The sequence below is a fragment of the Physella acuta genome, unplaced genomic scaffold (genome assembly GCF_028476545.2).
Source record: "Physella acuta isolate Inbredline_101_S28 unplaced genomic scaffold, ASM2847654v3 ptg000592l, whole genome shotgun sequence".
Classification (NCBI taxonomy): Eukaryota; Metazoa; Mollusca; class Gastropoda; family Physidae; genus Physella; species Physella acuta.
In genome coordinates, this window is record NW_026732111.1 from 1,799,448 (window position 1) to 1,943,626 (window position 144,179).

Consider the following 144,179-nt stretch of genomic DNA (forward strand, 5'->3'; position numbering starts at 1 on the left):
GTAGCCTAAAAGTTTGATGTGAGAAAAAATGCAAAGAATCTATGTAACAATTTAAGTTTAATGGGACACACTATTGTTAAGGGATATAATTTCACTCTCAATCCACTATCACACAACATATTATTTTCTTAGAGATTGACATATACCAAGAACTAACACAATATTAACATTTATAATTGATATTATGGTAAACATTTAGAATTTAAAATTAACTATCGTACTTAATTTATTCAAAAAGAGAGTTAGATAGCAATAACTTAATAGAATGTTATATGATTTTTCTTTAAACGCTTTGGTTAAAAATTAATGTTACACTTTCAAATTATAAATTCGGTATTTATTTCTTAGTTCAATTGCAAATAAATTGGTATGTTAATCAATTTAAAAGAAATTAGTATGTAAAATCAATTCAAAATAAATTATATGTAAATATGTAGACCTGGAAAATTTAACAAAATGAAGAGATTAGATATTTAAACGAATAAGAATATCAATGCAATTTGATTTCCTAAATTTGGACAACAATATTGTAAAAAATTAAACACTTTGCAGCTTACTAGAAATATTGTATGTATAATTAAACATTATTTCTTGAACTGTAACTAAAATTAAATTCTAAATCCGATCCCACCAGATGAAGACAACAAGGATGTCAACAAACCAACGCCATCTTTACCACAGCCTGACACACAAACAACAGCAACATTTCTCACAGTAGAACCAACAAGACAACTCAAGACACAAGACAAACTTTCAGCCGGTATGTCTTAGTTTTGATTGATATAACAAATTGAAAAGCGATATCATGAATAAACCGTATGCAATGTTCAAGATTAAACTATTTTTTCTGTTAGTTTTAAATATTTTATATTAAGGTTTCTACGTTTAACGCTGTTTTAATGAACCTATTTATCAAGGTTCCAGACATTTTAAATTATAAACTTATACTTGTGACTATTTTTAGTTGAAGAACATCCTGACCTAGAGCGTAGACTCGCCTATATTGAAACAACACTATCTTCACTACAGGACACACAACACAAGTCTACAGATGACATATCAGAAATAAAACAATGGAGAGACAACTTTGTAACAGAACAGAGTGACATGGGGGTAAACATTGAACAACTGACTAAAAAACAAAAGCAGAATTTTAAAAACCTCAGAAAACAAATGAGTGAGCAAGATAACAAAATAAAGGAGCTGAACAAAGAAATTGAAATTTTAAAAGAAAAAGAATCCAAGTCAAACAAAACACTAGAGAAACTGTCTCAAGATATGAAAGGATATGAAAACAACTTACACAAAATAAATAAAGAGATGCAAGATTACACAGACAAAATAGACAATATAACTCAAGAAATTAAAAGACATGCTGATTTGATGGCTGACCTACACGAGGAGTGTGATAAAATCTTGTGTAATACATCAACTCAATTAGAAAAGGTAAAGTTGCTAATTATGTGTATTTACAAGTTTACACATACTCGCCAGATAGCTTATTATAACAAGGTTAAATAAAAAACAACAGTAACTTTATCACCAGTTATACTTTAATATAATTACTAATGTTAATGACACATGTTTATGTTAGATATAATATGCATTAAAAATAATTCGAATTATAATTCTATTATTTAATCTTCTGATATTTAGCAAAATGTATTGTACAAGCTCCTACAACAAAGATTGATGCCCATTGACAAACTGATTCAAATCTTTAACCAAAACTTGGAAACTAGGGAAGAAAGAATAACGAAGGTATTTGTAATTTTATTAAAAATTTAATTGCGATGTTGATAAATCCAGCATACATTATTAACACTCTGTCCATAGAGCAGCTTTCTTAAAGATACATTTATAACTTTACAAATAACACACCCTTTAAATTATTTTATATTCTTACAAGTTGCCCTACCCAGTTAACATGAATGCAGCTATTGTATGTTGTACGTAACTATTTGTTTTTTTTTCACTCATTTTATAAAATCTTTTTCAGCTTGAAACTATTGAAGATACTATTGCACTGTTGACCAAAGATTTCAATCTATTAGGTAGGTTTGTCTGAATTATTTTTCAAACCAAATTGCAAATCCAGACAGACCATAACGTAATCAGTGTTTCTTCCAGACTTTTTTCTCCGGGGGGGGGGGCACTTGAAATCTTCGGGGGGGGGGGGGGCGGTAAACTTTCTTCGGGGGGCGGACACTGTTAAAAGTATATATTTTCTATATAAATTATATAAATTTCATTTCGTTCGGGGGGGGGGGGGCGGTAAAAATTTTTCGGGGGGGGCTTTGACCCCCCGAAGAGATGACTGGAAGAAACTCTGAACGTAATGTTCGTTAGCCAGACAGACCATAACGTGATGTTCGTTAGCCATACAGACCATAACGTGATGTTCGTTAGCCAGACAGACCATAACGTGATGTTCGTTAGCCAGACAGACCATAACGTAATGTTCGTTAGCCAGACAGACCATAACGTGATGTTCGTTAGCCAGACAGACCATAGCGTGATGTTCGTTAGCCAGACAGACCATCACGTGATGTTCGTTAGCCAGACATACCATAACGTGATGTTCGTTAGCCAGACAGACCATAACGTGATAAAGAATGGAACATTTCACTCACCCATAGTGCCAGTCTCTAGACCCGTGGGTTTACGTCAGGTGTTTGTTTCTTCACCTGGTACATTACACCACCTGGTACATTACACCACCTGGTATGTCGGGGGTCGACTCAAGTACAGTAAAATATTTACATAGCTGCAGTTTAAAAGTAACTAATTAATTAATTCCAATTGACGTCACATCTATTATACAGACCGAGTCCCAAACGAGCCAGGGTTTACATCTAAAATAAAATTTACTGAAATAAATAAATAATTATGACATTAACATCTTAATATCTAATTAATTGACTAACGTGAAATGAGCAATACAAATGGTTGATTGTGATAATTAACCTATTGGTTTTGATAGAGTTTCATAAGTAGCCCTACAACAGATTAACTCCAGCTCAGGTGATTTTTGTTTCATTATATTAACCTCCTATAACTGAACTATAATGTAAACACACACGGAATCTAATGTACGTATTTAGTATGTGCCTTACTTTTACTTTTTATTACGTGACCGGTTACACTTGTATACAATCAATAGTTTTAAATCTTCTTAGACGATAAATTAAGAACACTAAAACTGAGGGCGATAGTTAAATAACAGTTGAAATTAGTTGTATTAGAGAAAATTATTTTAACTTATTAAACTTGTGTAAATGAACATTGTATGAACCAAACAATCAGAGTATGAAATTAAACATTTTCATCATTCATATGTTTTCAAATCTCCAGAGTCACGTGTATGTAATAGATATGTTTGCCATCTGACGGTTTATGATCACACATACGTCTGTGATGGATTAATGCTTTCAACTTTTAGGGAAGTACGTGAATATAACGGTCAACATTTTAATGAAACAACAGGAAAATTTGTATCACCACATGATGGTTTATATCTCGTTTGTGGCAGTCTACACGAATGGGAAGATAAACGGATTAGAGTTGGTGTGATAGCTGGAGACAGGTTGTGTAAGTTTATAGATGTGAAATGTGCCGACACTAGCGCTGCTGGGTCAGTGGTTGTTGACATGAAGAAAGGTCAAGAACTTTACTTTGAAGTAGATCGCGCAGATAAAAACGCAACGTTATCCAGCTACAGTAGTTTTACTATCGTTAGTTTATAGAAGTACAACACCAAAGATGGTAAATGGTAAATTCTCTAAGCAATAAAATATGTAACCACCATGTTTAACACAAGCTTACAACTTACTATGGGGTTAGACTACATGTCTACATAAACTTAAATGGTTTTATATGTTATTTGTTTAGTCACCATTACACAATTCCAACTTATGAAATGTGATTATAAATTTAACGTGTTCCACTTCACTAAAATAAACATATAGAATATCTCTTTTTTACATATCTTTTACACCTCTATGTGAAAGCTTCTGTGCATCATTTAATTCGTGTGCGTTTTGTGTTTTATCAATAAAACATACTTTTTGTGTTTGATCTGAAATTTAAATATATATATATATATATATATATATATATATATATATATATATATATATATATATATATATATATATATATATATATATACATATATATATATTCTAAATGCTTCAACCTGCACCCTCACAGCTGATGTTTTTCCTACCCTCACCCTCACACTTACCCTAACCAATAGTGGGTCACACATAATAATAATATGTATATATTAGATATTCAAATATCTCCATTTATACGTATGTATGTGTAAATCTGTATATATATATATATATATATATATATATATATATATATATATATATATATATATATATATATATATATATATATTATATAATCATCACAAAAATGTGAATTTATGACTTGCTTTTAGGTTCTCGTATGACAGCTTTTATTTTTTTTCTGCTCTTGTACATCTTGACAGGGGCTACAGATGAGATCAAAATCTTACGACCCTAGCTTAGCAATTGCCAACTATCTGCTAATTCACTTTGAACTAGATAGTAGCAGCGTGGTTGTACTGCAGTGCCCGGATATTATTCGCATTGAATTCTTGATAGGTAAGACTGGTCTTTTTGAGAGAGGTTGGTGTATATTGTCTGTTATGTGAGGCTTGTCTATTGTATGTTATGACTGGTCTGTTGAGAGAGACTGGTATCTTGGAGGGTAAGATTGGTCAGTTGAGAGAGATTGGTCATTTGTATATTACGAATGGTCTTTTGAGAGATGCTGGTGCCTTTAAAATTTGTCAGTTGACAAATGCTGGTGTCTTGTATGGTAAGACGGGTCTGTTGAGAGAGACTGGTCTGTTGAGAGAGGCTGATATGTTGAGAGGCTTGTCTCTTATGTGGTAAGACTGGTGTGTTGAGAGAGGTTGGTCTATTGAGAGAGGCTGATCTGTTGAGAGAGGCTGATCTGTTGCGAGAGGCTGGTCTTTTGAGAGAATCTGGTGTATTGAGATAGGCTTGTCTGTTGAAAAATTAATCATAAAAGTATTTACTAAACACAACTAACCAGGTCGTTGAACATGTACGCCAAACATTTTGTAACCTACCATATAAACATTTCTTAACACGTATCTAAACCCTCGATCTAAAGCTAGTAGTGAATCAACAATAATTAAATTTATTGCACAATCTTGTGGAAATATAATTCGCGTAATTTTGTTTTGATTGATATTTAGATTCTAGAATGAAGATCTAGTTTCAAAGCATTGTGTTTGCCAAAAAATTGTAAACAAATCAGTTTAGTTATTGAAAATCTGAAAATAGGCTGTATTAAACAAATAGTATTTGCTTATAATTCTTTAAAATGATAAAATGTAATAGAAAAGCTGAACATAATTAATCAAATATCCTTACCTATAAGTACTGTGACTGCTGTGCTGTAAAATTGTGTGATTGCGGCGTACGACTGCGTTCACGATCAAAAGTGTACCGACAATTATAGCGATATTCGTTTTGCGGCGAGATTTATAGCGCTTGAAATAATAGGCGGTTTGTTCAAATGATTATATCTCGATAATCATTCTACAGATTTCTATAATATTTTCAGGCATTATGGGGAATCATACTGGCTTTTGATTTATGTAAAAAAAACAAGAAAATCGATTTTTTTGAGTTAGGCGAGTAGCGACCGAGACCATCAATATATATATATATATATATATATATATATATATATATATATATATATATATATATATATATATATATATATATATATATATATATATATATGAGCATATACTTAGTATGTATCACTGTCCATTGACTGATCTTAATTTGAGTCTTTGATCCCAGGTGCTTTGTCTAATGCGGGCGTTTAATAACAAGCGTTTTGTCCATATATGGTACGGATTAATTTTAAAAATAGCAATCAAACACACACGATTGGCAATGGTGTAGTACGAACAAGTAACATCTGTGAAGGATGGCCTTGCAGTCTTTAGTCTCTCCTCCAATGTAGTCATCTAACAATGTGGCGTTTCCTTGGTCTACATATGGACTGCTCACTGCAAAAGACATTTTTCTTGGAAGGTGTCGCAGGTGCAAGCTACCCAGCTGAGAAGCGATACAAGATGCTGCACGAGATTACAACGTGCTGTCTGAGGCGTAGCAACCCTTCCCGGCGCCCGGGGACAAACTTTCGATTTGCACACCGCCCACTCGAACTTTTCATTTGCACCCCCCATTCAAACTTTCAATTTGGCGCCCCCTCCCATAGGGTCGGCGCCCGGGGACATATGTCCCGCCCCCCGCCGCCCCCTCGCTACGCCTCTGCGTGCTGTCCAGACATATGGTCAAACATATGTTGTGCCATTTTTGCGTGCTTTTAATTTAATTTACCTTACGAATACTACTTCTGTGACTAGACTTTTGACATGCTTTTTTATACTTAATGTATGCTATGTATTTTTATGTACATGTACATTAATTATTTGTGAAACTTTGCATCTCTCATTATTGATTATTTGTGTTCCATTTTTATTTAAATAAATCTATGAGGCCTAACATTAGCCTTTAAGTGGAGACTATCGTTATTGACTTTTTAGTACATGCTAATTTCAATTAATGGACTCTCAGGAAACATGTATAAAATAATATGAATTGTATCATAAATTTAAATCAAATAACAGTTTCTAATTTCTACTTTAAAAATCTATATATTATGGTTAACCTCCCTCTGTGGTCAAAGCCACGCTGTGGTCAAAGCCACGCTGTGGTCAAAGCCCCTGTGGTCAAACCCCCCATGGTCAAACACCTGTGATCAAAGCCCCTAAGACCTATATGTGGAGAGGGGGGCTGAGTTTGATTAGGGATATGTAGTTGTTAGTTTAGTCAGTTTAGGGTTAAGTGGATAAAGTAGTCGTAATTATGAACAAAACACCGCTATACGAGTATAATTTTATTTTATCTTTTTTTGTAGACATTTGCTATACGAAAACAAACGACGATAACTGACATGTTGTTACAAAAAAACATGTCAGTGAAGACTGAGCATATACTTTACGTTAATTCACGTCTGTTCGCCACATCTCTCCATAAAGACAAATTTCCCATGTGACAACCAGATCTACAGCCAAATGTTTACAACATTTCAATTAGCTCTGACCTGTCCTCTTTAGTGTACGATACCCAGGGTTCTTGTTGAGCCTTGCAGCAAATATAAATCATTAGTCTCGTTAACCAGAGACATTCAGCAGCGAAACCCCATACATAAAAAAAGCACTGCCCCGTACTTTGTTCTTGGAAGTACAAAGGCTATGAAAGAAAATCCAGAAATAAAAGCAGTTTAAACACAGATTTAGCGTGCCATAGAGCGCACATCATGTTGACACGTAATACTAAATTATGTTGTAAGATATTATAACATAGATCGCCGCTGTATCACGTATGTGGAAATATGCTAATTAATTATGTAAAGCCTAGATCTGCTCATTAACTCAATAAATATACAAAAGATGAATGTATTTAACTACATACAAACCAACATAACGTTCTTTTTACAATAGTTCAGCTGGTGTTGTATTTTGTTTCAATAATGAATTATTTCTTTTTGTTTTATAACTTTAAAAAGTGTTTAGAACCAGCGTTGTCTGCCCAAACGTGTGTGTGAGCTTAACAAAATCTTGTGTGATGTTTTTTAACTCACACATTCACATGTATGTATGAACAAAGCACACACACATCTGAGCACATACATACACATATCATTTGTGTTGTCTGTTATATACTGTAAGTAACAATGACTTTAGTTTCATAACCGATAACATAAAATGTATTTTACAATTTGTTCGATATTTCGACACAAAGTTTCTTAATAACCGTGTTTTATTATAGAATATCGCACTCTAAATCAGAAGTATAATGAAAAACAAACACAATTAGTGATGTAATAATATCCGTTACAATATGTATCGCTCCTATAACACACATGTTTATATTTTCACACAGAATGTTTAAAAATAGGAATTTTATAATTTGCCAATTCATTTTGCACAACAGCCATAAAATTATATCTCAACTACGCTACGATCAGCCCTCGATATGCCATGTTCAGTCTGGTGAGGTAACGTACATGCCACCTCTTGTGAAGTGAGGTACTTGTGATCTATTGTCTGAAGTGAGATAAGGTACATGCCGTCTATTGTGAAGTAAGGTACATGTCATCTATTGTCTGGTGAGGTAAAGTGCATGTCATCTATTGTCTGAAGTGAGGTAAGGTACCTGCCATCTATTGTCTGAAGTGAGGTAAGGTACATGTCTTCTATTGTGAAGTGAGGTACATGTCATCTATTGTCTGGTGAGGTAAGGTGCATGTAATCTATTGTCTGAAATGAGGTAAAGTAAATGTAATCTAATGTCTGATGAAGTGAGGTACATATGATTTACTGTATGGTGAAGTCAGGTACATGTGAGAAATAAAGTATAACAAAACATAAAACAGTTTTTAACACCATCTTACATAGGCTATATTGGAACAACTGTAAAATCATTTAAGATACATCATATGTCAGGATATGCAAATATTACTTAAAACATTTTGCGTTAAAGTGTAATTCTCGAATTGGGAAAAAAACAAATGAAAACATGTTTTCAAGGAAACTTATCGAGATATTACAGACACTGTAGGTTATTATATTGGTTACGTCCCCTTATTTTTTCCATCTGTACAATGTGCTAAAAATAAACATGATAACTGTATGAGTCAACATAAAACATTTATTAACCAGACGTTACACATGTGTATGTTACCAACTTTCTCTGGACGACTTTAAACTACAGTTATACTGGTACAGTCTCTAATGCTTTAGAGATAATCTAGTCTTTAAGCAGACATAAATGTAGTTCGTTGATTATTGTATCAACATAAATAACACCACGTTAACATGGACTCAGACTACACTGTAGAAATGAAGGTTAACATTTTAAGTCCTTAAACAGAACTTGGATGATGGTCCCATGTTTAACATGGTGGTTACATGTTGTTGTTTTTTTTTAGAATTCCCCATCCACCATATTTTGTGTTGTACTTCTATAAACTAACGATAGCAAAACTACTGTCGTCTGATAACTTTGCACCTTCTTCTGCGTAAGGCGCTCTAAGGCAAAGTTCTTGACCTTTCTTCATGTCAACAACCACTGACTTAGCAGCGCTAGTGGCGGCACATTTCACTTCTATAGTCGTACACAACTAGTCTCCAGCCATCACAGTAACTCCAATCTGTTTATCTTCCCATTCATGTAGAGTTACACAGACAAGATATAAACCATCATGTGGTGATACAAATTTTCCTGTCGTCTGATTAAAATTTAACCGTTATATTCACGTACTTTATCAAAGGTTGTAATTATTGAATTCTTCAAATTGGATATAGCAACAATATCCTGTGATAAGGACGTGCGTCAATGAAATCAAGCACTCATTCAGTTGTTGAAAAAAAAGTTTAGTTTGTATCGAAATTATTTTAATTAATTGTTAGAATTTTTATTTCAACTTGTTCTCAATTTGTTTAATTTTAAGTTACCAGACACAAATGACCCACAACATTTTCCTTTTTCTGGCTGTTTTTTATTCTAACTAGCTGCTGTTGACTATTTTCTGCAGACATCTTTGGGCACTACAACAAGGATTCTGTAACCATAATTTTACAACTACTATCTTTCAATACAACAGACAAAACAACTACAAAATGTAATATACAGTTACAATAGTGTTACATAGCTAACCTAATTCAATATGGTTAATTAATATCACTAATAGTCAACTATGCATTCTTCGCAAATTACATAACATGCATATTATATGTCAGCACTTTAGGGATATTAATAAACCCATTACAATGTTAGAATAAAATATTCGTTCAAACACACACGCAGTTCTAACTATAAAAGATGATTTTTAACAGCAAATTAAATTTCTACCCAATGTTTACCTCAAAACCTGCATTTTTAGAGCATTGGATTAAAATGTAATTGTTAATTAGCTTTAGCATGACATTATTTTTTAAAAACACAAAAGAAAAGCAACAAAATGGCTATTTATGATGATTAAAAAACGAATTTTATTTTAATTAAAAAAATGGTTACAGGTTTACGAAAATACAGTACCAGTTATCTTCTCCAAATGCTCAAGTGGTGTAGTATGCGCTGTTTTTAACATAACCACAGTTTCTCTGTATGTCAATGTTGTGTCTATACTGTAGGATTGTTAATCAACTGCATAGCTTTCCATTTTATCTGCACAAATGACCTGTAGCGCTTACATACAAATATGTAATTAACTAAGTTACAATTATGTTACACATTTATCCAAGCAGCTCATTTATTTTACCTGTAACGTGTAATCATTCAAATTACTCTGTAACTGACGGTTTAATGCATCAAACTGTTCGAGCATAAATCTGACAAGTGCTTCAGGACTAACACAGCACACTTTTATATGCCTAAACTATAATATTATAAATCGGTTTATGAACATAACGTGCAATAGTAACGATGAAAACATATTTTGATAGTATTAGGGATATTTTCTTATAATTTTATCTAAAGTACAAAATGAATCTTAAAAAAAAGATGCTGTTATTTTCTTATAATATAAAACAAAATTAAACATATACACTAGTTGTACAATATTATTGCATATGTATGATAATAAATCAGAAGAAGTGAAGTTAAATGGACGACGTTGTCAATGAGAACGTAATGGATAAAGTTAGAAGATTCGCTATCGATCGTCTCTTGCATTTCTCATTTAACATCATTTATTGTTCTAAATTAGAGAACAATTAGCACCAAACATTATGAAATTAGCAGAAATTCTATGTTCATGCAGTGCAGTGATTAATACTGATACCGGCGCAAAGACTTCTTTAAAATCTATGCTTGCTTATTTCTTACGGCATACATTGTACGGCTATGTTTTTACAATAAATTAATAACTTTTAGCAACACTATTAGCTAAATTTTAAATATTTATACAGACGATATGTGATATCAGTTACTGCAATAAATTATGTATTTTGTATGCAAGCCTACGTTATGCTTACCAATAGTTCCTTTACTTGTTGTCCGTTTAATGGTTGTACATTTTGTATTTGGTATTTCCAGATTTTTGTGGACTGCTGCTAGTGAAACTGAAACAGCCGATATTATCTGTGTTTACACGTAGGAATTCTGTCTAGAAATCAACAGGAAATTATTTTATTTACTGCTTGAAAATTAACTTTTAACAAACTTTATATGTATATTTTTTAATTTTAAGTATTATTTCAAATATAATTTGTGTTATATGGATATTTGAGTCGTAGTTTATTTAATTTACACAAAAAAACAATACTGCTTTGAGTCTAAATGCAGATATCTTACTCACCAAAAATAAGATACTACATACTTATTAACAGTATAAACAATTAAAATGACCATCACACCGACAGATCTGGTACTTCATTAGCACATTAAGTTAAAAAACTCGAGATGTATATTTTTATTTCGACACTCTCCTATTTTAACTAAATATTTTATCAACTAGTGAATAATTTAGAACTACAATCAGGACGTTTTTATTTAGAACTCTAAACTATGTGTCTATGTCAGTTGATGTACAGCGATATAATAAAATAACAAATGTAATATTTTTTACTAAAATGTGTACACGTAGAAGTCGTATGACTAAATTGGAGTATATTAAAAGAAATAATTTATATATATATATATATATATATATATATATATATATATATATATATATATATATATACATATATATATACCTTAAATAATATAACGTGCTAATTACTAGATATATGTATTCTAATCATTTTTATATATTTCACTTTCTGTTTTGATACCTCGGCTAAATCTTGCACTAATTTTTCTGTATCTCGACAGTGTATTAGTAAAAGTAAAATGCGCTCCAGAATTCAGCTCAGACATGTTACAGAATTCAAGAAATATTTGGAAGAACTGATACAACTTATAGAACCTGTCATTGGGATTATGCAAATCGTAAGCGATGATTTAAAAAAAAAATATTCTGTAGGCCTACTTATAACAACATATAGAATGGAATAACATGTACTCCATTGCTAAAAATATATATTTGCTCTATCTAATCAGGCAGTAGAAAAAAGCAAGATTTGGATAGAAGATAAAAATGACAACCCGTCTATCACCTACATCGAGCTTTGCCAGGAACTTGATTCAGCGACCACGGCCATGTTGGGTGCAGCGTTACACATTATAAGTAAATGATTAGACAACAATAAGATAAAAAAATGTTTACAAGATTTATGTACTTGATCACCTACAGTGGGAACAACTAGAACTCATAATCTATTGCTTAATTTTCTATCAGAGTCTAGGACATTCTAAGTGATTTTCATGCGTTATATTTTATTATTTGAAATCAAATTTCTGCTGCAATCACCCGCTCACACACGTAAATATGTATGCAATACAATAACCTGTCATTAATAAACTAGAAGTAAACCATTACTGAAAAGTGGAATACTAAAGTTTTAGTTTATAATATTCTTTTATAACAGGTGAAAATAAAGAGACTTTAGATGTCGATGCAGCAACGCTATCTTTCTATCGGGCTACACCACAAACTACAGCAACAGAAAAATGTGACCGACCTGTACCAACAAATCAAGTCACTAAACAAGTGGAAGAAACAAACGGTAGAATCTATTTTTAACGAATTTGAAAAAAATCTTGAACATATTATTGTGTCTTTAAAAATATTCCTTCAAAGAACACGCATTTAAGAATAAATACAATATAATTAATGTTTCGATTAAATTTATATTATTATGCAACAGAAATATTATGTCGACTTGAGCAGATAGAGACAGCCGTATCTTCTCTACAAGACGTCAGTCGACTTGAGCAGATAGAGACAGCCATATCTTCTCTACAAGACGTCAGTCGACTTGAGCAGATAGAGACAGCCATATCTTCTCTACAAGACGTCAGTCGACTAGAGCAGATAGAGACAGCCATATCTTCTCTACAAGACGTCAGTCGACTTGAGCAGATAGAGACAGCCATATCTTCTCTACAAGACGTCAATCGACTTGAGCAGATAGAGACAGCCATATCTTCTCTACAAGACGTCAATGACAAGTATACAGATGACATATCAGAAATAAAACAATGGAGAGACAACTTTGTAACAGAACAGAGTGACATGGGGGTAAACATTGAACAACTGACTAAAAAACAAAAGCAGAATTTTAAATACCTGAGAAAACAATTGAGTGAACAAGATAACAATGTAAAGGAGCTGAACAAAGAATTTGAAAGTTTAAAAGAAAAACAATCCACGTTAAATAAGTCACTAGAGAAACTGTCGCTAGATATGAAAGAATATGAAAACAACTTACACAAAATAAATAAAGAGATGCAAGATCACACAGATAAAACAGACAGTATAACACAAGAAATTAAAAGACATTCAAACCAAATGGCTGCCTTACACTTAGAGAGTTCTAAAAACATGCTCAATACATCAACACAAATAGAAAAGGTAAAATTTCTAATTATCTGTGTACACCATTTTACACATACTGGCCAGATAACTTATTTCACATTTAATAACCTGGTTAAATCAAAACACACCTTAGTAGCTTTATCTCCAGTTACACTTTGATATTATTACTAGATTTAAAACACATGTTTATGTTAGTTTTAATGTGCAGTAAATTTAAATGCAGTAATTGAATCTTCTGCTCTTTAGCAGGACAAATGATCTCAGGACAAATGATCTCAGACAAAATATCTCAGACAAAATATCTCAAGGACAAATGATCTCAATACAAATGATCTCAGGACAAATGATCTCAGGACAAATGATCTCACGGACAAAAGATACCAGGACAAAATATATCAAGACAAATGATACCTCGGACAATTGATCTCAGACAAAATATCTCAGACAAAATATCTCACACCTAAATTTTAATAGTGTATTGGGTGATTTTAATTGATCTGATTTTTTGTTGTTGACTGTCTTATGGTTTTGTTTACTATGTTTAATATTGTTTATAGGCCTAGGCCTATATAATAATTGTAAGCAATGTTTGCCATATAAATGTGTCATATTGCACTAAACATTTTAAGGTTAGTATTAGTAATATAGTATACCAAGATTAAAGAAATAATTTCGAAAGATAGCGTAGGTGTGCTTGACAAACGTGAGACAATCCTACCACGTCAGGTGGACGAAACTAGATCAAAGGGAATGAAATAACAATAAAGACACACCTTCGTATTAAGGTGGCCGCCCGCTTTGATAGCAGAGACATACCTTAAGGGAAAGACATCCGCCCTCCATGGACAATACGACTTGTATCTAAAGTCTATTGTTATGCGTTGTTCACACCTTAGTGATCAGGTGACCAATGCTTATTTAAACGACAGCGGTCATCGCGGAGCTAAGTATGTCGTAGTGTGCATCAAACAAAGCAGTATTAATGGTGATTACCTCGCAGAAAGGTTTTAGGACATTAGTTTCTGGTGAATTTATGTTTGCCATAAGCAGGCAAAGAGATTTGGAAATGTGAAATTAGGACATGTCGAGCAAGAGCTCACACAATACATGGTCACATAGTATTGGAGAGGTGTGATCATATTAATGTACCTGCCAGCAAAGAAACTTAAACGTTATGTTTGTGCTGATGATGCAATAAAAACAATAGTTTAACGTTACGAACCTTCAGACCCATTCACATTTTGAAAGATATTTCGCGTGTTATGAACCTTAATGTTGTATAACTGCCGTTTCTTTGTTTTATACATTATCATTTATTAAACCTTTCAGGATAAAACAGTAAGTTTGTTTTAATTTTTACTTTTTCAAATCAAATGCTACTACAATTGCTTAATACACCTTTTGATGGTTTGTTAGGTTTCACTAATTCATTTTATTCACAATTATTATACGTAAACAAAGTAAACAAAATCATATTAACGGTCAATAAAAAGGTTCAACTAAAATCATCGTAAATACTATTAAAATTTCGCTGTGAGATATTTTGTCTGAGATATTTTGTCTGAGATCATTTGTCCATGATATCATTTGTCCTGATATATTTTGTCCTGGTATCTTTTGTCCGTGAGATCATTTGTCCTTGAGATCATTTGTCCTGAGATCATTTGTCCTGAGATCATTTGTCCGTGAGATATTTTGTCTGAGATATTTTGTCTGAGATCATTTGTCCTGAGATCATTTGTCATGGAACCCTTTAGCACAATGTGATGTACACACTACTACAACAGAGATTGATGCCTATTGACAAACTGATTCAAATCTTTAATCAGAACTTGGAAACTAGAAAAGAAAGAAAAAAAAAGGTATATGTATAGTAATTTTATTAAAAAGTAAAATGCGGCGTTGATAAATCCGGTATTAAACAGTAACACTGTTAATAAACCAGTTAATAATATATATTTTATTAAATTAAGCAGGACATTTAAAGTTATAATTTAAAACATGATTTAAATTATTTTCTATTTTTACAAGTTGCCATACAAAACTTAACATCATTGCAGCGATTGTATGTTTTACGTAACTATGTGACTTCTTCATTCATTTTATAAAATATACATTTTAGGTGGAAAATATTGAAGATGCCATTTCAAAATTGTCCAAAGATTTGAATTTAATAGGTACGTTTTTAAACAAATCAAATCACCAGAAAGACCATAACGTGATGTTCCTTGGGCAGACGACCATAACGTGATGTTCGTTAGTCAGACAGACCATAACGTGATGTTCGTTAGCCAGACAGACCATACCGTGATGTTCTTTAGCCAGACAGACCATAACGTGATGTTCGTTAGCCATGATGATCATTGGAGTGGGTAGGGAGAATTCAAGTGTTATAGTTGTAGTAAGATAGTGTTATTAGATAGTTATATGTTAGGACGTAGTTATGGTAGGAGTCAATTTGAAATGTAGATTAAGAACTGCATTATATTGATTTGGACCAATTTGTGTTGATTCCACAATATACCCGGCTTACATAAGAAGAGGCGATCCCCGTTGAGGGCATAATAAATTATGTATATAAATACAACATGGTCGTTACTGAGCATTGCAGTTATATATATATATATATATATATATATATATATATATATATATATATATATATATATATATATATATATATATATATATATATACTATATACTACTAAAACTCAAGTTTGTTTACATGTTTGAATATTGAAACCTATCTTCACTTTAGACAGATAATATGCAAACATCTCAAAACCATATCGAAATATAATGTCAAGTTCTTTTCTCGCAAATATGTGCTGAGCACTACACTAGCTAACACATAACTTCAAGAAGGTTGGTGGATTTCTTGGTTGTGAAAACTTAAAATGATCAGCGTGAAGAGAGCACTTATCATTTTCTTATTAATGGCCGTCATTAACAAGGGCGTCCACTGAGATTTTAAAGGGCCGAGATCCGAGGTTTATATTTCACCCATCTTATTTGCTAGTTATTTACTCTACGCTGACTTTGTGTATTGCAGAGAAATGTATCACTGGGGTTTGTTCTTCTGTTTTATAAGTGTCCCTCAATTGCTTAATTTCAGTCACATCAGCTTCAGTTTTTTTATTCCTACTTTGCATAGAAGTTAGCGCTGTTTCAAGACGTTCTACTCTTTGCTCCAGTTTGTTACTTAAATCAGCTGCAACTTGTCAAATTTGTTTATGTTAGCATATTTTAGGAGAAGGCTAAATAATCAAAATATATCAAACTAAAGACAAAAGTAAAGTTATTACATTTAAACGTGGTGCGGATTATGCTAATGCATGCAATGAAGAAATGGTGAACTGATATAATTATATATATATATATATATATATATATATATATATATATATATATATATATATATTATTAGGCTACGTTATATGTATATGGTACGCTCAACAATTACGTTTTACAATATTTACTTTTCTTGATTTTCGCTAAGCTAAATCGAAGTTTTACCTGACATAGAAAGATCAGAATATTTTACATCGTCTACAGAGTCAACACTTTTATTCTCTTGTGTTGTCTTATCTCCAACCATTGATTGATACTTGGTGCAGGAAACTTTTAGACATGTGTAACAAATATAATTTAAGGACTCGATTTTCAAATGTAAGAATGTAAAAATATTTGAAAAGAATTGCAAATTTATTCTGAAGCACACAATCTAAAATATAAAAATCAACGGCTTTTAAACGATATGTTTCCAAAAAGAATATTTTAAATTTTAGAAAACATACAATAGTTTTTTACAAACACAGATGTATATTACAATCTATAGGATGAAATGATTTTAAATAGACGACGTAGTCAATGAAGACAAAACGTATAATACTTAAAGTAAAGTGATGTTTCGTTATCTTTATTTGTCAATTGTTTTTGATCGTTCTAAATTATTAATCAAATTTAGTAAATAACAACAAAAAGTAAAACTCTATTACATATTATAATATTACCAGAAATCGTTTGTTTAAGTTCAAGTAGGGCAGTATTTACCGTTGTTATCATAGCAACCACTTCTTTAAAATTTATTTTCGCATCTGAGGGATTGTCCAAACATTCCAGTGTTGCTTGTTTTACCTGGTCATGGGATAACATTGACGAGGATTGAAATATTCAAACATTTAGGTGCTAGACATGACATAACATAGACGAGGATTGAAATATTCAAACATTTTGGTGCTAGACATGACATAACATAAACGAGGATTGAAATATTCAAACATTTAGGTGCTAGACATGACATAACATAGACGAGGATTGAAATATTCAAACATTTAGGTGCTAGACATGACATAACATAGACGAGGATTGAAATATTCAAACATTTTGGTGCTAGACATGACATAACATAGACGAGGATTGAAATATTCAAACATTTAGGTGCTAGACATGACATAACATAGACGAGGATTGAAATATTCAAACAGTTAGGTGCTAGACATGACATAACATAGACGAGGATTGAAATATTCAAACATTTAGGTGCTAGACATGACATAACATAGACGAGGATTGAAATATTCAAACATTTAGGTGCTAGACATGACATAACATAGACGAGGATTGAAATATTCAAACATTTAGGTGCTAGACATGACATAACATAGACGAGGATTGAAATATTCAAACATTTAGGTGCTAGACATGACATAACATAGACGATGATTGAAATATTTAAACATTGAGGTGCCAAGTAATTTAAAAGCAAAAAAAAATGGAAAGATGTAATATTCATTATTGTTGTATTGGGTGTTTTAAATAATTCCACTACCATGTATAAATCTATTTACAAAAGTAATGTGGATGGAAAATGAAATTTCATATCACCCATTAGCAAATTATTTGCATTAATAAATAGCTCTAAGTAAAAAGCTTTGGCGTTTGTATTTCTTAAGCAGCTTAATAATGTTCTAGATAAGTTAAAGTCTTGTGAATATATCGTACTTTGAGATGTACTTACCTGCTGATCAAAGTCACTTAAATTACTTTTCAGCAAACTATTCATCTCTTCCAGATTATTCAACAGTTGAGCTAATTGCTCCTTTATAGGAATCGATACGGCCATCTGTAAGAGAATATAAACTAATAACTTTAATGATAATTGTGTTGTTGGTATATACTCTTTATAATTAGATATGTTATTATCAAAACATATAGGTGAACCTACCAGTCAATTTACATTTACATAGACAATGTGTAGAATATACTGTATTTTAGCGATAATTAGTTTTGTGTGATAACCAAGACAAAATAAGCTAAAAATAGCTTTGTTAGTTGTATCCAGCTCAATAAATTAACACCAAGAACTATTATAGCTTATCAGAGTTCTCTTAACACGTCACTTGTAAAGATATGACTTTAAAAAAAAGTCTATGTGTCATATTTAACAGTGTAGGTAGGAAAAACCTCAACAAGACTAATGTGTATGTGTGTCACTAGGTTTAGTGTTTAAAGGACGGATCTATTTTAATGTTGGTGAGCAGGGTAGTGCATAAATACAAAGTGATATAATTAAAATAAGTTTTCTTTTTTCAGCGGATTTCTGATATAATATTTTAATGTAATAAATCATAAAATGGGACATGCAAGGTTAAGTTTAAATTATTGTTGGAAATAATGTCTATATTTTGTATGCTTTATTTTCCTAGGTGAAGTCAGCCTCTACTTGTGGAATGAACAACTATAGTTAGCATCTACCAGAACATTCCCTAATGTCTGATCTGCTTACAGTCTGTTCGTAATAAAACATCAACAAGCGGGGTTCACAATAAAACATCAATTATTGGGGTTAACAATAAAACATCAACTGTTCTCTTTTACAATAAAACATCAACTTTTGGGGTTCACAATAAGGGTAACACCGGTAGGCATAGACCTATTTTCAAACGGCCGTTTTAAAAAAGATAAAAAGATAAAATTACTTTGCTTTCTTATTTAAAGCTTTAGTAACTAAAAGATGTAAAACAAATACCATTTTCATGTCTGTTTCAGTCTTTATTGTTTCTTATTTAAATGGTAATTAAGTAAAAACATACCTATTTGTTTAGTACATAACTAGACACATAACTTTTGACACCCCTATTATACTTTTTAAAGCGGAGTGATAAGTTATGGAAGTGGTTTGAAGTTTTGCTAAACTTAGTAGATAATTAATAGCTAATCTAGATTTTTCTCTATGCGACATTGTGTGCTACATACTGAAGAACAACCACTGCTGTAGTAGATATGTTAAAAAAAGGTGTACAAAATATATTTGTTGTTTTTGGTCGGAATATGCCCCCCCCCCCGTATTTCGTTATTATAGTTCCACTCCTCTATATTGTGAGTTAAAGAGTTCTAGCGAGATAAATGTGAACAGCGACAGTTCTGTCCCTTGGAACGTGACGTCAACTCTTTAGATAATACCGGGATTTCCCGTTCAGTTATTTTGGTTTCATGAGCAGCATAGCAGTTGTTGAATGTTTGCAGAACGATTTTAGATCTAGATCTAGCTGTAAAATTTCCTGCAGTTATCTTTGAAGTAAGTGTAACCATATAATTTACATACCATTAAATAAATATGTATACATTACTGATAACAATAAACAAAGAAAAATGTAAAAAAGTGTATGTTTTTTTTATTAAAAATATAATATGTTTTTGAAGCGTAATATTTTTAAAAATAATTTTAAAATGTGCGTTAATTTCTATTTCGTTTAAGATAGTATAAAAACATTAAAATGACACTCACTACAGATAGTTAGATAATAAGGTAGTGTGTTTAATTTGTGTGTGTTACCTAAATTAAATGTTTTAGTTGAAGGCAAGACAGCTGCTCTAGTACGTGTCTTGTGTTGTCGCCATCTTTATAACCTGGTAGAAGATATATTTATAGCAGCGGATTTTTCCGTTAGGAACTTTCAGTTTCGCCGTTCTACTTTTAACGAGGTACCATATAAATACAAAACAATTATTGTTATAGTTAAACAGCTGTAAAAATAAATAGCGTTTCGTAGAGAGGGTAACAGCTGCAATGAATGCGTTAAAAATGTAATTAGTGTAAGAAAGTGTTGTAAAACTATCGATGTGATTGTTGTCATTTTATTTATGGAATGGTTTGTAATTTCATTTCAGTTTAAGTCAATTAGACAACATTTGAGACGTTTCGATACGTTGTAAAAGTGTTATGTATTTTATGTTTTCAAACACAGGCAGTAACCAAACTGAGGTAGTTGTTTACATTGTTAACACGTTTAAAATATCCTCACTTAAGTGGACACCAGTCGTATCTGCTTATAAATATTGGCGAAAAAAATTCTGGACAACGCCCCTCCCCTCAAATAAAGTATCCATAAAGAAAAATGATCCGATAAAATCTTAAAAATAACCAAACAAATTACTTTACATTTTTTCTATGTAGATGTGTATTTAAATCATTATATCTATATATAATTCTCTTCATGGAGACCATAGAAAACACCACACAGCTTAGCCACCACCTCAATCTCCACCTGTCTGGTAAGCTCCAGTTCACTCCGAATGTTTACAATCGTAGAGCCGGGTTAGTGACGGCTATTAGGGGCAGATAATTTAGTATTATACGATTTAAAATTAAGGGGCTGCTTTTACTGGGCGGGGTGGGTTTAGGTGGGATGTAGGGGGTGGTGTACTGTCGATAGCGGCGTATGCTACGTCTGCAGATCTACATATATTTGCACTTGTCTCTCTGTATCAACGACCGAAACACGATTATACATCATGCTACTCTTATTTTACCTGTGTAATTATGTTCAATGAAACATGAATTATTACAAGTCCGTCCAAAGCAAAAGAGACTAAGGATTGGCATTAAACTAAAAGTCTCTGTCCTCTGTTATCTATCACATTGACTTATGAGACTAGCAAAACAATGTAATAAGTGAAGATTCTATTTTTAAACCAGATGCCTACACGAATTCAGGTCAAGGTTGTTACTAAACAGATACAATATTTGGAAGAACAGATACAAGTTCTGGAACCTGTCATTAATTTAATGAAAAATGTAAGATTAAAACATCTAAAATCAACTGCTAATTTTTTTTAAAGATTATTGTAACGCTGTTGTGTTATAACAACTTTTTTCCTTTTATTTTTCTAAACACATTTTCAAAAAGTAAAATTCACTTGTCCAACTAGCTTAATTAAATTATATATATATATATATATATATATATATATATATATATATATATATATATATATATATATATATATATATATATATATATATATATATATATATATATATATTAATAGATTTTAACTTAATATACAAATTAATATTTGAAAACCAACAAATTAACATTTATACGGTAGAAAGTGTTGAACGTTTGACATTTTCTCATAAAACAGCAATACAAAACGTGGCCAGTTGAAATAATTTTTACGTTTGTGATCACAAGGTTGTTACAAAAAGTAAGGCGTGGCTAGAAGAAAAAACTGACCAATCATCTGTCAGCTACATCGAGCTATCACAAGAACTGGACACAGCAGCCACGGCCTTGTTGGATGTGACGTCACATATTTCTGGTCAGTTTTTTAATTCACTTTATAATTTAAAATTTCTAAGCCTGCTGTCAAGTAGCCTAAAAGTTTGGTGTGAGAAAAATGCAAAAAATCTTACAATTTATCTTTAAAAAATGGGACACACTATTGTTAAGGGATATAATTTCACTCTCAATCCACTATCACACAATATATTATTTTCTTAGAGATTGACAGATAGGAAAAAACAAACACATTATTAACATTTATAATTTTTAATATGGTAAACATTTAGAATTTTAAATCGACTATCGTACTTAATTTATTCACAAAGAGAATTAGATAAAAATAACTTAATAGAATGTTATATTATTTTTCTTTAAACGCTTTGGTTAAAACTTTATGTTACACTTTCAATTTATAAACTCGGTATTCAATTCTTAGTTCAATTTAAAATAAATTAGTATGTAAATATTTAGACCTGGAAAATTTAACAGAATGATGATATTAGATTTTTTGCGAATAAGGATTTCAATGAAATTTGATTGTCTAAATTTGAAAAAAAAATTGTAAAAATTAAAACACTTTGCAGCATACTAGAAATATTGTATGTACAATTAAACGTTATTTCCTTGAACTGTAACTAAAATAAAATTCTAAGCCCCAATCCACCAGAAGGAGACAACAAGGATGTCAACAAACCAACGCCATCTTTAGCACAGCCTGACACACAGACAACAGCAACATTTCTAAAAGTAGAATCACAAAGACAATTCAAAACACAAGGCAAACATACAGCGGGTAAGTTTTAGTTTTGTTTGATATAACAAATTAAATAGCGATATCATGAATAAATATCATGCAATGTTAAAGATTAAACTATTTTTTTCTGCTACTTTTTAAATATTTTATATTAACGTTTCTAAGTTTAACGCTGTTTTAATGAACCTTTTTTTCAAGGTTCCAGGCATTTTAAATTATAAACTGAATACTTGCGACTATTTTTAGTTGAAGAACATCCTGACCTAGAGCGAAGACTCGCCTATATTGAAACAACACTATCTTCACTACAGGACACACAACACAAGTCTACAGATGACATATCAGAAATAAAACAATGGAGAGACAACTTTGTAACAGAACAGAGTGACATGGGGGTAAACATTGAACAACTGACTGAAAAACAAAAGCAGAATTTTAAAAACCTCAGAAAACAAATTAGTGAACAAGATAACAAAGTAAAGGAGCTGAACAAAGAAATTGAAAGTTTAAAAGAAAAAGAAACCAAGTCAAACAAAACACTAGAGAAACTGTCGCTAGATATGAAAGGATATGAAAACAACGAACACAAAATAAATAAAGATATGCAAGATTACGCAGACAAAACAAACTGTATAACACAAGAAATTAAAAGACATTCGGATCTGATGGCTGCCCTACAAGAGGAGTGTGATAAAATCTTGTGTAATACATCAACTCAATTAAAAAAGGTAACGTTGATAATTATGTGTATTCACACTTTTACACATACTCGCCAGATGGTTTATTATAACCAAGTTAAATAAAAAAAGAACTTAGTAACTTTATCAGCTGTTATACCTTAATATAATTACTAATGTTAAGACACATGTTTATGTAAGATATAATATGCATTTAAAAAAAAAATTAAAATTAAAATGCTTTTATATAATCATCTGATATTTAGCAAAATGTATTGTACAAACTCCTACAACAAAGATTGATGCCCATTGACAAACTGATTCAAGTCTTTAACCAGAACTTGGAAACTAGGGAAGAAAGAACTACGAAGGTATACGTGTAGTAATTTTATTAATAATTAAATTGCAACGTTGATAAATCCGGCCTAAATTATTAACACTATGTCAATAGAGCAGTTAATACATGTTTTCTTAAATTAAGTAATACATCTTTAATTTAAAATAAACCGGGAGTGATCTCCCCTAAACTTTCTCGAATATTCTAATATAAAATTAAGAGGAATGGCAATTCAGGATATAGACAATATTTGTTATCCATTTTTAATTACTTACACTTTTTATAATAGAATAGAATCTCGTAAAAAAGAATTGCACAACAAGTGAAAAGTTTCCTTTTCAAACCTGACGGTCTATGGGGCAAGTGAAGTAGATTTCTCTTGTTTCAGTGACCTCAGCATATGAAGAGATAGTGTGGTCAGCACTAAGCCCAGCAGCCTTTACTTTCCCTAACAGGAGTTAGGTACTCATCAGATGACTTGAACTCGGATTCGAACTCGAGACTAACGGGTTAGCAGTCCAGCTCTCTACCGCTAGACCACTCCGTCCCACATTAAGTGAACGCCTAATAAAATGTGTATAAAGGTGCGGGATATTATTAGTACTTTATAAATTTACATGCGTTTTTGAGAAATCAGAAATAGCGTAAATTAGTACTTCCGGTAAACGGAAATTACACAAAATTTGACAGAACGTAGAGAATTAGATCTTTTACTTATTTTTGAAATTTCATGCATCTATCTAAAATAGTACGCAACTTAAAGGGTTTTGAAAAATTCAAAGTAGAAAAAGTACCACAATCGGTTATCGGAAATCGCTCAAAAGTTTATCAGGATCTACGATTTTGATAAAATACTTATATATGAAATTTCATCAACCTAGCTTTAACGGTACTCAAGTTATCGTGTTTACACACAGACACAGAGTTATACACACACATAGGAACAGAACTGCAAAGTTAATTTAAGTTTTTACGACTTGATAACGCATAAAACGCCAAAACGTTTAAATATTTGTATTTATAATGTTTGCCTGATTAGTCCTCTATACTCCGGATGTGATGAAGGACTGCGGAGTAAAACTGTGAAAACTGTCAAAATTTCATATTATTTTTGTGCACGATTACAATACTTTCTCTATACTTCGTATATACGAGAAAGTAAAAAACAACACATCCTTTAAATTTTTTTATATTCTTTCAAGTTGCCATAACCAGTTAACATCAGTGCAGCTATTGTATGTTGTACGTAACTATGTGATTTTTTCACTCTGTTTATTAAATCTTTTTCAGCTTGAAACTATTGAAGCTACTATTTCAGTTCTGTCCAAAGATTTGAATCTATTAGGTAGGTTTGCCTGAATTTTTTTTTCAAAAAAAAAAATAAATTACGTGATGTTCGTTAGCCAGACAGACTTAATGTGATGTTTGTTAGCCAGACAAACCATAACGTGATGTTCGTTAGCCAGACAGACCATAACGTGATGTTCGTTAGCCAGACAGACCACAACGTGATGTTCGTTAGCCAGACAGACAGTAAAGTGATGTTCGTTAGCCAAACAGACCATTGTTGTAGACACATTATAATGAAAAGCATATAACATTTGTTTTCATTTAGTGTAGTATTACGTCAACTACTACACTCGTAGTTTCAAATACGTAGTACACGGTAAACTAACACCACTAAAGCTGAGGACCGTACTAAACTAGTGGTCTAGTGTTTCAATGTGTGGTCTTAGACAAAATTATGTAAACATTATGGACCATTTTACACAATTTATTGTTTTTGGAAAAAAAAATTTATTGGGGTTTGCCAAATTTACTTAAATTCTGAACTGCATACAAAATACATTTATGAGATTATGTTTAGGATTAATAATATAAACTGATGAAACGACAATTCACAAATATCATTGAGCAAATAGTTAGAGAATTTGTGAAATTAAACTTATAAATCACACATATGTTTTTCATTGAACAGAGGCACGTGCATGTAACAGATATGCTTGTCATGTAAAGCTTGCCTTTGAGACACCTGTCAGTGCTGGATCAATTATTTCAACCTTTGATGAAGTACGTGAATACAACGGTCAACATTTTAATCAAACAACAGGAAAATTTGTATCACCACATGATGGTTTATATCTTGTCGGTGTCACTCTACATGAGTGGGGAAATAACCAGATTGGAGTTCGTATGTGGGTTGGAAACAGTTGTTGTACGTCTATAGAAGTGAAGTCTGCAGAAACTAGCGCTGCTGGGTCAGTGGTTGCTGACATGAAGAAAGGTCAAGAACTTTACTTTGAAGTGTATCACGCAGATCAAGGCGCAAAGTTAACCTGGCTAAGTAGTTTTACGATCGTTAGTTTATAGACATACAACAGGAAACATAAAAAATTATGTAATAAATAACTTTTGTAATAAATATGTTAATTATTTGAACCCTAGTACCGTTTTATCTGTTCGAGGCTTAAATCTCCATGCTAGGAGATTCCTACAAAGCAGTACTATACACTTTACCCCAGATTGTTAGTTCATAAATAAAAATATATACATTGCCAAAAGGCTGCTTTAAATTAGCAAGTTAGTCAACTCTTTGCTAATACAAATTGGTACATTTCTTGGCTAATTACAAACCTACACTACCTTAGGCAGAGATAAAATATGCAGTTAGAAATTAAATGATAATATGTGTGTTTTGAGAATCTTGTTTAAGATAAATATAATTAAACATTATCATAGAAAACATTGTTAGAGTTTTCTTGCGTGTAAAGTACATTTTGATTTCTCAAGTAATCATATATTGTCGATTGTTGACAATTTCTGACGACGCATCGTAAATACATTCTGATTCTTTCCTACATGCTTAATATAAACATTACGTATAGATACAACACCCAGCACAATATGCAGGCCTATCATCTATAACACGAGATTGTAACATAAGTTTTTTTTATTTATTTGCCTAAGAGATTAATGTTGTAACAAAACAACGGTGAAGTCACATTTTCAAATATGTGTATTAATTCTTGTACACTTTCGTATGCATATAACTGTGGAGTATTAAATTAAGAGTTTTTTGTTTACTAAATGACTTGTTACACATATGGTTTTATTTTGTATTTCAGTATACAGGATATTTGGCCATGTGTTTAATTAATCTCCTTCGGTAAACAAACAAGTAATAGACATCTACAATTTTTCCCGCTTGTGATATCATTAAAGTTATTTCCTAAATATAATTTCAAGACAATACTTACAAAACACATATGTTTTACAAGTAAAAAGTCCAAAGAATGTCAGAAGTTAGAATGAGCAAACAAGTAAAATCCCTCTTCTTCTTCGTTCTTAATTGAGAATATGGTGGAGGATTTAAACAAGAAGTCCAACTTCGTGAACAAACCGGACTGTGGTCTCCAGATCAGCAGGTGCCCCATATAATTTTTCCCTGAGTGGGGTGAGCAGGGGCCAGTGTCTGACTCGCGCCTGGCTATACAAAGAACATTCCTAAAGAACGTGCTCCGTATTTTCCGGGGTCATACCACAAGGAAACATTTCGCCACACCCAACCTTTAGTTTTTTATGCATGTGTTGATTTAGTCTGTTATGGCCTGTTCAAAGTCGAAAGATTATGTATTGTTGTTTTCGTGTCAAATTATAATATCCATCATCTTTATTTTAGTGAGGGTGTGTGTCAGACCACATTTGCGTTTGTTTTTTATTATTCTTTTTATTTCTTTTGGGTGTAGCGAGATTTCCGGTTGTTGTTTCTTTCCCCCAATTTTTACCAGCTAATTTTGCTAATATTTGTTTTTGCTGCTGAGCCCCAAGCCGAAGCACCATATTCTAACGTAGGTCTCACATAGCTGGTGTAGGTTTTTTTCAGGATAATCCCTCTCTGTAATATAACAGTTAAATCAATTACCGAAACAATGATTTATAGCATGTTTGTGCTGTTGTTTTATTTACTTTATAAGAGACCAGTGTACCACTGTCCTTAAATTCATCAGTCTGTTGAGGGAATAATGCCCAAAGTTTCTTGCTGTAAACGAAATATATTAGGTTTTGCATAAGCAAATCATGTATATTTGTTGATGAATGTATAGTAATAATAGTAACGTTTGTTTAACTTATTAGTTAGAAAACATAGACAATATTATTTAAATTTAGTTTGATTAAGGCATATTTTAATAAAAAGCTGAAATAAATTTAAATTTATTTCTAGTAAGGCAAAATCATAAATTTGAACAAAAATTGTATTGCATGAAAACATAGAAGAAAATTAACCTGTTAAAATAAAATGAAGCTATGTGTTTGCTTTTACTGCTCTCTTCAAGTTCCTCAAGCTGAATTACAATCTTTAAAAACGTGTGTAATCCAGTCCTAAACATGAGTATAATTAGCTAAACCCATCCTGCTTCTGAAGTTACGTGAAATGTTTCTTCCAGATTTTTCTCTCGGGGGGAGAGGGGGTGGGGGGCTCTAATTTCCGGAGGAGCGGACACTGTTAAATGTAAAAATTTTCTATATAAATTCCATTTCGTTCAGGGGGGAGGGGGTGATGGGGGTGGAAAAGATGCCTGGAAACAATTAACATTCTCTAAAAATTATGATTTAATCTACCTGTATGTGTGTACAGAGGCGTCGCGAGGCGGGGGTGCGAACCTCACAGGGTGACACCAAATAGCCTTAAAACAAATGTTGAAAGAAAGTTTAGTTTCATAATGTAAACACTTCTAGACTTTATATACATCAGCTGTTTAGGGCTGTGTTCAGATTTAAACTTGTAATTACAGATGAGTTGAAGAATGGTGTACACAAGTGTTTCGAAAATTTAATGTTATTTTGACTTACCTTTAATTGTAATTTAGTAATGCTGGTTGATACGTCGGCCATTATTTTATTAATATCTGTATGAACTTGCATTACTTTATTTCATTTGTGTAGGTTGTTTTCATATTCTTTTTTATCTAGAGACAGTTTCTCTAGTGTTTTTTTTTATTAGGATTCTTTTTCTTTTAAATTTTCAATTTCTTTGTTTAGCTCCTTTACTTTGTTATCTTGTTCACTCATTTGTTTTCTGATGTTTTTAAAATTCTGCTTTTCCTTTTTACTTAATTGTTCAATTCTTGTTGTCCAGTCGCACTGTTCTGTTACCAAGGTTTCTCTCCATCGTTTTAATTCTGACACGTCATCTTCAGCATTTTTTTTGTTCCTTGAAGAGAAACTGTAAGTTTCTCAAAAAGTTTCACACGATTTGACAATCCGGAATTGAATAAGATTGATTAGAGTATGTATATATAGCATGCATGGTTTAGCACACTACAGAAACAAAATGAGAGATGCTTCCACAGACTAGCAACAACAAAATAATTACTAGTGTATTATTTCAACTCCTTTAAATTTAAACAGTTAATAACTGTTTATGAAACAATAGTTTAAAAACATATTAAGCTATTAATTGTTCTTTAATTTACAAACCTCTCTGACTAGTTTGAGATTTCTTGGTGTCTGTTACACCAGGTGTATTGTGTTGTACTAACTGTCTTGGTAGACCGTAATATGTATTCTGTAAAAAAAAAGCTTGGTCTAACGATGGGTTATTTGAAACTTTTTAATTGGTAAGAATATACAATTTTGTTAGAAAGCGATTGTAACATAAAAAATGTTTTGATAAGGACAAAAACTATCTATCATTTTCAACTTTTCAATTTGATTTACTACAAACTTTATCAATCTAAAATAGATATATTAACTTATGTCTTTGTTCAAAAAATAAACATCACTTGCTTTTTTCGTATGCTCCATAATAAGAAAAAAACTATTCACTCACATTAAATAACTAAATGACATGCCTAAATTTTCCGTTACATGTTACATAATTAATATTCAAAAACTGATAGTAAAAAAAAAAACAACTAAAGTTGAACATATCAATGTAGCTGCCAATTCTAAAAGCAAGATAGAAACGTTCACTTTACCAGCTAGAATATTTACATGTTCTATTAATGTAGCATTCGCGGATGTTACCATGGAACCTATCCTACATCTTTAAATGTCATTTCAGTGTCAGACGTTTTATCTATCCAGTTCCTGGTTTTTAGTTTGATCAAATTAATTAGAGAAAATACATAAGTAGATAAATAGTCTTCGTTATTAATTCAGTTAAAATAAATGTTCGTCGTTAGCAAAGGCAATAGCCATACAAATATTTATTTAAAATACAGATTTATAATTCAAATGAACATGCATTTTCTCTAACTGTTCCGACAAAATATTCAAAGATTCATGGGCGGGTTTGTACTCAGACATCTGCATGTAAGTGATAGATAGGCTAAATAAATGTTCATTTCAAAGTTACATCAGCATGCGTTTTTTAAAGTAGCACCACTAAATTGTTGACTGATAATTGGGTAGAAATAATTGATAGCTAAGGTATTGAATAGTACACTCTCTAAGTGTGGCACCAAAAAAAATTTTTGACTGCTAAAAAGTGACACCAACCTTTTCAAATAGAGCTCGGTGGGGGGGGGATGATTTTTTTTTTTCACTAACGTCAATAAATATAAATTAAATGGAAGGGGGCACAAAATTGATAGTTCGCCCCGGGGCCGACTTGGGTCGCTACGCCTCTGATAGCATACGACTGCAGATGCAATAGTCCCAGTGAAGTATTTCAACTACTCGACACAAATGTTACGTAAACGACTGTTTTAACTTTCAGCTTAAGCTTGCATTTTACCGCCTCCACATTTGATAAATTACGCTTCGATTTCGCATTTTACCGCATCGACATATCACCTATCGTGCTTCAATTTCGCATTTTACCGCCTCGATATACAACCTATCATGTTTCCATATCGCATCTGAACTTCACCCACGTTAGTCGCTATGTAAATAATTAAAACGACGTGTTTGAGATCTACCATTGTTTACTTACCTTTAGATCGAAATTTGTTTTGATGAAATAGATTTCTTGTTGTGGCTGATCTACACGTAGTTAAATCATCAATACAAGAGAGATAACTCTCATATTGACAACACAATTGGGAAACCCCGCTATTATATAACGGAGGAAGTTAAGCTACTCCACACTATTCCAGTCATTTGATTCCCCACAACAAGACTAGGCCTATTTAAGGTACTGCTAATCTTTAATCGATTTAATCTATTTTTAAAACAGCATTTCCTTTTAATGTAACCAAACAACCTAAAAATAATTAATTTAAAACAAAATAAAAAGCTCTTCTACTACTTTAATTCTTACTCAGTTATTAAATTGTCTTAAGTTTTAAGTATAGGCTACAGCTTGATAATATATAATTTCCTTAAAATATACTTATTAATAGAAAAGTATGTAGGTCGTTTTTATAAAAAAAAGTTTTTTATTACTGTATGTTTAGGCAATTTACAGAAAAATTGTTAAGATAGCTCATCAAATCACTAGACAGATAATGAAAGTGAAAAACGGAAATAACCAGGTGTATAATTTTAGCAAGCAGGAAATATCATAAGTGAAGCCAAGGAAAACTATCGCATTTTTCTGATATGTATTACATAATTACCTGTGACTTTAGTAAACAGATCTGTAAAAGCTATAACAATACTTAAAGTAGTTTTCATGTAATTATAGATTTAATTTAAGTCTGACGAATGGGCGCAGTGGATTTATATTTAATAAGAGTAAACTACGTTATGAAAACAATATCTCCACAATCAGACCCTTTTAAGGATGCTTTCCTGTACCCCTCTTTATAGTCATATTCAGGGATTTAGACATATTGACGGATATTGATGACATATGTACTGGACTGACTATTTTAATGAATAAATGAGCAGTTATTACTCTGCTTTAATTATCGTGAGATAAAATAATTATTTTATGCTTGTAAATTATAAAATTTGCAGTGGAATAGTAATTATTTAATTAAGAATTATGTAGATGGAAACACATGGTCTACATATTATCGACTTTAGATATCGACTTACTGATAATGACAGAGATAACATTGATATTGTCTAATAAAACAACTAATACACATATATTATATATATTTTTTAAATTGGTAGTTTTAATAATATTCAGATGCCTTCGAGAATTCAGGTAAAGCTTGTTACGGAGCATAAGAAATATTTGGAAGAACAGATACAAATTTTGGAACCTGTTATAGGAAATATGAAAAATGTAAGTAGTTACCAACTTACGTAACACTTACAATGTAGAAAAAACATTCTGTACAGGATAAAGTAGCTTTAGCCTTTACGAAGTACACGTGTTAAGACATATAAAACAACAACACATGTTTATGAAAATAACACTACGACACATGGCCACTTTAAAATGTTGTTTACTTTCACCAGGTTGTTGCAAAAAGTAAGGCGTGGCTAGAAGAAAAAACTGACCAATCATCTGTCAGCTACATCGAGCTATCACAAGAACTGGACAGAGCAGCCACGGCCTTGTTGGATGTGACGTCACATATTTTAGGTCAGTACTTTAATAGTTTTTATAATTTAAAATCTCAAAGCCTACTGTCATGTGTGTTCAGTAATGAAGCGTTTCTACTGAAAATAAACCGGGAGTGATCTCCCCTAAACTTTCTCAAATATTCTTATACGAAACAACAGGGGATGGCAACTCAGGATACATAGAAACAGAGGCGTAGTGACCCTTCCCGGCTCCCGGGGACAAACTTTTCGATTTGCACCCCCCCCCCCCCCCGTCAAGATTTCAATTTGCACCCCCCTCAAACTTTCGATTTCCACCCCCCCCCCGTCAAGATTTCAATTTGCACCTCCCTCAAACTTTCGATTTGCACGTCCCCTCTCGAGATTTCGATTTGCACCCCCCCCCCCCTCAAACTCTCGATTTGCACCCCCCTCAACCTTTCAATTTACTTTTCCAACCCATTTTAGCGCCCCCTATGGTCGGCGCCCGGGAACATATGCCACCCCCCCCCCCCCTCTCGCTACGCTGCTGCATAGAAATGACTTTTAATCCAATTTAAATACTCAAACTTTTAAAAATAGATTAAAATCTCTTAGAAAAAAAGAATTGCACCCCAAGTGAACGCTGAATAAAATGTGCTTGATATTTCGGAATATTATTAGTACATTATAAATTCACAAACGTTTTTCGAGAAATCAATATTTTTTATAAAAGATTTACTACTTCCTGTCAACAGAAATTACTCAAAATTTACTAGAAGGCAGTACATTTGAACTTTTACTTACATGTGAATATTCATATATCTATCTGAAACAGTAGGCCTACTTAAGTTATAGGCTTTTGAAAAATTCAAAGTAGAAAAAGTACCACTTTCATTTATCGAAAGTCACTCAAAATTTGATACGGATCTACGATTTTGATATGAAATTTCACCAACCTAGCTGTAACGGTACTCAAGTTATCTTGTTTACAGACACACACATACACACACATCCACACACACACAGACATACAGACAAGATTGCAAAACTATGTTTTCCCTACTCAGGATTACAAGACTTTCTCTATTATTCGTATATACGAGAAAGTAAAAATGCAACGAAATTGTTTACAGTTTAGTTTACAGATATTTACAATACTGTGTTAAAGGGATATCATTGTAATGTCGACCGACTAACAAACCACTTTTCACTTTTATATAAAATCGACATTAGTGAATCATGTAAGTTATATTTAAAAAAAATAAACCGGGAATGATCTCTCCTAAAGTTTCTCGAATATTCTTATATAACACTACGTGGGATGGCAACTCGGAATATAGACATGATTTTAATCCATGTTAAATATTTAAATTTAAAAAAAAATAGTATAAAATCTCGTATAAAAAAGAATTGTACGCCAAGTGACGCCAAGTGAAATATGCATAATAGTGCGGAATATTATTAGTACTTTATAAATTCACATGCGCTTTTTGAGATATCGGAAATAGCGAACAGTTATAATTTTTGCCCAATTAAAATAAGTCTACTATATCCCGGATGTGATGAAGAATTGAGGAGTAAAACGGTGAAAGCTGTCAAAATTTCAAATGATTTTTATGAACGATTACAATACTTTCTCTATACTCTGTATACGAGAAAGTAATGAAGAATTTACAATCACTTTGTGTTACCTTATTCGCCCTAAAACGAGGTTCAAGAGAATTAAGGGGTTATATAAAGTTATTTTTTTTTTAAATACTTTTGATAATAAATTATAAAATCAGTAGTGTAAAAAGTAAATTTAAAACAACATGTACAATATATAGATTTCGGACATTTTGGAACTATTTGGATCACATTCAAATTTTTATTTCCATCAGAGTATTACATGGTTTGTGTTATAGTTTTAATTAGCTAAACTAGTAAAATGTATTGTATGTACTATAAAATACTTGTTAACTTCAACTAAACTTAAAATAAAATTTTAAATCCGATTCCACCAGACGAGGACAGCATGGATGTCAACAAACTAACGTCATCTTTACCACAGCCACGGCAACTCATACCACAAGTTCAACATACAGCGGGTATATTATAGTATGCCTTTGGTTTAACACCTTAAATATAAGCATAATATACTATATTTATTTTTAAAATATGTATATATATTATAATATTAAACCAAAGTACGTTTGATACTTTGGTTTAAAGTCGTTTTTAACACCCTAATTTTCAAGATCTAAGACATTTTAAATTACAAACTTATATTTGCGACTTTTCTCAGTTGAAGAACATCCTGACCTCGAGCGTAGACTCGCCTATATTGAAACAACACTATCTTCACTACAGGACACACAACACAAGTCTACAGATGACATATCAGAAATAAAACAATGGAGAGACAACTTTGTAACAGAACATCATGACATGGGGGTAAACATTGAACAACTGACTAAAAAACAAAAACAGAATTTTAAAAACCTGAGAAAACAAATGAGTGAACAAGATAACAAAGTAAAGGAGCTGAACAAAGAAATTGAAAGTTTAAAAGAAAAAGAAACCATGTCAAACAAAACACTAGAGAAACTTTCTTTAGATATACAAGAATATGAAAACAACGCACATAAAATAAATAAAGATATGCAAGATTACACAGACAAAATAGACAGTATAACACAAGAAATTAAAAGACATTCGGATCTGATGGCTGCCCTACACGAAGAGTGTAATAAAATCTTGTGTAAAACATCAACTCATTTAGAAAAGGTAAAGCTGCTAATTATGTGTATTCACAATTTTACACATACTCGCCAGATAGCTTATTATAAGCAGGTTAAATAAAAAAACAACTTAGTAGCAGTTATCAGCAGTTATACTTTAATATAATTACTAATGTTAAGAAACATGTTTATGTTACATATAATATGCAAAATTATAATACTTTTATATAATGTTTTGATGTTTAGCAAAATGTATTGTGCAAACTCCTACAACAAAGATTGATGCCCATTGACAAACTAATTCAAATCTTTAACCAGAAGTTGGAACCTAGGGTAGAAAAAATTACGAAGGTATCCTAGTAGTAATTTAATTAAAAATTAAATTACAACGTTGATAAATCAGGCCAAAGTTATTAACACTATGTCGATAGAGCAGTTAATACATGTTTTCTTAAATTAAATGATACATCTATAATTTAAAAAACAACACATCCTTTAAATTATTTCTTATTCTTACAAGTTGCCATAACCAGTTAACATCAATGCAGCTATCGTATGCATTAAGTAACTAAGAGATTTTTGCATTCATTTTATAAAATTTTTTTTTTAGCTTGAAACTATTGAAGCTACTATTTCAGGGTTGTCCAAAGATTTGAATCTATTAGGTAGGTTTGCCTGAATTTTTGTTTCCAAAAAAATTACGTAATGTTCGTTAGCCAGGCCATAACGTGATGTTCGTTAGCCAGACAGACCATAGCGTGATGTTCGTTAGCCAGACAGACCATAACGTGATGTTCGTTAGCCAGACAGACCATAACGTGATGTTCGTTAGCCAGACAGACCATAACGTGATGTTCGTTAGTCAGACAGACCAGAACGTGATGTTCGTTAGCCAGACAGACCAGAACGTGATGTTCGTTAGCCAGACAGACCATAACGTGATAAAGAATGGAACATTTCACTCACCCATAGTGCCAGTCTCTAGACCCGTGGGTTTCCGTCAGATGTTTGTTTCCTCACCTGGTACATTACACCACCTGGTATGTCGGGGGTCGACCTACAGCGGTCGACCCTAGTACAGTAAGTCATTTACAGAGCTGCAGTTTAAAATTAAATTATTTATATTACCGTCATTTCATACTTTTACGTTTCTACTAATAAAACTGTGTCGCATTAAAACCAGGAATTAAATCTAAAATAAAATAACTCTTACACAAAAAATGTTAAATTTTTAATATCTTATTATCTAATTATTTCAACTAACGTGAAATAAACAATAGTTAATGTTGATTGTACTTATCGTGTCACCGGTTGTATAAGAATCTGATATGACAACAGAATAACATTTGTTTTTTTGTTTCATTAGATAAACTTTCTATAATTATACTATAATGTGAACACACACAGAATGTAGTGCACGTATATAGTATTTGTTTTACTTTTGATGACTTATTACATCACCTGCTACACGTGTATAAAAAATAGTTTCAAATCGTCTTATGTGATAAAACTAAAAACACTAAAACCTAGGGCGGTACAAAACAAATAGTTAAAATTAATGTTCTTAAAAAAAAATGAAACTATTTGAAATTATTAATGAAAATGTACATTGTATGAATCAAATAGTCAGAGTATGTATGAAATTAAACATGTAAATCATACATATGTTTTCTAATCAACAGAGTCACGTGTATGTAACAGATATGCTTGTCATGTGACGCTTGATTCCACACATGTCAGTGCTGGATCAACTATTTCAACATTTAAAGAAGTACGTGAATATAACGGTCAACATTTTAATCAAACAACAGGAAAATTTGTATCACCACATGATGGTTTATATCTTGTTTGTGTCTGTCTACATGAATGGGAAGATAAAGAGATTAGAGTTGCTGTGATGGCTGGAGACGAGTGGTGTATGTCTATAGAAGTGAAATGTGCCGACACAAGCGCTGCTGGGTCAGTGGTTGTTGAATTAAAGAAAGGTCAAGAACTTTACCTTGAAGTGTATCTCGCAGAACAAGGCGCAAATTTAACCGGCTTGAGTAGTTTTACTATTGTTAGTTTATAGAAGCACAACACGAAACATGGTGGATGGTAAATTCTCAAAACAATAAAATATATAACCGCCATGTTAAACACAATCTAACCACTTACTATATGTGTAGACTACATGTCTACAAAAATGTGAATGGCTTATCTGTTGTTTTTTAATTATTACTATGTGTATAGACTACATGTCTACACAAATGTGAATGGTTTATATGTTGGTTTTTAATTACTATGTGTGTAGACTACATGTCTACATAAACTATATGGTTTATGTATTATTTGTTTAGTCATCATTACACAGTTCCAACTAATTCATTGTGATCACCAATTTAAATGTTACACTTGACTCCAAGAACATAAATGATAACTCTATTTTTACATATCTTTGGTTTTTATGTATTAAAAAATTTTTGTGGACCGTTTTTTTTTGTTAAAATAAAAATTAGTTTTTTGTATGTAAAATACGACATCCATATTTTCGAGAAAATCTAAATATGTTAGATATATTAATAAAAATAATACGTTATGCCTTTGTAAATATTTTGAAACGAGAAAAATGGCCCGTTGAGGAAGGATACACCGGGCGCTAGGTTGATAGTGCTGTCTATTTTCTCTAAACTAAAACCACCCCATCCCCCACACAACCCCCACACCCCCACCCTCACCCCCCCACCCCCCACACACCAACACCCCCCACCCTCACCCCCACCCACCCCCCCACACCCCCCACACACCAACACCCCTCACCCCCCCCCACACCAACACCCCCCACCCTCACCCCCCACCCCCACCTCCCCCCCCCACCCCCACCCCCCAAAAAACATGTCTACCGTCCCATTCAACGAAATATAATTATATACTTTTTCCAGTGTCCGCCCCCCTCCCCGAAAATTCTACCCCCGCCCCCGAAAATTTCAAGTACCCCCACCCCTCTCCGGGGAGGAAAAAGTCTGAAAGAAACACTGGTGTCGCGCTTAGCCACTACCCGAAGAATTGCATTAAAGAAATTGCAAGAAAACCACTTTTTAGATTAGACACATTAATTAGGCGGTAATTTTATTATAGAGTATCGATGAAGAAATTTCTTTTGAGTTAGGGAGGGGGGGGGGGGCTCAGACGTTCTTACGCGGGGGTTGGGCTTCGCCCCTACCCGAAGAATTGTATGAATGAAACCACTGAGATTAGACAAAATTTCCTTTTTTTCAATGTTTACGCGAGAATCAATGACGTCATATTACTGTGTGCACTCTCTGGTTTGAGATTATGTTCTACTCTATGCTAAATGTGACTGCGTCATACTTCGTTTTTCGAATTACTGTGCATGTTTTTATTTTGCTTGTGTTTTCTCTAGAGCGTTCTTGTCAGACAGATAGATAGATAGATAGAGAGATAGATAGATAGACAGACAGCGAAACTATTAGTATTATAATATACTGCCAGTAACTGTTAGTTTGATTCAAGGTATAAAATAAAAAAAAAATAGTTTTTCTCGATACAAAAACCTTTCTTGTGTTTTAATCAGTATGCGAATTAACACTTACCCAACACACACACAAGCACAGACACACACACACACATATATACACACAAATAGTTTATATATATATATATATATATATATATATATATATATATATATATATATATATATATATATATATATATATAATTGTTACGATAAACCAAACACTTCTACTCGAGCTTGATTTTATTTTTGTTCGTTTCTTTTTAATTAAAAACAAATCAATGTAGGCCTACATGGTTTCACACATCAAACATCTCTCATTACGGTTAAGAAGATGATTCACCCTTAACATTTAGATCTGTTCGCCACAGATTTCAATAAAGACAAATAACTCAGCTGAAGTGAAATCTAGTCAACAGCCAAATGAAGTAGCATTGACCTGTCTACTTTAATCTAGACTAGGGGTCTCCTAGCTTTACAGACCGAGGGCCGCATTGGCTATCAAATATCAGATCGGGGGCCACAGTATCTTCAGGGCATATATTCGGTGTTATGGAGCCCCCCCCCCCCCCCCGAAAAACGTCCACCGCCCCCCCCCCCCCAATAAAATATAATTTTTATAGAAATATATACACATTTCAAGTGCCCCCCCCCCCCCCCCCCCACAGAGAAAAAATCTGAAAGAATGAAAGAAACACTGTCAGGGGCCGACAAGCACACTCGAGGTCCAAGTTTGCTCTTAAATTATTCTTCACGTATTCTACATCTATTGTTGAGCCCATATGACCTTATTAAATTCGCCATCTTCACCACAGGATTCAGTACACTGCTAAGTCCATATATTTAGCACTCAAAGCTTGCTGATGAATAATATTAATAGAGCGCAGGAGCATTGGTTGTAGAAAATTTTTCTCATTCGCTTGTCCAACCAAACCTTTCTTTATGCCACTAATGTACTTTTCCCCACCAACAGTCAGGTAACTGAGGTTAGTCCAGTCCAATTTAAAATCAGCAAATGTTTTCTTTAACTCATTGAATATATCCTCTCCGGTAACAGTGCCATACATTTTATGTAAGGAAGCCAGCTCTTGTGTTATGTTCATGTCTTCCTCCACACCCCTACTGAACACAAGCAGTTGAGAGGTGGAACAGCTGTCCAGCGACTCATCCATTGCAATTAAAAAATAGTGAAACGTGCTTGCATTTTTCGCTTTTTGAATCACGATGTTTTCACTAATGTCTGCAACACGGTGGGCAAAGGTATTTGCACACAAAGCTACATTTCAAATTGTTTTGAATTTTCTGGGAAAAGTTCCTCAGCCACTTCTAACAGACATTTTTTCCGTGGAGACCCCCGATCTAGACTAGCCATGTGTCTAGTTGAGTCTAGCTGCAAATATGAATCATGTTTGTCTTTTTACTCGTAGTTTAATTATAATATTAATGCTATACCAAATACAAATATATTTATGTTAACGACGCCATGTCTATAGTGTCAATGACGTCACACCGCCACGTCTTTATCCCCGTATTCATGTAAAAGAGCTGAGTATTGCATCACTAAAGTCACGAGTTCAGTCCCTATGCCAGATTAGGCACGTTAGCTTGAGACATCTAGCAGAGAAAAACTCATAAATGAAACAACTGCTGCCTTGTACTTTATTTCTGGATGGACACAGGCTATGGAAGAAAATCCAGAAATAAAAGAAGGCTGCATGCAGTTTTAGCGTGCAATAGGGCGCATAGCATATGACGGGAGAGAAGTGGGTGTCACCCTCCTAACAGTTAAACAATATAAATGTAGATTTCCTAGTTGTTGATAAATACGGTGTGTGACGTGGAATGTCTAAAAGAAAATGTGTAGGCAGGGAGAGAGTGTGTGTGAGTAGCCTCCCCTTGAAAGTGGTGTGCTAGCGGGACAAAGAGTGTGAATGAGGCAGTATGTGAAACAATGTGGAGTGGTGTCAACATCGTGTACCTACTCGTCAATTTATCTTCTTATCATGTTTTCTTGTGATTGATGATATTTATACACCCATGATATTTATAATTGTTACACCTGGCCCAAAACGAGCCAAAAATACATAGGTAACACGGTGTAACGATAAAATTATTATAACTTTATGGTTCAAACAATAGAATTAAATTACTTTACTGATTAAAATCAATTAACATCTATTACTATTATCTTTCAAACGTTGTTACTTAAAAATTAATCAAAAATTCTTTAGACGTAAAGAAAAACCGCAATATTTGCAAGGATTAAAAAAGAAATGACTGAAAGTTATCATTCTGTAAATAAATGATTATGTAATATGCTTAGCTTTTTTGACATACTTTTATCGGCGACAGGGGTAAACTAAATGTAGGGGCAGGAAGGGCTAGTTGGGGGGGGGGGGGGCCCTGCCGACAGAGCAAAGAGGGGTAAAAAACTGCAGTTTTAAATTAAAAATGGATAATGTTAAAAAAAATAATAATTTAGTTTAAAAGTAACTATAGCACACATCAGGAGTAGCTGCGATTTAGTCCTGAACCAAAATAATACAAGGCTTGATGACAACGTAATTTGACATCACATTTTAATCATCATTTACCTTTAGGAAAAAAAACATTATTTAGATAAATAAAATATCTTAGCTATTAGGCAACTATTTTTTTTCTTTTATTAACAGAAAGACTAAATAATTTTACAATGCATATATCAGAGTAGAAATCACCAATGATATTAGTTATTGTTTGATAAACAATTAAAATCTTGGAATATTTTTTTAATAAAATCTAGGTGCATGTTTGTTTTCTAGTTGTTGCTTATTAAGATGCTAACCGATCTCTACTCTCCACCCTCTCCTTCCCCCATCTCTACGCCTTACAAATCTCTGTCATTCTCTTACACAGATAGACCATAACGTGATGTTCGTTAGCCAGACAGACCATAACGTGATGTTCGTTAGCCAGACAGACCATAACGTGATGTTCGTTAGCCAGACAGACCATAACGTGATGTTCGTTAGCCAGACAGACCATAACGTGATGTTCGTTAGCCAGACAGACCATAACGTGATGTTCGTTAGCCAGACAGACCATAACGTGATGTTCGTTAGCCAGACAGACCATAACGTGATGTTCGTTAGCCAGACAGACCATAACGTGATGTTCAGGAGGTGTCTCCCATTAGTCAGGCCTCAACACGGCAAACACCTTCTAACTGGATTGGATATCGGGTTGCCGACCCCTGACCTAACGGAAACGGTACTCAAGCTATCTTGTTCATATACAAACACGGACCAATTTGTAAAATTAAGTTGTTCCATTCCGGAATGATGTAAAAAGTTAAAACAAACACCTGACGAAAATCCACGAGTCTAGAGACTGGCATTATGGGTGAGTGAAATGTTCCATTCTTTATCACGTTATGGTCTGTCAGACTAACGAACATCACGTTATGGTCTGTCTAGCTAACGAACATCACGTTATGGTCTGTCTAGCTAACGATCATCACGTTATGGTCTATCTTGCTAACGAACATCACGTTATGGTCTGTCTGGCTAACGAACATCACTCATCACGTTATGGTCTGTCTGGCTAACGAACATCAATATATGATCTGTCTGGCTAACGAACATCACGTTATGGTATGTCTGGCTAACGAACATGACGTTATGGTCTGTCTGGCTAACGAACATCACGTTATGGTCTATCTGGCTAACGAACATCACGTTATGGTCTGTCTAGCTAACGAACATCACGTTATGGTCTGTCTAGCTAACGAACATCACGTTATGGTCTGTCTTGCTAACGAACATCACGTTATGGTCTGTCTGGCTAACGAACATCACTCATCACGTTATGGTCTGTCTGGCTAACGAACATCAAAATATGATCTGTCTGGCTAACGAACATCACGTTATGGTCTGTCTGGCTAACAAACATCACGTTATGTTCTGGCTAACGAACATCACGTTATGGTATGTCTGGCTAACGAACATCACGTTATGGTCTGTCTGGCTAACGAACATCACGTTATGGTCTGTCTGGCTAACGAACATCACGTTATGGTCTGGCTAACGAACATCACGTTTTGGCCTGTCTGGCTAACGAACATCACGTTATGGTCTTTCTAGCTAACGAACATCACGTTATGGTCTGGCTAACGAACATCACTTTATGGTCTCTCTGGCTAACTAACATCACGTTATGGTCTGTCTGGCTAACGAACATCCCGTTATGGTTTGCCTTTCTAACGAAGATCACGTAATGGTCTGTCTGGCTAACGAACATCACGTTATGGTCTGTCTGGCTAACGAACATCATGTTATGGTCTGTCTGGCTAACGAACATCACGTTTTGGCCTGTCTGGCTAACGAACATCACGTTATGGTCTTTCTAGCTAACGAACATCACGTTATGGCCTGTCTGGTTAACGAACATCACGTTATGGTCTGGCTAACGAACATCACGTTATGGTCTGTCTGGCTAACTAACATCACGTTATGGTCTGTCTGGCTAACGAACATCCCGTTATGGTTTGCCTTTCTAACGAAGATCACGTAATGGTCTGTCTGGCTAACGAACATCACGTTATGGTCTGTCTGGCTAACGAACATCACGTTATGGTCTGTCTGGCTAACAAACATCACGTTATGGTCTGTCTGCCTAACGAACATCGTTGAAAAGGGGTAAACAATAGTAAGAAACTAAGAATCGATTAGTTAGCGTTAAGTAACCTAATCATCTATATAATGTATTAGTTGTAAAAATATGTAGAAAGGCCATTAAATTATCACTGTTAAAAGATTCGTTTAAAAATAGTCCTTTTAAAAAACAACAACTTACCACTTTGATTGAAATCGTTGAATAACTTGTACACAGTATTTCCAATATTTCTTAGGTAAATTAGATTGTATATAAAAGTTAAGTGTAAATTAAAATATAAATAAATCGAATATAATAATCACATAGTAAAATATGCAATGGCTCCATTCATTTTAGTTTAATATAACAAGTTCTAAGAATATAAAATGACTTAAAGCTTGTGTTTTTTAAGAATATAAATTTAAGTTTCAAGCGATTTACGTGAACATAGGAGTGGATCTACAATGGGGGACGGCGGCAGGCAATTAAGAGGCCTTATTCCTGCTAAAATATAATAATATTTTTTTATAAATAATGTTATTCGTGCAGATTAATTGTGGTTTTGTAAAAAACAAACATGTCTACTTTAGCAGAGATTGTTGTACAGTAACTAACACACAGAGTACAATCATAATGTAAAAATCTACATGTGCTGCAGATTAAAATATTTAGACAGACTTTCATATTACTGCCATGAATTATTACTAATAGGGGTCTAATAGGGGTACTAGTAAATATAGCTTTGTACAAAGTAAATTAAAAACCAATTGCCTTAACAATAATCCGCAAACAAGAAGTGTTATGCAAATATTTTAAAAACATGAATATTTCAAAACTGAAATGATTTGGAACATATTGTTATCTACTGTGTTTTCTCATGATGGGTATAATTTTAAACTAAATATGGTTAAATTAATCATGACATAGATTAATTAATGTCAAAGCAGGTTTTTAAGATAGGAACCTAACTTTTGTTGGCGGGGACATTTTTTTTCTAGTTCCGCCACTGCATAAACGTATATTACTTAGCGTAACAGAGTGTTATGATCAATGAAGATTTATCAATGTTGCAATTACTTGCAAAAACCATTACTCAGAGTGCATACCTTCTTTATTCTTTCTTCCCTAGTATCCAAGTTCTGGTTAAAGATTTGAATCAGTTTGTCCATGGACATCAATCTTTGTTGTACAAGCTTGTACACAACACTGTGCTTAATAGTTGAAGATTGTAATAGAAAAAAAAAGTACGTGACTATTTTTATTGCATTTTATACCATAATATAAACCTTTACATAAGTAATACAACCGAACATATTACTGTTGGAAAGTTCAGTCAACTAATTTTAAATTAAAATTTGAAGTAAACTAACTATAGAATAGGTATAATGTTGTGTTAAAATAATTAAAAATTTAAAAGTTTACTTTTGACTGCAGCTTCTCAAAGTTGGTTGATACATTGACAATGATTTTATTATCTTCTTGTAAAGAAACAATCTCATCAGAATGTCTTTTCATTTCTTGAGTTAAACTGTCTGTTTTATCTGAGTGATCTTGTTTCTCTAGTGTTTTGTTTGACATGGTTTCTTTTTCTTTTTATAATTAAGGTCTATTTTATAACTTCGATCTATAGTAGATATTTCCATTTTAAATTAATAACATAGAAGAAACTTAATTCATGTGAAAAAGGAACTGAATTTAAAATTCAGCTACTTAATACAATTTTTACTTTTGGCCTCAAGTAAAGTGTTATGATGTTTGTTTGATCAGGTGTGTTAATGCGAACGAATATTGGTGCGAAAAATATAATTAGCGCATGAAGATGTGTTAGGGTGAGGTCGTTGTTTAACATAAAGATCCATTGATAACATCGCGTGTGAAAGCACAAATTAAAGTAACTCACACCAAGACTGAAGTCGACCGTTACCCTTTTCATTATTTAACATTGGAACGGTGTGGTCGTGTGGTATGTCATGTGATAACATGAAAGTGTTGGGTTCAGGATTTCCTCCTAGATTCGACTACGTCATCGAGAGAGTTCTGGTGGGTACTTTAAACACTTTACAAGGTCAACATTAACATAAACACATACAATATGTTAATGTTAAATCGAATCACCTGAAACATTATACAGGAATGGATTTAGGGAGGGGGTTTTTAACTAAAACAAATATATTTTACATAAACATAATCTCTGAAATGAACTGAATAACGAAAAAAAAATTGCTTTGATCGAACAGGAAATCACACAGCTTACACATTTTTTTATCAATCATTTCTTTATTTGAAATAAGCAAGTTTGGTTTATTTTCTTTTTTTTTCACTCCAATTAGAAGCTTATTATTCTCAACAGAAGAAATAATATTACAACATATTTTGTCTACTGAACCGTGCTAATTTAAATAACAAACGTATTCAATCGGTAGTAACTTCAGCTTGTGGCCTATTGTAAAACCTGCTTTTTACTAAAACAAATTCAAAGAGCAAGTACCTATGCAACATCATTACACTGAAATTCCGGCATTTGTCAAATTCGGGCAAGTGTCCGTTTTGGGAAATCGGCAAATGTCTTTCGGGCAAACGGCGTTCGGGCAAGTATCTTTCAGGAAAGTGTCTTTCAAGAAAACGTGCGGCTCCCCTTATAATGTAATGTATTTTAATATGTTCTATCTTAAAACATTCCTTTACAATTCCTTTAATGTTTAGAGCAGATCACTCCTGTTTTATTAATTTCTTCCGTAGTATCAGTATGTCTTAAAATAACATTTTGCAATATATGTAAGCGTTTTATCACTACAAATATTAAATTACTGTCATACTAACTCATATCCTGCTAGCGTTCCATAGCATGTAAAACAACTACGGAATTTAATTAAAAACTAATCTACTTAAGAAAAAAATCAATAATGTTTAATTGCATTAGTTGGACAATTTATTTTTACTTTCTCGTATATTTATATAAACTATCATGTTGAATGATTACAGTTTTGACCATTATATACATGTACATCTTTAAATCTTTACATGATTAAACCATGACGGAAAGTGATGATGAGATATACATGCTACAAACATATTATGTTACATAAACGTACTCAGTTGATTAGACATAATATTTTATGATGTATATGTTCCTTTTGCAATGGCATGCGCAGCAAAGCTACTTTATATTATCTTAACATAAATGTATGTAAGGACACTCAAACGCAACAACTGTTTGAAACAGCTAATAGTAACAATTTCACAAGGTCTAACATATCGTACCATTTTTAGTATTCAAAAGTCTCAAAATATCCATATTATTTGCCATACATGTTTATTTCACAATGGCATGCGAAGAATAGCTTATTTCTATTGTATAAACATTAATTTATGTTACAACACTCAAACATAAACTCTTTGTTTGTTTAATTTATGTATTTTAAAATGAAACCGAAAACGAAGTCAAAACATTTGCTTTCAAAAAATGAAGTGTAGATTATAATTCAGTATGTTTAAATATTTCTCTATAATAGTACTGCCTATAATCAGTGAAATCTATCTATTGAAACGATATGCCCATGCATAAAATATAGACACATTGGATAATCAAAAACAATCGAAAATGATGTGACGTGAATTAAATGATAAACTACTTATTTCATAAGCATTTTTAAATTTACAATCTAATAATAGTAAATCCACTTCCTCCTTGTAGCATGGCACCATCATCAGCTTGGTCCACTTTAAAATAAAGTTCTTGGCCTTTCTTCATGTAAACAACAGCTGATCCAGCGGCAGATGTGTTGGCAGAGTTAACAAGAATGCTCCTACGATATTTATCACCCCTGTACACACCAATTTTAATAAATTTATTCTCCCATTCCTGCAGCGTTACAATCACAAGATAGAAACCATCATCTGGTGCTACAAGTTTTCCTGTGGTTTTATTAAAATGGCTGCCGTTTGGCTCCCGCATGCTAAAAAACTTAGAAAGAATTGATCCAGTAGTTACTGGTGTGTCGTTGTCCAGGTGAAGTTGACATATGTAAGGCTGACGTACACGGGTCTCTGTTGGAAAGTAAATGATTGAGTTTAATCATGAACTTTTGCACAAGTGTCTGTGTGTCATTTCAAAATTATGTGTTCGTTTATTATTTAACTTACCAATTCTCTTAAAATCTGTCAACAGCTTTAAAACATCACTTTCGCGATTTTCAACCTAAAATGGATGTACACTTTACAAGTTATTGCATCAGAAATTATATTCGTACAAAAATTCACATATGAAAAACATGATTGTCGTACATTCTTAAAATAGTAACTACACTATTTTTATTTAAATAGCACACACAATAATATTCAAAGTAATTGGTCTGATAGTATTTTATATTTCACATTATTTTAAGAAAAATAAAATAATCATCAGTAGTTAAATAAAGAAAATAATATAAAAATCTTAACTAATAAAATTATACCTTTGTAGTTAAAGCTACTAACATATCTGTAGTGTTGGCCAGCTTTTTCTTCCCTTCATCTTGTAGAGTTGAGTGGGTTTTAATTTCTTGTCCTGGTTACACTTGTAAGTATGTGTATACGTATGTGTATATGAAATCAAATATTTTTTCTGCTGGATGTATTTATTTCACCCCCCCCCCCATCACATAGATGGATTAACATATAGCTTATTACGATTCCCAAACAAACCATTTTACTCAGGCCTATCTATTACAACGTTGAGTAGATGTAACTCTCTCCACCCCCTCGTCACCCCACGGTGATTGCTTTAAACTGTGCTCAGATAATACCTACGATTTATAGCTATATTCTGTTATAAATTCAGCTGGATGTTGCATCTTTTCTTTTTCATTAGCAGGTTTACTTCATGGTGTCACCCCCCCCCCCCCTCCCCCCAAATGTTGGGATTTGTCCACTTTGCTCTTAAAAGACTGTTTAATTTACTCTAATTAATCATTTAATTAAGTAAATCTATCATTTATCTGTATATTTTTTTTTGCTATTGTATACCTCGGTGTCACTCCCCCCTAAATGGTGTCACCGGTGCGGTTCGCACCCTCCGCTCCCCCCCCCCCCTCCCATCGCTACGCCTCTGATCGTTAGTTGAAACATGACGGGATGGGGGGGGGGGGTCGGCAATGAAATGTCCAGTATAATTCAATCACCTAACTATTTAAAAAAAAAATTATTAGTCTTTCTTGTATAAGCTGCAATATGTACGAATTACAAGATTTCATATGTTTAAACAAGTGATGACTGGTTTTATGTGCCGTTTTTTTCTAATTGTGTATTTGTATATGTTTGCTTGTATGTTTCTGCGTGTATTTTAACAAATGTCTTTCATAATTTCTCTGTGCTCCAGGAAATGTTCCTGTTTGAAGTTTCATTCTCTTTCCCAGCCCAATTACTGTGTTCTATCTCGACAATAGCCCTCCTTAAACTTTTATATCGGTTGGCCGTTTTAAAACACTTTGTTCTATACTCCTGATCCTCTAAATGTGCACATGACCTAGTACTTAATGCTTTAATTATTATTGATACATTTCTTACGTATCCATTTATTAAAAACATTCAGCATTCAAATAACTAAACGGTTGTTGTCTTTTTAAAAAAGGCACTTGACCACTAAAAATTATAACACGTGAAAAAACTTACATCAGTAAACAACATAGGTCATTTTTAAAATTGTGTTATACTGTTAAAACTAAACATACGCTACTAATATCTATTTACAACGATCATGGTTTTACGCCACACATTTTTTAAAGATGCTTATACGTGAAACATAAGTTTTGCAGTGTATTTATGATTATAATACGATGATTTAATGTTAAAATACTTACTAACGGAATCTACATCAGTTGACAATTTTGAAACATCATTTTCCAGGGTTGCAAACTAAAAACAAAAAATAACATCTCATCATTTCAAATTGTATCATTATTTGTTGTTATTATTGACGTATTACAAAATTAAAAAAAAATGAACATAAGATATGCATTTTTTATGTTTTTTAATGTTTAAGATGGATCTACCAAACAAAGAAAATCACTTTGTTTCTATGTTTATATTGGTCTCAAGCAATACTCCTGTCACACGTGGTTTTATAGACTCTCAAAGGGACCAATTGCATTAGGTAATAAACATGTTACCTTTTGTTTGTACTTCTGCCTACTTGCCAAGTTTTGATTTAAGGTTTGAAATAAACTATCAATGGGCATCAATCTTTGTTGTAAGATCTTGAACGTGACGCTATGCTAGGGAGTAGAATGATAAAAATCAAGTTGTCTTTAATTATTTCACAAATGAAATCGAAACAAAATGCATGTTAGAATTTTAAAGTTCATAGGCATTAACTAATAAGTTAAAGTGCATGGGCATTAACTAATAGAATAAAAGCCACCAAATCCATTCAATAAAATATTCTATGTGTTCCAAACATAAAAAAGGTACAAACCATTGACATTAACTTTTCTACTTTGGTTTCCGTATTTTTGTTTTTATTTCCTTCTTCCCTCAAGTGAGAAATAACATCAGAATGCTTTTTAATATCTTGTTGCAATTTCTCTGTTTTAGTTGTTTGAATTTCTAATTCTTTATTTATTTTGTTCAATATTATGTCAAACCTGTTCATCTCTGCATTCGTGCTTTCTAGTACCTGGCTTGTGTTTGATTCTTTTTCTTTGAGGGTCTTAATTTCTGTATTCAACTCATTTATTCTGGTTTTGGATTCTTGTATTTGCTCTCTAGTCTTTTCTTTATTATCTGTTAGTGTCTTAGACAATTCTTCAAGTTTTTTCGCCATAGTGTTATGTTCTGATATTAGTGTTTTCCTCCATTGTTTTATTTCATTCAATTGTTTCAGTTCTTCATTCATCTCATCCGTTATATGTTTCTGTTCGTTAATTTGCTTTCGGAATTGCTTAGCATTATGTTTTTGTTTTAAAGCCAATTGTTCTATGTGTTCTTTCATATTACTTTCTTCTGTTTTATAAGTGTCCCTCCATTGCTTAATTTCAGTCACGTCAGCTTCAGTTTTTTTATTCCTACTTTGCATAGAAGTTAGCGCTGTTTCAAGACGTTCTACTCTCTGCTCTAGTTTGTTACTTAAATCACCTGCAACTTGTAACATTTGTTTGTGTTAACATAATATAATACATGCAATGAAGCAGTGGTGCATTGCTGCATATATACATATATATATATATATATATATATGTATATATATATGTATATATATATATATATATATATATTTATGTATATATATATATATTTGAATAAGTTCGATACATAGCTATAAATGTAGTATGGCCTATTTGTGTGTGTCTTTGTATAGGTGTTAATTCACGTACAGGCCTACAATGTTACAGACTTAAAAGTAGTAGCGGTTTTTATTTATTGTTAACATTCAATAGCGATAAGAGTTACTTGCATTTTGTATATATATATATATATATATATATATATATATATATATATATATATGTATATATATATATATATATATGTGTGTGTGTGTGTGTGTGTGTGTTTATGTATAATAAAATTACGTAGCGTATCACAATAACGTTTTACAATTATTTTACTATTTTTTTTTTCATTTTTGCTAAGATAAATTAAAAATTAAAATTTTACCTGATATAGAAAGATCAGAATAATTTACATCGTGTACAGAGTCAACACTTTTATTCTCTTGTGTTGTCTTATCTCCAGCAGCCATTGCTTGATACTTGGTGCAGGAAACTTTTAGACATGTGTCACAAATATAGTTTAAGGACTAGATTTTCAATAAAATACATTTAGTAATCATACGAAGCTAATTAAAATAAAACACGAGCACATATTATAAAATTACCAGAAATCATTTGTTTAAATTCCAGCATGGCAGTATTTACTGTTGTTACCATAGCAACCACTTCTTTAAAATCTATTTTCGCATCTGATGGATTGTCCAACCATTCCAGTGTTGCTTGTTTTACCTGGTCATGACATAACAGAGTCGAGGATTGAATTATTTAAATATTCGGGTGCTAATTAATTTAAAAGCAAACAAATCTAAAATCTAAAAATGTACGATTATTGCATTGGGTATTTAAAGTAATTACACTACACTATAATACCACGTGTAAATCTATTTAACAGAAGAAATGTGAATGAAAAAATGAAATTTAATAACAGCTATTTGTTTTAAAATATTTGCATTTATAAATGGCTCTTAGTAACTGGTTTTTGAGTTAGTTTTTCTTACGCATCTTAAAACGATAATGTTCTAGATAAGTTAAAGCCCTGTTAGTACATCGTACTATGATATTTGCTTACCTGCTGATCAAAGTCATTTAAATTATTTTTTAACAAACTTTTCATCTCTTCCAGATTATTCAACAGTTGAGCTGATTGCTCCTTTATAGGAATCGATACGGCCATCTGTATGAAAATATAAATTTATTTATTTGAATGATAATTGAGTTATCTTCACATTTCACATGTAAAGATAAGACGTTAAAAAAGTCAATTTGCCACATTGAATAGTGTAGGTCAGGGGTCGGCAACCTGCGGTTCGCGAGCCGCATGCGGCTCTTTTGATGTCAAGGTGCGGCTCTCGAGTTCCATGCACAAAAATTTAAAAACGATATTGTTTCATTTTCAAAACTAATTAAAAGTATTGTAGTGTAAAGAAAAACAACTTTAAACATGTTTAAAACGCTCATCAGAGTTTCTGTCTTAGTTGACTTATGCTAGTTATTATTTAGAATCCAGATTAAACAGTCCAGAGACCGACATTGTAAGAATCCGTGTGTTACGGAAAGAATTAGTAGCCAAGCACGTAACAATATACATTTAGAAACCTACATAATAAACGCATTACACCAAAGGAAAGGGAAGTGTCATACAGACTGATCTCTAACACAACACCAGTTTTGCGAAATACAAATTCAAATACACCAAAGCAACCACTTCTTTTATTTCGTTTATGAGTCTTTGGGAATGATATTTTATAAATTCCTCTGTTTTAAAATTGACTTTAACAGAAGAGTGTAGACCAACAATAAAAATATTACCTCTTGTAAATTTAGCACAGTTATAGAAAATCAAAACTGTGCTACACTAAAACAATAATTATTCATTTATAACTTGCTGTTTATGTGCTAGGCCTATATGTAAGTAAAATGACGAAAAAATAAGATTTGCATTCATTGTTTGGCCAAACATTAACATATTATAAGAGATCCATTATTAAACGCTAAGCTTTAATTTACCTAACAAAGCGATCACATATGTTTTACAAGGTTTCTGGTAAAGTACTTAACCCTACATAGAGGAAAATTACATATTAGGATTAATTAATAACAAGTAAGTGTTCAAAATACAAACGAAAAATACCTGTTTATATAATTTCCTTGTTTGTCCTTAAAATTGTGTATTTATCTCCTCTAAACGGTCCAGTGTTTTCGTTGCTAAAACAAAAATCCAATTATTTTTTATTAGTGTGAACGATAGATTTTTGCTGGGAGTCTTCTTACACAATTGTTTTTTAAATTCATAAAATTATATGTTATAACTAATAGTTTAAAGTTAGGCACACTATGCATCAAACTAAGTGAGAAATATTAAAATGTAATCAACTTAAAGAAAACACACTGTTGATTTTGTTGGCCTCAACTTTAATGTTTTACTAAAAAATTATATTTGTATTAATAGCTTTCTTGCTTATGAAAATAGGTATTATATTAATAAATATAGTCCTATATGTTAGTATAGGTTTTCACAATTGATCATCACGCATTCAAAAAGTATAGACAATTGTAAGTTGTGTTGTCATACGTTGTACAATTGTATAAATAAATAAACTTTCAGATATTTGGAAGCATATATTTTACAATATCATTACAAAAACGATAAAAAATATCAAATAAATAAAACAACCGAAAACAAACTACACCTTGTATGTACTTGCTTGTACTGGAGCAGAGTTGAACCAACAAGTAGCACTAAACAAAATGTCGAAACCTAGGGCCCAAACATTCCTAATCGGCATGTATCCAACGACGCGTATCGATATTCAAATAATTTAAGACGATATTGATTTATATACTGTGTAGTACATGTAATCAGGGGCATAGTGAGGGCGGGGCGGGGGGTGCGGACCGCGCCGGGTGTCAACGTTTAGGGGTAAAACCAAGACAAAATATTGCAAAATGTACAGAAAAAAAAGCTTTTTTTGCCAGATCCTGTAGTGATTAATTAAAGAAAAAAATTCATTTAAGTACAAATCGACAATTATTACAAGAGGATAGGGGTGACACCACGGCTCAAGCGTGCTAATTATAAAAATTGTATTGTTAGCAGACTATAGATCATCATCGTTATTATTAAATCTGCAGAGATTAAAGGTTATACACATACATGTACCCGTATGTGACATAAATTTAAATTATAGACCTTGTAGGCCAATACGCACACACACACACTTACACACATACAAACACACATTTATATATATATATATATATATATATATATATATATATATATATATATATATATATATATATATAAATTTTTTTTTTATGTACTTTTTTCTTGGGGGGGAGGGGGGTACACATCACGAAGAGCCGCACCGGGTGACAGCCGACCTAGCGAGTTCGTCTTTTTGAAAGTTTATTGTGTTGATACAGACTAACATTGAAAATACTACATGTATAATCTAAAATGCCAAGCCTAATCATACAAGCCTAACAAGTACAATCTTAACAGCCCATAGTAACAGCTAAATAGCCCAGCTTAACCTGAATAATCTAAACAGCCAATTAAAATCTGACCATCATAAACAGTCCTTTCTAAGCTGAACAATCTACACAGTACAGTTTATTTTTTAGCTGTGAATGTTGTTCATGTTAGGAATGCTGTTTTGGCTGTACAGTTAAACTTTTCATGTCGTTGTATTTCAGTATTACCCTTTACAAAATCAATAACTTCTTGAATAAGTGGAATATCGACCAGCTAGTTGCGATACGTTACAGTTCTTATTATAAAGAACATAGCTGGCAAAATTTTGTGTATTGGTATTTGCAGGTTAATCTCTGCTCGAGTAGTGAACGAGAAAAAAGAAATTAAGGTGCAGTTATTTTTTGTTTGTTTTATTTCATGCAATATTTTACTTATTGTTGGTAAATACAATAAATTATATTTGGCAAATTAACAATCACTCTAGTTTTTAAAAAATCTGAATAACTACACAATATGAATTGTCATTTTCTTTTTACATACTGAACAAATATGACCTAATAATTAGTTTTAAAAAATGAAAAAGGGTATGACTTATTTTTAGTAGTAAAGAGAGTTTATGATATAAAACATACACCCGTAGTGATTCGTTCACTTATAACAAAGACGATAGGAGGCGCTGATTAAATTGTTTTATTGGTGTTTTGTTTTGTTTCAAAAAGGGGAATTATATCCCGCTTGTTATTTTTCATTTTCCATATTATTGTCTACAAAATAATTGTTAGTTACAATTTAGAGGAGTTAGTTGACTTATAAGTCAAAGACTACTCATGATTTGTCCAGGCGTCTCATAAAGTTGGAAAATTTGGATTTCAATGTAATGTTACATCATACTAGACGCCAATATTAGACGTTCTCGTTATGAAGGCTTCAATAAAAAGAGACTGCCCGCCGTTTAGTATATCTTTCCGACCCTAATGCTTACATGCCCATACACACACACAAACACACACAAACAGAGACACACAATCACTCTTTCTCTCTTTCTCCCACTCTCTCTCTCTCTCTCTCTCTCTCTCTCTCTCTGTCTCTCTATTAGGACAATTCCACTCTTAAATAACTGTTATATTTATGAATATCAGTAAAATATTGATGCTTACGATTTCAATCATACTCAACCAAAGCACTCACCTAACGCCTCCACCACTCATCTGCCCACTCACACAATATATTCCACTTCTCACACTTAAACATCTTCAAATCCCATAACATGTCATCTATGCATTATATGTTTTGTGTCAAACCAATGCAACATTAAAAGTGTTATAGACAAATTAATACAGTTATGTAATTAATACATAGCTTATGTGTTTGTGGTTGTACCACGACATCCTAGCCATCACTCTTACACCTCTACCATCCTAACCGCATACACACATACATATATATACACACACACACAAACACACATATACACAGTCCACAACCTCCTAAAGCCGTTTGACGTTTAAAATAACAAAGGAAATTATATTATTATTTAACCTATAGAATATACGCACATTATATCACATGTTAAATAATATCTTTAGTGCAGATGGCTGAAGGTAAACCTAAACAGAAAGAATTGACAAAACTGCTGGAGCATTTATTGGGGATAAATGTGCAGTTGGAAAAACAGATTTGGAAATTAAATGAACAAGTAATTATTTTTACGAACTTTTTTAAAAACAAAATCCGGATACGTTATAATGTTTCCTTTTTGATGAAAATTCTGGTGATTTATAAGATCAAAATTGTGTTAATTAAGTATTCGAGTTAACAATATCTACTTTTGTATACAATTTTCGTTTAGCTAAAACAATATTTTTTTTCAGCAATTAATTCCGTGTAGCATATAACGTGTATGTTTACATATGAATGTTATGTATACAACTTTATAATTAAAAAATAATTTTAACAATGTAAAGTGATTACTTTACCAATATAAATGGTTTGTATACACTTATCTCATTTAATTTGTTCTTCTAAACACTTTTGATCAGGTCAATTTGAAAACAATCGAATGTATTGAATCCCAGTCTAAAGGACATATAGAGGAAATAAAAGAAGTGGTTGCTCTGGTGAGAACAACAAATTCTGCACTGCTGGATCATAAAAACAAAATTAGTGGTAATTTAAAATTTAAATGTGGAATTTTACAACCATCATAGTAAATCTTTGTTTTACGTTGTTCGTATTCTTACAAAACATCTATATGATAATATACTGACTACATGAAATAGTGTTTCTCATTTTTTTATTAAATATAAAAAATTAAAGACTTTAATTAAGTATATTCCTAAATCCCCTAATTAATAAAAACCTTTTTACTGATTGTGCTAAGTAGGCTACTATATAGCATCTTCTTGTTAACACTGCTTATAATTGATGCATTGGTCTTATAAAATACTAAAACATTCTTTAATAACACACAGATGTAAAAAGGAAACTTAACAAACTAAAGAAAGTTCAAGCAACAAATGAAGAAGGTAAGACTAACGTCGGAGTTGACATTTGATTGATTACTCCTCTAACACTATTGTTAAAAAATTACATTTCGCTTACATTTACGAATTGCATTTACACAACAACAAAGCTATAGTACTTAATTAATTGTTTTTTTCAATATCGTATAGATATGTGTATGCGTAAGTTAATGTCCTTTACAAACTTTTATTTTAATACGTTTTGTATTTTGTGTCAACCGTGATTTTAGTTCTCATAATATAATTGTTGTCTCAGGACAAAATGAAATTATATATTGCGGTGTATTTCAGCAAAAGACAAAACACAAGAAAACGATAAAGATACATCAGAAATACATAAATTACAAAACGGCAGTTTGAAAAAGGGAATAGAGCATAATGCAATACCGTTTACATCAATACAAAAAACTGACGACTGTTTACCGTTAATAAAGCAGTGGAGAGAAAACTTGTTAGAAAAGTCAAAACAACGTTTTCTTGACACTATGTTTTCACCAGAAATTGTAAACCAGGCTAAAGAACATAACATATCCGAGAGAAACAAACGGGAAAACAACAATTTTGAAGAGAGAATAAAATATCTTGAAGAAACACAGGCGTTTTTACTCGATTCAATGCGGGCGAGAGATAGAGAATGGACAGAAATAAAACAATGGAGAAAAAAATGTATACCTGAACAAAGTGATATGGTGATAAAAATAAATCAACTGCTCAATAAAAAACAAGAAAATAACATCAAAACAATGAAAGGCATGCGAGAATACAATCAACTGATGGAGAACTCAAGAAAACAAGATTCGCAAATACACAGCAGTTTAGAAAAAAATAATCAAGTGACAGAATCAGTTGATCATTTCATGAATGACGTGAATAAAAAATTAAAAGACCACGCAGATCAAATTGATAAATTTGCACAAATAGTTGCCAGCCAATCTAAAGAGATTTCTGTTTTACAAAATGAAGAAAAGAAAAACTTTGCTAACTGCACACAAGAACTTTATAAACTAAAGATATTGGTAAGGTATTATAAAACTGACTTCGTTGTATTTTTTAACATATATATATATATATATATATATATATATATATATATATATATATATATATATATATATATATATATATATAAGATTTTAGCAAATGTTGCCAATACTTTTAGCGAGAGTCTAAAAATTTGGCACTGATTTTTTTTTTCATATTGTGTGTTTCTACTTTTTGAAATGCAGTCCAATTAACAAATACTTTTTTTAATTATAGCTTGCATCTTTAGAGAATAAATCAAATGGCGTGCGAGAAGTCAGTACGTATATTTATTGTATTAAAATTTAAATAACTCTAAGGAATATGCATTAATTTAAAGTCAATTATCTGCTTCGGTGTGCTGGTTATTGCCCTATGTCAATCAACCATCTCCCCCCCCCCTCTCCCAAACCACCTCGCCGGTTTTTTTTTATACTAGACACCAAATTATTACACACATATATTATCCCACCCTCGTAGGCCTATATGGTTATGGATAGTTAGGGATATGGATAGCGGTTGTGATTGATTTAGGCTTAGAGTTAGAGTTAGGGTCAAGGTCATGGTCAGCGTCAGTCCAGGGTCAGTCCAAGGTCAGGGTTAAGGTCAGGGTCAGGCTTAGGGTTATATTTAACGTTTATAGTTTTTGTTGGCAATATTCCAAAACTATCCTCGGTTTGTCATTTTTTTAAATTAATGCTTGATAACTCCCCCACTGCCCTCTTGCTGGCCTACACTTTGTACATCGTGTTGTCTAAGAAGAATTCGTGATAAGAAAATAAAAGATCCAGTACTAAAACGTGTCTTACTGACTTAAATTAGTACTGCAATGATCTTACATACGGGATAGTATTGGTAGACGTCATTGTTTCCAGTAATTTATTAAAAGTTACCAATAACATCAAAATAACTATTACTGCAAGTTATTTTTTAAGTATGGTTCAGACAATTATTTATTTTCAGATAAATACAATATATAGCCTACAATACAATATATTAACAAATATTCGAACTTGTAGAACATCTATTTTTATAAATGTGGCCATTTGACCCATTTAGTTAAAATATTTTGGATAAGCTTTTTTCGGTACCGCCAGACACCTAGGTGGGGTGATCTAAGCGTTTGATTGGTATATGTTGTTAGTGCAGCTAAGGTATAGTTTTCAAAGGGAAACTGGGTCGTCTAGAATACTACATCATCTAATCACAGCTTGAATATTTATAATATCATTCAAACATTATGCATTCCGTTTTATAATGCAGTAATCAATTATACATAATTTTAACAGGGAATCGAGTATGCAAGCCTTACTTCTGTCAAATCCACCTAAACAACAACACACCAGTCACCACTGGAGAAATTATTTCTACGTTCTATGGCGTTAAGGAACATAACGGCAGCCATTTCAATAGATCAACAGGAAAACTTGTAGCACCAGATGACGGTTTTTATTTAGTTATTGTAACGTTAAATGAGAAAGAAGATAAACGGATTGCAGTGAGCGTCTTCAGTGGAGAAATATTACAAAAAGATTTTTTTGTAAAATCAGCTTTTACTTCGGCTTCTGGATCAACCATTGTTGCAATGAAGAAAGGGGAAGAGCTATATTTTAAAGTGACTGGAGCAGATGATGAAGCCATGCTACACGCAGCCAGTGGCTTCTCTATTGTCAGACTGTAAAACTGAGTTCTTATCTTGTATAAACACACTAATAATCTTGAGTCTACTGACTACATTGTTTTGATGTTTTTGTTTATAATTATAACGCTCGGCGTAGTTTATTATCGTATTATTTACATCTAGACCGGTATTATTAAACCTTAAAAAATATTTTGTTCTGATACTAATGCTATTGTATCGCCATATTTTTTACGACCTCCACCCCTAACTGTGCACCGCCTCTTCCCCTCCCTCCCCGGTAAGCTGGAGTTCCAAAATCATTAGACTGTTTAGTCGGGCTAGATCGACCATGTGACTCATCCTATGTCTTAAAAGTTTATCGGACAGACCCATCGCTGGTCCCTTTTATCCTGACCACTGCCCTTGCTTAGCGCACCTGCACGCTAACCCACACACTGGGTATAGGTGTGTCCAAGATAGTTTCTATCAGGTGTAGTTATCGCTTTTTAACAGATGGTAGGCCTATTTGATTATTTTAAGAAACTAGAAATCTATATCAACCTGATAATTCCGTTTTTTGTAAGAATCTGATATATTTTTACCAATATTCACGTCAGATGAATAACAACAATTTTTTATATTTTTGTCTCAACTTCAGTTGTTTACTAATATGTGATTATCTCTTATTATTGGTAGTGTAATTGTCCATTATCTAATATTATTGAAGTTTAGATGCCATTATATCTCAAGGATTAAAAAGCTTTGAAAAAAAACAACGAAGGGCTACTTTTTTCATATAGTTTCTTGTAACAAAAGTAAGTAGATATTAAAGTTCCATAAGGCAAAAAAGTAGATTTCACTTCTTTTTGTGGGGTCGGCGTGGTCGAGTCGGTAAAGCTCATGGTTGCTAAACCGAAAAGTCTCGAGTTCGAACCCTCGGGCAGATGAGGCTCTTTAGCTGGGGACAGCCACTCTTCTAGGAGAGACAACTCCAAAATTAAACAACTGCTGCCTTGTAGTTTGTTCTTGGTCGGACAAAGGCTATGGAAGCAAATCCAAAAAAAGAAAAGCAGGCTGAAATCGGAGTCAATGGCCTCAATGGCGCATAACCAGTTGACACGTAACGCTTAATTGTGTTGGAGGCGTGGTCGAGTCGGCAAAAAGCTCATGGTTGATAAATTCGAACAAAGTTTCGAGTTTAAACCCACTGGCAGATAAATCTCGATCTCCTTTAACACTAATAATTAAGAACGAAGAAGAAGAAGAAGACTTCTTTTTGTGATCTCGGTTAGTGTGAGTGTTTAGTGTGGTCAACACATTACCAGCCTCCTTTACTTTCTTAACGTGTGTCAGTTGCCCATCACTAATAGTCTCAGCTCTCTACCGGCTAGGCCACGATGTCCCATTATATAATCAAAACCGAGAATAAAATTCTTCTTATGCCTTTTCTAACAATTGTAAACGAAATAGAAACGAAATAGAAAGTTAGATTCGTAACACGTAAATAGGGGTTACATTCAACTTCTTATCAAGTTTTAAAAAGGCATATTTCTGTCAGATTTTGTTTCGGAAATAAAGACGTACACGTATATTTAAATATAGGGCAATATACATTTTCTATATTCTAAACCTGTGTATAATTTTTATCGACATGAGTTAAAAAATCATGTATAATGTGCGTTTGCAAAACCATCATATCACATGTTAGTGAAATTTAGACGTCGAAAACGTTTCTAACATATATACACATAGACTAATCTCGCATTTAGATCGGTTTTATTTGTACTAAAACAGTAAGTCAATAAAATAACATTTATGGAAAAAAAAATTGTTATACACTATAGATGTTGTAACTTAGTTTAAAAATTGTAAAACAATATAACACAACAGATACACGTCTGGAAGAGTAGCGCTTTCTTGTTTTTTCTGGATTTTCATCCAATCCTTTTTCAAACCAAGAACAAACTACAAGACAGCAGTTGTTTAATTTGGGAGTTATCGTTCCTAGAATGGCTACTGTCTCTAACGAGCCTAATTAGATCAGGTTTCTAAGCTCGGGTATTTAAGCGTTAGTAATTATATGTTTTACGACCAGGCTGTCTTTTAGTTCTTGGGTTGAAACAAGGTATTTTTTGTTATAAAAACTGATGTCTCTATGTACTAAGATGTTTGCAGGATATATTTTTAAGAGCAGTTACGTGTTATGGAACCTTTCATTCGAGTTATGCCGATTTGTATTCGCGACATGTTTTGTCTTAAATGTTCCTTAATCCAAGCTAACAAAACAATCTTATTTGCTACAAGACAGAAAGAATGTGATCAGAAGCCCATGTAGCTTCTTCGTCAGGCTGTAGAAAAATGTTTCTCTTGGATACAAGATTAAAAATTATAAGAAGTCTCTTATATGGCCTTGTAAGTAACTTGAAACAACTATCACTGCAAGGTTGGATGCAGCGTCACACATATCAACACGTTTTTTATTTCATTAAAATTATATTAATTTTAGTTAAGCATTAACTACGGTATTAACTAGTTAAAACAAGTTCTAAGCTAAATACATAACTTGCTACGCTGTGCTGTTTGGATTGCATAGGCTAGTGACCTACTTAGTTTTTTACAGGCAACGTTTCAGGCGTTCTTTTTCGACATGTCTTAATAACAAAGAATACATTTCATACAGACCAACTTAAGCTGTAATACCATACATTTAAAAAATCGATAACTTTTAATATCGACAAGGGTCTTTGAATACGTGCCAATAGAGCGTTTTTTAGATCATTCGTTTGCAACATTTAGCTTAGTGTTATTAGTTGGTTCAGCACTGCTGAAGTATAAGCAGTATATACACAGGAAGAGTTTGATGTGTATACATTATAAATTGATTTTTAAATTTATTTTCGTACGGATAATTATTTACAGTGTATTTGTCCAACTCTAAATGTGGTATTATTTTTTTTTTCATTTGTACAACATATCACAAAAAACATGTTATGTAACCATAATTTTTAAAGTTTCAAACTGAACAACTTCAATTATCAAGATAAATAGTATACAAATTTTACAAAACAATAAAAATACTAAGCATACTTTTCAGACAGAATAATAGTTTCTGGTAAAACTTTAGAACGACACTAGACAAAACTTGAACTTAATTGCAAGTTGTGGTCAGCAAAATCAAACGATAGGTTCCTTCTATATTTAAGTTAATTACAAAATTAATCACTAATTTAATTAGATATACGCAGCACCTAAATTGATTGGAAATTACGCTGTTATAAAATAATATACTACAGCATAATCGTTTATATTTATAATGTTTTTTTTTAATAGGAATCGCTTTCCATAATCTATCATCCACATAAATAATAAAGATTATTTATTTTACTTGTGTAGATGGCTGAGGCTAAAAAAGACCTAAATAAACTCTTGGAACATTTAGTGGACATAAATAAAGAGCTAGAAAGAAAAATAAGGAAACTATATCAACAGGTTTGCTTTTAAATAATCCTAGTACGTAAAATATTAGTTGAAGTAGCTTATCTATTCACTGGGAACACGAGCGTGTATTATAATATTACACAAAATAGTAAATTTGGTCATCAGAGTTAACAATATTTGCTACTCCATGTCTAAACAATATAGCTGCTCACAAATAATACGATTATTAATAATTGTAATACGACTATTAACTAATTTTAAAATAATTTAGCATGGTTTTATTTTTTTAATTAAAAACTAAATTTACAAATTCTGTATTATTGTGCTCTAAACTCTTCTGTTAAGGTCAATTTGAAAACAGAGGAATGTATAAAAAATTATTCTCAAGGAAACATAGAGGAAATAAAAGAAGTGGTTGCTCTGGTGAGGAAAACAAATTCTGCTTTGCTGGACCATAACAAAATTATTTCAGGTAATTTGATATTTAAATGTGGAAATGTAATTCTTGAAAAAATCACTCAATAGAGATAAATACACGAAAAACATTAGTATTGTATTCTAAATATACAGGTATACAATAATATATTCATAGGTCTAACCATTTTACTGTTTCATTTTTTAAATAAAATACAATAATGTTTGGAACAACTCACAGATGTAAAAAAGAAACTTGATGAGCTAAAGAAAAGACAAGCAACACATGAAGCAGGTAAGACACAATAACAACATATTGTTTATTTGATGGCATACATATTAATGACAAACATTTGTATTTTGTTACGCTTGCTTACATTATCTGCACAACACATTAAAACGTAACCATTGATTTATAAAATATACATATACTTTACATTTTAAAAACAAATATAAAAATCATTTATAGCAACCATCGTTTAAATGCAATATATATATATATATATATATATATATATATATATATATATATATATATATATGTATAGATGTATTTCTCATCTCTATCTGAGCAATATTTTTTTTCCAAATAAAAGTTGACTGTGGACGAAGTTTAGCAATGAAATCAAATCTTACAGTCACAACTTGTACGTCAGCTGAAAACGACCATCAAGGAAACGAAAATGAAATATTAGAAATAAATAAAAAGAAAAACACAAGTTTAGAAAAGAGAATTGAGCATGTTGAAACAGAGTTAAAATCAATCAAAGATGCAAAACAAAAGACCGAGGATGACCTTTCAGAAATGAAACAGTGGAAAGAAAACATTTTAGAAAATAGAATTAAATATATTGAGGACATGATTTCTACCCTGCAAAAAGCGACAGAAAAAATGAAAGAACAGTCTGTAACAGAAAAGTGTGACATGGATAAGCAAATACTTCAAGTGACGAAAAAAATAAAAAATAAATTTAAAAACCTCCACCAGAAGATGAATTTACAGAACGATACAATTCACGAGCTACAAAATAAAGAAAGCATTTGCTTACCAGAAATTAACGACTGGAGAGACAAATCCATATCTGAACAGAGTGATATACTGATCAAAATGAAACAGCTATCCGATGAACAAAAAGAAAATTATTTAAATCTAAAACAGCAGTGCACAGAAGATGAAAATAAAATAGGTGAGATGAGTCAGCTAATTGATATATTAATGGAAAATGATGCAAAGTCTCGCAGATGTCTAGAACAAGTTAATAGTGATATAGAAACAGTCAAAAGCAATGTGATTGAAATGGAGAAGAAGTTTATAGTCAACACAGATGAGTCAGATAATATTGCAAGAATTGTAGCCAGCCATTCTGAATTGATTTGTGCTTTACAAAACGATGGAAAAGAACACGTTGCTCTCAGCGAAAAAAAGATTGAACAATTAAAGACAATGGTATGATATATGGAAAAAATAATTAACATTTTCTCTGTATTTTTACAACAAATATATTTTTAAATTATTACATACACAATTTATATATATATATATATATATATATATATATATATATATATATATATATATATATATATGTATATATCTATATATATATATATATATGTGTGTGTGTGTGCGTGTGTGTGTGTTTCTCTTTTATCTGTCTAGAATAAACCTAATCTTTTCCTATCACTTATGTATATAATTGTATAAAGTTCTACACGGTTGTTAATGGATCGGTAAGGGGAATAAAGGAAGATTTTGATACAAAACTGTAAAGACTTCACGTTGGTGAGATATGGGGCGGTCAAAAAAAGAAGTGGAACTGACATGTAATTACGTAAAAAAACAATACATGGATAAATAAAATGCAGTTTAATTACTTGATTGTAGAGATGAAAATTATTCCGTTAAAATGACAAGTTAATGTAAGATAGTAAACGGCTGTATGTTTTATCCAAAAACATTGAAATTTTGGTCCAAAATTATCAAAATAATGCGTTGCCCCACATCACACCACTACCCCGTATATGTAAATATATATATATATATATATATATATATATATATATATATATATATATATATATATATATATCTCTTTACATATGTATATGCAAAGATATATATATATATATATATATATATATATACATAGATATATATATATATATATATATATATATATAGATATATATCCTGAAATGCGTTTTACCTGTATAAATAACTAATAGCCATATGTAAATTGATACAAACTTTTAACCAGAACTTGGAAAGAACATACATTTTTTTTATTCGTCTTTCTACTTTTGGTAAATTGTCTTTTTAACATTTTTTTCTTTATTCAGCTTGCAACGTTAGAAAATGATATGATCACTAGGTCAAACAAAGTGAAAACAATAAGTAAGTGTAGATATTTTATTTTCAATAAATTGTCCAGGGGTTTTATAAAATGTCACATATCTCACTTTACTGTTATCGTGGTTCATTTTATTTTCAAAAAAGGCGAATTAACTAAGTTCGGTGAAAGACATAAGTTAAAATCATCTGTAATATAAATTTATAATTAATATAGGGCATACCGAAATAAAAATAAAATCATTATACGCACTTTCTTGTATCATAAAATATACATTTGATTTCTAATATTCAACGATAGTGCCTTTTATAACGGGCGTCTGTAGCAATTTGTCCATAAGATAATTATTAATTGAAACGGCAGTGAATGTTGTTGTGACATCACATTACCACTGCCCCCATGAAACGCTACCTAGACGTCCACTGAAAATTATGTTAGCTAAACTATTGCCAAATACGTAAGAAAATAAAAATGATCTTGTTGCTACAACACAGCACATAAGCATGGTCATATGCAAAACGAAAAAAAAAATGATATTTTAAACATATGCATTTACATAACTAACTATCTTTACTTGGAAGAAGAAATCGGTTGAAAATATAAAATCACATACGGTTGTGTATTACTATGAAAACTAAAACATTATAAGACGTTTTTAAAATTTTACATAAAAAGTATTTATTTATATATTTTCTTTTTAAATTGGGTAAAATACGAAGAGTGCGAAAAATTTCTTAAATTAAGATATTTACATTTTTTATAGAATGATTTAAGGAGGGTCCCAACAGAATTTTACCGACCAACAAGTTTAATACAAGTGTAATACGTAGCTCTGTCAAAACGGCTCGGGACAAATCGGCTCCGTCAAAACGGCCCCGTTAATATGACCCCGTAAAATCGACCCCCGACAAAACGAACCAGTAAAAAAGCCCCGTCAAAAAGGCCCCGATTTATTGGCTCCCGTCAAATGGGCTCCCATTAATTTGACTCGCGACATATAGGCTCCCGACAAATTGACTCTCGACATATTGGTTCCCGACAAATAGTCTCAGGACATACTTGCTCGTGAGAAAGTGGCTCCCGTCATATTGGCTTCCGACATAAGGGAGACGATATTTGTAGCAGCATATGAGTAGAATTTTAAAACAAATAAAATAAAACAATCCAAAAAATGAATCAAAATGTGCTTCAGCATAAACAAAAAAATTATTTTGTATCCGTAGTCGAGAATGTTAGTTTGTGGCTTACAACTCAGAGAAACATAGCTCCCTCTTAAACATATATTTTAAGGAATAGTGAACTTGTTTTAGTCGAGTTTTTCAGCGGTGTTCAATAGGCTACATATGTTTTTAACATCACAAACATTAACACAATTCTTGAATTAAATCATACTTAAATTTTTAAAATATTGAAAAACATCAACGAATTCTATCATTCTATACATTTTAAATGTATGGGTTTATCGTTAAAAAGTGTGTTCTACCTCATTATTTCGATGAGTGATAATGTGCACTGAATGTTTTCATGCGGAAGTGTAGGTAAACCCGTGTCCCGATATTTATGATCCAAGCGCAGGCATTGTTTACATTTAAATAACTCACTTTTAGAAAACAAGGTCACGCGTCTAAGAATATAGGATTGGTAACGCATGGATGAAACCCGTCTTATATATTTCGTCGGTCTTTCTTCTGTTCCCGCGGCAACGCACCGGGACGGGTACGCTAGAAGATACTAAAGTGAACAACACTTTCTTTATAGTTATTTAAATATTAGTCTATAATTTATTTTCTCCTTTTTTATGCATTATTACATAAAAGCTTGTTTTTAAAACGTTTTTATTATTTATTTTTGTTAAAAATAATTTGATTTCGGTTTACCTTGTTTACATACATACTGAACTGCATACAATGTAATATAATGAGTTTATGTTTATGTTTAGGTTTAGTACCATAAACTAATGATAAGACAAAATATTCACAAATATTATAGACCAAATAGTCAGAGTATTTGTGTAATAATTAATCATGTAAATCATATACATGTTTTCTAATCAACAGAGTCACGTGTATGTAACAGATATGCTTGTTATGTACAGCTTGCTGATCCCACACCTGTCAGTGATGGATCAATTATTTCAACATTTAGTAAAGTACGTGAGTATAACGGTCAACATTTTAATCAAACAACAGGAACATTTGTATCACCACATGATGGTTTATATCTTGTCTGTGTCACTCTACATGAATGGGGAGATAAACAGATTGTAGTTGGTGTTATGGCTGGAGACAGGTTGTGTACGGCTATAGCAGTGAAATGTGCCGCCACTAGCGCTGCAGGGTCAGTGGTTGTTGACATGAAAAAAGGTCAAGAAATTTACCTTGAAGTGTGTTACACAGATCAAGGTGCAAAGTTATCCTGGTTTAGTAGTTTTACTATCGTTAGTTTATAGAAGTACAACAAAAAACATGGTGGAAGGTAAATTCACAAATATATATATATATATATATATATATATATATATATATATATATATATATATATATATATATATATATATATATATAATCACCATGTTAAGCACACGCTAACAGCTTACTACATGTCTATAAAAAATGTAATAGTTTGTATATTGTTGTTTTTTTAGTCATCATTATACAGTTCCAACTAATTCAATGTGATCACCAATTAACATGCTGTACGTGACCACAATAAACACATAAGATACATCTGTTTTTTTTTAAATCTTTTGTTTCACTGTATATGTGTATCATTGTATTTGTTAAAAACAAAACCTAGTTTTTTGTGGGTAAACTATGAAATTGAAATCCGCATTTTCGGACAAACAAAATGAACTATTAAAAAAGTGGAATAAGTTCACTTGGTAACTTAAATATGTGTGAGATATATTTTTAAAAAAATTAACCCATCTTATGAATTTGTAAATATTTTGAAAGATATTGCCAATAACTTTGTTTCAAGGTAAAAAATAAATAAATTACAGTTATTCTCGAAACAAAAACCGCTCTTGTGATTCTAGTGAGTAACAGTGTATGTGAATTAACACCTACGCAAACACGCACACATAAATAAACCATACATAAGTCTGACAATATATATATTATATATATATATATATATATATATATATATATATATATATATATATATATATATATATATATATATATATATATATAGGCCTATTGCATGTTGGACTTGCTACCCTGTTACTAAGTGACATATAGCTAAGCTGTGTTGATCTCAGGGGCGGAACTAATGCCCAGGACGTTTAGGGGCCCAGTTCCAACCCAAAAACAATGAATTTTTTTTTCAAAAATTATGTTTTTCATACATCTTAAAAGTGGTTTTGTAAACAAAAAAACAACAGGTTTACTGTAGCAGAGATTGTTGCGTAGAAAAATATTTTAAAATCTACAAGAGCTATAGTTTGAAAGGTAGGTAAACATTCACACTACTTCCATGACTTACTGCCCTTCTTTAAAATAGGGATGCCCACGAAGCTCATTTGAATAGTTTTGTACTATCTATATTAAAAAGCAATTGAATATCTAAATTGTTACTTAAATAAGACGTACTATACAATAGTATAGCTATAAAAATCAATGTTTTCAAAATTGATATTATAAAACCCCAAAGCCGACCGTAATAATTTTTTTTATAGTTAAAAAAAAACCACTTTCTTGTCAAAAAACAAACAGATCTACTACAGTAGTGATGTTCTTCAGTAGCCAACACACGCTATTTCGTAAAGGAAAAAAATATAAATGCTACATGAGTTCAAACCACTTCCATGACTTATTTCCCTTTTTTAAATTGCCAAATATGTGTGTTCTTTAGAAACTTTTAATAGATTTGCACTAAACAAATTAAAAAGCAATTACTTTTCTTAATTATTATTATTTTTTTAAAATACATAATAAAGAATGGTATAGCATAAACAGGAAATGTATTTAAAACTAATAATATAAATACATAAAAAAACATAAAAATAATCATAAGGCGAGAAACCATTACAAATACAAAGCTTTAACACTTAATATTGTTTTGACCGACTTAAAGTTTAAGAATCATTATGGCAGCCATTAAAACAGAGAATTTCAAAAAAGACTAATTCAGGGGTCGGCAACCTGCGGCTCGCGAGCCGCATGCGGCTCTTTTGATATCAAGATGCGGCTCTCAAGCTCCTTGCACAAATACTAATCATCTTAATCAAAAAATAAAATATTTGAAATAAAGAAATGTTAGTGGCTCTTTAAAACCAGGGAAATTTTGAAAATTGTGACTTGTGGCTCTTCCGCTGCAAAAGGTTGCCGACCCCTGGACTAATAGCACTCACACAAATGAAGTGTTGTTGTAACATGTTTTAATTTAAAAAAAAAAATTCAAATTTCAAACAAGCCCGAATTGAGTATTCTATGTAGGCCTACGTATTTTCATATATATATATATATATATATATATATATATATATATATATATATATATATATATATATATATATATATATATATATATGTATATGTATATATATATATATATATATATATATATATATATATATATATATATATATATATGGGGCCCAAAAATAATTTTTTTGCGGGGTGGCCCATTTTTTCTAGTTCCGCCACTGGTTTATCCTAACACAACCGTTAATTAACTAATATCTTCACTCTCCATTTATTTATCTAAATTATACATACAGCACCGCCAATGTTACACAAGCATAATAAAAGTAAGAAACATTAGGCAAGCAGAAAGTTACTTCGCGTGTAATATAAACATCAGATTAAAGAAATAATAAGCCTTTTAAAAAGTTAAAACAACTTAAAATATAAAGACATACAGTAAATAAGGAGATATATTGTGTGTGGAGAGGGGGGTCTGGGTTTAATTAGGGATTAAAAAAAATGCTTAGTTTATTTAGTTGGGTTAAGGTTTAGTGAAGAATGTAATTTTTACGTAACTTAAACAAGGCTAATCGAGTTTTATTTCTTTTTTAAAATGAGAAATATACCACTATAGCTTACGTGTTTTCGCACATCAAACACAACTCTCAAGACCGTTAAGAAGATGATTCGCGTTAAAATGTACATCTGTTCGCCACAGTTTTTAAAAATAAAACAAGATCTTATTCTATATTCCAATATAGTCGATCCATAAATAGCCGTTGCTACTAGTCTGTTTTCGTCTTCTGTTCTTTGTCTAGTCGTGTTAATTAAATTAAGCGTGATTGCTTTATTTGTTGTGGCTGTTTGATTGGTGGGTTTTAATATGTTCGCAAGAGTTTGGTTTGCTTTCTGTACTAGTATACAATCTTAATACAAAACAAGTCTACAGCTGTATAATTACTATCAGTGAAGTAACATGGGCCTGTCTACTTTTGTGTAGGCTACCCATGGGTCTAGTTGATGTAGAGGGGCAGCGGGTGGGGTCGTCCCCTGCCGACAGGAGGGAAGCACAAAAAGCGGTAAAAGTCAATTTTAATAAGCTGAAGTTTTGAATTATAAACGATAAAAGTTAATTAAACGGATACATGTTTTTATTCAACTGCTTTCTACATTGCTTGGGTAAATGTGAAGTACACTCTTAAGAAACAGAGACCTAAAAAGATCGTTTACCATCATTTTTTCAAGATGGTAGGCAGAATTAGCAATTTTGTAGACTAAAATCGGAAGAATTTACCCTGGACTGGTAGATGACTGTTATAACATTTAGAAAAGAAATAAAGCGTATTGTGTAACGATAAAATAACAAAAAAAGTGGTAGGGATGCGTCGCTTTTTGCCAAGATAAATGGGGATGATTTATATCGGAACGGTGTGTAGATAAATCATTATTATCTTTGAATAAAATATCCAATTGTATTACCGCGTATTATATGATTTCACTAGCCAGTGGGTACTTAGTGCAAAATATGTAGGTGCTCAGAGTCACTAAAGTGGGTGCTCAGTACTGAAGCTGTTGGTACTTAATAACTATATTGTCAGTACTGGATGCCTGTATAATGCCACTGATGTGGGTACTCACCATCACTGGAGTGGGTAATTTTGTCAGTATTTAACGCTACTGTATTTATCACGAGGTGTACGTCTATTGTTTTATTATTGCCAATGTCACTTCACTGTGAAGATCCATCTTTGGTGGTATCTAGGATAGTGGTCCACCACCTCACTTCCTGTTGTTTAATTAGTTTTTTATATTCTTCTCATATTTTACAATGCTATTTCTAAGCTAAAGTCTTTATATTGTGTCCAGCAGCATCATCGCATTATTCCAGCATCGCTCTCTCTCCATTAACCGAGGTCAATGAAACAGGTAAACTCTACTTCACCCGCCGCATAGACCGTAAAATTCGAAAGTGTAATTTTATATGTAAAATAAAAGACTATATTGACATCTTTCACTTATTTATAGCTTGAATCAACAAAGCGTAATCAGACGATAATTTCCCAAATTGCTCTTATGTGAATTATACTGTTAATATGCACAACAGAGTGAATAATAAAGCTATTAGTATTTTTGTAGTAAAAATGGACCACCTATTTAGTAACAATAATCAATATAAATAGGCTGAATTCACGAAGCCATTTTTTTTTCGATAAGCGTGAGTCAAGAGAGTGTGACGTCATAAATTTCGACTTGACAGTGTGACCAGTGGTACCGCGACGACTGTCTAGTTGTACCTAACACACAACGATCGGCAACGTTAGGATAAATGAACCAAAGAGCGTAAGCTAAGAGAAATGGTATGTCGCGTTTTAGCGACAGTCGACGTTAAGGGGTCAAGAGTTACGTATTCTTCAGAGCTGGGTGGAATCAGGAACGTTCTTCAGACTCATGCCCGGGTTGTGAACTCGAGACTTTCTGGTTAGCACTCCAAAGCTGTGTCATCTGACCACGCTATCACATCAATTATCTTAATGTTCTTCAGAAAATTACTTCTTTTAAACAGTGCTGAAATCTATAATTTCAAATTTAATTGTTCTTCTATTTGTAAAATAGCTTTTAGCGTAAAGCCTTAATATCAATTGATATAATGAAATTGTAATAAACACATTTTATATTATAGTTATACATTTCAAGCACGATTTATATGAAGTCATTATTTGAACGTACATTTTTTCCTCATGCAATCAAATTCTATCAATAACCAAAACTGTTGACAATATTACACGACACGTAGCACACACAATCTGTTGAAGATATCCTGATACTGGTCTAGATGGAAACAACACCATCAAAATCTAGACCTAAAACTGATTACACATTTATTATATAAAAGACTGTAACAGGAGACCTGCTTATTTGTGTACATAAGAACACAATGTTATAATCTAACAACACTGAACCCACTCCCAGCTTAAAGCATGGCTTCATGCAATTATCTAAAACACTGAAACAGGACAAATATTTATTTGTTCACCTTAGAACACAAAGTTATAATCTAATAATACTAAACCCACTCTCAGCTTTAAGCATGGCTCCTGCATCTTCTTCTCTTCTTCTTCGTTCTTAATTTTTTAGTGTTGGGAGGGATCGAGCCTTATCTGCTAGAGGGTTGAAATCGAGATATATAAGCATATATACTAAATTTTACAATGCATATATCAGAGTATAAATTACAAATGCCATTAGCTATTGTTTGATACACATTTATTTTATTGGAACATTTTTTAATAGAATCAAAGTGTATGTTTGTTTTCTTGTTGTTGCTTATTAAGAGGTATTAAATTAATAATTATATTGAAATAGCAAATTCATACATTTAAGGACTTGCATATCAACATTTGAAACAACATATGTAATGAGAAAACCAGGATTTTAATATCCTAACTTGTATTAAGTCATTTTAAATACACAATTGCTTATACAGTTTGTCTGTGAAATTTTACAGATCGTTTATGCAACTATTTACTCTACGCTGAAGAAATTGTTTATATAAATGAGTGAATGGCTGATGTACTACCTATAGTAGGGTACAGGCACCTACACATACACGATCAGCTAGCACATAGGCCTACTCGCTTGTATTGATCATACCTTCACACGGTATGAAAAGATAAATGACAGGAAATTAAGCCAAAGAACGGGTCAGTACAAAGTACACATACAACTCAGACATCACTACATGAAAGAGGTAACTTGCGTTATTGACGTGATACATTGTTTATTGAAGCAGAGCAACAGTTTGTTACTACTGGAACTAGAGTGTCTAAAACAAAGGGCTAAACAACTGAACACTTTGTTTTATTCTTCTGTCAAATGTGAGTATACATTGAAAGTGTCTAAGATAAAGGCAAAAACAAATGAAACTTTGTTTTATTCTTCTGTCAAATGTGAGTATACATTTAAAGTGTCTAAGCTAAAGGCAAAAACAAATGAAACTTTGTTTTATTCTTCTGTCAAATGTGAGTATACATTTAAAGTGTCTAAGCTAAAGGCAAAAACAAATGAAACTTTGTTTTATTCTTCTGTCAAATGTGAGTATACATTTAAAGTGTCTAAGCTAAAGGCAAAAACAAATGAAACTTTATTTTATTCTTCTGTCAAATGTGAGTATACATTTAAAGTGTCTAAGATAAAGGCAAAAACAGCTGAAACTTTATTTGATTCTTCTGTCAAAAGTGAGTTTATATTTTAAAATAGTCACGTTAATGTAAAATCTATGCTTTACACAAAAGCATAATTTCCATCAACTTCATTTTTACAAGCCAAACAGGTTAGACAACTGACCAATCACACGACTACAAACTTGAGTTAATTCCATTTAAATGCTCTGAAGTTCATTCGTTTAAGTAATGTTTAAATAAATCGCGGCATTGACTCCATGTGTATAGTGTATAAGAATTATTTGATTATTCGATGTCGAGATAAGATTTGTTATTTTAAAACTTTATTGTATTTCCCAACGTACGTTCTAATATGTGCATTCTATTTCTGTTTAATTCAGATGCGTCCTAGAGTTCAAGTCAAATATGTTACAGAACACACGAACTATTTAAAAGAAATGATACACGTCATGAAACCTGTGGTTGAAGCTTTGCAAGCTGTAAGTTACTGTTACTGTTATTGTCTCTGCCTGCATGCATCATTGACTTGGTGCTTTTATATTCAGCTTATTGTAGATAAAGATGGAGTATAGTATTTAAAAACTGCAAAAATTAAAAAACACACAATGTTCTCAAATAACATACTGACACACACATTTTAACGCTAAGACAAAATGCTTTATGTCGTTAGGCTGTAGAAAAAAGTAAGACTTGGTTGGAAGATAAAAGTGACAACAAATCTTTGACATACTGTGATCTATGTCAAGAACTTGAATCAGCTACCTTGAATATGTTGGATATAGCGGCACATATCTTAGGTAAATATTTTAAAACACCATTGTGTTTTACTTTAATTGATATTCTGGAGTATCAGTTAAATATCAATAATGTAATGCAAATAATAACAGTAAAATCTGGACAATTATGGATTTTTTTATTTATTTAAAATTGATATACTTCAATTCATCAAATGCCATTAATAATATATATAATTCCTGAAGAAAGTATTTTGCATACACAAATTTAAAAAAAAAATCTTTAATTAAAAACTATTCTTTATTAAGTAAAACTACACGTATATTATTATTACACATATTTAAAATAATTTCTGTTCACTAAAAATTACAAGACGAAAATAAAGACAGTGTAGATGATGGAAGGTCATTTCCATCTCAGTCTACCTCACAAACAACAGCAACAGAAAAATGTGGCCGTAGGCAGTCAACATATCCAGTCCTTAACGAACTTTATAAACCATCAGGTATCTATACACACATATTTTTACAAAAAAATTATGATAAGATAAATATGTTCAAGATGAATGATTTAAATATATTTTCTTAAAGAAAATGTAACATATTATAATAATTTTCAAACTTTATTACTGTTGCGATTGACTTAATTTTTTATTGCCTTAGAAATATTGAGTCGACTTGAGCAGATAGAGACAGCCATATCTTCTCTACAAGACGTCAATCGACTTGAGCAGATAGAGACAGCTAAATCTTCTCTACAAGACGTTAGTCGACTTGAGCAGATAGAGACTGCCATATCTTCTCTACAAGACGTTAGTCGACTTGTGCAGATAGAGACAGCCATATCTTCTCTACAAGACGTTAGTCGACTTGAGCAGATAGAGACAGCCGTATCTTCTCTACAAGACGTCAATCGACTTGAGCAGATAGAGACTGCCATATCTTCTCTACAAGACGTTAGTCGACTTGAGCAGATAGAGACTGCCATATCTTCTCTACAAGACGTTAGTCGACTTGTGCAGATAGAGACAGCCATATCTTCTCTACAAGACGTTAGTCGACTTGAGCAGATAGAGACAGCCGTATCTTCTCTACAAGACGTCAATCGACTTGAGCAGATAGAGACAGCCATATCTTCTCTACAAGATGTCAATGACAAGTCTACAAATGACATATCAGAAATAAAACAATGGAGAGACAACTTAGTAACAGAAAAGAGTGACATGGGGGTAAACATTGAACAACTGACTAAAATACAAAAACAGAATTTTAAAAACCTCAGAAAACAAATGACTGAACAAAATAACAAAGTAAAGGAGCTGAACAAAGAAATTGAAAGTTTAAAAGAAAAAGAACCCAAGTCAAACAAAACACTAGAGAAACTGTCTCTAGATATGAAAGATTATGAAAACAACTTACACAAAATAACTAAAGAGATGCAAAATCACACAGATGAAACAGAAAGTAAAATACAAGAAATAAAAAGCTATTCTGATTTAATTGTTTCTTTACAAGAGGATTATAATAAAATTATGGCAAATGTATCAACCAAATTTGAGAAGTTACAATTAAAGGTAAACATTAAGATTGCTAATTAATTGGGTTTACATTGTCTGACTAGCTTATATACTACACATTGTATAAATAAGTTGTACATTAAGTTAAAAGTCAGTTTATTAATTTTTCCAAAAAGTAAGACCATTGATTCTAAAACTATACTTAAAGCAGGTTTTATTGCTGCAATTTTATCTCCAAAAGAAACATTCAAACTTGTTGTAATCCAATAAAATTATCGGCCATTTAGCACAACCTGATGTACCAACTCCTACAGCAAAAATTGATGCCCATTGACAGATTGTTTCAAATATTTAACAAGGACTTAGTAGCTAGAGAAAAAAGATCAAAGAAAGTATGTTTGTAAATTTATAATTAGTATATAGTCTGTAGCATTGCGCATTCATTGTCTATTTATTTTTAGACAATATAATGACAATTGTTAATTAAATGATATCTAATGTTAGTTTTAAAAAAAACAAGTTAGTGCTATAAAAATCAGTTTATCTAATTACACTTTGCTATTGTAAAGTTAGTGGACCTATTGTATAATTTAAGCTGTTATGTGATAATTTTATTCATTTAATTTACACTTTATTTTTATTCAGCTGGAAACTATGGAAAATGTTATGTCAAAATTGACGATGGATTTCAATGTAATCGGTAAGTTTGTTTGGAAAAATAATCTTACATCATGATAAAAGTTAATTGATCAATCTATATTATCTCTATCTAGATGTAAATATAAAACTTTATTGTAGAATATCGATGCAAACTCCATAATTTCCTATTTTAGTTTACTAGCCTCTTTAATATCAAACATAATATCATGTATAAGTTTGAGCGATTTTCGTTAGCCAAACACAGCATAATGTAAAAAACTATTCGAGCATTTCACTCACCCATGGTACCAGCCCCTAGACACGTGGGTTTTCGCCATACATTAGGTTCCTCGCTGATGCATTACAAAACGCAGCAAGAATTGTATATAGCTGAAGTTATTTTATAATGTAAACAAAAACTTTACTCCTTTAGGTTTATGCTACTAAAACACTGAGTTCTAGAACCAAGATTTAAATCTTCAATATAACTTGAAAATATTGTTCTGAATGTCTTCACGTTAAGATAATCATTCAACTGGTACTTGCCGTTTTTGTGTTAATAGACTTGCCATATTTATTTTAACAATCTTCAGATGTATTACGTCATTCAATACTAATCGTGTGCATATATAATGAAAAATCAACTGATATCATATATCTTGAGGACGGTACTAAACTAATAGTTTCAATACGCAGGAAACGATTAACTAACACTAAAAAAATTACGGGGTACTTAACTAATCGTTTCAATCAGTGCTGTTATAGAAAATAGTGTAAAAATAATCCACAAGTCTTTATATGTAGAGAAATGGTTTGTCATATTTTTTTTTTCTGTACTTACATGTCGTAAGTCATGCACTGTCACTTGCACATGTTACATATTCATAGCATGCAATGGTGGAAATTAAATATGTGTATATGTTTCCCAATCAACAGAGTCGCGGGTATGTAACAGATATGCTTGCATTGCACAGCTTGCTAATCCCACACCTCTCAGTGATAGATCAATTATTTCAACATTTAGTGAAGTACGTGAATTTAACGGTCAACATTTTAACCAAACAACAGGGAAATTTGTATCACCAAATGATGGTTTATATCTTGTCTGTGTAACTCTACATGAATGTGAACATAAACTGATTGGCGTTACTGTGATGACTGGCGGCAGGTTGTGTGCAGTTATAGATGTTAAATCTAATAGAACTAGCGCTGCTGGGTCAGTGATTGTCGACATGAAAAAAGGGGAAGAACTTTTCTTTAAAGTGTATGCAGCAGATCATGGCGCAATGTTATCCAGCTTCAGTAGTTTTACTATTGTTAGTTTATAGATGCACATCATTAAACATGGTGGTTGGGAAATTATTTTAAAAAAAACGTATGTCTAAAAACTAAATTTGTAAACCCACGTTATAAACTTCTAAGTTCAGGTCAACTAATGGTCTATGTTTACCATACACATTTCTAACCAGTCCAATCAACATCTATGTGTTTTATTAGACTACTCTCTTCTTACCTATTTAACTTTGAACACAATATGATAACTCTGGCTTAATGCGGATAACTTAAATTACGTTTTATCTTTGTATCAACATGGATCTTTCACCTAAAACAGAAACCAAACATGAAATATAATGTACAGTGATTTATTAAAAGTATCATTCACTCTGCTCATATACTTACTACATTTTGTTTTGTTGTTACTTTTTTCCTTAATTTTTATCTTATTATCAAAATTCAATATAAATATGCTTTCAATGGTTCAAAATATAAAGAAACAAGAGAATATGAGAAAAATAAGGGAGGGATAACGAATAATGTAGTACAGTTCGGGAAGGAAGAAATGATACAAGTTATACGACTGTAATTAGAATGTATTAAAAAAATATTTTCAAAACCTTGAATAAAAAGAACATAGTAAGACTTTGATTCTGCCAAGTATACCGAGATGCATATTAGATTTAAAAAAGATAAAATAAAAGGAGATAATTTTAGCTTCATGCTCGTCCGCCTTATTTTTTAGCTGTTTTCCCTAACATGGGTTAAAGCAATGATAGTTAGACAACACAACGTATAGTGTGGCTTTTATTTTTGAACAAAATTTTCAGCTTGGAGGTGAAGAACGAAATTTCCGAAAATAAAAAAAGTGGTGGGTGGATAAAAAATTGTAATGGATGAAATGTCGTTTATAGTAAAATGCGACACCATTTGCAAATGTATTTACAGGGGGGGCGGGGGGGGGGGGATCGATCTGCTGCTTATCGTGTTGTGCTGAGTGAGGTGTCTGAAAATGCAAATGTGTAATTAAATGATGGTTCAAGGGATTTTTTTTCCATCGGCGTGGTGGGCTAATGGGCCGGGGGAGGGGGGTGAATTTGGGTTTTTAAGTAGAGCTGAAATAAATTTGGGATTACAAAGAAATAAAATAATATACATTTTAAGCAACCGGAAAAGTTATGTTATTACAATGAGACACATCAAATCAAACATTCTTCCCATTCAAACAGCTATATCTATAGCAGTCCTCAAACATTGTTTTTCAATTCAATCATTTTAAACATTTAAAATAGTAATAAGAATTTATTCGATGGTTTTACACAGCATCAAAGGCATGAACAGCAATTGCATATAAAGTAATTAAATGGAGAAAATAAAATAGCCTAAGAACTAGACTAAAATAAGGTGTGTAAATTCGGTTTCTCTTAACTGCTTAGTTTACTGTGATCCATCAAATGACGGAGCTACCTATAAGGCGAACTAGGCGGTCGACTAGGGCGCTGTCCGTAGGGGGCGCCAAAATGGGTTCGAAAAACAAATTGAAAGTTTGAGGGGAGGGGTTGCAAATCGAAAGGTTGTCCTCGGGCGCCGGGAAGGGTCACTAAGCTTCTAATAATACGGGGGGCACAAAAAAGGTTGCGGGGGGGGGGGGGGGGGCGCTTTTAATAAGGTTTTCATAGGGCGCTAAATAACCTGGCGCCGGCACAGGCTCCATTCTTAGCTGCGAAGTGAAAGGTTTAAAATGTAGCCACCCATGGACGACCGTGGAAGAAGGGGCTCTGTAATACTCATTCTGATTTATCATTCCAAATCTTTCCATGACACAAAATTGACCCCTGACGACGAGGGCTACCTTGATATATCCGCCAGTCCGGTTGAGTGGGGGGGGGGGAACTATGTGTGTGTGTGTGGGAGGGGTTGAGGTGTGTATCTATTTCTACCATTCAGATTGTGCACTTTTAAAACCTAGGAAACAGAAGACTGTTCTAATGTTAATTTACTTGAGGGCTGATCGAGTGATGTTTGGCTTGAGACTGTCTAAATTGAAAGTGATACTATATTTCTTTCCTGTACACTTTTGTTCAGTTAAGTGAGAGTTCCTGGTCTATGTCTTAGCTTGGCTTGAAATATTTATTTTAACTCCATGTCAGTGTATTTCGTGAAAACAAATCTGAATTTATTCCTTATTTAATAAATAGTCGATCTATAAATAGCCGTTGCTACTAGTCTGTTTTCGTCTTCTGTTCTTTGTCTAGTCGTGTTAATTAAGTTAAGTGTGATTGCTTTATTTGTTGTTTTATCAGCTAGGTAGGCCTACTATATACATGGAAATTCATTCTATTTCACAGTCCTAATTAATTAATACATTACATCTTGTAATTTTACTCCCACACAACTGTATTTTAATCACTGACATTCAATTAATAGCTTCTCTTGGAATCTCTGTCCAACTGATACTTGGTTTATTCTCTATCATCACATTCAGAAATCTATCTAGGTTGTCACATTAACATAGTCCATTTCTTTCCATACGTTGCTATAATAAAACAATCAAACACCACATTAGTTCAAACCTACACTCTTTGTAATGGCAAACAGAGCCCCCAGTGCCACCATTTAGTGGACATCTGTGGTTGTTCCCATCTTTACATATCATATATAACTAGCTTAATCAACATGGCACTGGATCCCACAGCTCCTGTAATACAACATCAGGATAAAGTCTTATTAACACATGATATAGGCAAATCAGCATTGCATAAAGACTTCTCTCAACCTAGAATAAAATCAATTCAGTATATTATCATAGTAAACATAGTATTTCCACATCATGGATTAGGTCAAATTAGGCTTCTCATCAACCGAGAGAAGTATCAACATAATCACATCAAAACATACTATATCAAAAGCAATCAAAACCCATCAAAGTAACTATAGAAATCATTAGTTCACATGCCACATCAAAAGATTTTATCATATCAGTGTAATCATCATGCCACATCAAAAGAACGTATCATATTATCATTACTTATCATTATCATAAGTATAATATCTCTGAAATTGTTATGTCAAAGCTTCACCAACCCACCTACATTAATAAAAAAAACCTTCAGAGTACCATCAACCTGTCTTATCAACATATCTACATATATATATATATATATATATATATATATATATATATATATATATATATATATGGATATATATATATATATATATATATATATATATATATATATATATATATATATATATATATATATATATATATATATATATATATATATATATATACATCTTAAAGAGTCGTTTCTTTGACAATTACCTCAGTTATTTTTCTTTAAAAATCAATCACTAGCATCAGGCAAATTCGCTCTAAATATGTCAGCCCAAACACAATTTGAATCATTAATTTTAATTGTCTCAGTTCCATCAGCAGAAGTCATTAGAGCACACTGTAAGTCATTCATTTCACATCCCCATCACTAGCCATAAAATACTGTGCCTTAATTTGTTCAGAATCATCCCTCGTTCACCACTATTTGTTCCAATTTAATTTTAAAATGCTCTTTATGTTTAACCCTATGTAGTATTGTCCTTATGGATGATAATGTGGCTCTATCCTTATTTTATCCAGATGTTTTAATCAGAAGGTGTTTATTTTAGTATGAATGTCGTGTAGCCATATACCTACATTTAATTTGTTTTGTATTAAGACTATGTGGCTAATATTTCTAACCTCGGACTGAAAAGTTTGGAGACCCCTGATCTAGATCATCTAGATCTAGATCTAGAATCTCTAGAGCTAGATGATCTAGAATCTCTAGATCTATTATGCTTTTTTTTTTTTTTAAATGAGTTGGTTATTGTAGATTTCGTCGCTATGAAAATTATTTTTGGAATGATATATCTGTTTATTAATGCAGCTCTGGCAAAAATAGTTGTATCACAGTATTGGTGTTTTTCCAGATTGTGATTTAGTTTATTGTTCAGTGTGGCCCACGTTTCCTGGTCGTCTTTTGTGAGATAACTGGTATAGGTTATTCCATAAATTCTGAGTTTGTCAGTTATTGTTATGTCTATGTGATAACTATCTTTACCTTTCCATTGACAATCAAATACTAAGCCCTAAACAATCTACAAAACTCCCATATAAAACACTGAAGTTGTCTATCACACATTAGTTTTTGTTCACTTAAGAAGACGGTTTAAATTTTAACAATAAAATAATAGGTAAGCCACTGGGTGAATGTAGCGTAGCTCCCACTTCTATTTGAGAAACTTTAAAGTATAATTAACACAAATTACAGATGAGCCACAGACAGATATGTAGGCAGATTTTACAAAATCTTGTTTCTGCAAAGTGTTATCTCCCTTTAACATACTAACTCGGATCTGTTTATCTCCCGTCTCCTGTAACGTGGCAGTAACCAGATATAATCCATCACACAGTCTGTTGTGAAGGTTGGTTTTCATAACTGCGTCTATGAGATAAAGTTAAGTACCGTTTGTTGTGACAATTGAGAAGATAAAATACAGGATATTAAGCCAAAGAACGGGTCAGTACAAAGTAAACATAAAACAAAGGCATCACTACACAGTAGAGGTAACTTGTGTTATTGACGTGACACATTGTTCATTGAAGCGGAGCAACAGTTTGTTACTACTGGAACTAGAGTGTCTAAAACAAAGGGCAAAACAACTGAGATCTTTGTTTTATTCTGCAGTCAAAATTGAGTTTACATTTTAAAATAGTAACGTTAATTATAACACCATAATTTCCACCAGCTTTATTTTTACAAAGACATATTGGTTAGGCAACTGTAAAATCATAAACAATATAAGGTTGAGTCAATGTCCTTTAAATGCAAATGCTCCTAAATAAACTGCTTACAAATAATGTTTAAATAAATCAAGTCTTAGATTCCATATATATATATATATATATATATATATTGTTACTGTGAACTACTTAGGTCTTGTATTTTGTTTGTTTGACTTTTATTGCTCAACCATGAGTGACCTGTGGTGCAACCACCGGTACTTTTGCATAGTTCCAAGAAAGACATATACCCAGTACTTTTCCATCACGAGTGGTGGTGCAATACTTTTATACTTTCGATTGGTTGATTCGGACATCGGAGGTGTCCCAACCAATAGTCTTATGTTTTGAAGGTGACCTCCCATGTTGCCTCAGGTGTCAAATAGTCTGCGCACACTTTTCTGCAGGCAGCCGACCGCAGCAGTCCATAGCAGCAGTCAGACCAGACATCTTTGTGAGAGAAAGCCTTGAGTGTCGCTATTTTGTAGCCTATAGTTTTTAAGCAGCATTTTTCCCTTATTACTTGTGGTTTTAAGTAATATTTTGTGCTTTAAGTAGTGTCGTATAAGCTGTGGTGATTTTCTTGAGTGCCATATCCTGTGATAGTGTAACATAGTGTTTTTTCCTCAAATAGTAAGTTGGGTTTTTGTTATTTTACTCATTCATTTCATTCTGTATAAAGCTAGAGTCTTATCTTGAATTCGTATACATATTAAAAGTTATATATGGATTAAATGTGTTGTTGGTATCATGAGTTCATCGAGTGTATCCCCTAGACGTTAAGTACGTGTCCTCGTTAACTGTTGTGCTAGCCACCATTTATAGGGCTTTAAGCCATCTGTGTATAACCATCTAAACGAACCCGGGTACGTTCGCCAGCTATCTGGCTGATAGAGTGGTGTTTCGTAATAAAAATGGGGGCTCGTCCGGGATTTAATTTGTTGTACGAGTTTTAGTTTAGACACTAGGTTTAGATCTAAGAAGTTGTCTCTTAGTCCAATAGCGCTGTGTGGGAACACAGTTCAAGGTTAGAGTTGTTATCTAGGTCAGGAGGCCAGACGTGTCGTGTCATAGATTTAGGTCGAGTTCATAGCAGATCATTGTGCTGTGTTAACCTAGTGAGTTTGTTTTGATTTTGAAACTGTAGTTGGATAATGGAGGCTTTTTTTTATTGAAACCTACAGTTGAGGAGGTTGAGAAACTCAGTAGAAAGGATTTAATTGGTGTAGTGAAAGAGTTGAATTTAGATTACTCTGTTACTCAAAAGTCACAAGTGCTAAGAGATAAGATTATAGTACACTTTATCAACGAAAATGTGTTTGAGGAGAGTCTGTTAGCTGATGTGTTACTTCGTGAAGAGAAATCTCTAGAAGAGAAGGAGTTGGCTTTAAAAGATAGAGAGTTAGAGGAGAGGATTGCTTTAGAGAAGGTCTTAAAAGATAGAGAGTTAGAGGAGAGGATTGCTTTAGAGAAGGTCTTAAAAGAAAGAGAGTTAGAAGCTAAAGTTGCTCTAGAGAAGGGAGAGTTAGAAGCTAAAGTCGCTTTAGAGAAGGAGTTGAAAGCTAAGATAGAGTTAGATAAGAGGAGGTTAGAGTTGGAGTTCGCTAAGGTTAGTGGTAATGTGAGTTCTGTGGTGGAACCTGAAAAGTTGTCAGTTGCTCAGGTTATTGCCAAATTCGGTAAATTGGTCCCGACGTTTAACGAGGTAGATATAGTTGTTTTCTTTAACTCCTTTGAGAGTCTAGCTAAATCATGTGAATGGCCCGAAAATGCTCTAACCGCTTTATTAAGCACAGTTCTTATAGGGAAAGCTGCTAGTACATATCAGGCACTCTCTCGAGATGTACAAACTAATTATGGGCTGGTCAAAGATGCCATTTTAAAAGCCTACGAGTTAACGCCCGAGGCTTATCGGATAAAATTCCGAAAACTCAGAAAACAGCCCACACAATGCTATGTGGAGTTTTTGTTCGAGAAAGAAAAAGTTTTCTCGAGTTGGCTCAACTCAGAAGAAGTCTCAGAGTTTGAAAAACTCAAATCTCTGGTTCTGAGAGAAGAATTTCTGAATTCCCTACCCGAAGAGATCCGTCTACATATCCTCGATAATAGGGTAATCGACATCAAGAAGGCTGCTGAGTCGGCAGACACATACATGCTGGTTCATAAAAGACCACAAGTGTCAAGTAACCGCCTCAATCCTGTACTCCCCCTTGTTAGCAACAGTCTTTCTGTTGGCCGATCTCTGAAGTCGCTCCAGTCACTAGAGAAGCCCAGAACCACCACCAGTCGGCGAGCAGTATGCCAATACTGTAAGAAACCTGGACATCTCATAAAGGACTGTTATAAGCGGCATCAAGTCAACAGAGAGGTTGTGCGTACATCTGCGCATAACTCTCTCCTCCATCAGGCAGCAAGTTCAAATTTGGACTCTACTCTTCGGAATGACACTAACCCTAAGTGTCCACAGGAAAAGAATCAAGTTCCCACCACATATGTTCAGTCATCTTTTGACTGTCCACTCCACCGACCAGTTTCTTCAGAGGCAACCGATCTCGAGGGATCGAGAAAGGTTGGCTTCTCATCGTTCCTTGCAGAAGCTGTCATTAGCAACCCTGGTGATCCGTTGTCCAAGCGGAACATTAATGTCCTGAGAGACACAGGGGCTTCACAGTCGCTTCTATTGAAGGGCTCAATGGACATTACACCGGAGACGAACACCGGGAATGTTACCATTATTCAAGGAGTGGGGTCAGAACCCACTGTAGTCCCTCTGCACAAGTTTAACCTGAAACATCATCTCATCCAAGGAGAGGTCATCCTAGGGGTGATCGAAAGTATCCCTGTACCAGGAGTGCACCTGCTCCTAGGGAACGACTTAGCGGGAAGCAAAGTCTACCCCCATACGGTTCAAAACCCGCTGTCAACAGTTCCAGATGATGATAATGAACTGTATCCTGCATGTATGGTGACAAGAAGCCAGACCAAACAGTTGGCTGATACAGCGCCTGATCCACACGAATCATCATCAGGAAATCCAGCTCCCAAACTGGAACCTATGCCTCTAGAGGGTCCAATCATGGAATTGCCTCTGAGGATATCTCATGATGACATCGTTAAAGCTCAACAAGACGACGCAGAACTCCAATCGGTGGTCGAGAAATCCATCTCAGCTGACGATGGGGAGTATTTCACCGCGAACGACCTGATCTTTCGTCGTGTTTTACCAATGACTGCCTCACCTGCCGAACCATGGTTGGAAAAAAACCAACTGTGGGTCCCTCCACCTTATCGGCAGGAAATCCTGAAACTGGCCCATGACAACCCGATGTCAGCGCATCCAGGAGTCACGAAAACAATGGCAAAAATCAAGGAACTGTTTTTTTGGCCGAAAATGAGAAATGATATGTAGCGCTACTGCAAACGTTGCACGAACTGTCAGTTGGCCGGGAAACCCAATCAGAAAATTCCTAAGGCCCCGCTGAATCCGATTCCTGTGTTAAAAGAACCCTTCTCCAAAATCATCATGGACTGCGTTGGCCCTTTGCCAAAAACCAAGGCGGGCAACGAGTACCTACTCACTTTTATGTGTTCAAGTACCCGTTTTCCCGAAGCGTTCCCCCTGCGGAACATAAAGGCAAAGACAGTAGTCAAAGCCATGACCCGGTTCTTCACTACATTCGGGCTCCCTAGAATAGTTCAAACCGACCAAGGCAGCAACTTTACCAGCCATCATTTCCAGGAAGCGCTAGCCAAGCTAGGCATTACCCACGTCATCAGCTCAGCCTATCACCCTCAGTCTCAAGGTGCTCTTGAGAGGTTTCACCAGACCCTAAAAACCATGCTGAGAACTTTCGTTCGAAATAATACCCAGTGGGATGAAGCTGTTCTATGAATTATCTTCGCCGCTAGAGACTGTGTGCAGGAATCTCTAGGTTACTCACCTTTTTAGCTTGTGTTCGGTCATTCTGTCCGTGGTCCCCTGAAGGCTGATTAACGAGCGTTGGACAGGTACCAGTAACCATCCAGTGGAGAACTTTGACGATTTTCATGTCAGATTGAAAGCGGTGTGCGAGTTAGCTCATAAGAACTTAAGAAAGGCCCAAGTGAGGATGAAAGGACTGTATGACAAAAGTTCTCGGAAACGGACATTCAAACCTGGCGAGAAAGTTCTTGTTCTGGTGCCGAACATCAACAACGCTCTATCCCTAAGGTATTGTGGACCCTTTACGGAGCATTCAAGATTAAGTGATTTGAACTATGTTATCAATACTCCAGACAGAAGGAAGAAACAGAAGGTGTACCATGTTAACTAATTTAAAAAGTACTATAATGATAGTACCAATTTTCATTCCACAGCTAAGGTTACTTTACCTATATGTGTATCTAATGATTCTGATGATGTTATACATGTCAAGCTAAAGCCCCCAAAATTGTTAAATTCTTCGTTTTGGCCCATTTGAATGACCACCTTGTACATCTGTCCATTGAGGAAAGCCAAAAATTGTCTCAGTTATTTGATACCTTTCCCTCCATTTTTGGGGATATTCCCAAAGAAGCAAAGGTACCCCCTCATGATGTTGATGTAGGTGATGCTAAGGCTGTAAAACAACACCCCTACAGGTTAAACCCAGAAAAAGCTATTATTATGAAAAATGAAATTGATTACATGATCAAAAATGATATCATTGAACCCAATTTTAGCAATTGGAGTTCACTTTTATTCTTAGTTGTATGCGCTCAATTAAACGAACAAGAAGCCCGGGACGCCAAGTAGCACCCTGTCCAGATTCGATTCACTTAAAGAGTATAGTAACCTTTCTTACCCATGGTCTATCGCACTATTAAAAACGAAATTATGCACCAAAGCGCTAACAGAATAGCACAAGGCGCCAAATCGAACCCTGCCGGGACGCCGAGGGACGTGTCTGATTCATTTTAATAAACGAATATAATACCCCAAGCTTATCCGCAAACGGAAAGAAAAAAGTAAACACAGACGACTTTAGGAGTTTTTTCTAAACTGTTATTGATTAAAAATTATTTGCAGTGCAAAGCAATGTCATCTTATGGTAACGTTGAAGCTATAAAACATAAACATAGCTCTTAAAATAAATTGTTTTTTCGATCTAGCCTTTACAATCGAAAACGTTGTAAAAACTGAACTGCTAAACGTACTGTTAAAATGTTTGCTTAAAAACGTACGCACTATGGTAGGTAAAGAAAAGACGACGTTCATCATGTTTGGTGCGACGGACAAAAACAAATTCCTCTAAGTGCGCAAAAAAGACACATTAACAACCAGCGGGTATTCCAGTTCCCGAATAAAGATGTCTTTTGTTACGTCAACTGTCTTTGATTTAAAATAATAATTAGTAAACAGTATGTTCAGTGTTTAAAATAAATGAAAGGCAATATTAAGGATACCTACCACATTTCAGTTGATCAATCCCCGCTATTTATGTAATCATTTTTTCGCAATACCAAAACAAAGTACTAAAAAGTAAAAAACAAATTCCCGCTATTGTATTTTTTTATATAGTGAAGTAATTCTGAAGGAAAATTAGCAATAGTTACAATCGAGGGACAAGGGGATAACTAAAACTAGTCAACGTACATGGACGACATAGACCCACAGACAGTAAATTTTATAAAAACCTGGAAAAATTATTTTGGTTGGGGACTTTAATTAGACATTGTAGGACCGAAAAATACATCATTCGAAACCGCTTAACCGCAGACAAACTACACACTTACTTAATCAACAACATTAAAACATACTTTAAAATAGTCGACACAAAACACCCACGGAAGTAACACATCTGGGAATAGATTTTGTCTAGACAGAATTTACGCCCCAGTGAACATGAAAATCAACAAAGTAGAACGCCTATTCTCAACACTACAGTTTAACGACCATGCAGCAGTTCTGACAACTTTAAACAAAGAACAAACACAAAACAAACAAAAACACGGCACATACTGGAAACTCAATAATACACTATTACTAGACGTGCGCTACATCAAAACTATACAAGACATAATCCAATTCTATATAGAATCAGCACCAAAATCAAACAAAATTCAACATTGGGAAGATTTTAAACAAGACATTAAGCGGATAGCTGTTCAATATGCTTGTAGCATTAACAGCGTTAGGGCCCACATAGAAATTAAACTAGAAAAAAGTATATTTAAAGGAATTAACAACAACAAAGAACAAATAAACTCAATAGAGACGGAACGTTCTAAAATACAAGAGTACAAATATAGAGGAGCACAAATTTGAAGTAGAATAGAAAAAAAGGCTCGGAAAACTCCCCACACCATACCTTAATTTTAGAATAAAGTTTACAGAGGGCAAAACAAATCACACATCTCATAGACATCAATAACCAAGAGACGACTGCCCCGAAAAATATTCAATCAATATTTATAGACAACTAGCGTACTCGTCCCCGCGCGTTGCCGCGGGAATAGAAGAAAGTCTGACGAAATATATAAGAAGGGTTTCATCCATGCGTTACCAATCCTATATTCTTAGACGCGTCATTTTATGTTCTAAAAGTGCTTTATTTAAAAGTAAACAAATTTTTAAAAATCTATCACAGGGCCTTTAGGGTTAGGGTTGGGGTTAGGGGGCAGAAACTGGAACTTTTTCGCAGCCAAATCGCACCCTAACATCGCGCCGGGGACACGCCTGATTCAATTTAGTGAGCGACTATAAAGCCCCATCATATCCATTGTCTATCACACTGTTTAGAACGAACGTGGTCGCCAAAGCACTCGCGAGAAAGACCAACGCGCCAAATTGCATCCTACCGGGAGCGGCCCGTGCGAAATTTAAATCCCCCCCCAGAAACCACATTGGGAGTATTCATTAACTCCCTAAAGTTTTATGGCACTCTGAAAAACAGTGTCGAACCGTGTCTGACTTTTAATATTTTTTTTAAATTTATCGTACATGGAGAAGATTTGCATCCTCCCGTGGCCCCGCCTTTGCGAATTTAAAAATGAGTTTTTACAGAAGACTCACCTGGAGTGTTCTAATCAGCTCCCTAAAGTTTGACGGCGATCGGTTGAACGGTGTCAAACCGCACTATACTTTTATTTTTATATACTGTATATAGAGAAAAAAACAAATTGCGCCCTGCCGGGGCGTCATCCCTGCGAGTTTGAAATTTTTTTCACAACAACTTTCCAAAGTTTCATGGCGAGCTGAGGAAAGGTAAAGTAATGCATAAAAGACAGACACAGAGACATACATTGCTTTTTACTTTCTCGTATACGAATTATGGAGAAAGTATTCTAATCGTGCAAAAAAAAAGAGAATTTTGCAAATCTCGACGTTTTACACTTCCCTGGGTCGGAAAAACATACTTTTGCAATCGTGTCCGTATGTCTCTGTGTGAGTAGGGCCTATGTGTGTATGTGTGTGTATGTGTGTGAACACAATAACTTGAGTACCGTTAAAACTAGGTTGATGAAATTTCATATATAAGTATTAAATCAAATTTGTAGTTTTGTATCCACTTTTCAGCAATTTCCGGTAACCAGAAGTGGAACTTATTCTACTTTAAATTTTTCAAAAGCTTATAACTTGTGTACTGTTTCATATAAATAAATGGAATTCCACATGTAAGTTAAAGATTCAATTTTTTGCCTTCTGTAAAAATGTAAGTAATTTCCGCCTAAAGGACGATATTACCGATTTCTCAAAAAAACGCATGTGAATTTATAAAGTACTAATAATGTTCCGCACCATTATACAAAGTTTTCTTGGCGTTCACTTGGTGCGCAATTCTTTTTCTACGAGATTCTATTCAATTTTTAAAAAAAGTTTAAGTAATTAAAAATTGATTAAAAATCATGTCTATATACCGAGATGCCATACCCCGTAGTGTTATATAAGAATATTCGAGAAAATTTAGGGGAGATCACTCTCGGTTTATTATATACATATAAGATTATACGCAACTATACAAGTTCGAAGTGACAAACACATTTACGCGAGACAAATACATTAAGTTTATAAAAGCCTTTAAAGACAGCGAGAAAATTAACATTGAAACTCCCTTTAGAAAGACTACATAACCAAAACAAAACTCAAGCTGCACGCAAACAACTCACTTGGACAAGCAAATTTTATAGAGCCTTTTCAGCCGACCTTACACCCCCCCACTTCGCCTCCTCCTCTTCTTTAGAGAAAAGGAATGCCATTTATATAGCCAGGCGCGAGTCAGACACTGGCCCCTGCTCACCCCACTCAGGGAAAAATTATATGGGGCACCTGCTGATCTGGAGACCACAGTCCGGTTTATTCAGGAAGTTGGACATGTTGTCTAAATCCTCCACCATATTCTCAATTAAGAACGAAGAAGAAGGAGAAGAAGAAGAAGAAGAAGAAGAAGAAGAAGAAGAAGAAAAAGAAGAAGAAGAAGAAGTTTCTGCTAGAACAATAACACGAAAATTTCAATAGATCATACCAAACATTAATACGCAAACCCAAAACCGATCCTAAATTAACCCAAACTATAGACTATAGACATATTTCTCTTACAAACACCGATTATAAAAAATTCTAACAAAAGCTCTAATCTTTAAAAATTGAACCACACTTGCTTAAAATAATAAATGCAGACCAACAATGCAACATCACAGGTAGTAACATACAACATTACAATCACTTAATTTGAGACATCATCCACTACACACGAGAAAAACACACAAGCATGCATACTCAGTTTAAACTTTAAAAATTTCCACCGGTTAGTTTACACATACCTTCACAAAATCTTACAAGCAAACAGTTTAGGACAATACTTTACGACATGGATAAAAATAAACTATTTTAATGCACATAGTCACCTACTGATAAACCATATTTCCCAACCTTTTAGAATAAATGTATCAGACCGACAAGGTTACCCCTATCTCCAATCCTTATATACTAACACTTGAACCTCTGTTAGAATGCATTAGACAAACAAGAGATATCAGAGGAATCGACATACCAAACCAAACAAACAAAAACATTCTAGTGTAAGCTGATGACACAGCCTTTATCCTCCAAACCGAAAAATCTATCATTCTAATAACAGTCAATTTCCTTGACTTTGGGCAGGCTAGCGGTCAAAAATTAACCAAATGAAAACCAAAATCATGGGACTCGGACGTTGGATCGACAAACCAAATTACCCACTTAACCTGACAGTTAAAGACACTAATCTTATATTTCTTTTATTTAGATGCGTCTCAGAATTCAGCTGAGGTTTGTTGGAGAACAGATGAAATATTTGGAAGAACAAATGCAATTGATGGAGCCTGTTATTGGCTTGATGAAAAATGTGAGCGATTATTCATATTTTACAGTTGAATTGTGTTAATGTCGTTTCGTGTATTAGCATGTACGTAGTAGTAAGTTACGTTTAGCAGCCACATAGTTTTAACTACTTTGACAATTTTTATATCATCAGGCATTAGAAAAAAGCAAGACGTGGATGGAAGATAAAAATGACAACCCATCTATCACATACATAGAGCTTTGCCAGGAACTTGCATCAGCGACCACAGCCTTGTTGGATGTAGCTTCAAACATTTTAAGTAAACATTGAATACAATAAGTCTGTCTAAATTATGTTATCAGTTATGAACTAAAGAACTAGTTTAAGGCGAGAGTTCCCATACCATCTCTAGATAAATATACGATTTTATTTACTTTTCCGGTATAAAATATAAGATTATATATTCTATATTGCCAATTATCTAATATAAGCTCGAGAAATCTATTATTGACGTAATTTGTTTCCTATTGTATGTCCCCAGAATCTCAATTGCTGTTTTAAAAGAGAAAAGAATTGTAATTTAAAACGTTTAAAATAGAATAAGAAATTTACAAACATTAATCTTATTCTATTCTGTTTGAAACATTGCTGTTACATTCTTTATTATGCCTTACAGAAGTATTAACCCGACTGGGTCTTCTAGAAAACAGCATATCTTGTCTAAAAGACACAACACAAAAAACTAAAGATGACATATCAGAAATACAACAATGAAGAGACAACTTTTTAACAGAACAGAATGACTTTGGGGTAAGCATTGATCAAATGAATAAAAAACAAACACAGAACTTTAAAAACATCAGAAAACAAATGAGTGAACAAGATAACAAAGTAAAGGAGATGAACAAAGAAATTGAAACTTTAAAAGAAAAAAATCCAACTCAAACAAAACACTAGAGAAACTTTCTCTAGATGTGAAAGAATATGAAAATAAATTACTCAAAATAAATATGGGGATGCAAGCTAATACAGATGTAAGAGACGTTATAAAAGAAGAAATTAAAAACCATTCTGATATGATTGTTTCTTTACAAGATGAAAATAATAAAACCTTTGTGAAAACATCAACCCAATTTAAAAAGTTGCAATCAAAGGTAAATTTTAAAATTGACTAACCTAAGTTATGATCATAAAGGTTATATAAACGCTAATTGTGTGTGAGTTTTAATATACAATAAAATAGTTAAATGTATAAATCATCTATTTAGCACAGTGTTGTGTATAAACTTCTACAACAAAGATTGATGCCCATTGAGAAACCTGGGATATAAACAATAAATTACACACCGATCAGTCCTACATTACTCAGTTAAAGTCTGTTATTATATGTCCATTATTTTTTTTTTTATTTGCAGAAAAATAATTTTAATACTTAAAATAAGAAAATACGTTTATATATACGTTTAATCATTTTCTTTTCTTACAAGTTGTCATAATCTATGTAATCGGTAGACCAGTTGTGTATGATAGCCTTTGTTGATATGTGATTCTTTCATTTATATATTTTATTTTAATTTAGCTGGGTGAACTTGAAAATACTATTTCAAAGTAGTCTAACGATTTTCATCTCATCGGTAAGTTTGCTTTGAAAACAAAATATTTTTAAACATATGTATATAATAATTGTAATTTAATGACAATTCTACCTTTTGATTTTTTCGTTTAAATGTAACAATAGTAAAAGCTATTATATAATTCGCAATGATAGCTAATCGTTTAATGTTTTATTTGTTTTATTATCATTGTTCAATATTCTACCCTCAATCTCTCACATTTTATCTAAATATTTCACTCTCTGCTTTTCCATTACATGGACATAACAACTTGTTAAACAAAGTTCGTTATCCAGACAGACCATAACGTGTTGTTCGTTAGCCAGACAGACCATATTCATTATTAATATTATATGCAGTAAAAGTAATGCTATGTAGAGTTATTAAACAACCATGTTATATTCAGTGTATAAAGTAAATAATCTTCACACATAGCGATCCATTTGGCCGACAAAGTAGAGTTCTTATATTTCTTGACCTCGGCATATGTAAAAACGTTTTAGTTATAGCGTTAGGTGGACATCAAAGCTAAGCAGAATCTGGGACGCTGAACTTACTGGATCCAGATTTTATCTTGAGACTTTCGAGTTATCAGCTTTTTACTCTATCGCATAGCCACGCCGTTACCTCTTCAGTGAATAAAGATCATTTTAAGCTCATAGCAAGAATCAACCCTAATGGTAATGTACAACTGATGCCGTTTATATTTCGATTTTAAATTTTTGGTTTATAAAAACAACTATATTCCTATCAGCTAAATTCTTAAAATAGTGAAAACGCTTTTTTTTTTGCCGGAAAGATGCTGATTTTGATTGTTGAAAATTTAGTTCTTGGCCTTTCTTTAACGAAACTACAGTTGCTCCGCAAGCAGAAATATTATCAGGTTCCCAGAGGCGTAGCGACACTTTCCGGCGCCCGGGGACAAACTCTCAATTTGGCGCCCCCTCGGGAGCAAATTTTCAATTATCACCCCCCCCCCCTCAACTTTCGATTTGCAACCCCCCCCCTAAAACTTTCGATGTTGCAAGCTCCCCCCCATCAAACTATTTATAATGCAAAAATGAAGCTAAAATAACATTTTAATTTGTTTTTTCAACCCATTTTGGCGCCCCCTAAGGTTGGCGACCGGGGACATATGTACCCCCCCCCCCCTCACCCCCATCGCTACGCCTCTGCAGGTTCCGCATAAATATTTTTAAACTTCAGTTCTCCAATGTGTATTTGTAATATTATTTAGTCCTTAATAAGAAAATATAAAAAAAATGGATGCAGTAAAACTGATTTGACAATCATAAATATTGAACTATACTTGATACATATAATTGTATGTAACACATATGGTTACCAGCCAAAGGGGGATAAAACTATGAAGTTTTTATTCATTGGGTTGCGGCCCCTGTGGGACTGCAACTGAACTGTTGACGTTTTTTTATGCTTTTGTGAGCGAAATTACCTGTGTTCCATGTCATGTGACATGTGCCTAGTCGTGTCGCACACGCAAGGCTGCTGTCTGTGGACCAAGATGTAGACCTAATGAAGGTAGTGTAGATATTTAAATTATGTTTGTTAAAATACTTACTTATGTATTCCTGCTAGTGCTGCATGTGCACACTAGTTAGGGTGATGTATTAAATTAAGTATTTATTTTGTAGTACTACTTATTGGTACTTGTTGGCAGTACTGTGTACTGGCCGAAAACATAATTTATTGTACCCGTGTATATTGTAGCTTACACGTGGTGTTGTCCTGAATGTAACTTTTATATTTTACATTTGTTTTAGGGCTACAGTTCTTTTTCTATTTTGATCTTTTGATCTTTTGATCTTTTGGTCTTTTGGATTGTTTGGATCTTTTGGTCTATCTTGGCTAGTTCGTCTTGTACTACTGTGTTGCATCGCCGTCATGGCTCGATGCTGTAAATAAACGAGTACTGGACAACAACTGTCGGCGTCGGTGTGTACTTAATCTCAGGGTCAGCCCGTCTTAACCACAACACCTCAGTGGGTAAAAGCATCCCCACTGAGTGAGGGTTACATGTATTTTGCAAATTTAACATTTTTATTTGTTTTGGAAATATTTTTTTTATTATTTACGGTGAGCCTAATAAACTTTATCTCTAATTGTATATTTATTAATAGCCATTACTGTCTCTTTTGTTGTAGAAATACCCAGTTAAATTGGTATCGCTTTTAGCAATTTTCATATCAATGGTTCGTCATTAACATGGGCGTCCACTGATATTTAAAAGGCCTAGATCCGAGGTTTATATTTCACCCATCTTATTTGCTTGTTATTTACTCTACGCTGACTTTGTACAATGCAGAGAAATGTATCGCTGACATACAACCAATTTAGTTTATAAACAGACTATCACCAGTCATATACTGTTTTATTTTATCATAACTAAACTAGAGCAGATGTAAGTGATAAAACCAGACAATGATTGCACAATAACACGATTCGATGATCTTGTGTTTATATTCCACTGAGATAAATGATAAGAAATTAAGCCAAAGAACGGGTCACTACAAAGTACAAATAAAACAGGCATCACTACTCGGTGGCTGCAACTTGTGTTCATGACTTCACCATTGTTGTTTAAGTGGAGTGAATAAATCAAGTGTCAAACAGCTTAGAACTTAGGATTATTCAGTCAAATGTAAGTTTACATTTAGCAAACCAAAAGTTAGTGATAGATAAACTTTAGACATCTGACTTATTACAGACTAGATAGTTGAGCAAATGCACTTTTATGATACAATGATACTGCTATACCGTATTTAGTTATTTAAGAATAATATTTTTAAAACCTTTTTAACGCCCGATTGCACTGAACGTGCCTTCCGACTTAGGGTGATATACGAACATACCGTTAATGTTTAGTAAGATTACTCCTGTTTTATTTCCGTAGTATTAGTATGTATTAAAATAACATTTTACAACGAATGTATACGTTCTATCACTACAAGTATTTAAATATATATTACTTTCATACTAACACATATCCTGCTAGCGTTCCATAGCTTGTAAAACAACTGCTGAAATTAATTTACCACACCTTGGTATCACACCTTGGTATCACACCTAGGTACCACACCTTGGTATCACACCTTAGTATCACACCATGGTATCACACCTAGGTACCACACCTTGGTATCACACCTTGGTATCACACCTTGGTATGACATCTTGGTATCACATCTTGAGACCACAATTTGGTATCACACCTTGGTATCACAACTTGGTATCACATCTTGGTATCACATTTTGGTATCACACCTTTGTATCACACCTTGGTATCACACCTTGGTATCACACTTTGATATGTTATTGCTGTGATGTAGCTGTCATGCTGTAGTAGGGGGTGGTTGGTGGCAATTTATATTTTCACAGATGCTAACACTCACGTCTGCAAATGCTTACACCTATCTCTGCATCAACGATCGTAACAACCACGGATAAACGTCATTCTACTCATTGTTTTAACAATGCAATTATGTTTCATGAAACATAAATTTTTTCAACACTTCTGTCATAAGAATAAGAGACTAAACATATCCTCCTCTTTAACCCTTGTTAGTAAACCAAATGTCTCTGTCATCTATGATCTATCACTGGGGTCTCCAAACTACGGCCAGCGGGCCAGACGCGGCCCGCGATGTCCTCTCATCCGGCCCGCTGCGATCTTTTTGTCCACGGAATAAATGTTTGTTAGAGGTGGCTGAGAAACTATGCCCACAAAATTCAAAATTTGAGTGCAAATACCATTGCCCGCCATGTTGCAGACATTGGTGAAAACCGCGTGACTCAAATAGCGAAAAATACAAGCAAGTTTCGCAATTTTTTAATTGTAATGGATCAGTTGCTGGACAGCTGTTCCACATCTCAAATGCTTATGTTCATTAGAGGTGTGGATGAAGATATGAACATAACAAAAGAGCTGGCACTGTTACCGGAGAGAATATAAATAGTTTAGAGATATGTTAAAAGATAGAAACACAGAATCGCAAGATTTACCATATTTCACAGCAGTCAGATGGCTACTTTGCGAGAAAAAAGTGAGACTGTTTCAGAACCCATTTGAAGCAAATGTGGTCAGTTGCAAATACGAACTGCAGCTGGAGGTCATTAAAGAAACGTTCAAAGAAGAGCGGGTGGGTTTTTATAAGTTTTTGAAAAAGAAAGACTTTCCTAATAATAAAACTTTTGGAACAAGATACCTGTGTGAACAAATATTTTCAAGATTGTAATACGTGATGAATAATTTGAGAACAATCTTGGACCTCGAGTGTGTTTTTGGCCACAGTGTTTCTTTCGGACTTTTTCTCCGGGGGGGGGGGAGGGCACTTGAAATTTGTATATATTTCAACATAAACTATATTTCGTTAGGGGGGGGGGGGGCGCTACCACCCCGAATCGATGTTTTGAAAAAACTCTGGCCCCCGAACTGATATTTGATAGTTAATGCGGCCCTCGGGCTGAAATGTTTGGAGACCCCTGATCTATCACATTGACTTATACGACTAGCAAAAAAAATGTGATATGTGAAGATTCTATTTTTAAACCAGATGCCTACACGAATTCAGGTCAAGGTTGTTACAGAACAGATACTTTATTTGGAAGAACATATACAAGTTCTGGGACCTGTGGTTGAAAGTATAAAAAATGTAAGATTAAAACATTTTAAGGCTACTACTAATTTTATAAAATATTAATGGGGGCTCTTTTGAGACAACAATTTTTTTAATTACACAAAACTTATTTTTGAAAAGTAAAATAAAATTACCCTAGTATCTTCATTAAATTATATATATATATATATATATATATATATATATATATATATATATATATATATATATATATATATATATATATTGTTTTTAAACATACTATTTAGAGATTAAAACATTATATAGGCTTCTTAGTAATATATCATTTAGACTGTAGAAAGTGTTTTACGTTTGACATTTTCTCATAAAACAGCCATACAAAACGTGGCTAGTTGAAATAATGTTTACGTTTGTGATCACCAGATTGTTACAAAAAGTAAGGCGTGGCTAGAAGAAAAAACTGACCAATCATCTGTCAGCTACATCGAGCTATCACAAGAACTGGACACAGCAGCCACGGCCTTGTTGGATGTGACGTCACATATTTCAGGTCAGCTTTTTAATTCACTTTATAATTTAAAATCTCTAAGCCTGCTGTCATGTAGCTTAAAAGTTTGGTGTGAAAAAAAGGCAAAGAATCTTTGTTACAATTTAACTTAAATAAATGGGACATAACATTGTTAAGGGATATAATTTCACTCTCAATCCACTATCACACAACATTTTATTTTCTTAGAGATTGACATATACCAGAAACTAACACAATATTAACATTTATAATTGATATTATGGTAAACATTTAGAATTTAAAATCAACTGTTATACTTTATTTATTCATAAAAAGAGTTAGCAATAACTAAGACTTAATAGAATGTTATATGATTTTTCTTTAAAACGCTTTGGTTAAAAATTAATGTTACACTTTCAATTTATAAATTCGGTATTCAATTCTTATTTCAATTTAAAATAAATTAGTATGTAAATATGTAGACCTGGAAAATTTAACAGAAGGAAGAGATTAGATTTTTAAGCGAAAAAGAATTTCAATAAAATTTGATTGTCTAAATTTGAAAAAAAATTATTGTAAAAAATTAAAACACCTTGCAGCTTACTAGAAATATTGTATGTACAATTAAACATTATTCCTTGAACTGTAACTAAAATAAAATTCTAAACCCCAATCCACCAGATGGAGACAACATGGATGTCAACAAACCAACGCCATCTTTACCACATCCTGACACACAGACAACAGCAACATTTCTCACAGTAGAATCAACAAAGCAACTCAATACAAAAGTCCAACATACAGCTGGTATGTCTTAGTTTTGTTTGATATAAAATGTTACATAGCGACATCATATATCGTATGCAATGTTATATTTTTTATTTTACTTTTTAAATATTTTATATTATCGTTTCTGCGTTAAACGCTGTTTTAAGGAACTTATTTATTTTAATAAATTTATTTATTTATTTTAAATTACAAAATTATATTTGTGACTAACCTCAGTTAAAGAACATCCTGACCTAGAGCGTAAACTCGCCTATATTGAAACAACACTATCTTCACTACAGGACATACAACACAAGTCTACAGATGACATATCAGAAATAAAACAATGGAGAGACAACTTTGTAACAGAACAGAGTGACGTGGGGATAAACATTGATCAACTGACTAAAAAACAACATCAGAATTTTAAAAACCTCAGAAAACAAATGAGTGAACAAGATAACAAAGTAAAGGAGCTGAACAAAGAAATTGAAAGTTTAAAAGAAAAAGAATCCAATTCAAACAAAACACTAGATATGAAAGAGTACGAAAACAACTTAAACAAAATAAATAAAGATATGCAAGATTACACAGACAAAATAGACAGTATAACACAAGAAATTAAAAGACATTCGGATCTGATGGCTGCCCTACAAGAGGAGTGTAATAAAATCTTGTGTAATGCATCAACTCAATTAGAAAAGGTAAAATTGCTAATTATGTGTTTTCAAAGTTTTTCAGATACTCGCCAGAAAGCTTATTATAACCAGGTTAAATAAAAAAAACAACTTAGTAACTTTATCAGCAGTTACACTTTAATATAGTTACTAATTTTAAGACTGATGTTTATGTTAGAAATAATATGCATTAAAAATAAGCAAAATTATAATGCTTTTATATAATCTTCTGATATTTAGCAAAATGTATTGTACAAGCTACTACAACAGAGATTGATGCCCATTGACAGACTGATTCAAATCTTTAACCAGAACTTGGAAACTAGGGAAGAAAGATTTACGAAGGTATACGTGTAGTAATTTTATTAAAAATTTAAATTGCGACGTTGATACAGGCAGCCTAAATTATTAACATTCTGTCAATAGAGCAGTTAAAACATGTTTTCTTAAATTAAATAATACATCAATAATTTAAAAAAATAACACATCCTTTAAAGTATTTTATATTCTTACAAGTTGCCGTAACCAGTTAACATTAATGCAGCTATCGTATGCTCTATGTAACTATGAGATTTTTCACTCATTTGACAAAACCTTTTTTTTAGCTTGAATCTATTGAAGCTACTATTTCAGTGTTGTCCAAAGATTTGAATCTATTAGGTAGGTTTGCCTGAACTTTTTTTCCAAAAAAAATTACGGGATGTTCGTTAGCCAGACAGACCATAACGTGATGTTCGTTAGCCAGACAGACCATAACGTGATGTTCGTTAGCCAAACAGACCATAACGTGATGTTCGTTAGCCAGACAGACCATAACGTGATGTTCGTTAGCCAGACAGACCATAATGTGATGTTCGTTAGCCAGACAGACCATAACGTGATGTTCGTTAGCCAGACAGACCATAACGTGATGTTCGTTAGCCAGACAGACCATAACGTGATGTTCGTTAGCCAGACAGACCATAACGTGATGTTCGTTAGCCAGACAGACCATCACGTGATAAAGAATGGAACATTTCACTCATCCATAGTGCCAGTCTCTAGACCCGTGGGTTTCCGTCAGGTGTTTGTTTCCTCACCTGGTCCATTACACCACCTGGTACATTACACCACCTGGTACATTACACCACCAGGTACATTACACCACCAGGTACATTACACCACCTGGTACATTACACCACCTGGTACATTACACCACCTGGTACATTACACCACCTGGTACATTACATCACCTGGTACATTACACAACCTGGTACATTACACCACCTGGTACATTACACCACCTGGTACATTACACCACCTGGTACATTACACCACCTGGTACATTGCACCACCTGGTACATTACACCACCTGGTACATTACACCACCTGGTAAAATACACCACCTGGTACATTACACCACCTGGTACATTACACCACCCGGTACATTACACCACCTGGTACATTACACCACCTGGTACATTACATCACCTGGTACATTACACCACCTGGTACATTACACCACCTGGTACATTACACCACCTGGTACATTACACCACCTGGTACATTACACCACCTGGTACATTACACCACCTGGTACATTACACCACCTGGTACATTACACCACCTGGTACATTACACCACCTGGTACATTACACCACCTGGTACATTACACCACCTGGTACATTACACCACCTGGTACATTACACCACCTGGTACATTACACCACCTGGTACATTACACCACCTGGTACATTACACCACCTGGTACATTACACCACCTGGTACATTACACCACCTGGTACATTAACCCACGTGGTACATTACACCACCTGGTACATTACACCACCTGGTACATTACACCACCTGGTACATTACACCACCTGGTACATTACACCACCTGGTACATTACACCACCTTGTACATTACACCACCTGGTACATTACACCACCTGGTACATTACACCACCTGGTACATTACACCACCTGGTACATTACACCACCTGGTACATTACACCACCTGGTACATTACACCACCTGGTACATTACACCACCTGGTACATTACACCACCTGGTACATTACACCACCTGGTACATTACACCACCTGGTACATTACACCACCTGGTACATTACACCACCTGGTACATTACATCACCTGGTACATTACACCACCTGGTACATTACACCACCTGGTACATTACACCACCTGGTACGTTACACCACCTGGTACGTTACACCACCTGGTACATTACACCACCTGGTACATTACACCACCTGGTGATTACATACCTGGTACATTACACCACCTGGTACATTACACCACCTGGTACATTACACCACCTGGTACATTACACCACCTGGTACATTACACCACCTGGTACATTACACCACCTGGTACATTACACCACCTTGTACATTACACCACCTGGTACATTACACCACCTGGTACATTACACCACCTGGTACATTACACCACCTTGTACATTACACCACCTGGTACATTACACCACCTGGTAATTACATACCTGGTACATTACACCACCTGGTACATTACACCACCTGGTACATTACACCACCTGGTACATTACACCACCTTGTACATTACACCACCTGGTACATTACACAACCTGGTACATTACACCACCTGGTACATTACACCACCTGGTACATTACACCACCTGGTACATTACACCACCTGGTACATTACACCACCTGGTACATTACACCACCTGGTACATTACACCACCTGGTACATTACACCACCTGGTACATTACACCACCTGGTACATTACACCACCTGGTACATTACACCACCTGGTACATTACACCACCTGGTACATTAACCCACGTGGTACATTACACCACCTGGTACATTACACCACCTGGTACATTACACCACCTGGTACATTACACCACCTGGTACATTACACCACCTGGTACATTACACCACCTTGTACATTACACCACCTGGTACATTACACCACCTGGTACATTACACCACCTGGTACATTACACCACCTGGTACATTACACCACCTGGTACATTACACCACCTGGTACATTACACCACCTGGTACATTACACCACCTGGTACATTACATCACCTGGTACATTACACCACCTGGTACATTACACCACCTGGTACATTACACCACCTGGTACATTACACCACCTGGTACATTACATCACCTGGTACATTACACCACCTGGTACATTACACCACCTGGTACATTACACCACCTGGTACATTACACCACCTGGTACGTTACACCACCTGGTACATTACACCACCTGGTACATTACACCACCTGGTAATTACATACCTGGTACATTACACCACCTGGTACATTACACCACCTGGTACATTACACCACCTGGTACATTACACCACCTGGTACATTACACCACCTGGTACATTACACCACCTTGTACATTACACCACCTGGTACATTACACAACCTGGTACATTACACCACCTGGTACATTACACCACCTGGTACATTACACCACCTGGTACATTACACCACCTGGTAATTACATACCTGGTACATTACACCACCTGGTACATTACACCACCTGGTACATTACACCACCTGGTACATTACACCACCTGGTACATTACACCACCTTGTACATTACACCACCTGGTACATTACACCACCTGGTAATTACATACCTGGTACATTACACCACCTGGTACATTACACCACCTGGTACATTACACCACCTGGTACATTACACCACCTTGTACATTACACCACCTGGTACATTACACAACCTGGTACATTACACCACCTGGTACATTACACCACCTGGTACATTACACCAGCTGGTACATTACACCACCTGGTACATTACACCACCTGGTACATTACACCACCTGGTACATTACACCACCTGGTACATTACACCACCTGGTACATTACACCACCTGGTATGTCGGGGGTCGACCTACAGCGGTCTACCACAGTACCGTTCAATATTTACAGAGCTGCAGTTTAAGTAAACTAATTTCAAATAACGTCACGTCATCCCTTTATGTTTATAATATTAAGACGGTGCCTCATTAGAGACAGGGATTAAATTTAAAATAAAATAATAACTTGAAAACATTTATAATTGTCACATTTTAAACATTTTAATATCTCATTATTTGACTGTAACTTGAAATGAAAAATACAAAAGGTAGACTATGCAGCTCTTGTTATCGGTCATTATTAAGTACAACAGAACAATTTTAGTTCTAGTAATTCTTGTTTCAATAGATAATCCATATACAATTAAACTACACGGATGGTCGCTTGCCGGATGCGGCAAATGCCAGAATTGATACTTGCCCGAATGGGACAAATGCCCAAAATCCACTTACCCGAAGGCCGTTTGCCCGGTAAATGGTAACATTACAGATTACCAAATAGTCATCCTTAATCAACTTAAATTTGAAATTTTGATAATCAAATAAATGTCTAACCAAATTGAAAGGGAACAAAATACTATTTAATATCTTCAAGCATGCATTATGAATTAGTTAGTATTTGCCATATTATAGAAAGTGAGGGCCTACATCTTGTGCTATCTATAAAGCAAGACGAAAATTTAATTTTCACTAAACTGAGGTTTTTAAAATGATTCTCACTTTCTGTATTTAGTAATAGCTTCAACACATTATCTAAACAAGCTGCATTAAATGAAGATCAAATATAATTGACTACCTTCAGTTTTTAAATTCGTTGACTTGACCGTGCCTCGTTCTGTTGTAAATGATCACCCTACAAGCTAAGCATAAAACGATAAATCAATCAAAAACGCCTCTGTTCAATGTTGCGAGACGCCGCGCCGTCTACACCGTGCCATACGTGCTGTATAACCGCCGCAGCACATCGTCTAAACAAGGTGTTCAAAACTTACATCAAGTGAGTATAAAAACACCGCCGCCAACATAGCATTACATTATTAAAGAATAACGTTGTTTTTTTACAGCAATTTTTCAATTTTCATACATTACATGTTACATTTTAATAGTATATGTATTTTTAAAAAAAAGATAAACACATTTCTTTTTTTAAGCCCAAAATGGCAAACTTGAATTGATTAAAAATGTCTATTTGATATAAACAAATGTCCATTCGAATATTTGTCCCATTAGGGCAATCGACCTTGGGGCAAACGGCATTTGGTCGAGTGTTGTTCGGGAATTTGTCGTAGACCCGGTTTTAGCATAGCAGTATATAACATTTGTTGTACGTTTAGTGTACTGGTCTAGTGTTTCAATTTATGGTCTTTGACAAAGCTATGTAAACATTATGGATTCTAGTTTATTTTTTGAAAAATAAATGTTTGATTTGGGTTTGTCAATTTTACCTTACATTATATAGGGCCCTACTGCGTACAAAACACATATAAGGAGTTTATGTTTAGTGTTAATAATATAAACTAATGAAACGACAATTTACAAAAATTATGGATCAAATAGTCAAATAGCATTCGTGAAATTAAACATGTAAATCATAAATATGTTTTCCAATCAACAGAGTCACGTGTATGTAACAGATATGCTTGTTATGTGACGCTTGATGATCCCACACCTGTCAGTGCTGAATCAATTATTTCAAACTTTGATGAAGTGCATGAATATAACGGGAAACATTTTAACCAAACAACAGGAAAATTTGTATCCCCACATGATGGTTTATATCTTGTCTGTGTCAGTCTACATGAATGGGAAGAGCAACTAATTGGAGTTGGTGTAATAGCTGGAGACATGTGGTGTACGACTATAGAAGTGAAATGTGGTGACTCTAGCGCTGCTGGGTCAGTGGTTGTTGACATGAAGAAAGGTCAAGAACTTTATCTTAAAGTGTCTCGTGCAGAACATGGCGCACAATTATCCTGCTACAGTAGTTTCACTATCGTTAGTTTATAGAAGTACAACAAAAAACATGGTGGATGGCAAATTCTCAAAACAATAATATATGTAACCACCATATTAAACACACGTTAACAACTTATTATGTATGTCGACTACATGTTTAAATATACTATAATGGTTTATATATTATTTGTTTAGTCATCATTACACAGTTCCATATTCTCTGTATGTGAGCGCTAGGTGTATGATTAAAATCTTTTGTTTAATTTTGATACCTACATTTTATGTGTTAAAGATAAGCATATTGTTCTTGTTGAATATGTAATTAAAATCTAGAACTTTGACACAAAAAAAGAACTATTTAAAAAACGAAGGCTTGAATATGTTTACTAGACAAAACAATATTTATCATAAGTATTAAAAAAGCTAATCCAAATTATTTCAAGAAAAAAAAATGTTTTTGCTTTAGGCCTACTTGAAGTAACTGTTGTCGTTGTGCGTGATGCAATGAGATGGAATACACCATCAAGTGGCAGTATAAATATCGACGTTTTAAAACAGACAATGACACAAACATCGCCGACATTTTTTTAAAACTTCCAGCATTTGCTTACAAAATTAACTAAAAGCGGTAATTGAGGTCTATTTTAAAACTTCCATCTATAATATATATATATTAAAATATATTTCCATTTTTAATTAATAACGTAGCAGAAACATAATTTAGGTGAAAAGGGAACTAATTTTAAAATTTAGCTACTTAGAATTTTCACTTTTAGCCTTAAGTAAAGTGTTACGATGTTTTTTTGATCAGGCGTATAAATGTGAACAAACATTGGTGCGAAAGATATAATTGACGCATAAGTATGTACCCAGTACACAAGAATGTGACGTTTCAGTGTAGGATCGTTGTTGACGGGAAGAAGTTTAGTTTGTCTTAATCTTGTTGTGTTGGGGTGAGGTCGTAGTGTTGTCAAGTCTCAGTATCGTTTGTTTACGTCGTCATTTGTATTTTATAGTGTAGAAAATATTGAAATTAACTGCTGTCACCCTGTCGACTCATATATCTACGTTAATGTTGTCCTGTTCTATGTTAAACTCTAGGAAGACTACTGAATGTTTAGAGAGGAACATAGTGGCATTGAATACCTTCTCACTGCATAACTGCGGGTTACAGAGACCCCAGTTATAACATAAAGATCCATTGATAGCATCGCGTGTGAAAGCACAAATTAAAGCACAATAACTCACACAAAGTAACTCACACCAAGGCTGAAGGAGACCGTTACCCTTGTCAGACTTTAACATTGGAACGGTGTGGTCGTGTGGTATGTCATGTGATAACCTGAAAGTGTCGGGTTCGGATTTTGGGCTAGAGTCGACTACGTCATCTGTAATCGAGAGAGTTCTGGTGGGTACTTTAAACACCTTACAAGGTCAACATTAACATAAACACATACATGTTCATGTTATATCAAATCACCTAAAAAATTACTTATAAATGGATGGATGTAGGGAGTGGATTTTCAAATATAACAAATATATTAACCATAAGCATAATCTTTGAAATGAACTGAAAAAGAAAATAAATTTGCTTTGCTTTCCTAGGAAATGGTAACTAACAATTGTTTCTATTGAAAAAAGCAAGTTTTTTTTTCTTTTTTTCTTGTCAATTCAAAGCTCATTATTGTCAACAGAAGAGATGATATTCCAAAATATTTTATTTCTACTGAACCGTGTTAATATCAAACTAATTCAACCGGTAGCAATCAGAATAACTTCGGTATCCATTCATTGCCCGCAGCTTGTCGCCTATAGTCAAATTAGTTTCTAATTAAAACAAAATAAAATGTGAAAGTACATATACACCATAACTATGAAATGCTTCATGCATGTTAGTTAAAACAGGCACAGACAAAATAAATCAAATAAACGTTGTTAGGCTGACAATTGTCAGTAGATAATGCATCTGAGTCACGCATACGTCATGAAACGTCACGATTGGCCACTAAACATTGTGATTAATTATTATACCTGGGGTGGGGAGATGTTGGAGAACAGAAACCAGTTGTTGTTACATTGTAAACAAAATCAAAACAAAACAACAACATTTCAAGAAGTAATTAATTTTTTAAAGGAAAAGCACATACATCAACTCAACGTTACTAATTACTTGCACATGCATCAAAATAGTACAACTGTTGAGTCTATTACGACGATTTCTATGTACCAAAAGGTAAGAGTTCACGTTGAACAAATAGGCCTTTGCAATCAAACTATAACCTTTTTATCCTACAGTTCTATAAAGTAAACTTATTTTTACACCTAATGAGGGTATATGTCGCTGGAACACACAACACGCTCACGATCAGGGGAAGATGTAGGTCAGGGACATAACATCTATATCATATTACATAATCTTCACTTCACCCCCTCCCCACCTTTGTTCATGTAGTTCATGTCATGAAAGTCTAAACTACTACACCCCTCCATCACGCCTTGGTGGATAACACTATTTATATTAGAGTCAAAGCTCCACATACAAAAACTCAACCTCGTTAATTGTAACGAAGAAGATTGTCAGTAAGAGCCTCTATTCAATCACAGTTCTCAAAGAATACCAACTACTTACCTATCTACTCTCTGTTTTCATCATGCTTGTGAAATCATTTGTCCTTGAGATCATTTGTCCTGAGATCATTTGTCCTGGGATCATTTGTCCGTGAGATATTTTGTCTGATATATTTTGCCTGAGATCATTTGTCCTGAGATCATTTGTCATGGAACCATATATATATATATATATATATATATATATATATATATATATATATATATATATATATATATATATATGTGTGTGTGTGTCTGTTTGTGTGTGTGTGTTTATTTATAATAAAATTACGTAACGTACCACAATAACGTTTTACAATTATTTACTTTTTTTTAAATTTTCGCTAAGCTAAATAAAAGTTTTACCTGACATAGAATGATCAGAGTAATTTACATCGTGTACAGAGTCAACACTTTTATTCTCTTGTGTTGTCTTATCTCCAGCAGCCATTGCTTGATACTTGATACTTGGTGCAGGAAACTTTTAGACATGTGTAACAAATATGGTTTAAGGATTCGATTTACAATAGTAAAAATGTAAAAATATTTGGAATGCATTATAAATGTTTTCAAAAGCACACAATCTAAAAATATAAAAATCAACGTCTTTTAAACGATATGTTATCTTTCCAATCAGTATATTTTGAATTTAGAAAACACACAATAATTTTAAAAATAAAGATGTAGGCCTATATTACAATACATAAGATTTTAAATGTACGACGTAGTCTATGGAAAAAAATATGTATAATATAAAAAGTTTAGTGATGTATCTTTTTATTTGACATTTGTCGAATATTACCGTTATAAATTAATAATCCAACAAAATATTTAAAAATAAAAAGTAAACCTCTACTATATATTATAATATTTACCAGAAATCGTTTGTTTAAGTTCAAGTAGGGCAGTATTTACTGTTGTTACTATAGAAACCACTTCTTTAAAATCTATTTTTGCATCTGATGGATTGTCCAACCATTCCAATGTTGCTTGTTTTATCTGGCCATGCGATAACATAGACGAGGATTGAAATATGTAAACATTTATGTGCTCATTTATTTAAAACCTAAAAAAAATCTGAAAACTAAACTGTCATCATTGTTGTAATGGGTGTTTTAAGTAATTCCACTACCATGTATAAATCTATTTACTGAAGGTATGTGGATGGAAAATAAAATTTCATATCACCCATTAGCAAATTATTTGCATTAATAAATAGCTCTTAGAAAAAAAGCTTTGGCGTTTGTATTTCTTAAGCAGCTTAATAATGTTATCTATAACATTATTAAGTCTTGTGAATACATCGCTATATGAGATGTGCTTACCTGCTGATCAAAGTCACTTAAATTATTTTTCAGCAAACTATTCATCTCTTTCAGATTATTCAGCAATTGAGGTAATTGCTCCTTTATAGGAATTGATACGGCCATATGTATAAAAATATAAACTAATTTAATTTTAATGAAAATTGTGTTTTTGGAATATATTCTTTATAATTAAATATGTTATTATCAAAAGATATGTGTGAACCTACCAGTCCATTTACATTTACTTAGACAATAATTCGTTTTTGTGATAACAAAGACAAATTAAGCTTCGTTAGTTCTATCCAGCACTATAAATTTACACCAACAACTAATCTAATTTAATAATGGTGAGCAGGGTAGTGCATAAATACAAAGTGATATAATTAAAATAAGTTTTCTTACCTCAGCGAATTTTTGACAGAATATCTTAATGTAATAAATCATAAAATGTGACATGTAAGGTGAAGTTCAAATTTTTGTTAGAAATAATGTCTATATTTTGTATGCTTTGTTTTCCTAGGTGAAGACAGCCTCTACTTGTGGAATGAATAACTATAGTTAGCATCTACCAGAACATTCCCTAATGTCTGATACGCTTACAGTCTGTTCACAATAAAACATCAACAGCTGGGGTTCACAATAAAACATCAACTGTTGGGGTTCACAATAAAACATCAACTGTTGGGGTTCACAATAAAACATCAACTGTAGGGGTTCACAATAAAACATCAACAAGCGGGGTTCACAATAAAACATCAACTGTTGGGGTTCACAATAAAACATGAACTGTTGGGGTTCACAATAAAACATCAACAGTTGGGGTTCACAATAAAACATCAACTGTAGGGGTTCACAATAAAAAATCAACTGTAGGGGTTCACAATAAAACATCAACAAGCGGGGTTCACAATAAAACATCAACTGTTGGGGTTCACAATAAAACATCAACTATTGGGGTGTACAATAAAACATCAACTGTTGGGGTTCACAATAAGGGTAACAGCGGTAGGCACGGAGACCTTTTTTCACCAGGCCGTTTAAAAAAAATAAAAATATAAAATTACTTTGCTTTCTCTAATAAAAGCTTTAGTAACTAAAAGATGTAAAACAAATATCATTTTCATGTCTGTGTCAGTCTTTATTGTTTCTTATTTAAATGGTAATTAAGTAAAGAAATACCTATTTGTTTAGTACAAAACTAGACACATAACTTTTGACACCCCTATTATACTATTTAAAGCGGAGTGATAAGTTATGGAAGTTGTTTGAAGTTTTGCTAAACTTAGTAGCTAATTAATAGCTAATCTAGATTTTTCTCTAAGCGACAGTGTGTGCTACATACTGAAGAACAACCACGGCTGTAGTAGATATGTTGAAATAAGGTGTACAAAATATATTTGTTGTTTTTGGTCGGAATATGTCTCGCCCCCCCCCCCTCCCCCCAACCGTATTGCGGTATGATAATTCCACTCCTGTATTTTGTGAGTTACCTTAAAGAGTTCTAGCGAGATAAATGTGAACAGCGACAGTTCTGTCCCTTGGAACGTGACGTCAACTCTTTAGATAATACCGGGATTTCCCGTTCAGTTATTTCGGTTTCATGACCAGCGTAGCAGTTGTCGAATGTTTGCAGAACGATTTTAGATCTAGATCTAGCTGTAAAATTTCCTGCAGTTATCTTTGAAGTAAGTGTAAACATATAATTTACATATCTTTAAATAAATATGTATACATTACTGATAACAATAAACAAAGAAAAATGTAATAAATTGTATGTTTTTTTTATTAAAAGTATAATGTTTATGAAGCGTAATATTTTTTAAAAATAATTTTAAAATGTACGTTAATTTTTATTTCGTTTAAGATAGTATTAAAACATTAAAATGACACTCACTACAGATAATTATATAATAAGATAGTGTGTTTAATATTTGTGTGTTACCTAAATTAAATGTTTTAGTTGAAGGCAAGACAGCAGCTCTAGTACCTGTCTTGTGTTGTCGCCATCTTTATAACCTGATAGAAGATATATTTATAGCAGCGGATTTTTCCGTTAAGAACTTTAAGGTTCGCCGTTCTACTTTTAATGAGGTACCATATAAATACAAAAGCATTATTTTTATAGTTTAACAGCTGTAATAGATAATTATTTAATGAAAAAAATAAAAAACGTTTCGTAGAGAGGGTAACAGCTGCAATGAAGGCGTTAAAAATATAATTCGTGTAAAAAAGTGTTGTAAAACTATTGGTGTGATTATTGTCATTTTATTTATGGAATGGTTTGTAATTTCATTTCAGTTTAAGATAAACAGACAACATTTGACAAGTTTCGATACTTAGTTAAAGTGTTATGTATTTTAGGTTTTCAAACACAGGCAGTAACCAAAGTTGAGTTGTTGTTTACATTGTGAGCACCTCTAACATATCCTCACTTCAAGTATCTACTTGGACACCAGTCCTATCTGCTTACAAATACTCGCGAAAAAAATTCTGGACAACGCCTCTCCCCTCAAATAAAGTATCCATAAAAAAAATTATCCGATAAAATCTTAAAAAATAACCAAAGTACTTTACATTTTTTCTATGTAGATGCGTATTTAAATCAGTATATCTATACATATAATTCTCTTCATGGAGACCATAGAAAACACCACACAGCTTAGCCACCACCCCCATCTCCACCTGTCTGGTAAGCTCTAGTTCACTCCAAAGGTTTACAATCGTAGAGCCGGGTTAGTGACGGCTATTAGGGGCAGATAATTTAGTATTATACGATTTAAAATTAAGGGGCTGCTTTCACTGGGCGGGGTGGGTTTAGGTGGGATGTAGGGGGTGGTGTACTGTCGATAGCGGCGTATGCTACGTCTGCAGATCTACATATATTTGCACTTGTCTCTCTGTATCAAAGACCGTTACACGATTATACATCATGCTACTCTTATTTTACCTGTGTAGTTATGTTCAATGAAACATGAATTATTACAACAAGTCCGTCCAAAGCAAAAGAGACTAAGGATTGGCATTAAACCAAAAGTCTCTGTCCTCTGTTATCTATCACATTGACTTATGAGACTAGCAAAACAATGTAATAAGTGAAGATTCTTTTTTTAAACCAGATGCCTACACGAATTCAGGTAAAGGTTGTTACAGAACAGATACAATATTTGGAAGAACAGCTACAAGTTCTGGAACCTGTCATTAATTTTATGAAAAATGTAAGATTAAAACATCTAGAATCAACTGCTAATTTTTAAAAACATATTATTTTGACACTGTTGTGTTATAACAATTTTTTTCTTTTATTTTTCTAAACGCATTTTTCAAAAGTAAAATTAAGTTCTCCAACTAATTAAATTGTATATATATATATATATATATATATATATATATATATATATATATATATATATATATATATATATATATATATATATATATTAAAAGATTCAAATTTGATTTACTTTGTAATATTTGAAAACCAACAAAGTATCATTTAGACGGTAGAAAGTGTTTTACGTTTGACATTTTCTCATAAAATAGCCATACAAAACGTGGCCAGTTGAAATAATGTTTATGTTTGTGATCACCAGGTTGTTACAAAAAGTAAGGCGTGGCTAGAAGAAAAAACTGACCAATCATCTGTCAGCTACATCGAGCTATCACAAGAACTGGACACAGCAGCTACAGCATTGTTGGATGTGACGTCACATATTTCTGGTCAGTTTTTTAATTCACTTTAAAATTTAAAATCTCTAACCCTTCTGTCAAGTAGCGTAAACGTTTGGTCCGAGAAAAATGCAAAAATCCCTCTTACAATTTAACTTAAAGAAATGGCACATACTAATGTTAAAGGATATAATATCACTCTCAATCCACTATAACACAACATATTATTTTGTTAGAGATTGAAATATACCAACAACTATTCTTTAATCAATAGTGTAATCTATAATATGGTTAGCATGTAGAATTTAAAATCAACTGTTGTACTTCATTTATTCATATAGAGCGTTGGATAGTAATAACTTAATAAAATAGTTTGTGATTTTTCTTTAAACGCCTTGGTTTAAAATTAATGTTACTCTTTCAGTTTATAAATTCAGTATACACTTATTAGTTCAATTTAAAATAAATTAGTATGTAAAGCAATGTAAAATAAATTAGTATGTAAATCAATTTAAAATAAATTAGTATGTAAATATGTAGACCTGGATAATTTAACAGAAGGAAGAGATTAGTTTTTTTAGCGAATAAGAATTTCAATGAAATTTGATTTCCTAAATTTTACAAAATTTACTGTAAAAAATTAAAACACTTTGCAGCGTATTATAAACAAGCTAAAGTCTTTAGAAATACTGCGTTTACAATAAAACATTATTCCTTAAAATGTAACTATAATAAAATTCTAAACCCAAATCCCACAGATAAAGACAACAAGGATGTCAAGAAACCAACGCCATCTTTACCACAGCCTGACACACAGACAACAGCAACATTCCTAACAGTAGAATCTACAAGACAACTCATCACACAAGTTCAACACTCAACGGGTATGTCTTAGTTTTGTATACAATATTAAATGATGTACGGTTTGATACTTTTTAATTTAAAAAAAAAGAAAAATACTTTAATTTTGTTTTGTATTCTGTTTTAAAGAACTTATTTTTCAAAATTTCATTCCTTTAAAATTACAAACTTATATTTGTGACTATTTTCAGTTGAAGAACATCCTGACCTAGAGCGTAGACTCGCCTATATTGAAACAACACTTTCTTCACTACAGGACACACAACACAAGTCTACAGATGACATATCAGAAATAAAACAATGGAGAGACAACTTTGTAACAGAACAGCGTGACATGGGGGTAAACATTGAACAACTGACTAAAAAACAAAAGCAGAATTTTAAAAATCTCAGAAAACAAATAAGTGAACAAGATAACAAAACAAAGGAGCTGAACAAAGAAATTGAAAGTTTTAAAGAAAAAGAAACTAAGTCAAACAAAACACTAGAGAAACTTTCTCTAGATGTGAAAGAATATGAAAACAAATTACTCAAAATAAATAAAGAGATGCAAGCTAATACAGATGTAAGAGACGGTATGAAAGAAGAAATTAAAAGCCATTCTGATTTGATTGTTTCTTTACAAGATGAAAATAATAAAACCTTGGACAAAACATCAACCCAATTTGAAAAGATGCAATTAAAGGTAAGTTTTAAAATTGCAGTCTTATTTTTACAAAGATCTATTCTTACTTGCCAGGTAATTAACCTCAAATTCTTAATTAAGAGGCAGTCGACTAACTTAACATATGAACATAACTTTTATATAAATGCTATGTGAGTTTTAATATACAATAAAAATAATTAAATGTATGAATCTTCAATTATGATCGTCTTTAGCACAGTGTTATGTACAAACTCCTACAACAAAAGTTGATGCCCATTGACAGACTGATTCAAATCTTTAACCAGAACTTGGAAAATAGGAAAGAGCGAATAAATAAGGTATGTTTGTAATGATTGTATTTAAATAATCCAGAACATTGATAAATCCCAAATAAGTCAATAAAAGTCTGTTATTAGTCTATATAATATGTCCATTATTTTTTTTAATTTACAGAGAAACAATTTTAATATTTAAATAAGAAAATATTTTGATTCATTTTCAATTCTAACAAGTTGACATTATTTTTTTTTACTTTAGCGGGCCAGTCCCACATCATAGCCTATGTAGATATGTGATTATTTTATTTATTTTATTTCATTTTAGCTTGGTGAACTTGAAAATACTATTTCAAAGTTGATCAACAACTTTCATCTCATCGGTACGTTTAAAAAATGTAAAACCTATTTACATAACAATGGTAGATTTAATGGGAAATCTAACTTTTGATTTTATCAGTTAAATGCATAATAGTAAAAGCTATAACATAATTTATAATGTTAACAAATTGGTAAATGTTTTATACGTTTCATGACGTTTGTTTAATATTCCAACCTCAATCTCTCAAATTATATCTAAATCTTTTACTCTCTGTCTTTCTATAACACGGACATAACCACTTGTTAAACAAAGTTCGTTAGCCAGACAGACCATAACGTGATGTTTGTTAGCTAGATCATAACGTGATGTTCGATAGCCAGACTATAACGTGATGTTCGTTAGCCAGACATACCATAACGTGATGTTCTTTAGCCAGACAGACCATAACGTGATGTTCGTTAGCCAGACAGACCATAACGTGATGTTCGTTAGCCAGACAGACCATAACGTGATGTTCGTTAGCCAGACAGACTATAACGTGATGTTCGTTAGCCAGACAGACCATAACGTGATGTTCGTTAGCCAGACAGACCATAACGTGATATTCGTTAACCAGACAGACCATAACGTGATGTTCGTTAGCAAGACCATATCGTGATGTTCGTTAGCCAGGCAGACCATAACGTAATGTTCGTTAGCCAGACAATAACGTAATGTTCGTTAGCCAGACAGACCATAACGTAATGTTCGTTAGCCAGACAGACCATAACGTGATGTTCGTTAGCCAGACAGACCATCACGTGATGTTCGTTAGCCAGACAGACCATAACGTGATAAAGAATGGAACATTTTACTCACCCATAGTGCCAGTCTCTAGACTCGTGGGTTTCCGTCAGGTGTTTGTTTCCTCACCTGGTACATTACACCACCTGGTATGTCGGAGGTCGACCTACAGCGGTCCACCACAGTACAGTAAGACATTTACAGAGCTGCTGTTTAAAATTAACGAATTTTAATTACCGTCATTTCATACTTTTACGTTTCTACTATTAAAACTGTCGCATTAAAACCAGGAATTAAATCTAAAATAAAATAACTCTTACACAAAAAATTGTTAAATTTTTAATATCTTATTATCTAATTATTTAAACTAACGTGAAATAAACTATAGTTAATGTTGATTGTACTTATCGTGTCACCGGTTGTATAAGAATCTGATATGACAACAGAATAAAATTTGGTATTTTGTTTTTAATAGATAAACTGTCTACAATTAAACTATAATGTGAATACACACAGAATGAATGTAGTGCACGTATATAGTATTTGTTTTACTTTTGGTGACTTATTTCATCACCTGCTACACTTGTATAAAATTAATAGTTTCAAATCGTCTTATGTGATAAACTAAGAACACTAAAACCTAGGGCGGTACAAAACAAATAGTTAAAATTAATGTTCTTAAAGAAAAAAATGAAACTATTTGAAATGATTAATGAAAATGTACATTGTAGGAATCAAATAGTCAGAGCATGTATGAAATTAAAAATGTAAATCATACATATGTTTTCTAATCAACAGAGTCACGTGTATGTAACAGATATGCTTGTCATGTAAGGCTTGCTAATCCCACACCTGTCAGTGTTGAATCAGTTATTTCAACATTTAGTGAAGTACGTGAATATAACGGTCAACATTTTAATCAAACATCAGGAACATTTGTATCACCACATGATGGTTTATATCTTGTATATGTAACTCTACATGAAAGGGGAAATCAACGGATTGTAGTTGGTGTGGTGGCTGGAGGCGTGTGGTGTAAGTCTATAGAAGTGAAATGTTCCTACACTAGCGCTGCTGGGTCAGTGGTTGTTGACATGAAGAAAGGTCAAGAACTTTACTTTGAAGTGTATCTCGCAGAACAAGGCGCAAATTTAACCGGCTGGAGTAGTTTTACTATCGTTAGTTTATAGAAGTACAACACAAAACATGGTGGATGGTAAATTCTCAAAACAATAAAATATGTAACCAACTTATTAAACACACGCTAACATGGTTACATAAAACTATAATGGTTTATATGTTATTTGTTTAGTCATCATTACACAGTTCCAGCGCTAGGTGAATGATCAAAATATTTTGTTTAATTTGAATACCTACATGGTATGTGTTAAGATGAACGTATTGTTCTTGTTGAATATGAAATTAAAATCTAGAACTTTGACACATATAAAATGAACTATTTAAAAAAAACGAAGGCTTGAATGCGTTGACTAGAGAAAATAAATATTTATCTTAAGTATTAAAAAAGCTACAGCTGATAAATATTACACAACAACCTGATCTTTTTGGCATGGTTCTAGACTGATGAATTATACGAAACTGTAAAATATTACTAGAAACAAAAACTCTTCGTAGACTCGAAGGTAAAACTCCATTTTAGCGTATTTTATTCTCCGCCTCTTATTTACCTCCAGTTGAGCGTATTTTATTATAACAAGCGAAACACACCAAAACATTAGGAAAACACGATTTATTTATTTGTATTGTATTTTTGTTTTCACAAATGAATAAAAATGAATGTTATGAATTTGTAAATATTATGAAAGATACTGACAATAACATTTGTTTTGCTTCACGGTAAAAAAATAAATAAATTACAGTTATTCTCGAAACAAAAAGCGCTCTTGTGATTCTAGTCAGTAACAGTGTATGTGAATTAACACCTACGCAAACACGCACACATAAATAGCATATACATAAGTCTGACAATATATAGACCATAATATATATATATATATATATATATATATATATATATATATATATATATATATATATATATATATATATATATATATATATTATGCATGTTGGACATGCTACCCTGTTACTAAGAGCTGAGCTCTGTTGTCCGTAACACAACCGGTAATCAACAAATATCTAGACTCTTTCCATTTATTTATCTAAATTCTAAATAATACTTACAGCACCGCCTGTGTTACACAAGCATAATAAAAGTAAGAAACTTTAGGCAGGCAGAAAGTTACTTCGCGTGTAATATGAACATCTGATTAAAGAAATAATAAGCCTTTTAAAAAGTTAAAACAACTTAAAATATAAAGACATACAGTAAATAAGGAGATATATTGTGTGTGGAGAGGGGGGTCTGGGTTTAATTAGGGATTTAAAAAAATGCTTAGTTTATTTAGTTGGGTTAAGGTTTAGTGAAGAATGCCATTTTTACGTAACTTAAACAAGGCTAATCGAGTTTTATTTCTTTTTTAAAATGAGAAATAAACCACTATAGCTTACGTGTTTTCGCACATCAAACACAACTCTCAAGACCGTTAAGAAGATGATTCGCGTTAAAATGTATATCTGTTCGCCACAGTTTTTAAAAATAAAACAAGATCTTATTCTATATTCCAATATAGTCGATCCATAAATAGCCGTTGCTACTAGTCTGTTTTTGTCTTCTGTTCTTTGTCTAGTCGTGTTGATTAAGTTAAGTGTGATTGCTTTATTTGTTGTGGCTGTTTGATTGGTGGTTTTTTATATTATCGCAAGTGTTTGGTTTGCTTTCTGTACTAGTATACAATCTTAATACAAACACGTCTACAGGTATATAATTACTATCACTGAAGTAGCATGGACCTGTCTACCTTAATGTAGGCTACCCATGGGTCTAGTTGATGTAGAGGGGCAGCGGGTGGAGTAGTCCGCTGCCGACAGTAGGGAAGCACAAAAAGCGATAAAAGTCAATTTTAATAAGCTGAAGTTTTGGATTATAAACGATAAAAGTTAATTAAACGGATACATGTCTTTATTCAACTGCTTTCTGCATTGCTTGGGTAAATGTGAAGTACAATCTTAAGAACCAGAGACCTGGAAAGTTCGTTTACCATCATTTTTACAAGATGGGAGGGGGGGTTGTGCAATTTTGTCGACTAAAATCGTAAGGGTTTACCCTGGACTGGTAGGTAGATGACTCTTATAACATTTAGAAAAGAAACCAAGCGTATTGTGTAACGATAAAATAAGAAAAAAAGTGGTAGGGTTGCGTCGCTTTTTTGCAAAGATAAATGGGGAAGATTTATATCGGAATGGTAAGTAGATAAATCATTATAAATCATAGAATAAAAACCAATTGTATTAACGCATAATATACGATTTCACTAGCTAGGCGACGCATCACTTTCCTCTACACTTGCTTGGCACCCAAGTACAATTTTATGTTTTGTTGCTGATGTCGCAAAAACGTAACCAAAGATGGCTTCTTCAATTATTATAATATGTGAAATAAACTGTTAATACACATAAAATAGTCAATAATAAAACTATTAGCATTTTGAAGCTTAAATTAACTATTCATTTAGTAATAATAATCATTATAAGTGGGCTGAATTCATGAAGACACAATTTTTGTCCATGTGCTTGAGTCAACGGAGTGTGACGTCATGAAAAAGTTAGAAAACTAAAGTATAAAACTATTTACGCGAAAGCTGACAATATTTCTGCTTGCGGATCAACTGTAGTTCCGATGAAGAAAGGTCAAGAACTATATTTTAAATTTCTACAATCAGGACCAGGGTCTTTTCTGCAAAAAGGAAGCAGTTTCACTATTTTAAGAATTTAGCTGAAAGTAATATAGTGTATTTCAAAAATTTAAAATCAAAATATTATCTCAGTTGAATATTATCATAAGTGTTAATTCTCGCTATGAGCTTATAATTATATTTATACACTGAAGAGGTAACGGCGTGGCTATGCAGTAGAGTAAAAGGCTGCTAACTTGAAAGTCTCAAGATAGAATCTGGATCCAGCAAGTTCAGCGTCCACGAGTCCGCTTAGGTCTAATGTCCACCTAACTCAATAACTAAAACTTCTGTTCATATGCCGAGGTCAAGAAATACAAGAACTTTACATAGTCTGCCTAATGGATTGCTAGGATTATTTACTTTATACACTGAAGATAACATGTCTGTTTTATAACTCTATCTAGCATTACTTTTGCTTTATATAATACTAAGACTGTATATTTGTAATATTATTAAGTCCTTAATAAGAAAATAATGAAAAAAAGGATGCAGTAAAACTAATTTGACAATCATAGATATTACTCTATACTTGATACATATAAATGTATTTTGCAAGTTTAACATTTCTGTTTGTATTGCAAATATATTTTGTATTATTCACGGTGAGTCTAATAAAAGTTAGCTCAAATTATAAATTGGTTAATATCTATTGCTGTTCCATGTGTTGTAGAAAAGCCTAATTAAAGTGGTATCGCTTTAAGCAATAGTTTGTGTACGAAACGTTTCTTCACTATAGACAGATAATATGCAAACATCTCAAAACCATATCGAAATATAATGTAAAGTTCTTTTCTCGCAAATATGTGCCGAGCACTACATTAATTAACACATAATGTAAAGAAGGTGGGTGGATTTCTTGGTTGTGAAAACTTGAAATGATCAGCGTAAAGAGAACACTTGGAATTTCGGGATGGTGGGTGGATTTCTTGGTTGTGAAAACATGAATGATTAGTGTGAAGAGAGCATTTATCATTTTCATAGCAATGGCTCGTCATTAACTTGGGCGTCCACTGAGATTTTAAAAGGCCGAGATCCAAGGTTTATATTTCACCCATCTTATTTGCTTGTTATTTACTCTACGCTGACTTTGTGTATTGCAGAGAAATATTTCACTGACAAGCAATTTAGCTTATAAACAGTCTATCAGCAGTCATGTACTGTTTGATTTGATCACACCTGATTTAGAGCTGATATAAGTGATAAAACCAGTCAATGATAACACGATATTGTGCTACATATGTTTATATTAAACTAAGATTAATGGTATGAAATGAAGCCAAAGGACGGGTCAGTACAAAGTACACATAAAGCAGGCATCTCTAAGTTGTAGCTGCAACTTGTGTTCATGACTTCACACATTGTTGATTAAGTGGAGTCACAATTTGTTAGTGTATTGAAACTAGAGTGATTAAATCAAATGCCAAAACAGCTTAGAATTTAGGATTATTCAGTCAAATGTAAGTTTACATTTAGCAAACCTAAAGTTAGTGATAGATAAACTTTAGACATCTGACTTATCACAGACTAGATAGTTGAGCAAATGCACTTTTATGATACAATTATACTGATATACTGTATTTAGTTATTTAAGAATACATTTTTATAAACCTTTTTAACGCCCGATTGCACTGAAAGTGCCTTCCGACTTAGGGCGATATACGAATATACCGTTAATGTTTAGGGAGATTACTCCTGTTTTATTTATTTTTTCCGTAGTATTAATATGTATTTAAAAAACATTTTGCAACGAATGTATACGTTTTGTCACTACAAGTAATTATATATATATTACTTTCGTACTAACCCATATCCTGCTAGCGACAAATTGCTTGTAAAACAACTGCTGAAATTAATTAACCACACCTGGTACCACATCTTGGTAACACACCCTGGTATCACACCATGGTATCACACCTTGGTATCACACCTTGGTATCACACCTTGGTATCACACCTTGGTATCACACCTTGGTATCACACCTTGGTATCACACCTTGGTATCACACCTTGGTATCACACCTTGGTATCACACCATGGTATCACACCTTAGTATCACACCTTGGTATCACACCTTGGTATCACACCTTTGTATCACACCTTTGTATCACAATGTTGTATTACACCTTTGTACCACACCTTGGTATCACACCTTGGTATCACACCTTGGTATCACACCTTGGTATCACACCTTGGTATCACACCATGGTATCACACCTTAGTATCACACCTTGGAATCACACCTTGGTATCACACCTTGGAATCACACCTTAGTATCACACCTTGGTAACACACCTTGGTATCACACTTTGGTATCACACCTTGGTATCACACCATGGTATCACACCTTAGTATCACACCTTGGTATCACACCTTCGTATCACACCTTTGTATCACACCTTGGTATCACACCTTGGTATCACACTTTGATATTTTATTGCTGTATTGTAGCAGTCATGCTGTAGTGGGGGGGGGGGGGGGGCTGGCAATGTATATTTACACAGATGCTAACACACACGTCTGCAAATGTTTACACCTATCTCTGCATCAACGATCGTAACAACCACGGATAAACGTCATTCTACTCCTTTTTTTAAAAAAAAAACAATTATGATTCATGAAACAAATTATTTCAACACATCTGTCATAAGCATAAGAGATTAAAACTATTCTCTTTAACCCTTGTTAGTAAACCAAATGTCTCTGTCATCTATGATGTATCACATTGACTAATACGACTAGCAAAAAAATGTGATAAGTGAAGATTCGATTTTTAAACCAGATGCCTACACGAATTCAGGTTAGGGCTGTTACAGAACAGATACTTTATTTAGAAGAACAGATACAAGTTCTGGGACCTGTGATTGAACGTATGAAAAATGTAAGATTAAAACATTTTAAGGCTACTACTAATTTTATAACATATTAATGGGTGCTCTGTTGAGACATTTTTTTTTTAATTACACAAAACAGATTTCGAAAAGTAAAATTAATTTACCCTAGTATCTTCATTAAATAATATATATTGTTTTTAAATATACTATTTAGAGATTTAAACATTATATAGGCCTAAGTAGTAATATACCATTTAGACGGTAGAAAGTGTTTTACGTTTGACATTTTCTCATAAAACAGCCATACAAAACCTGGCCAGTTGAAATAGTGTTTACGTTTGTGTTCACCAGGTTGTTACAAAAAGTAAGGCGTGGCTAGAAGAAAAAACTGACCAATCATCTGTCAGCTACATCGAGCTATCACAAGAACTGGACACAGCAGCCACGGCCTTGTTGGATGTGACGTCACTTATTTTAAGTCAGTACTCTAATAATTTTTATAATTTTAAATATCAAAGCCTGCTGTCATGTGTCATGTGTGTTCAGTAATGAAGTGTTTCTACTGAGAAGAATCCAACAAAATTGTTTTACAGTTTAGTTTACAGTTATTGCAAATACTATGTTAAAGGGTGTCACAAACTGTATAATTAGGTATGTTTATATTATTGTGTTTACATGAAGTTGCATGAATGTAGAATACCTGGCTAGCGGAAGGACTGTCTGAGCGATCGTCATGTGTTTTTCCATGTTTTTGGGTGAGATCGCTCATTGACGTAAGGGGAGAGAAAGTTGTGAATAAAAGGGGAGCGCAAGGTGAACGAAAGGACTTGGACTTGTGCTTGCGCTTGAAGACTGTGGCTGTGAATGTAGGATGTCACTACGTCACTTTGATTCGTGACTGTGATTGTACTTATACCAGTTGTGACTATGGATTTACTATGGATCTATTAATTTTCTGTATAAAGTGTAAATAAAGTTTTATAGTTGAAGTTTCTACTATTGCTCGTGTGAGTTTATTAAACGTACCCACAATAGCAACAATGAAATTGATGTTGTTACATATGGTGTCAGAAGTGGGGGCAACACCAGTTGCTACATATTGTCAGAAGTGAGCGTCTACTACTACTGTTACATTGTCAGAAGCAATTGAAGAAGTGTTGCTACATTATTATCAGACGTGTTGATACATTGGAGTCAGGTGATTGAAGAAGCTGATACATTATTGTCAGAAATGGTCAACATTTGTTACTTTGTTTGCTGACGTGGACGTATACTTAAGTTGTTACACTGATGTTGTTACATTGATGGATTAGATTGAAGTCAGAAATCTTCAACGAAGTTACAGTGTTACCACAAGTGATCAAAGAATTGTCACATTATTATTGAAAGCAGTTTTCAACGTTTCTGAAGTGGTCTTCCACTGTTTGCCAGTGAACAACGCTGGTATATCAAGCAAGTACGTCAAGTTATTGAAAGTTATCTAAAGTCAAGTCAAGTAATCAACGTGATAATTGTTATCACATTATTTTCGACATTGTCTAACCAATGTCGAATAAATATCGTCTGTAACAGGTTATTGTTACACCTAAATGTGTGTTTTTTCTATCAGGATTTAGCTGATCAAGTATTAGTGTTTCTTTTCTACTGTGGATTAGCAGATCAAGTTTATTATTTATAACTGTTCCTAAACTGTTACTAAAGCTGTCTTATTTAAAACTGGACAAATTTCTTCTATGAAAAAGTTACTGGAACTATTTTTGAAATTTTCTTCAACTATTTGGAATTTATTAACAAAGTGAACGTTACTATTTTGGACGTATATATGTACTATGAACTTTTCATGGATTACCAGATGTCCGATATCAACTGACAAGCCAGAAACCAAGAAAGGATATTGTTAAATAAATTAACACATACATATTGTTAACTAATATTATATGACTTTACATTTTATGTCATAAATAGAAAACTGATCAAAATGTCAAGTCGTACTTATTTTAAAGAGCTAATGAGGGAGCTCGACATTCCGATGGTCAAGATGTCAAGACTGGAAGAATATATGGAAATGGCGAGGGATCTAGGCATTAAGACTTGAACAAGACACAGAAGAAGCAAAAGAAGCATGGGGCAAAGAAACAGAACAACCCCGACTAGCTCATGGAAAAGCAATGAGAGAATTAGACGATGGGATAGAAATAATGCGTGATAGATTAAGAGATTTTACATACGTACATGAACCAAAATTAGAAAGTGAACAGACAGAATTTAAAGCAGAACTTGAAGAAGTAAATATTGGCAACCTTTGGAATGAAGAACAGAGTAACATAGTCCAGGAAGAATTGAAACCCAAGGATAAAACAGAGGTTGAACTTAATAATGATTTAAAGGTGACAGATACATTAGAGTGTCTTAAGATTGACTCTTTATTGACTCAAACGCAGGTACACGAGAATATTATTGAAAGTTGTATTAAGTAAGTCCATCAGAGAATGGCAGTCAAAATGATTTAATAAGCCCATCAGTGAATGGCAGTGATGATTTAATAAGTCCATCGGAGAATGGCAGGAATCATGATAAACTAATGATGATTAATGAATCAGTGAACTTAATAAGCCACAATGAAGAGAACGTACCTATTGAAGATTTACTTAGGAAATTGGAGTCAAACTATAAAGAAGATATACTAGAACACAAGAATAAATTTAACAAAGAAATGGAGAAATTAACCCAGAAATTTATGTGTGAACTAGAATCAATAAAGAAGCACAAGGAAGTTAAGGAAGATAAAACAATAACTAGAAACTACAATGTCAATAAATTACAAACTGACCGTAAAAGAAACGTATCAAACTATGAATACAGTCACCATGTTAATAAGAATATCATTAATGTCATTAATGCACAGAATGAAAGTAAAAGAAATTTAGCAAACTATGAATACAGTCACCATGTTTATAAGAAGCCAAAATCTAGATGTTTTTACTGCGGGAAAACAGGCCATTACCAAGATCAATGTTGGCATAGGTTGGCAAATCAGAGAAGAAAAAATTATGTACAAAGAAAGTCTTGTGAGAAATACAGTAATTTAAGAAAGAATGTATCAAGTTCTAATGAAAGATACCGAAGCAAGACGTATTATGAGAAGCCAAAGCAATGCCATAATATTTATATTAAGTTGCATGATGAACCAAACGAACGTACACAAAGCAAGAAAACTACTGACGTTCAGAAACCAGAGGAGAATATTAAAACAAATGAAGTAACACAAGTTACACGAAATCTAGGAAATCATTATGGTAGCAAAGCTAAAAGCTACACATACAATTTGAGGGAGAGATGGCAAACAGGCCATCGTCAACTACACAAGAACGATTACTCATGCTATAGAGTTAAACAAGGGTGATAAGATTAAATTATCAATTGACAGTTTCTTAATATTGTACAGTCTGTAACTGTAAACTACGGATATCAAACTTTTTGTATCAGTAAATATAAATTGTGTACTATTTCAAAAGAATATAAACTGTATTATGTTAAACCTATTCTATACTATCAATTAACAGAGAATAATGTATAAGGTAAAAGTTAGAGACTATTTATTCCGCATAACAATAAGACGGAAGTCTCAATGATGAATTGTGTATTAGTCATTACCTGTGGAAGGCAGGAATGTGATTGTGTTGTGACCTAGATGTGTCTGAAATGGGTCAACTAGGGTAGACAACAAAGTATATTACTCATGCGTGGTAATAACATGCCTTGATGATAAGGAAGTTTTTTTTTTACCACATAGGATATAGTTATTTTAATTATGAGTTGAATTAAGTCTTTGATAATTTCAACTATGTATTATGTTTTGGTAATTAAGTCATGTACCAGACTAGTTTGGTAATTTATTAAACTCATTTGTCTTGTTTATACTACAATTACTGGGTAATAGAAATGTTTTTCTTTCTCATATTTGAATATATTACATATAATTAGTCTACAAAGAATGTATTTTTCCATGTTTTTTGAGATGTATAAAAATTTTTGTTGTCTGGCACATGGTCCTGCCCTACCAATATTGTATTTATAAATTTTGTTACACAAAATTTTATTTGAAGGGGAGACGTGTCACAGACTGTATAATTAGGTATGTTTATATTATTGTGTTTACATGAAGTTGCATGAATGTAGAGTACCTGGCTAGCTGAAGGACTGTCTGAGCGATCGTCGTGTGTTTTTCCATGTTTTTGGATGAGATCGCTCATTGACGTAAGGGGAGAGAAAGTTGTGAATAAAAGGGGAGCGCAAGGTGAACGAAAGGACTTGGACTTGTGCTTGCGCTTGAAGACTGTGGCTGTGAATGTAGGATGTCACTACGTCACTTTGATTCGTGACTGTGATTGTACTTATACCAGTTGTGACTATGGATTTACTATGGATCTATTAATTTTCTGTATAAAGTGTAAATAAAGTTATAGTTGAAGTTTCTACTATTGCTCGTGTGAGTTTATTAAACGTCCCCACAATAACAACAATGAAATTGATGTTGTTACAAAGGGATATAATTTCACTGTCGGCCGAATATCATAACACTTTCTATGTTTATATTTTTATAAAATCGGCATCACATTAGTCAATCTTGTAAATCCTTACATTGAAAAAAATGAAGAATTTACAATCGTTTCGTGTAACATTTTTCGCCCTAAAACAAGGCTGAAGAGCCTTAAGGGTTAATAGAACGTTAAACGTTTTTTTAAATACTAATGATTATATATTCGATAAACAGTCATGTAAAAGTTAAATTTAAAATAAATGGACACGATATATATCTATATGTTTCGGACATTTTGGAAATAATGGTGTTTGTTTAAATTTAGATCACATTCATAGTTGTTGTTTTTTTCATCAGAGTATTACGTATTTTGCGTTAGAGCTAAACTAGTAGAACGTATTGCATGTACTATGAAATATTTGTTCACTTCAACTGTAATTACAATAAAATACTCAAACCGATTCCAACAGACGAGGACAACATGGACGTCAACAAACCAACGCCATCTTTACCACAGCCTGACACACAGACAACAGCTACATATCTAACAGTAGAATCACCAAGACAACTCAAGACACAAGTCCAACACACAGCTGGTATATCATATTATTCTTTGAATTACACGTCAAATAACAGAATCATATACTGTAAACCAATGTACGATTGATACATTTGTTTAATTTCATTTTTAACAGTCTATTTTTCAAGATTTGGAACATTTAAAATTACAAACTTATATTTGTGACTATCCTCAGTTGAAGAACATCCTGACCTAGAGCGTAGACTCGCCTATATTGAAACAACACTATCTTCACTACAGGACACACAACACAAGTCTACAGATGACATATCAGAAATTAAAAAATGGAGAGACAACTTTGTAACAGAACAGAGTGACAATTGGGTAAACATTGAACAACTGACTAAAAAACAAAAGCAGAATTTTAAAAACATCAGGAAACAAATAAATGAACAAGATAACAAAGTAAAGGAACTGAACAAAGAAATTGAAAGTTTAAAAGAAAAAGAAACCAAGTCAAACAAAACACTAGAGAAACTGTCCCTAGATATGAAAGAATATGAAAACAACACGCACAAAATAAATAAAGAGATGCAAGCTTATACAGATAAAACAGACAGTATGACACAAGAAATTAAAAGCCTCTCTGATTTGATTGTTTCTATACAAGATGAAAATAATAAAATCGTGGTCAAAACTTCAACGCAATTTGAGAAGTTACAATTCAAGGTAAACATTAAGATTGCTAATTAATTGGGTATACATTTGCTGACAAATGTATATACTACTCATTTTATAAACAAGTTGTACATTAAATTAAGTCAGTTTATTAATTTTTTCAACAGTAAGACCATTGATTCTAAAGCTATACTTAGAGCAGTTTTTATTGCTGCAATTTAATCTCCAAAACAAATAGTCAAACTTGTAGTAATCCATTAAAATTATCTGCCATTTAGCACAACCTGATGTACCAACTCCTACAGCAAAAATTGATGCCCATTAACAGATTGTTTCAAATATTTAATCAGAACTTAGAAACTAGAGAAGAAAGATCAAAGAAGGTATGTTTGTAAACATATAATTACTGTATAGTCTGTAGCATTGCGCATTAATTATCAAGTTATTTTTAGACCATTGAATGAAAATTGATAATTAAGTGATATCTAATGTTAGTTTAAAAAAAAAAACAAGTTAGTGCTTAAAAAATTAGTTTATGTAATTACATTTTGCTATTGTAAAGTGAGTGGACCTATTGTATGATTTACGCAGCTATGTGATAATTTTATTCTTTTAATTTACACGTTATTTTTATTTAGCTGGAAACTATGGAAAATGTTATATCAAAGTTGACGATGGATTTTAATGTAATCGGTAAGTTTCTTTTGGAAAATAATAATCTTACATCATGATATAAGTTAATTGGTCAATCTATATTATCTCTATCTAGATTTAAATATAAAACTTTATTGTAGAATATCGATGCAAACTCCATACTCTCCTATTTTAGTTTACTAGCCTCTTTGATATCAAACATAATACCATGTATAAGTTTGAGCGATTTTCGTTAGCCAAACACAGCATAATATAAAAAAAAAACGACTCCAGCATTTCACTCACCCATGGTATCAGCCACTAGATCCGTGGGTTTCGCCATACATTGGGTTCCTCACCTGATGCATTAAAAACCAGGTAGATCTGTCGCAGTAAGAATTGTATGTAGCTGAAGATATTTTATGATGTAAACAAAAACTTTAGCCCTTTAGGTTTATGCTACTAAAACAGTGTGTTCTAGCTGCAATAATGAAATCTTCAATATAACATGAACATATTTTGTTCTAATTGTCTTCACGTCAAGATTATTATTTTATTGTTTCTGGTCTTTTTTTGTGTTAATAGACTTGCCATATTTATTTTTACAATCTTCTAATGCATTACGGCTTTTAATACTTATCGTACGCATATATAATTAGAAAGTAACGCTTATCATATTTCTTGTGGATGGTACTAAACTAATAATTTCATTACGCAGGAAACGATAAACTAACAAAAGAAAAATGGGGAGTTACTAAACTAATCGTTTCAATCAGTGCTGTTATGGAGAATTATGTAAAAAGAATCCACAAGTCTATATTTGTAGAGAGATAGCTTGTCTTCTGTTTTTATTTTTAATTATATGATGTAATCACACACTTGCACATGTTACATATTCATAGCATGTATAATAGTATGTGGAATTAAACATGTATATTATTGTATATCGTACATATGTTTTCCAATCAACAGAGTCACGTGTATGTAACAGATATGCTTGTCATGTAACGCTTGCTGTTCACACACCTGTCAGTACTGGATCAATTATTTCAACATTTAATGAAGTGCGTGAATATAATGGTCAACGTTTTAACCAAACAACAGGAAAATTTGTATCACCACATGATGGTTTATATCTTGTCTGTGTCACTGTACATGAATGGGAAGATAAACTGATTGGAGTTGGTGTGAAGGCTGGAGACGAGTGGTGTACGTTTATAGAAGTGAAATGTGCCGACACTAGCGTTGCTGGGTCAGTGGTTGTTGACATGAAGAAAGGTCAAGAACTTTACTTTTATGTGAATCACGCAGATCAAAGCGCAGCTTTATCCTGGCACAGCAGATTTATTATCGTTAGTTTATAGAAGTACAACACAAAATATGGTTGATAGTAAATTTTAAAAATTATGTAACCACCATGTTAAACACACGCGAACAACTTACTAAGTGTGTGGACTGCATGTCTACAAACACTTGAATGGTTTACATGATATTTGTTTAGTTATCATTTTGTTTCTATTGATTTAATATGATCACTTATTATGTTTTCTACTTGACCAACGTTATAGAATATAAGTATGTACCATTGACTTCACTGTATAGGAGCACAAACGTATTTGAATACGTTTGGTTTGTATAAAAAATAAAACGTTAAATATGTAACTGTCAGCATAAGCCTTAAGACAAACCAAATGAAATTTAAGACATAAATTACAGCTTATCTGTATTAAAAACATGTTTTCCTTTATTTAGTAACACTGTATCTTTAAATTAACAAACATCAACACAAACGAAAATCGTTACATCTATTAAACTAAATAATTTTTTATATAATTATTTATATAAACATGTGTATGTGTAACAAAAAGTGTAACACATAATTGCTACAAGAAACATCGATCGCGAAATTAGAAGCACATGACATATTATCTTTATATAAATTTAGTTGAATAAATTCTAACCTTAGAACATCGTTATTTTCATTTGACACATATTAGACTTACAAAATCATTTACTGTTGATAAACATAATATATGTAATGAATATTTGACGTCAATTATATATTATGATATATGAGAGATTTTAGTGTTGAGTGCTGTGCCAGTAGACTGCTTATATCGTCTGTAACAGATTAGTGTTGAGGAGCAGAATAAAACAGGTTAGTTTATTAAATCTACATGATAATATTAAACATTGGTTTATTTCTACATCATTTCAAGAAAAATGTATTTAAGAAACATAACCAGAGTGTAAAATTCGTGATCTCTTCCTTTGGCACTTTCATAGGGTACTGTTGCATCGACTCGAGGAATACGTTTAAAACTCCATGAAATTTGCTTTAGTGTATGAATATAACCCTTTCAAAATGCCATGATGATAATTTGTTTTTATTAGTTAGACATTAAAATCATTTTTATTATACAAATATCAACTCATAAAGTATCTTTCTGATTATTAGCATAAAAAAACACTCGCCCACTCATTTCTTTATTTGATATGGCCTAAACCCAAAGTACAGATGGACTGACCCCACACGGCCCACCAAGATCAGATGTTTTACCGTAAATGTGACCAAATATCTGACAGACCCACAACGAGATAGGAGATCATTAAGACTGGCAATAAAATTTGGTATATTCGATACTCTATACTTGGTGCTAGTGTTTGACATAACTTATTGATGTGTCTTTTACTAGTCTTTGAACGATAATCAAACCTCGGACCTAGAAAGGCTATGTTATTGATAGATTTCATTATGCCTTTTACATATACAACTCTATAGGCTTAGTTATTACAAGTATACCACCTCACAAGCCCGATTTTTTTGTTCACTTCTTATATATTTACCTCTAAAAACAATTTAGCAGTTTTAGGTACAGACATTGATCGATATCAACATTAGGTTTTCCCATCTTTGCTTTCAGAATTCGTACAACTACATATGCAGATGATCTCTAAAAGCACTTTAGCTTACTTATTTTATGTTTTAAAATTTGTACTTACGATACACATCTATAAACTAACTATAGTGAACCCACTGCTAGTTTGTAGCTTAGCTCGTACTTCTGCCAAAATTAATTCAAAGTAAAGTTTTTCTCCTTTCTTCATGTCAACAATAGTTGAAACACAGACAGCTGAAGTTACAAATACACTTTTTTTAGAATTGCCTTCAACACATACCCTTACACTAATCAGTCTACCATCACTCTCCTGTAACGTTACAATAACAAGATAGCATCGATCATCTGGTGCTACAAGTTTTCCTGTTGTCTGATTAAAATGGCTGCCGTTACGTTCCATAACACTTTGGAATGTAGAAATAATTGACCCTGCAGCGAACACTTTGTCGGTCTTCAAATAAATTTGACAGAAGTAAGGTGAACACACACGGGGCTCTGCTGATAAAAATCATTGTTTACATATTTAAAGAGAGGGTTATCAGAATACTTTACTATGTGGGGTTTGTATTTGTGCTTTGTGGTGGGTGGTTGTGTTAACGTTTTATTTTTATATCGGAGGCTTCAAATGATGTTTAGAAGCTAGTAGGCCTATGTAACAATTACAATAATAAAACGATACAATAATGTTTACTATCACTACATATTATTTGTGAAGATATTTTAAAAAGTAGCAATTATGATGAATTTTATAGTTTACTCGATTTGCTATACACTTTCTCTGATAATATGGACATATGTGAGTTTCGTTGTTTTGTTTTTCCATGACACTACAAAAGATGATGTGCATTAGAAGAAAACCCAATCGTAGTCTGTTAGAGACAAGTGTCTCACACTGTGTTTTTAATGATTGTCCATGTCTGTTCGGTGTGCTAAACCCTAAATAAAATAAACAATTGATTTTAGAAAACGGAATGTTATGTTCAGGAATTATCTCACACATATTTATTGTATTACGGCTCAAGAAGCATGAACAGTGAGTGTTTTTCTCTGACTATTTAATTTTTCCCTAAGGCATCGCATCACTTGGACACATGTCTCGTGAACGGGTCCAAATTTTAGGGTTAACAGTGTGTATTGTACCACTAGACAACGCCCCTTTTTTTTTTAAAGAAACAACTAATGAGTCAATGAAACATGAAGTTTTAAACTGAAAATAAAAATTTGAAGCAAAATATAATGCACCAAAATCTTACCTAATGTTTTTAAATCTGTTGACAGCCGTAAAACTTCTTTCGCGCTAGTTTCAATCTTTAAAGAAATTTTAAATTACATTTTTGTTAAATCACTTCAATAATTGGCACATATTTAGTTTAGTATTCCTATATAAATCTTACTGTGTTATATATTAGCTACGTAAAGGTTCTGCGTTTTAAAACAATGTTTTTATTTTTAGACATATATGTTCAAATAAGAAGAAAGTAAGATTTGCCGTGAAAAGAATTTTTTCTTACCTTCAAATTAAAAGTTTCAATCGTGTTTGAAATATTAGCCTCATTTTTGTTTCTATCTTCTTGTAAAGTTATAATGCAATCAAAATGGCTTTTAACTTCTTGTTCTGCATTAAAATAATAATAATAATGAAATCCACTACTGATACAGTTACAAATCTCTCTCTGTATATATATATATATATATATATATATATATATATATATATATATATATATATATACATATATATATATATATATATATATATATATATAATAAAATATATATAATAAACGACATGTCAACTTTGTGTAGCTAACTGTCTATAAAACATTTAAAGTAGAGTTAAACTTTACAAATTACAGAAAATCATTACAAAAAGCTCATCAAAATGTACTTGTTAAAAAAAAATTAACAACAACTTACGAAGTGCGTGGACACATTTCAACAATTTCTTAACATGAACTTCTACAGATCTAGCTGAAATTACATTCCCATTATACAATAGCATACATTTTAATTAAAGCTTAAATTTCCATTTAATCTATTTAAACCTCTGTGTTTAAAAATCATTTTATATTTTGAGTTTTAAGACTCGAAAATGAAAATAAAAATAATTAAAAGGGTTTAAGTACTATATAAGTTTCGTGCTCGTTAAAAAAAACCATACATATGTTTTTATTTTTTTACCTTTCTGATATTTGTCTCCCTTGTCTCCAGGTTTTGGTTAAAGATTTGAATCAGTTTGTCAATGGGCATCAATCTTTGCTGTAGGACTTTGTTCATCACACTGTGCTAAAAGGAGGGATTTTAAAGTAACATTTAACACTTAGAATGACAGTGACGTAATCATGTACATTGGGGAGTTATATTCTCTACGGTCACCCCATCACTATTTCAAATTATGTGGCAACAATCGATCGATAAACACAATGATGCTTCCTTAAATTCATTATGGTTTAGATGGGAAAATTGAACTTCCACTCCCACCATCATGATGGATCCCAGAATAAACAATTTCAAAATGAAGTTTCAAACTTTAACTACAGAGATACTACAAATGTAATTTTAACATATTATAAAACATATTCAATTTAAAAAAAAAATTTACTTAGACTGTGTGTGTGGGGCAGTAGGAATATAATTGTTTCAAGAGACAGTACAATCCAATATGTAACATATAAATAATATATTGTTGTGTTCAATTGAATTAGCTGTTAAGAAATATGTTATTAAAAGCTCAAAACTACCTTAGCATATAAATCCTCGAATTGGGTAGATCTTTCAACAGCATTTTGTTTTCCGACGTCTTGTAAGTCGGAAATCAAATCCAATAACCTTTTAATTTCATCTCTATAAACTTGCATCTCTGTATTTATTTTGTGTAGGTTGTCTACTAACTATCTCTGTAATGTATTTGAAAGTAATAATTTATGAAACAAATGTTAAAACTAGATTATAAAATCGTATCGTTTGCCTTACAATTTTTTCAATGCTAGTAACTGTTTTATTCGGATTTAACATATTTCTTTGGTTTAACCTAATTTGCTTTTATAACCGTGGTAGGTTTAGATAGATTAAACACTTTGGGTGTAGATTCGCAACAGTCAAGTTTTTCTGTTGCTGCAGTGTGTGGTATTGGCTGAAATAATGATGGCGCTTCTTCCTCGACATCTACCGGCTCTTTGTTTTCATCTGTTTTATATGAATACAGAATGAAGAGTTTATAACTACAGTTTTTTTCATTGCATTAATGGTTTATTAATCATTTTCCAATGGTATCAGTTTCTGCATTTACCAAGACGACGTAAGTATACACTAAACATATTTGTTTGCGTAAGTTAGTTGATTGCATTGCCTTCGATAACTTTTCAATGGAAAATATAAAAAATACAAATAAAATAAAATAAAATACAAAAAAAAATAATCTTGATCTTTTTGTAATTATGTTTAAAATGTAAACTTATGATTTATTTAATAACAATAAGTAAATTCATGATCATCATGATCATCATTATCATCATCATCATGATCATTATCATCATCATCGTCGTCATCATCTTTTCCAGGACAATTAGATGAAGTAGTGATTATTGGTGTTAATGACATCAGAATACAAGGGATAGTTTGTTAAGGTGTATGCTCAGCCATCTTTGTTTCCCTAAACAGGATTATGTACCCGTCAGAGATAAATGGGCTTAGATACGTCACACAAACTGGAGTCCGAGATCTGAACTCGATAATTTACGCGGTAAAAGTAGTCTACCATTGGACCATGATGATCCCTTAAAAGGACACGCCATATGAACAAGATTTGCCGAGACCCAAACTCGTGACTTTTGTGTGAGCAGTCGCAGGCTCTAAAAATGAATTAAAATTTTTACTCATAATTTTAGAACATGCATCCAACATTGCCATGGTCGCTGACTCATGTTCCTGGCATAGCTCGACGGGTTGATAGACGGGTTGTCCTTTTATCTTCTATCCACGTCTTACTTTTTTCTGCTGCCTTTTAATGTTAAAAGTGCATAAGTGAAAAAAACTGAATAACTTAGTACATGATTGTATAATATAGAATTTGTTAATAAAAAAAACTGACACATAACTGCTGACTACTTACTTTTTTCATAATTTCAAATGCAGGTTCCATAACTCGTACTTGTTCCTCTAAATATTTCACGTGCTCTTTAACAAGCTTTACCTGAATTCTAGGACGCATCTAAACAAATTAAATACGAGATGAGTGGTTAAAAAACGTGCTTCTAGTTTATAGGTTACCTACTTTTAAAAATTAGTCAGTATTACGGGTTTAAAATTAAGTTCACTCAAACACTATACATACATATGCCCCACCCACCCTGAAGAGATGTCTGGAAGAAACTCTGATTTCAAACACAGTTTATTGTCTGTATAAAACGGTCAATACAAAACTCATGACCCCAACAAGATATAAAACACATATTTTCATTTTCCCTTTAAGGTGCCCTATTTATTTTTATTTTTACATGCATTTCATTCCTCAACCTTAACTCTAACTTTTTAATCCATAAACCACATCATCATCTGTATACCTACTGTACAAACAACCCAAATCTTAATCTCATATTTACACTTGAAATATCAGAAACACAAGCTCTACAACATAATTTCTACTATAAGGAACGACATAGTCGTTTAATACCGGAAGTAAAGTAATGTTAGAATATCTCGATTTATTGATCAACTAAACTCAAAATATTTACATTTTACCATTATATTATTATGATACAACTTATGTATTGTTTACCTACGTTAATTTGACCTTAGTACATTTAGTTGTCAGACTGAAGGCTGTAAATATTCTCTGTTTGGTTCGTTTTGCGGCTAGACACTAGCTTGTATATGATACTGAAACAGTTTAACGGGAAATCCCGAAATTAACTGCTGTTTAGGTAACAAAGTTGTCAAGACGACAAAGTTTCACACACCTAGATTTGTTATTTAAAGTTTTTAGTTGGCATTACTTTGATATTGATATAGAATTGAAATTGTAAGTATCATTTAATGTGTTGTGTGTAAAAAACTGTATTACCTAATATCTTTTACTTTAAAAGTCTTTACACATATGTTATTTTAAATAGGTCACTAGCCCAACCGCACACAACACGTCTTACACAAAACTACACACATGTACTATCGCTAACATACAACACAAAAACATAAACTTGGGGTGTCACTAACACAGCAGGACATTTTTATTTCGAACTTAAAATAAATGTTTTATCAGTTATTGTTGATTTATAAATAAATGAACGCACGATATCTTAAAGTGCTCTCCTTTTAGTTTGAAAATCAAAGTTCATATGAAGTCAACCAAAGTACTTAAACGTAATTTGAACCCCAAATCAAAACACAAATGATAGCTCACATAAGGTTTTAATGCTAGATTTTACAAAAGAGAGGTTAAACAAAACACATGATACACTTGTGACATGATACACAAACGACCGATAACAGAAACGAGAAGTCATTAACTTACAACCTACTCAATACCCAGTCAAACAACAGAATATGTTACATCTAAACAACAGAATATGTTACATCTAAACAACAGAATACTATATTACAGTCAAACAACAGAATATGTTAAAACCTCACGTCCCAATGTTACATAAATAATCTCCATAGGATGTTAACATTAATTTCATATTTTATGACGTGTGTGTTATTGAAAGGTGCTGGCGATGGGTGGATATAAAACTTTCTGGTTTATATGCACAATAATTTATTATATATTAAAACATTAAGTTTAAAAGTGACAGTAATATTATTATATAGATGCCTTCAAGAATTCAGGTCAAGCTTGTTACAAAGCACAAGAAATATTTGGAACAACAGATACAATTACTGGAACCTGTTATAGGAGAATTGAAAAATGTAAGTTTCTACCAACTTACAATAATCTTTACACTTATGTGTTTAAACAAACGTTTATACATTCAGCAAGATGTAGTGTTAAAAGTTTAATTGATGTTGTGCATTTCTAACAACAACAAAAACTTAAAATCTGAACGGTAGAAACATAAATTAAATTGTCTTTCATGACAGGTTGTAGCAAAAAGTGAGGCGTGGCTAGAAGAAAAAACTGACCAATCATCTGTCAGCTACATCGAGCTATCACAAGAACTAGACACAGCAGCCACGGCCTTGTTGGATGTGACGTCACACATTTTAAGTCAGTACTCTAATAGTTTTTATAATTTCTAATTAAAAATCTCAAAGCCTATAGTCATGTAGTAGTAAGCGTTTCTATTGAGAAAAATGCAATGGATTTTTTTAAAGTTTAGTTTAACGACATTGCAGACACTATGTTAAATGGATATAATTTTATTCTGTCGACCGACTAACTAACCACTTTTATTTATATAAATTCGATATTTCACTAGTGACTCTTAAAACGTTGAATAAAATTGAAGAATGTACACTCGCTTTGTGCAACTGTACTCGCCCTAAGACACGTTTAAAAAGCCTTAAGGATTTATTGGAAGTTATACGTTTTTTAGATAATTTGGTATCTACTTTTAAATTCCTAAACAGCCGTGCAAAAGAGAAACAGCATGTTCGATTTGTATACTCTAGACATTTTGGAACACTTTGTGTTTGTATAAATGTGTATCTTATTCAAAGTTTTTGTTTTCATCAGAGTGTTTTATCATATGCATTACAGTTTTAAATATATAAACAATAATCATATTATATGCACCAAAGTCATTGTTAACTTTAACGGTAATTTAAAAAAAAAACCTTTTAATCCCAATCCAACAGACGAGGACAACAAGGATGTCAACAAACCAACGCCATCTTTACCACAGCCTGACACACAGACAACAGCAACATTTCTAACAAGACAACTCAAGACACAAGTCCAACACACAGCTGGTATATTATATTATGCTTTGGTATAACACGTTAAACAGCATCATCATATACCTTGGTGTAATTTCATTTTCAACATTCTATTTCTCAAGGTTCGAGACATGTTAAATTACAGACTTTAATTTTTAACACCCTATTTTATTAAAGATTTCGTACATTTAAAATTACAAACTTATATTTTCGACTATTCTTAGTTGAAGAACATCCTGACCTAGAGCGTAGACTCGCCTATATTGAAACAACACTATCTTCACTACAGGACACACAACACAAGTCTACAGATGACATATCAGAAATAAAACAATGGAGAGATAACTTTGTAACAGAACAGAGCGACGTGGGGGTAAACATTGAACAACTGACTAAAAAACAAAAGCAGAATTTTAAAAACCTCAGAAAACAAATGAGTGAACAAGATAATAAAGTAAAGGAGCTGAACAAAGAAATTGAAAGTTTAAAAGAAAAAGAAAACAAGTCAAACAAAACACTAGAGAAACTGTCTCTAGATATGAAAGAATATGAAAACAAAGTGCGCGAAATAAACAAAGAGATGCAAGATATAAGAGACAAAATGAAACAAGAAATTAAACGCCATTCTGATTTGATTGTTTCTTTACAAGTTGAAAATAAAAAAAACATTGCCAAAACATCAACCCAATTTGAAAAGTTGCAATCAAAAGTAAATTTTAAATTGCTGTGTTTTTTGTACACATTTATATTATTACTTGAAATTTTATTTACTTCAAATTGTTAAAAGTGGCAGTTGACTAATTTTACCTACAATCATAACTTTTATATAAATATTAATGGTATGTGAGTTTTAATATACAACAAAAATAGTTAATTGTATAAATCTTTAATTATGATCGTCCTTCTTTAGCACAGTGTGATGTACAAACTCCTACAACAAAGATTGATGCCCATTGACAAACTGATTCAAATCTTTAACCATGACTTGGAAACTAGGGAAGAAAGAATAAAGAAGGTATGTTTCTAAAAATTGTATAAAAATAATTTACAACATTCATAAATACTATATTACTCAGTAAAATTCTGTTATTAGACTACATTATCTTTTAATTTACAGAGACATAATTTTACTACTTTAAATAAGAATATACGTTAACCATTTTCCTTTCTTATGTTTTTATAATCTCTAGTATCGTTAGACCAATCATGTATTATAGCCTATGTAAATATGCGATTCTTTCATCTATTTATTTTATTTTAATTTAGCTGGGTGAACTTGAAAATACTTGTTCAAAATTGTCTAACGATTTTCATCTCATCGGTAAGTTTGCTTTGAAAAAAAAAAATATTTTAAAACACATTTATATAACAATTGTGATTTAATGACAATTCTACCTTTTGATTTTCTCGTTTAAATATAACAATAGTAAAAGCTAGCTTATAATTTACAATGATAACCAATCGGTAAATGTTATATACTTTTTATTACCTTTGTTCAATATTCAAACCTCAATCTCTTATTTTTTTATCCTAATATTTCACTCTCTGCATTTCGAATACACGGACATAAACACTTTCTAAACGAAGTTCGTTAGACAGATAAACCATGACGTGATGTTTTAAAGAAAGACAGACCATATTTACACATTTACAGAGCTGCAGTTTAAAATCAATTAATTAATTAATTTTAATTAACGTCACATCATCCCTTTGTGTTTCAAATAATAAGACGAACAAGGGATTAAATCTAAAAATAATAATAACTTTAAAACATTAGTAAGGATTACATTGATTAACATTTTAATATCTCATTAATTGACTTGAAATGAACAATACAAAAGGTTTACTGTGCAGATCTTGTAATTGTTCATTATCAAGTACAACAGAACAACTTTAGTTTATTTATTGTACCTTTAGTGACGTATTACATTACATAATATACTCGTAGTTTCAATACGTACGACACGCAAATGCTTTGTTAACATAAGTTCATATATAAATTTGTAGTTCTGTTATAACTTTTCAACGATTTCAGTAACCGGGAGTGAAACTTGTTCAACTTTAAATTTTTCAAAATCATATAACTTAATTACTTTTTTCAGTTCGATGGAGGAAATGTCACATATATGTAGAAGATCTAATGATCTATTTCTGACAAATGTTGAGTAATTTCTGGTAACCGGAAGTTGTACTTTATCCTATTTCCGATTTCTCAAAAAGCGCATACGAATGTTTTTTTTTTAATTTATTTTGCACTATAATACACATTTGGTTGCCGATTTATTTTTCTATGAGATTATATTCCATTTAAAAGAAAATAAATGTGTAGGTCTATAAACTAACTATAGTAAAACTACTATAGCAGGATAATTTTGCGTCTCGGTCAGTGTGATCCAGTTGAAAGTAAAGTTCTTGACCTTTCTTCATGTCAACAACCACTGACCCAGCAGCGCTATTGCCGGCACATTTAATTTCTATATACATGCAACATCTGTTATCACTCATTACACCAACTCCAATCTGTTTATTTTCCCAAACATGTAGAGTCACACAGATAAGATATAAACCATCATGTGGAGAATTAAATATCCCTGTTGTTTGATTGAAGTTTTGTCCGTTGTATTCACGTACTTCATTAAATGTTGAAATGATTGAAGTAGATCGGACAATTGTTATACTTGCCAGCTGCATTTGACAAACATATCTTTTGTACATTCGTGTTTCTGTTGAGGAAAAAAAATGATTTGTGTTTTTCAACATTGAATACCATGCTGAAAATGTGTGTTGCCGATTTTATGATTTTACATTTTTATATTTGTTGAATAATTTAACTCATCCTATACTAAAAATAATTAATACGTAATAATTATTTTTTTGTAGTGTATAAAAATGGCATTTGGTACTTTAAAGTACATTTGACTTTTAGTTGTAATGATATAGTCTAGTTTTTCATTAAAAAAATAAAACAAACAGTTGTAACAATAGTTAATAAATATTCACAGGTCTTATAATGGGATTAAAATACATGCTCGAGTTAACTTTTATAATGTTTATTAAAGCCTAAGAGGACTTTATTGCGTTGTACTGTTAAGTTCCATACGTAATAAACACAATCATACGATTAACAACATCGTATTGGTGACATATAAATAATAACTAGTGCATTATCTGTGAGTACATACACAGTTGAGGTGTATGTCGCACTTACGTTATAAAATGAATCAAAACTGTTATTTCTAATTATTATGGCTATATTGTTATAATATCCCATATATTGTTAAAAAAATAAAACTTACCTGCTGCGTATAATTCGTGTGACAGTTCTACAATATATTTTTCTAGATTTTCCAGCTAAAATTAAAATAAAATGTGTTAATAAAAATTACAAAATTTAGCTAAAACATATATCGGTTAATTTACAAGTAGGCGTAGGCCTACATACAAAAAGAATAATATTTTTAATATATAAAATTCAAAATAAGAAAACATTTCAATTTTTAAATAAGTTAAAAAATAGTATTTTTAAACAGTTTTACCTTTCTAGTATTGCCTTCTCTATTAAAGATTCGAATCATTTTGTCAAGAGGCATCAGTCTTTGTTGTAGAATTTTGTACATAACATTGTTCTAAGAAGTAGATGTTTTTAAATTACAAATACACTGTGTTTCTCTAGAAACATTTACAACAGACAAATAACCTTCAAAAAATGTTTCTAAATGTATATTAGAAGGCAGTTTAAGCTATACATTTTGTAAGAAATTGTTATATATAATCACGAACATGTGCATGATAAATTATTACACATAAAATGTGCATGTATTACCTTCGCGAGGAGGTCCACAAATTTTTGTCTAGTATCAATCAAATGGTTTTTGGCATCCACTTGTAACACAGAAATGAAATCCGCATGTCTTTTTATCTCTTGTCTTATATCGTCAATTTTGTCCGTCTGCATTTTAAAATCTTTATTTATTTTGTGTGCGTTGGTTTCATATTCTTTCATATCTAAAGACAGTTTTTCTAGTGTTTTGTTTGACTTGGATTCTTTTTCTTTTAGTTTTTCGATACTTTTGTTTAGTTCCATTACTTTATCATCTTGCTCATTAATGATTTTTCTAAAGTTCTTAAAATTCTGTTTTTGTTTCCTAGAAAAATTTTCAAAGCTTATGTTATTGTCAGTTTGTTCTGCTATAAAGCTGTTCCTCCATTGTTTTATTTCTGATATGTCATCTTCTGTTTTTTGTTTTGCGTCTTGAAGAGAGGATAGAGCCTTTTCAATAAGTTGTAGGCTGCTTGCGATATCTTTTTCAAAAATTAGAACACTGTATTTAATGTAATAAATAGTATCATGTGTGTAATATATATATATTATATATATATATATATATACATATATTTATATATATATATATATATATATATATATATATATATGTATATATATATATGTATATATATATATATATATATATATATATATATATATATATATATATATATATGTATATGTATATGTATATAAATATGCCTATGTACTTGTATAAAATTTATTATTCGAATCAGTAGATTTCCAAAGAGTCTTCCTCAACTAAATAATATTTAAATTAATGAAAATCAAAAAGTTATTAAAATGTGTGTACTTTGAGGTGTACACAACTATTCTTATATAAAGCATTTATTTAATGCAAATATTGTTAATTTTTTTGTTAATGCTGAA

The 144,179-nt window shown here is 32.7% G+C and overlaps 11 protein-coding genes across 16 annotated transcripts in view; 7 read left to right on the top strand and 4 right to left on the bottom strand.

Annotated features, from left to right (window-relative positions):
- The window catches only part of LOC131947380 (early endosome antigen 1), a 222,188-nt gene extending 201,704 nt beyond the window's left edge, over positions 1-20,484 (bottom strand). The window contains exons 1-5 of the mRNA XM_059308582.1: positions 20,419-20,484; positions 19,967-20,153; positions 18,601-18,706; positions 17,594-17,717; positions 17,097-17,201 (exon numbers count right to left, since the gene is read on the bottom strand). Coding sequence (XP_059164565.1) covers positions 17,097-17,201; positions 17,594-17,717; positions 18,601-18,705 — 334 coding nt within the window. The 5' untranslated portion in view covers position 18,706; positions 19,967-20,153; positions 20,419-20,484. The remainder of the gene's footprint in view (positions 1-17,096; positions 17,202-17,593; positions 17,718-18,600; positions 18,707-19,966; positions 20,154-20,418) is intronic.
- The window catches only part of LOC131947391 (repetitive organellar protein), a 73,101-nt gene extending 46,744 nt beyond the window's left edge, over positions 1-26,357 (top strand). The window contains exons 1-9 of one of the 4 annotated variants that reach the window (XM_059308601.1): positions 20,083-20,160; positions 21,086-21,137; positions 21,562-21,660; positions 22,061-22,187; positions 22,818-22,943; positions 23,151-23,632; positions 23,848-23,952; positions 25,209-25,263; positions 25,897-26,357. In XM_059308601.1, the coding sequence (XP_059164584.1) occupies positions 21,562-21,660; positions 22,061-22,187; positions 22,818-22,943; positions 23,151-23,632; positions 23,848-23,952; positions 25,209-25,263; positions 25,897-26,288 (1,386 nt within the window). In that variant the 5' untranslated portion in view covers positions 20,083-20,160; positions 21,086-21,137 and the 3' untranslated portion in view covers positions 26,289-26,357. Of the gene's footprint in view, positions 1-20,069; positions 20,161-21,085; positions 21,138-21,561; positions 21,661-22,060; positions 22,188-22,817; positions 22,944-23,150; positions 23,633-23,847; positions 23,953-25,208; positions 25,264-25,896 lie in introns of those variants that run through there. The other 3 variants (XM_059308604.1, XM_059308602.1, XM_059308603.1) reach the window with 3 other exon arrangements.
- An 8,610-nt stretch (positions 26,358-34,967) lies between these two features.
- On the top strand, positions 34,968-37,511 carry LOC131947396 (uncharacterized). Its single transcript, XM_059308611.1, has 4 exons — positions 34,968-35,111; positions 35,312-35,416; positions 35,676-35,730; positions 36,748-37,511. Exons 1-4 carry the CDS (start codon positions 34,986-34,988, stop codon positions 37,134-37,136), a joined length of 675 nt encoding a protein of 224 aa, XP_059164594.1. The 5' UTR covers positions 34,968-34,985; the 3' UTR covers positions 37,137-37,511.
- A 9,343-nt stretch (positions 37,512-46,854) lies between these two features.
- Positions 46,855-111,741, bottom strand: LOC131947381 (kinesin heavy chain-like). The gene is made up of 10 exons (XM_059308585.1): positions 111,605-111,741; positions 51,531-51,635; positions 51,067-51,190; positions 50,847-50,954; positions 49,666-50,330; positions 49,361-49,465; positions 49,052-49,106; positions 47,669-47,760; positions 47,358-47,412; positions 46,855-47,261 (listed from the first exon to the last, which is right to left on the bottom strand). Exons 2-10 carry the CDS (start codon positions 51,633-51,635, stop codon positions 46,870-46,872), a joined length of 1,701 nt encoding a protein of 566 aa, XP_059164568.1. The 5' UTR covers positions 111,605-111,741; the 3' UTR covers positions 46,855-46,869.
- On the top strand, positions 54,255-59,280 carry LOC131947387 (uncharacterized). Of its 2 annotated transcripts, none has more exons than XM_059308598.1 (7): positions 54,255-54,327; positions 55,526-55,635; positions 55,979-56,105; positions 56,411-56,464; positions 56,753-57,477; positions 57,719-57,761; positions 58,771-59,280. In XM_059308598.1, exons 2-7 carry the CDS (start codon positions 55,531-55,533, stop codon positions 59,160-59,162), a joined length of 1,446 nt encoding a protein of 481 aa, XP_059164581.1. In that variant the 5' UTR covers positions 54,255-54,327; positions 55,526-55,530; the 3' UTR covers positions 59,163-59,280. The 2 variants fall into 2 exon arrangements, with proteins under 2 accessions (XP_059164581.1, XP_059164580.1); XM_059308597.1 differs by having other exon boundaries at positions 54,264-54,327; positions 55,531-55,635.
- LOC131947445 (uncharacterized) lies at positions 62,468-64,407 on the top strand. Its single transcript, XM_059308658.1, has 4 exons — positions 62,468-62,591; positions 62,886-63,012; positions 63,196-63,249; positions 63,551-64,407. The coding sequence occupies exons 1-4, from the start codon at positions 62,496-62,498 to the stop codon at positions 64,405-64,407; spliced, it is 1,134 nt and encodes a 377-aa protein (XP_059164641.1). The 5' UTR covers positions 62,468-62,495.
- LOC131947379 (uncharacterized) lies at positions 73,449-78,543 on the top strand. Its single transcript, XM_059308581.1, has 8 exons — positions 73,449-73,592; positions 74,279-74,377; positions 74,569-74,695; positions 75,007-75,138; positions 75,296-76,206; positions 76,437-76,541; positions 76,795-76,849; positions 77,725-78,543. Exons 2-8 carry the CDS (start codon positions 74,279-74,281, stop codon positions 78,114-78,116), a joined length of 1,821 nt encoding a protein of 606 aa, XP_059164564.1. The 5' UTR covers positions 73,449-73,592; the 3' UTR covers positions 78,117-78,543.
- LOC131947392 (uncharacterized) lies at positions 96,349-106,588 on the top strand. The gene is made up of 8 exons (XM_059308606.1): positions 96,349-96,441; positions 98,351-98,449; positions 98,819-98,945; positions 99,585-99,710; positions 99,909-100,375; positions 100,589-100,693; positions 100,954-101,008; positions 105,857-106,588. The coding sequence occupies exons 2-8, from the start codon at positions 98,351-98,353 to the stop codon at positions 106,246-106,248; spliced, it is 1,371 nt and encodes a 456-aa protein (XP_059164589.1). The 5' UTR covers positions 96,349-96,441; the 3' UTR covers positions 106,249-106,588.
- Positions 111,705-118,530, top strand: LOC131947388 (coiled-coil domain-containing protein 39-like). The gene is made up of 8 exons (XM_059308599.1): positions 111,705-111,799; positions 113,231-113,329; positions 113,705-113,831; positions 114,539-114,664; positions 114,833-115,326; positions 115,521-115,625; positions 115,891-115,945; positions 117,466-118,530. The coding sequence occupies exons 2-8, from the start codon at positions 113,231-113,233 to the stop codon at positions 117,855-117,857; spliced, it is 1,398 nt and encodes a 465-aa protein (XP_059164582.1). The 5' UTR covers positions 111,705-111,799; the 3' UTR covers positions 117,858-118,530.
- Positions 118,531-132,165: 13,635 nt separating this feature from the next.
- On the bottom strand, positions 132,166-134,671 carry LOC131947398 (uncharacterized). Of its 2 annotated transcripts, none has more exons than XM_059308614.1 (4): positions 134,504-134,671; positions 134,098-134,201; positions 133,840-133,894; positions 132,166-133,081 (listed from the first exon to the last, which is right to left on the bottom strand). In XM_059308614.1, the coding sequence occupies exons 1-4, from the start codon at positions 134,586-134,588 to the stop codon at positions 132,699-132,701; spliced, it is 627 nt and encodes a 208-aa protein (XP_059164597.1). In that variant the 5' UTR covers positions 134,589-134,671; the 3' UTR covers positions 132,166-132,698. The 2 variants fall into 2 exon arrangements, with proteins under 2 accessions (XP_059164597.1, XP_059164596.1); XM_059308613.1 differs by having other exon boundaries at positions 132,166-133,084.
- Positions 134,672-141,793: 7,122 nt separating this feature from the next.
- Positions 141,794-144,179, bottom strand: part of LOC131947446 (cytadherence high molecular weight protein 2-like) — a 4,947-nt gene continuing 2,561 nt past the window's right edge. The window contains exons 5-8 of the mRNA XM_059308659.1: positions 143,286-143,764; positions 142,999-143,088; positions 142,759-142,813; positions 141,794-142,185 (exon numbers count right to left, since the gene is read on the bottom strand). Coding sequence (XP_059164642.1) covers positions 141,794-142,185; positions 142,759-142,813; positions 142,999-143,088; positions 143,286-143,764 — 1,016 coding nt within the window. The remainder of the gene's footprint in view (positions 142,186-142,758; positions 142,814-142,998; positions 143,089-143,285; positions 143,765-144,179) is intronic.

Excerpts from the sequence above, each read along its gene's own strand:
- LOC131947396 (XM_059308611.1), top strand. The coding sequence starts at position 34,986 with ATGCAAGATTACACAGACAAAATAGACAGTATAACACAAGAAATTAAA. Across the intron at positions 35,112-35,311 it reads CATCAACTCATTTAGAAAAG|CAAAATGTATTGTGCAAACT; the intron begins GTAAAGCTGCTA and ends TTTGATGTTTAG. Across the intron at positions 35,731-36,747 it reads CAAAGATTTGAATCTATTAG|AGTCACGTGTATGTAACAGA; the intron begins GTAGGTTTGCCT and ends TCTAATCAACAG.
- LOC131947381 (XM_059308585.1), bottom strand. The coding sequence starts at position 51,635 with ATGGCCGTATCGATTCCTATAAAGGAGCAATCAGCTCAACTGTTGAAT. Across the intron at positions 50,331-50,846 it reads TTCTGATCTTTCTATATCAG|TTGCAGGTGATTTAAGTAAC; the intron begins GTAAAATTTTAA and ends AAATGTTACAAG. Across the intron at positions 49,466-49,665 it reads TAGAAAAGTTAATGTCAATG|CATAGCGTCACGTTCAAGAT; the intron begins GTTTGTACCTTT and ends TCTACTCCCTAG.
- LOC131947387 (XM_059308598.1), top strand. The coding sequence starts at position 55,531 with ATGGCTGAAGGTAAACCTAAACAGAAAGAATTGACAAAACTGCTGGAG. Across the intron at positions 55,636-55,978 it reads TTTGGAAATTAAATGAACAA|GTCAATTTGAAAACAATCGA; the intron begins GTAATTATTTTT and ends ACTTTTGATCAG. Across the intron at positions 57,478-57,718 it reads TTTATAAACTAAAGATATTG|CTTGCATCTTTAGAGAATAA; the intron begins GTAAGGTATTAT and ends TTTTAATTATAG.
- LOC131947445 (XM_059308658.1), top strand. The coding sequence starts at position 62,496 with ATGGCTGAGGCTAAAAAAGACCTAAATAAACTCTTGGAACATTTAGTG. Across the intron at positions 63,013-63,195 it reads CCATAACAAAATTATTTCAG|ATGTAAAAAAGAAACTTGAT; the intron begins GTAATTTGATAT and ends AACAACTCACAG. Across the intron at positions 63,250-63,550 it reads ACAAGCAACACATGAAGCAG|TTGACTGTGGACGAAGTTTA; the intron begins GTAAGACACAAT and ends TCCAAATAAAAG.
- LOC131947379 (XM_059308581.1), top strand. The coding sequence starts at position 74,279 with ATGCGTCCTAGAGTTCAAGTCAAATATGTTACAGAACACACGAACTAT. Across the intron at positions 74,696-75,006 it reads TATAGCGGCACATATCTTAG|ACGAAAATAAAGACAGTGTA; the intron begins GTAAATATTTTA and ends AAAAATTACAAG. Across the intron at positions 76,207-76,436 it reads TTGAGAAGTTACAATTAAAG|CACAACCTGATGTACCAACT; the intron begins GTAAACATTAAG and ends TCGGCCATTTAG.
- LOC131947392 (XM_059308606.1), top strand. The coding sequence starts at position 98,351 with ATGCCTACACGAATTCAGGTCAAGGTTGTTACAGAACAGATACTTTAT. Across the intron at positions 99,711-99,908 it reads AAAAGTCCAACATACAGCTG|TTAAAGAACATCCTGACCTA; the intron begins GTATGTCTTAGT and ends GACTAACCTCAG. Across the intron at positions 100,376-100,588 it reads CATCAACTCAATTAGAAAAG|CAAAATGTATTGTACAAGCT; the intron begins GTAAAATTGCTA and ends TCTGATATTTAG.
- LOC131947388 (XM_059308599.1), top strand. The coding sequence starts at position 113,231 with ATGCCTACACGAATTCAGGTAAAGGTTGTTACAGAACAGATACAATAT. Across the intron at positions 114,665-114,832 it reads ACAAGTTCAACACTCAACGG|TTGAAGAACATCCTGACCTA; the intron begins GTATGTCTTAGT and ends GACTATTTTCAG. Across the intron at positions 115,946-117,465 it reads CAACAACTTTCATCTCATCG|AGTCACGTGTATGTAACAGA; the intron begins GTACGTTTAAAA and ends TCTAATCAACAG.
- LOC131947398 (XM_059308613.1), bottom strand. The coding sequence starts at position 134,588 with ATGCTATTGTATAATGGGAATGTAATTTCAGCTAGATCTGTAGAAGTT. Across the intron at positions 134,202-134,503 it reads GAAATGTGTCCACGCACTTC|AACAAGAAGTTAAAAGCCAT; the intron begins GTAAGTTGTTGT and ends ATTTTAATGCAG. Across the intron at positions 133,895-134,097 it reads TTGAAACTTTTAATTTGAAG|ATTGAAACTAGCGCGAAAGA; the intron begins GTAAGAAAAAAT and ends ATTTCTTTAAAG.